Source organism: Zingiber officinale, chromosome 8A, assembly GCF_018446385.1.
Source record: "Zingiber officinale cultivar Zhangliang chromosome 8A, Zo_v1.1, whole genome shotgun sequence".
Lineage (NCBI taxonomy): Eukaryota > Viridiplantae > Streptophyta > Magnoliopsida > Zingiberales > Zingiberaceae > Zingiber > Zingiber officinale.
The window spans coordinates 12,510,002-12,616,541 of record NC_056000.1 but is presented as its reverse complement, the minus strand read 5'-3'; the positions used below and the strand labels follow the sequence as shown (position 1 = coordinate 12,616,541).

Genomic DNA, 106,540 nt, shown 5'->3' with positions numbered 1-106,540 from the left:
GGTCAGCTGGTCATATCACTTGGAGAGGAGTCTCTCAAGCGGACAAGGACCACAAACTTCATCATGGTGGATGCATTGTCCACCTACAACATGATATTGAGTCGACCGACCTTGAATAAGTTATGAGCCGTAGTGCCCATCTTTTTCCAGAAGATCAAATTCTCGGTGGGCAACTCAGTTGGTGAAGTCAAAGGTGACTAATTGGTCGTCTAGCAGTGCTACGTCGAGATGGTTAAATCTGAGTCAAAGTTTGCTAGGAACCTCCCATGTTGGTCTATGATGAAAAAGAGGAGGTCCGGATCCATCTTAGCTGACTGAAAGCCACAATATATTTAGTGGTCGACCTGAAGGATGAAAGGAAGGCAGAGCTGGTGGCCTTCCTTAGGCAAAACCACGATGTGTTCATCTGGTCAACTCACAAACTCCCGGGCATCTCCCCAAGCGCCACACAACATGAGCTGTATGTTCGACCGGATGCCCGACTGATAAAGCAGAGAAAGAGGGACTTCAACTCGGAGCATAACTAAATCATCCAAGCGGAAATAGAAAAACTACTAGAGGTGGGCCATATTCGCGAAGTTTAATTCTCGAGTTGGCTAGCCAACATTGTGCTAGTCTCCAAGTTGGGCAATAAGTGGCGGGTCTACATTAACTTCTGTGACTTAAACAAAGCTTGCTCGAAGGATTTCTATCCCTTGCCTTGTATTGATCAAATGGTGGACTCCATAGTAGGGTGCGAGCTGATCTACATGCTTGATATATGTCAGGGCTACCATCAAGTGATGCTCGCTAGGGAAGATCAAGAGAAGGTCAACTTCATTATGGCTGACGGGACCTACTGCTATAACGTCATGTCGTTTGGACTAAAGAACGCTAACATCACTTACCAAAAACTGATGAACAAGGTGTTCTAAAGGCAGATCGACTGTAACATGGAGGTATATGTCGACGACATATTAATAAAATCCCTCTGAGCCACTGACCTTTGCGTAGACATCGAAGAAACCTGTCAAACCCTGAAGACATATGGAATCAAGTTGAACCCGAGCAAGTGCATGTTCAGGGCTAAGAGTGATCACTTTCTCGGTTACATCATGACCGAGTGGGGAATTGAGGCAAATCCAAACAAGGCAAAAGCTTTGCAAGACATGCCACCGCCTCTTGAAGGAAGTCTAACGATTGACCGGACGAATCACCGCACTATCAAGATTCACCTCCAAATCGTCTGATAGAAGTTACCTGTTCTTCAAGATCCTACGCTGCATGTTAAAATTTCAATGGGACTCAAAATGCGACAAGGCACTAGAAGAACTTAAGAAATACCTTACCTCTATACCTGTACTAGCAAACCCCATCATCGGTAAGACGGTCTGGATATATTTGTCATCCATAGAGCATGTGGAAGGCTTAGCGTTGGTGTGGTAGAATGGTGTTGAACAACAGCCGGTGTATTTTTTAAATCATATATTGAAAGATGTAAATGTTGGTGCAACATCCCTCAGGTCAAGATTGACCTGGTTGACCAAGCTTGGTCTTGGTTTGGGTTTCGATGTTTGACAATGCAAGGTTGAATGAAGAAGAGTCAAGTAGGTCAAGGATGACCGGATACTTGACTGGGAAGTCCTAGTGAGTGAAGCTAGGCAGGAGGGAAATCCTGGCGAGTGAAGCCAGGTGAAAGACCTAGTGAGTGAAGCTAGGCAGAAGGAAAATCCTGGTGAGTGAAGCCAGGCAAGAGAAATCCAGATGGGTCAAGGTTGACCAGACATCTGGTGAGAGTCCAAGTAGGTCAAAGGGATTGACCGGATACTTGGCACGAGGAAGGGAAGTCCAAGTAGGTCAAAGGAGTGATCGGATACTTGGCACAAAGAGAAAAGTCCAAGTGGGTCAAAGGGATTGACCGGACACTTGGTGGGAAGTCCAAGTAGGTCAAAGGAGTGACCGGATACTTGGCACAAAGAGAAAAGTCCAAGTGGGTCAAAGGAATTGACCGGACACTTGGTGGGAAGTCCTAGCAGGTCAAAGGAGTGACCAGATGCTAGGCATGATGTACCAATAGGTCAAGGTTGACCGGATGTTGGTTTGAGAGGCTTAGGACTTAATTTTGGGCAAAAACCAAGAGCTGGATCGATCAGTGGATCGATCCAGGAGCTGGATCGATCCAGGCATTTCCCAGCGAACAGAGAGCCTCTGGATCGATCCGTGGATCGATCCAGAGGTCCCAATCGATCAGCCGATCGATTGGGACACCTGATTTCAGCCTCTGGATCGATCGTGGATCGATCCAGCGCTTTCTCGAGATCAGAAGCTCGGATCGATCCGTGGATCGATCCGACCGTTGCGTCGTATTTGAGCTGCAGGCGTGCGATGGCTGCATCATCACTTCACAGATTCATTTCAGATCTTCACCAGCTCCTCCCCAACTCTTCTCAAGCTCGAGATCGCCAGTTCTTGAAGGTTCTTGGAGGCTCTTCCAAGTCAAGAGGCGGATCAAAGCAAGAAGAAGAAACTAGGGTTAGGGTTTGTGCACTCATTGTAAGCTTGTAAGCTTGTATTTCTTTACTACCCTTTCTTCTTCTTGTATTGAGTCTTGTAGGGCTTCTCCGCCCTTGGTAGTTACCATAAAGGAGAGTTTCATTAGTGGAGGGTGCGTGCGTTGTGTGGATCCTTGGATTAGTCACCTCCCTTGGAGGTGGATACCAAGTAAAATCCAAGTGTTAGCGTGTTTGTATTTGTTTCTTTGTATTTCCGCTGCGCATCCTTGAAGAAACAAGCAACGAAGCTCGACGAGCACACGCGAAGCTATTCACCCCCCCCCCCCTCTAGCTACTTTTCGGTCCTAACAAGTAAAATCCTACTATACCTGTCTCGAAAAATAGGCGCATGGACTAATACTTGCCGCTCGGAGGCTTCGTCCATACTTCCTCTCACATCCTTTAGTGGTGTGTAACTAACAGTACATTGAGAAAAGTCCTCCTTAACCCCAAAAGCATCCTGACAGCTCATCAAGTGGACAACAGAGCTGAGCGAGCTTGACATCTAATACCAGCCCCAAACATCAATTAAGTCCCAAGTTTTAGCTGATTTTGTCACTAAGGTACAAAATACCGAATCAGGCGTGACGTGGAAGATATATGTGGATGACTCGTTCACTTGACAAGGTAGCAGAATCAACATCCTCTTGATATGCCGCTCGAGGATATGATGTCGCTATTCGTGCGGTTAGACTATTGGACCGCAAATAACAAAGCAGAATATGAAGCCTTAATAGCTAGCCTGCAAACAGCTCGACATGTGGGAGTCATAAGAGTCCTCATCCATTCAGATTCTTAGCTGGTAGCTCAGCAACTATTAGGGATGTTCGAGATAAATAACGCTTGGATCAAGCTGTATGCCAAAGTTTTCGATAAATTAAAGACAAGTTTCCAGGAAGTGATTATAATTAAGGTCCCCTAGTTGGACAACTAGTATGTAGATGAGCTGGCCAAATTAGCGAGTTTTTTTATCTCCAGTCGTCCTGGACAAGCCTGTCGAGCAGGTTTTGCTGGTATCACATATCGACAGGGTGGCTGGAATGGGCTTACCAAGCAACTAGAGGACGCCGCTGATTGAGTTCCTTCGATCGGGGCCACACTGACTAATTGGGAGGAAGATCGGTTGTTAAAACGAGGGTCGGATGGTTCACCCTAATTGGAGATTATTTATACAAGAAAGTTTTCTCAAGGTTGCTACTCAAGTGCATCGACTCGGAGGACAGTCAATACATATTGCAAGAGATGCACCAAGGTTTTATGGTAGTCATCCGGGCGGCCAGTCATTGGCCCACAAGATCCTATTGGTCGAGTATTTCCGGCCGACACTACAGGCTGACGTCGCTCGGTAGGTGGCCACATGCATGCCCTACTAGAAATATCATAGTATATCACCCCAACCTACTAAAGAGTTGAAGGCATCCATTGTGTCCTATCCGTTCGACCAATGAGCTATGGATATTATTGGACCATTTCCTATGGCGATCGGGCAATGAAGATTTATACTCATGGCAATGGATTATTTCTCAAAATGGGTGGAGGTCGAGCCGCTTTCCATGATAACCATGTACATGGTTATCAAATTTATATGGCAAAATATATTATGTTGGTTCGACATCCCTCACAAACTCGTCTTAAATAATGGAAGGTAGTTCTTAGGGTAGAGGTTCAAAGAGTGGTGTGACGGCTATAACATCTTACAGGCTTTCAATTCAGTGACTTATCCGTAGAGCAATGGCCATGCGGAAGTCACCAATAGGGAAATCCTCAGAGGGCTCCGGGCTCAGCTACGTTGGAGGTAGCTGAGTCGACGAACTTCCAAGCGTATTGTGGGTTTATCGCACCATGCCTAGCAAGGCGACCGGTATAACCATGTTCCATTTGGTGTATAGGGGTGAGGCAGTGGTGCCGGTGGAAGTAGGAGTAGAGTCTGACCGGGTGCAGCTCTACGACAAGAGAAATGCCGATCGAAAGCTCATGGAGCTTGACTTAGTTGATGAAGTTTGAGATAAGGCTATTTGTTCGACCACGGCGCATCAACGACGCATGAAGAAAAGCTACAATCGGAGGGTGATCCCGAGGTCATCTCGGGTCGGCGATCTGGTATGAAAAAGAGTCAAGTCTATCGACGACGTCACAAAGCTAAAAGCCCCATGGGGAGGACCATATAAAGTCATTTAGAAGTTTTGCTCAGGAGTTTACTATTTACAAGATGAAAATGAGAGAAATCTCTAGTAACCCTAGAGCGCAAACCATCTCCAGCTATATAGGGGTGGGTGAGAGGTGTATGATTAAATTCATATACACTTATAAAAATGTTTATTCCATGAGTGCAAGAGAATATGAATGAAAATCTACCAAGTGTCCCGAAACCTTAAGCCGACCAGCTAAGTTATTAGTAAATAGAGTCTTCGCATCATATATATATATATATATATATATATATATATATATATATATATATATATATATATATAACAGTCGAGCGACAGCTATAAACATGAAAGTTTACGAAAACAACAGTTGAGTGACGACTATAAACCCTTGAACAATGAAAGTTAAAAGTTGAGCGGCGGCTATAAACCTGGGTAAAGTATATATCAACAGTTAAGCGGTGACTAGAAAACCTTGGGCAATGTAGATTGCAATCGAGCGACGACTGTAAAACCGGGAGTCGATGAAATTTACAACTGAGTGACAGGTATAAACCCGAGAGTCGACAACAGCTAAAGCCGAGCAGCGGCTATAAATAGGGGTGAGTATTCGGTTAAAACCGAACCGAACCGAATAAACCGAACCGATTTGTTTTCGAATAAACCGAACCGAACCGATTTTTGATAAAAATCGAATCGAACCGAACCGAACCGAATTTTCAATAAAACCGAACAAACTGAACCGAACAAACCGAATAAACCGATTTTTTCTAAAAATTGGGTTTAGCTTAATAAAAATTTGGTTTAGTCTAAAATTTATGGTCTAAAAAACCGATTTGGTTTAAAAATTTGGTCTATTCGGTATATTTGGTTTAACCGAATAAAAAAAATCAAAACCGAACCCGAACCGAATTAACCGATTTTTTAGAAATAAAAAATCAAATTTCCGAATAAACCAAACCGAATTTTTAAATTCGGTCGGTTTAATCGGTTTATTCGATTTAACTGAACTTTTGCTCACCCCTAGCTATAAACCCTAGGTCAACAATTAGTACAAAAGTTCAACGACAGCTATAAATCCGAGAGCCGACGAAAACAACAGTCGAGCGGCGGCTATAAACCCTGGAGTCGATGACAACTAAAGTCGAGCGGCGGTTATAAACCCGAGCGTCGGTGAAAACAACAGTCGAGTTGTGGCTATAAACCCTAACGTTGCCATTCGAGAAGAATCAGAGCCGAGCGACAACTTCAAACTTGAGCACAATGTAATTTGAGAGTCGAGCGACGACTATAACACCTTGAGCCTTGATAATCAAACAACCAAATGGCGGCTCTAAACCCATGGCAGAAATTAATTTCAGCATTCACCATAGTCGAGCGGCGGCTCTAAACCTATGTTAGTAAGTGATAGTTGAGCGACGACTCTAAACCCATGACAAAAATCAACTTCAACATTCACTATAGCTGAGCGACGACTCTAAACCTATGTCAGTAAGTGATAGTCGAGCGACGACTCTAAACTCATGTCAGTAAGTGATAATTGAGCGGTGGATCTAAACCCATTGTAGTAAGTGATATCCAGGCAGCAGCTCTAACTCATGGCGGGAGGCACCTGCAGTATTCACCATAGCCGAGTGGCTGTTCTAAAATCGAGAATGTCTGATCGGTCGTGGAGGTCACCGAAGACACTGCTTGTCCAGTTAGTCGGACTTACAACCTCCTTCGACTAGACTTAAGGGGAAGACTTGTGATGCAGTCGTAAAGGGAGGCCGCCAAGTATGAGTAAAAGGAGGGAACATCAGCCGACATGGAGGTCAAAGTCAAGGTGGTCAAAGGTAGGAAACAGGCGGGTCACCAAAGTTGGTTGAGCATGTGGTAACGGGCTGAGCAAGCCTAAAGGGTCTGATTGGCCCAGAGGCTCATCTGAGCAGATCGCTCGTCCGATCGTGAGTGATATAGAAAGGACATCAGATGCTCACAACTGTGACCAAATAAAGGATAGTCCGATTGGACCGCCTATCCGGCCATGCAAGGAATGACCTACTAAGCCGAGCGACTATGGAGAACAATAACCTTCAGCGACCGAGCAAGGAATCTTGGCTGAGCGACTCCTCCACTCGACCAAACGGTGGGACCCCTTGTGTAGTTCATCATATCCTTCAGGAGTTAGTGCTGCTAGTAACAGGGCATGGTTCGCCAGCAAATTGTACGACGGAAGCTTCCACTTTTATGTCAGAGATTTGCACGTCCTGTTAAGAAAAAGTATCAGGGGCACTTTTTTAACTTATATTTTCATAGGACAGTTGGGAAAATGTGCATGTGCATTGATAAACGTGCACGTTCGCTACAGGGGCACTATATAAAGGGGTCCATGCACTGGCGGAGATATGCGTTATTTGTATTTATGCTCTTGTTGTTGCTACAGTTATTTGTCGCCTTTCTACTTTTCCGATGATTGACTTGAGCATCGGAAGGTCAACACCGGGGACCCCTTTTTTAGCCTAGCACTGACATTTTTGGTTTTGCAAAGTGGAGCGGAGTCTTCACAAGGTCAACCGTGGAGCCACATCCCTAGCTAGATGTCTTCACCATTTCTGGACAGGATTAGACACATAACAAAAAATATATATTTTTCATCACATAAACTAGAACAGTTAAAAATGATAAAATAGAGATAAAGGAGAAATCAAAAAATTTATGATTGCAAATATATCTAAATAAAACTTAAACTTAATGTCTATCAAAAAAGTGAAAGGACAGGGATATCTAACTCACTATTGCTCGAAAATAAGAAAATCTTTCATTTCAATTGAACACAATATAGACGAATGCATCAACATTTTAACTTAATCAAGCAAGGTGCATAGTTGCGTCAATCGGATTAGCATGATAACATTAGGTGCAATTTATCTTCCCCAATCTTAATAAGTGAGAGGAGCACAAAGAGGAGGAATTGGAAAAGGGGAAGAGGAGGAAATAAAAAAACAAGCATTTTATTTAGCATTATTGTATGGATAAAAAATTTCTAATTCATGTTCTTGTAAGAGAAAGCTCGGCAACAAAAGAGAAACATGATGAGAGAAGGATAGGATTGACAGATATTGAAGAGTTATAAATTATATCATATAAAATAATATATATAATTTAAAAATAAATTTTAAATGTTAAAAAAAAAGAACCCCTTTATACTCTATCTGTTGGAACCATAATGACATTTTTACGAAATCCGAAGCTTTGACTAGAAAATGAGATCGTATAAATCTTTTATCATATAAGCCCTATTATTTTCCAATCTCTTACAAATATATATAAAAATATATTTAATATATTAAAAATAATGGGCCCTTAAACAGAGGCATTACTTTGCCCGACTCTTAGTGGTGTAGCGAAGGTGTGCACGATGTCAGAAGAGGTTTGATATGCTGCGAACCTTACGTCGAATACCTTGTGCACACCCTTTTCCTTTTTTTTTCCTTGATGCTATAACTCAACCCCTAAAGCTTAAAGGAGAAATCCTAAATGGCATACTCGTAAACTAAAATAAATAAATAATTCAAAACAACGCTTGTTATTCAAGGGACGGTCCGTAAAAGAAAAAACCACTATAAAAGAATATTACTCTACTTATCTTATGTTATTCATCTTGTGAGCACAAAGTATTTTTTTCTTTATTTTTTAGAGCTAGGGTTTAGAATTTAGGATTTAGAGTTTAACATTTGAGTTATAGTATTTAAGATTTTTTTAAAAAATAATACATATGGTGCTCACACGATAAGCATCTGATGCTCCCCTTGTACTAGTGTTGCTTTCTTCTAACATTACTCCCCCTTCATCGATGCTCTTGATGCTCATCTCGGATGAGCTTGCTTCTTCATCTTCTTCGTGACTTGCCATCAATGCGTGTTCGACATAGACTTCAATTTTGGGATAGTTGTCTTTGGCGTGCCCTTCTTCATTATAGTAATAACATCTCACTCTCTTTTTTCTTCTTTTGGCCTGCACTTAATTAAATTTATTAGCATTAAAGAATTTTTTAAACTTCCTTACCATAAATGTCATTTCATCATCATCAAGAGAAGTTTCAGACTCTGATTCATCCATTTTTGCCTTTAAAGCTATATTATGTTTAGACTCCTTTAGATTTGCACATCTACTTTCATGTATTTCAAATGTATAAAATAATTCCTCTAAATTACTTACCTCTAAATCCCTAGAGATAAAATTTACATCTACTAGGGTTGACCATTCAAGTGCTTTAGGGAAACCATTAAGTGCATACTTTAGTAAATCTTGGTTAGTTACCTTTTCTCCAAGATTCATGAGTTCGGTAATTAGCTCCTTTAGCCTGGCATGCAGTTGAGGAACTGTTTTACTTTCCTTTAGTTGCAAATTCGTTAGTTGGCTCCAAAGTAGACCTCTCCTTACGAACTTGGCTTCAGATGATCCTTCGTGGAGCTCTAGGATTTTTTTCCCAGAGGTCTTTTGTAGACTCATATACTCCAATTCGGTTTAGCTCTTGTGGTGACAGCACACTTAACAGATGGAATTCTACTTTTCCATTTGCTACAAATTTGACATGCTCCTTCTTCATTCAGTGTTTTTCTTTTTCCAACTCGTCGTTGTTGTCGGTAGGTACTGCAAAACTATTTTTCAAAATTAAAAATATATCAAAATCAATTTTAAAATATACCTCCATTTTTTTTCTTCCAGTGTGTGAAGCCTCTTTCAAACTTCGGCATGTGGATGCTTGTTTCGGTCGTCGTCTTTGCTTCAGTTAGCGGTTAGTCCTTCTGAGGTGACTTTGCTCTAATATCAATTATAAGTTCCTTGAGGCTGGCAAGAGGGGATGAATTGCCCTACACGATAAAACAAACCAATACCTTTCTCAAATAATCGAGCTTAACTACACACTTGATTAAACATAATAATAAAATCAAAATAAGTATGAGACAAGCAAGGTTTTACTTGGTTGGCAATCAGAGGATTGCTATTCCAAAGAAAGTAGGCTCAGTAAGAAAATCAACTTCTCGAACAAAATGTCGGAGGTGGAGAAGCCTTGTACATGGAAATGAAGCTTGAAAGTGAATAACTGAATAGAACTTGAAGTACAGAGTGTGTTGTTCCGAAAAGGAGAAGACCAAAGCTCTATTTATAGTCCACTGGTCGAAATGACCATTTACTGATGTGGCACGGTGCGGGGCGCCCCTGGTGTGGTAAATCTTATTATCATGCAAACGACTACACAATGGGTGTGGGATAAAATTTTATCCCAGTCTGGTTGCCCGGACACCCTTCCTTCACGAGGCGGGCATCGAGGGGCCCCCTGGGCTGACCTAGGGGGTCCTGGCGCCCGGGCTTGGTCCTGCCGCCCGAACAGTTAACATCTCATTGACTGTCCAATTCTGCTACGATCTGGCTCCACTCACTTGGGTGATCTCAGCCATCTAGAATAGAACTCATCCGAATCAATTTTATGGTCTTCTCGAACAGTTCAGGGGGAGCTACGGATGACGGGATCGACAAGGTAAGTCAGGTACGATATCTTTCACTTGATAAACTATTCAAATTTGTTAAGTTCTTATCAAAAAATAGTTGCAAGTTAGAAAAAAAAAACATAGATTTGAAAATACAATTGTCCAAAGAATGTCCACTAAATTTATATGATAATTTGAAAATAGAAAATGACAAATTGAAAATAGAAATAAATTATCTAAAAAATCGTGCATGCTCATATAATGAAAATGTTAGGAAATATAAAAATCTAAACTGGTATCTTAGATTTTACAGGGGTCAAATCATAAAAATACCCAAAAGTTATGTACCTCGCAAATTTCTAATTAATCCAGTAGGAATAAACCTATATTGGGTTCCAAAAACTGGTATAAATTAAAGTTTAATTAGACTTGGGGCTTTCATAAAGTACATTAAATATTTGAATTCTTTAAGAGGCTTTGTCTAGAAGTGGTTGATGATTCAATAACCAAGAAGGCCTAGTGCCTTGTCACAACCTAGAAGCCAATTACTAAATTAAATATTTAATTGACAAATTGATAAACATCAAATAGTTAGTTAAAATAATGCTTTCAATTTTTGTCAACTTCATAACTTAGAATTTTTTTAAAAAAAAACTTAAAGTTTAAAAAATTGTTGTAATTTTTCTAAAGTTATATCAAAATAATTTTCAAAATTTTCAAAAACTTACTTTTTTTTTGGAAAATTAACCTTAGCTCTCTTGTGTCACTCTAATTTTTTTTTATTAAAGGGGGAGAAAGGAAGATTAAGTCTAGGGGAGGTAATTGCTAAAATTTTAAATTTAATTTGAATTTTTTTTTGCACTTTATTACATACTTGTAATTATTGCTTTTATTTTATATTTGTTTACCCTAACTTAACTTGGGTTACTCATATAAAAAAAGGGGAGATTATTTTTTGTGTGATTAACCAAGTTAGGTTAGGTCCTGTTATATTTTGATTCCTGTGTTTAAGTGTGCAGGAGCTTAGGAGTACAGGAAGTCGAGTGGAAGACGCGGCTAGCGAGGAGGACGACACATGAGAGAGCCAACAACCTCGGTGCATCTGAGGGACGAGGTGCCGCAAAAAAGTACACCGGTGGATGAGAAAGGCGTGCACGACGTTCGAGGGACAAGAAGCCGAAGCGGAAGCCTGCTTAAGGAGAAGACCGAAATTGAGTTCGGATGAGCCTTATTTCGGTTGGCTGAAATCACCCAGACGATCGGAGCAGCGGAAGAGCTAGAGTGGAGCTATGGAGTTGCTAAAGGCGCCTTTAACAGAAGTTGAAGGCGCATCCGCGACCTTTAGGCAGAAGGCATCTTCAATGGCTGAAGGCGTCTTCAACCAGCCATGGAAGGTGCCTTCGACCGGGCAATCTGGTCGTTGGCAGGAAGATAAAGTTTTGTCCTTTGTCTCGCTGGAGGCGCCTTCCAGCCCTATAGAAGGTGCCTTCAGCCCGAGGATAAATTTTTTCAGGAGCTATAAAAAAACTCTTAAACCTAGGAAAGATGTAACAACTTCAGTATTGATTTCCTAATTTTTTTGAGCTATTAACGAGTGTAAAAGGCTTCTTCGCCTTCAGTGAATGAGATTTTTTAAGAGCTGAATTAACTATCATTTAGATTGTAATTAAGTAAATTTTGATGCCTTTTACTTATTTTTTTTAGTTATTATTTATGTTTTAATTGTATTACTAATATGAGTCGAATGATGAGAAATGTTTATTTTTATGTTTCAGATAATTCAATCATCTCCAGTCGATTTACTGGCCAACATATATATATATATATATATATATATATATATATATATATATTATATATAATTTATTTTTTAAAAAAATTAGTACAATGGTCCGTTGTTGAAGATACGTACGAAGGTTGAAGATGCATATGAAGGAAATTCTACCTTTTATCTCCGCCCGCGATTTAGTTATTCTATCTTTTATCTCCTCTATGAGAGTTCATTTTGATTCGACAGAGAATTTTGATTGCAAAATTTTGTATTTTTAAAAAATATAGAATAAATAAATAAATAAACATGATTATTATTATTATTAATAAAAAACTTAATTTATATTTATTTTTTTTATAGTTGAATATATTGTTTCACATCCCAAAATCTTTTTTTTAACATTTTTATTTAAATATAGTATAATCTTCTATTTGTTTAAAATTTATTAATCCGTATAGATAAATATACAAGAGTATTAGAATAGATATTTAAAATGTTATATATATTATCTTAATTTTCTTTTAAATACCTTTTATATTTATACTCTCCCCCTTAAAAATAATTTTATTTGTAGTCATTATATATGATAAATCATACATGTCATACCCCTAGTCAAATTAAAAAGTCTAGTACTGTTTGAAATTTATTAATCCAATGTTGAAAAGATAATATATGTCATTTTAATGATTGTTAACTAATTATAAAATTATCATAAGTCTTTGGGTATGCTTGCTTCAACTTATCACTATAATTTTAATTACGTAATTATTATATAATCACATAATTAAAATTACGAACAATGAAATATAATAGAGGATGTTTGATTCAATTTAGATAATACAATAAAACTTCATTTGTTTAGAAATTTAGTATATAACCTAATATTTTAGTCCTATTATCCTTAGTTTAATAATGTTTATATTATTATGAATAGTGATATATATAAATAAATAAAATTTGATTTTTTTTATTATTTTAGAATTTTTAGATAATTTTATTGGATTTATATTATGTCTATTAAATTTATTTCAACGATATATTTCAACTACAGTTGTTTGAATTTATTTCACCTATAGTTAGAAGTGTTGATTGATTTAAATTAATTAAAGTTTTAACCATATACCTAAGTTTAAAAATAGAAAAAAGCATCGTCATCTTCTTCCGCTGTTGTTGCCCCTAGCTTGATGCCTGTCACTCACCACTGCCCACTGTTGCCACCTTTGGTTGTCGCACTGCCGCTGCTGCCCATTGCTATTATTGCCCACCCCTAGCTTGCCATTAATGTCATCGTCACTCGCTATTGCTATCTCCGGCCGTTGCGCTGCTATTGTTGTCCACTGTCGTTGTTGCCCGTCGCCCGCTCGTCACCACTCCCCACCATTGCTCATTGTTGTCATCTTCGTTGCCCACTGCCGTTTCTACCACCTCTGACTGCCATAGGAAGCTTCAAAATGATCTATACACATGAAGGAATGCTGACATGCTGTGCTGCTTCCGTTGTCCGCTGCCACCTCCGTACTACCCCGTTGTCAATTTGGCACCGTCCACCACCCACTATCGCCACTCACCGCTACCACCTCCGGCAACCACTCCTCTCGTGCCACATGAAACTTCGTGGCGATGTGCTTGTTGCAACCTTTGCACCATCTTATTGCCGATCCAGTACTACCTAGCTCCCTCGATGGCTCCAATCCTTCCGAGGATAATTTCTAAAAAAAAATTATTTAATGTTCGGAATTGAGAAAAACCTTATGTGAGCCATGATTTTCTGATTCTGATTGAGTAATCTGTGTATAATTGGTTGAGTTATACAAATAATATTTGTCATCTACATTTTAAAAAATATAAAAAATTATCATTTTTATACAAAAGGTTAACATCTTAAATATGGAGAAATATTAAATAGAAAAAAACCAAAATTGAGTTAGTAACATAAACAAACGCATTTGATAGGATAGTCTTATCATTATATTCTCCGAGAAAACATATTTAGATATTTCCAAATTTAATTTTAAAAGAATGGTTTATTGATATTCTGCAAATATATTATAGTTTTTTATTAATTAAATTGACATACACATCGTATCTTACATATTTATATTTTAATCGTATATATGAAGATAAATATTTTTAGTAACTTAATTTTGTATCGAGGAATTAAAAAGCTTGTATTGCCCATTTAATTATAATTAAAGTAATTCTTTTTCCACGGACGATGAAAATTATATTTGATATCAATTTCATTTTCCAATTAAAAAAATAAAAATATAGGGAGTAATACTAATTATTTCACCCCCCCCAAAAAAGGAATAATACTCATTAAAAAATTCCAATTCAATTTAGGAGGTTTATTTTTTGTTCCAAAAAAATGTTGTTAAATAATTTTTTTCATTCACGCATTAGCTGATTCCCGCCATAAAATAATTCAATTTCCCGCCCATAGTATTCGTCTTCTTCAACCAGGCGCTTAAAAAAAAAAACCTAATACCCTCCCATCGCCTTCGGCATCTCTGCATCGGCTACGAAATTAGACGGCGAGTCGAAATGGCGAATCGCGATGCTGACCTCGACCTCCTCCTCTCCCTCCGAGAAGAGAGGGTTTTGGAGACGCCGCCCGCTTCCCCATCTTCTAATCCGCCTCATCTTCCTGCAGGTGACTGATTGCCTCAAGGTCTCTTCATTCTTCTTCGTATCCTCTTCTGCTTTGTTGATGTCCGATTCGGTTATTTTAGCAGGCTACAACTCTGATGATGATTACCCGAGAAGGTCACGGACTGCTGACATGTCGGTTTTCCGGGATGTTGTCAAGGATTACCTCGATATGAATCCAGAGACGCTTGGTACAGGTCCCCCAAAAGCGATCCAGCTACGGACCTCCTCCGATGAAATCGTGGTTGAGAAGTTCTCGGGGCTTAGAATTAGGTAGAACTTAGAAGGAAAATGAAAACAAATGTATTTTAAGATTACACGCTCCTTGGTCCTACCTTTTTTTTTCTTCTGATTGTTATGTATCTGGTTCTCAGGAAATCATTGGTAGATTCTATTGCACTTGCTAATCATTTCTCAGATGTTCGTTTTGTTCGCTTGCATACTATCAGGTGAGATGTTCGATGTAATGTTCGTTGGGAATTTGCAAAAAAAAATGCCATGTTTTACCTTGTAGTTGCTCCCTTTCAGGAATTTGATTATGGGTGACAAACTTTCTGGATGCTGGGCTACGGTTGGTGTCTTAACCGAACCTGGAAGTCCTAAAGTGAGCTCAACTGGGAAGAACTACTGCATATGGAAAATGGGTTGCTTGAATGAGACGGACGTGTCAGTTTTCCTGTTCGGAGACGCATACACCGTGAGCTGCAAGGAGAAAGTTGGGATGGTATTTGCACTTTTTAATGCCTCAGTAAGGAGAGGAGCTGGGGTATGCCATAGACCGTCTTTGTTATGTTTATAAAAAAACATCACTAGGGATTGCTAACCTTGATCTGCATTGTTTAGGCAAAAGAGTTCTATTTGAGTGTTTATTCAGCCAGTCAGATGCTAAAGATAGGGACCTCTGCTGATTATGGTATATGCAAAGGCAAAAGGAAAGATGGGGTGGCTTGCACCATGATCATAGATAAGTATGTTTTTGTCTCACTAATATCCTTTATTTTAATAGATGCATCCTTTATTATGTAGTTATATTTATGCATCTCGTGTTTGCCGTGAGTTGTGTAAAATACTCTATACATGCAATTATGGTGAGTTATTTCCTCATAAGCATTTCATAGTTTTTTGTAATGATCGTATCCTTATAAGAAATTGCAGTTGAAGTTGGGCTGCTATCAAATTTCACAAGCAGCAATGCATGGTTAGATTAGTTAATGTGTAACATTAGATGAAATCGAGCTTATATTTTTTTTCTTGAAATCATAGTTCCAATGTTTAGTAAATTGTGATATTGCTTTGATTTTAATTGGGGGAAAACAATCAGAAACTGAATGAAATAATAAAAACTGGGATTTTCATTTAATAAATCACATTGGTTGAATTTGAGAAAATTCTTATTGGTGATAATAGTGGTTTTAATTATGAAAAGCGTATTGGTGATTATAGAAAAAGGAACCTCAATGGGGCTTATTGAGTTTGCATCATCTTTCTAGTTTAATATATGTTGCCTGGTTTAACTGTTGATGAAGTGATGGTGAAATCTTTGAACAACTTGTTTGGCTCTACTTTTCTCATTGTAGCCACTAGACACAAAGACCGGTTATCTTTAGTTGATGTCTATGTCTATGAACATTGAATTGAAATTATTGATATTGTGATTTATGATTTCTCGGACTATGATTTTTGAGGCCATTTAGTGAATTGTGATTTTGGATTTCTACAGATATCTTGGCATCTGGTTGTTAAGGTTCTACAAAATGCAATCTATTTTTCTTTGGAACATGAGAAATAAACATTGAATTGTTACAAGTGATTCACTCCATTATAATAATTACAACAAGAATATCTCTTCAAGTGAATTGTGCGTCAGGGCTTTCTTAGGTTCATTGTTGTACATTCTTATATAAATCGTGACTCTTCTTTTGTTCTTTTGACTTATTTTTTTAACTTTGTTTTTATCTTTCATTTTTCAGACGTAAAGGAACATATTGCAAATTCCATTCATCAGTAAGATTGATCAGTATGTCAGTTTGTATTTAATAAAATTGTTTTACGAATCATTTGATTTATTCTATGTTTCTGTCTATCTATTAGAAAGCTTCACAACTGTATGCTACAAATCGCACTGAGCTTAGAGGCGGGTAAGCTACATCTTGTCCCTTGTATGGCATACTGTCGAGGGAAATTTTTCTCACAAGAAACACTTGTTATTCCATTTGCATTCTTTGTGACTACTTATATCAATGGCATCTCGTCTGAACAGTTTATGGTTTTATTGTTGTATTTGAAAAACAGGAATATACAAAATGCATTTAAGCTTCAATCAGAGGGAATTTATACAGTTGATCCTTTTGCTGTGAAATCAAGCTTGCGAAAGCCAGTGAAAGTAATGTCTATTGATGGACTAAAAAGAGCTTTGAGGTATGTACCATTCATTAAAAGGTCATCTAAATACTTCCTAGAAACATGCAAACTTATATTCGTGCAAATATTTAAAATTGATATATTCAGACTGCAATATCTCACATTATTAATTGCATTAATGCGACAGTAGTATACTCCCTGGTTCATCTTCCTAGTTCATACTAAATTTTTGACACATTGAGGGAAAATGATTTTTCAATCTATTCTAAACTATATTCACTCAAGTTGATAGGTTAGTTTTATAAGTTGTTATCTGAGAAGTGTATTGGTTTAAAATAAATCCTCCAGGTACTTTTTACCAGCTTCAAGTTTGTTCCTTCTATACAATGCAGTTATCTTACTATATCCTGTCGTGGTGATCTTAGAAGACAGGGCTCCTGTCATTGTTTCACTTTGTTTTAGAGTTCACTATTTGGTACAATTGTGCTAGTGTAATATGGATCTATGTCAGTTAAAGTGAACGTTGGGAAATATCTTGATAAACAACAGATTGTTTTTTTTTTTTTAAAATGCATGGTGAAGATTTCATAATGCAATACGAACCATATGTTAGACTCAGGTGCTTCAAAGCTTCCAACACCAAAGAGGTGCATCAACTCTACCTCGACAAAGACCAAACAAGTTTAACAGCAGGATAGAATCACATTAGGTTGTGCATATCTCGGCTTTAACCCATTATCAGTGTTTCTATTAACATCAATAAGATTATCCATTGTTTGTTTGAAGGTTTGCTTAATATCCCAGTTGCCTACCCTTAAAGTGGTTTTACTTTACCACTATTTAGTACGTTGGAAGAGATTTCCATTAGCAGAAAACACGAGCTAATTACCAATATCATAGATCCGATTGAAATGATTGTGACATGCTGTGAAGGAGGGCAATTTTTTTAAAAAATTACAGTTTCAGATCAGGATCTATCATTGCCAATCACTCTCAGTTAGTGAAGTCTATCTTGGAAGAATCTTTATACTTGTATCAACTATGACAGTTTTTTTGCTGTCCAGTAAAGCGGATAAAGTAACCACAAGCAGCCACTCTCAAGGAATACGGTTTCTCACGCAAGTCACTGGTATGCTATTGTCATAGTTGCACTCACTGTTGCTCAGTGCTGGAACATTAGAATCTCAAACTTATTGAAGCTTTTTTATTTGCATTGACTAGCAAAGCAGGAACCAAAGAATTCAAGCAAAGCAGCATCCGTATGTCAAAATTCAAACAAGTATAGCACTGAGAAAAGGTGATAGCGCCTTTTAGACTATGCAAACGTTACTGGTCAAATATTCAGTTCACGGTGGTGACTCGTGAATCGATTTTGATTTTATTTTTGCTAGGTCATCATTAACAAAGGGAAAAATATCAACAACTACGCAAAACGAGCCACAGGCCAAGAAGAAGAAAGTTGATCATGCTCCTCAGAATATGATTGAACTCGATATTATTAGCTCGGACGAAGAACTATGACAAGTCATGGAGGGTTTGAACAAGTTCTACAGCTCAACTACCAGCTAAAAACACAAGCGGGCGTGTTTGGCAGAAAAATGCGAATGACCGTCGAGTCATTTCGAGCCAGATATCGCGACACTAGGTTATAAGTTGAGAGGGTGAAGTCGGGAGTCACCTAATAGTTATTTGTTTCCTTTTTTTAAAAAATATTTTTTGGTTTTTGGTCGAAGCTTTGGTTCTTTATGTTGGGAAATTTGTAGATGAACGTGATATGATGATACATGTACTGAAGAAAATATAATATTTGAGAAAAGTTTAGGGTGTGTTTGATTTGTATTTTTTTATTTTCTAAAAATTCTATATTTTATAGAAAATAGAAAATCTTTATTTATCCAGAAAATATTATCTATTTTTTTAAAAATTAGACATAAATAATACAAACTAAATATCATTTTTAAGAAATACGGGCCCTTAAATTTTTTTGTTACAAAATAAATTTTCAAATTCATTTTTCATCTTAATCCATGTTACTTAGTCTCTTAATAAGAGCATCTGTAATGGTTTGACATGGCATGTATGAGGAGGAAGCTCTTTTTTTTTTTGCAAGGAGTGGCTCCCTATTTAGGAAATCTCTCCTTGCTTTTTTTTTTTTTTAAAAAAATGGAAATAATAAAATATTTAAAAAATATATTATTGAACTTTAAAATTTTTAATTGATTGAAAAGTACGATTTTTTTTTTTGACAGTGCCTGATATGACATTTAGGGCGCTTTTGGAAGAGCTCCCATCCGAATTACCAGCCTTGGTAATTTTATATTTTAAATTTATTATCATTATTATTTTACGTAGCATAGTGATATGAAACTCACATTTTTTTTTTTTTTTTTTGTATTTTTAATTTATCAAGATTCAATTGAATAGCAAGTATTTGCAGCTGTTTGAATCGGCCGGTTGAAGACCTTGAGAGAATCAAAAATCAGCCGATCCAGATTAAACCCAATCAGTTAGCTAACACAGTTTGGATAATCGTCCAGTACTGTTACAGGACCGGAAACTAGATATGAAAAGCTTTTTAAAATTTTCTTTCTTAATAATATTTAATAGTAAGATCAATATTTAAAATTGATTTTTTTAAAGTTATTAGATTTATTAAAGATGAATAATATCATAATGTATTTTTTAATAATTTTAAACCAACTTTAGGAGATCAGTTTCAATATCTTACATTCCATAAAATAACCGATTATATTAATCCCACGTTACGTAAAGAAATATAAATTACAGGATTAATTTACAACCAACCTCAACCGCTAAGTAATTAAAGATAAACAGCCATAAAGTAAATAGTCATGAACGAGTTTCAAGATAAACAGCCATCATTCGAAGGCCCATGGATTCTCCCTTCGGACCTCTTCCTCTTCTTCTGGAGTAAAGTCATCTTTGATGTTGAATGTTTTGCGGATTTCTTCTGGGGTCTTTCCCTTTATCATATCGACCACAGTTTGACAAGTCAAATCCAGAAGCCCTTTTATATTCAGGTAGTTTGCAGCCTGAGAAATACAGAACACGAACACGATTAGCAAAAAAATAAAAAAACCTTGCAAATGGACAATTCAAATTAAGTGTTACTCGGTGACCTACTCAAACGGGAGAGAAAAAAATTCGGCAAAGATTACATAAGAGATCTCAAAGCACTAAACAACCATGTATTTGTTTCTTCACATGGATCGAAATAAGCAATCAAAGCCAGACTTTTTGCATGCTATATGAACAAGAACCAAGGAGGCGAATGTCAACATTCATAGAAGGCAAAAGATTTCATACTGGTTTATTCCATCTCCAAATCCCATCAGGCGGAACTCTAACTGCAATTTTACCTCATTTGTGTTACGAGTGACGCTTGAAAATTGTCTCTCCAAATTGACAAACATTGGATTCTAAGATAATTTTATTCTCATCTTATACATCTGCATTCGTATGTGTGAGTCATATGAAAAAATAATTTCATGTCATTAACCCGAAACTATTCCAAGTTAGTGAAACCAAACAGAACTGAACCAAGCATCCAAACTACCATTTCATCCTTACTTTCATTCTATCACACACCATTCAAGATCTATCCTGCAATACCAAAAGCTCGTACATCACTGTTGATTCATCATCTCCAAGTGAGACCAGAAGCATGCTCTGAACAGTCCCACAACTTGACAAGCATGAATTAGTGGAAGACTAATGAGATGTTGGACATCAATGAATAAAACAGTCGCTAATATAGCTGGCAAATAAACCAATGATGGCATACACCTATCATGTGGTAACGCTCGCCCCCAGCGCTCCGTCAATTCGTCTCTAGGCCAACACGAAGGAGGTAAATCACGGATGACTACTAGCCATTAGTGCAAATGGCCAAGACATGGGGGAGGTTATGCTCGGTCACGCCGAGTTCCGACCCCAAAACCTCATGTGATAACTTTCCATGTCTTAACCATCGCACCGTCCCGAGGGGACTGACATACACCTATCATGCATCATCCAAAGAGGTCCATATTGATAAAAATGGTAAATTCACCTGAATACTTTTTGGCGGAAACGCTTCACATTTCCTGTTCTTCCATTAATTAGAGCAGGAGACGGATAAAATAATTGGTAGCCATTCTATCTTTGCATTGAGTGTGAATATACTTAACTTTAGTACTCCTTTTCTACAAGGGGGATGTGGCATTTTACTATGATTGATTCTCACAAGTTACAATTTCCATTGATTCCCCATCAAATGCATTATGTTTGAAGTTTTAAAATGGTCTGTGCAAGAGGTTGCAAACCATCCACTGCAAAATGTGCATGTCACATGTGAGCATACATGCTCAGACATATGCTGAAAAACTATTAAAATTTATCTATATTTAAGAAGAATACTTTATATATATATATATATATATATATATATACTTGCATTCCTTATCTAGAGGCTCAATTTTTTCTTCTCTAAATTCATTTTCAAGATTACATATTCATAAAGCCATAACTCCTTATTGGGATGAAGATTAAAGTTCAAAGAATGCCCCTACAGCAATGTATATAGAAGGTAGGAAAGTGCAAGTAATAAATCTGCACAAAATATCATATTTACTTACAGTTTCACAATAGTGGTCTCATTCTCATATAAATCTTAAGCTACGGATCTATGTTGGTCCCTTGGTCCCTTTCTAGTGTTGGTGATGTAATATCCCTTAGGTCAAGGTTGACCAAGTTGACTAGGCTTGAGTTGGCTCAAGCCTGAGTCTTGATGTTTGGGTTTCGATGTTTGACAATACATGAAGATTGTGGATGCAATTGTCCGATTGGAGAGATTATTTATACAATTCTTTTCTGGTCAAGGTTGATCAGTTATATGTGAAGAATAGTCAAGTAGGTCAAAGGGTCGACCGGATACAGACTGGGAAAGTCTTAACTGGAGGTTAGGCAGTTGAAAGTTCTGGTGAGTGACGTCAGACAATTAGGAAATCCTAGTGAGTAAAACCAAGTGAAAATCCTAGTGAGTGAAGCTAGGTGAAAGTCTAGGTGAGTGAAGCCGGGCAGTGAGAAAATCCTGGTGAGTGAAGCCAGGTGAAAACCCTAGTGAGTGAAGTTAGGTGAAAGTCCTGGTGAGTGAAGTCAGACAGATGGGAAGTCCTAGGGAGTGAAGCTAGGCAGATGGAAAGTCTTAATGAGTGAAGCCAGGCACGAGGAAATCCAGATGGGTCAAGGGTGACCGAACATCTGGTGGAAGTCCAAGTAGGTCAAAGGATTAACCGAATACTTGGCATGAAAAAATCCAGATGGGTCAAGGGTGACCGGACATCTGGTGGAAATCCAAGTAGGTCAAAAGATTAATCGGATACTTGACACGAGGAAATCTAGATGGGTCAAGGGTGACCGAACATTTGATGGAAGTCCAAGTGGGTCAAGGTTGACCGGACACTTGGCACGAGGAGAAAAATCCAAGTGGGTCAAAGGGAGTGACCGGACACTTGGTGAAGAAGACCTAGCAGGTCAAGGTTGACCGGATGCTAGGCATGAGATTCCAACAGGTCACGGTTGAACGGATGTTGGATTTGTGAACCTTGGACTTGATTTAGGCAAGTCAAAGGTGAGTGAATCGATCAACCGATCGATTGAACCGTAGTCCAATCGATCAGTTGATCGATTGGATGTGTGCCGCGAAGAAGGTTTGGCCCAATCGATCGGTCGATCGATTGGGAGCAATTGTCGTGAGCATAGAACCTTTACCAATCGATCAGCCGATCGATTGGGCATCTCTAATCGATTGACCGATCGATTGGAGACTGGATTTCTCGCACGCAAACGTGAGAAAGGCTGGATCGATTAGTCAATCGATTCAGCCATTTCCAGAGAGCACAGAGACATTCTGAATCGATCGACCAATTGATTCAAAGCCTCCCCAATCGATTGAGAGTCATTCAATCGATTGGAATTCGATCGCTGCGCAGGTTTAAAGCTGTTGCGAGCGATTTCTTCGACACGGTTTCGAGCGCTTCTTCCCCGATCTTCACGATCTGTTCTCCACTGAGCTCACCGACACACACCAGATCTTGGAGGCTTAGAGAGAAGTGTTTTTGCACTTCCAAGCAGGTCAAGAGGTGTATTCAAGCAAGAAGAAAAGCAAGCTAGAGTTTCTGCCGTGTAAATGTTAACTTGTATATTGTTCTTCTTGTTTATCTTTGTGTGTGAGCTTATACAGGGCTTCTCCGCCTTCGGTAGTTACCGTAAAGGAGTGTTTTCATAGTGGATGAGTGAGTGAGGGTCGGATCCTTGGATTAGTCACCTCTTCTTGAGGTGGATACCAAGTAAATCCCTTGTGTTAGCGTTGTAAGTTTGTTTCTTATTCATTCCGCTGCACATCATCACCAAGAAGCAAGTAACGAGACGCGCGACGAGCTATTCACCCCCTCTAGCACCAAAACAACCCTAACAAGTGGTATCAGAGCGATGTCGCTTTTTACAGGAACCATCACCGGAAGGGGCAAAAAGGCTAAAGGGTGAAGAAGTTGGAGCAAAATTCATCAAGTCAAAGAATTCAAAAAGCTCAACTTCAAGATGGAATTCCGAGATGGACTCAGATTCGACACAAGGGTGCCTCCACCATTCACAATGACGAGCATCGACTCTTGGAAATCAAGAATCGAAAATTTCTTTATGATGAAGATAGAGCAATAGTTTACTCTAATGGAAGGCTTTGAAGCTCTAACAAACTCAAAAGGCAAAATTCTCAAGAAGAATAAATGGAGTTAAGAGCAAATTCAAAGGAGCGAGGCAAATGACAAGGTGACCAAGCAATTAGTCAATTTATTGCCCAACAATATTTTGGCTTAAATTGGAGAATTTAAAGATGCCAAAGAGCTATGGAGCAAATTGACCAAGCTTCATGAAGAACCCTCCACTGTACCAAATCAAGACAAATCTAAATATGGCAACTCATTGGAACAAGGCCAAGAAAAAGATGTCTCCGACGTTGAGAGGTGCTCAACATTGGAAGAAGAGGAAAGTCCATCCTCAAGTGGGCACGAAAATAAAGGCAAAGGAGTATACTCCTTATTTCATGTACATGAGGATTTGGAAGTTGAGAGATCCTCAACATCCGAGGATGAAGAGGAAGAAGTCTCCACCTCTAGGATTGAGGGGGAGCATGGACCATCATTGTTGGATCAAGAAGAAGCTTCCACATCCGGATCAAAAGAATCAAGTGCCTCCTCTACATGTGAAGGTATAAAGGTTTCAATTATTAATAATAAAAATCATATTATATGTTTTAAGTGTAGAGAAACAGGGCACTATAAGAGCAAGTGCCCAAAATCGACCAAGAAAAAGAATCAACCGGCACTAAAGGGCAAGGAAGCCCAAGGCGACCGCCCCCACAACAAAGAAGAGCAAGGAGCACATTGTGTGCTTCTTGTGTAATCAAAAAGGACATTATCGGAGCCAATGTCCAAAGGGGAAGAGGTCGGTCAAGCCTAAGGGAGAAAACACAAGTCAAGGGAGAACTTCCAAGGTAAAACCCAAGGTATCATTTATTGAGCCTACCCCATTAAATCATGGTAAAAAGCATGCTAGTTATAACATATATCATTTTAATGCTATCTACCATAAACATAGGAGGCATGATAGAATTAATAAAAATCATGTGGCTCTTCATGCTAATACTACTACACCTAGGGTTAGGAAGATAGATAAAAATTTAGGCAATAACTCTAAGGATTTTAGTTATAGGTCTAAAAATAAAAATGTTCAAGGACAAAATGAAAAACCAAAATTTAGGGATTTATGGAAAGAAAATCAAGTCTTGAGGTCAAGGCTTGATAAAATGGAAAAGACCCTAAAAAGGATGGAAAATATCCTAAAAGGGCAAAATGAACATAACCTAGGTCTAGGAGTGCAAAAGTCATCCAATAATCATAGAGGTTTGGGATACAAACCTAAGGCTAAGAAGGATGTAACTTCTTACCATAGGGTTCCATATAGCTATAGAACCAACTCTAAGTCTAGGTATCAAGTCAAGGATACAAGGGAAGTTATCCTAGGAGTATCTTTGCAACTACAAATGTGACTAAGACTTCTAATTAGTCTAAGAAAGTCACTAAAAAGGTCACAAGGGAAGCAATCCCTAGAGTTGACCTAGAGGAGATGACCAAGGCGTCTAAGAAACCTAGGAAGGTCATTAGGAAGGTAACTAGGGAGGTTATCCCTAGTGAGTATCTAGAGCATCCAAGGAACACCAATAGGTTTTGGATTCCTAGGAACATTTTCTCTACTCCTTAGATGGGTGAAAGAGTGTCAACTCTAATTGGAAGAGTAGTTAACCCAACCTTGATGAAGTTGACACTCGGAGAGTATTTTCAAGGTTATTGTTAACCTTTGAAAATGAAGTACATTATCATTTACTCTGTAAGAGTAAAATATGCCAAAACTTAAGGAATTGGAATTCAATTTAAATTGGCATAATTGGGAAAAGCATAAGAAATACTAAGTTGGGACTTGGGTATTTTTCTTAGGAAGTTAAGGGCCAATCTAAGCCTTAATTTAAAATAAGTACTCTTTGGAAAAATAAAATGTGCCAAAAATTTAAGAAATATACTTAACTTTAAATTGGCACAATTAATCAAGAGGTAAAAAAAAATGCCAAGTTGGGTTTGACATTTTCTTGAAGAAAAAGGTGAACAATCTAGGATTTAAATTTTAAGTTAGCTAAGGATTAAGGATACTTAGATAGATAATCTAGGTACTTTATTTAAGCTAAATTACCATGCTTTATTTGCCCATCATATGCTATGACATCATATTTTACATTCATGCTTTATTATGAAAAATACAAAAATACCATGTCATGTCATACATACATCATGTAGTTATAGCAAATTTTCTTTTGAAAATTATTCATTTTGATGTATGCCATAATTCATCATGCATTATTTTTAATTCCTTGCAATTAAGAACAAATGACATTTACTAACAAGTGACATCCTAGATGGATGTTCATAAATTAAAATGCCTAGATAGATATGCATGATGCCTAGTTTAGGGTAAAATCAAACTTTACATCTCACAAAGGACTATAAGGTGACTTGTATGTGTTTTAGTACACATTAAATACAAGTGAGATGTTAGGATGATGAACAAAACTCAGATGTTGATTTAGTGCATTCTTTTTGAGTTTTAGGTTCATTAAAACACATAGTTATGTGTTTTTCAATCATTGGGAAAGCTAATGTACAAGTCATGTGCATCGAGCCCAAAGAACATGGTTGGAAATTGATTTTAAATATACTTTGGAAAACATTGGTGAAGACTATATTTTGATAGTAATCATCATTCAAAAATTAGATACAAAATAGAAGAAAACATTAAAATTTTTACAAGTTTTCAAGTTTATGTCAATCCTTGAAAATAGAAGGTATTTTCATAGAAAACTATTTTTCTCATGATAGTATATACTCTAAGTAATTTCTACACGAGTTTTCATGATTTTTAGAATTTTGTAGAATTTTTAGGGCATTTCTGAAATTCGGCTGAAATTGAATTTCAGAATTTCAGAAACCCAATCGATTAGCCGATCGATTGGGAAGCCTCAATCGATCAGCCGATCGATTGAGCTACGTTTCTTCGCGAGCAGAGACTCGCTAGATCGATCAGTCGATCAATTCAATGTGCCTGGATCGATCAGTGGATTGATTCAGAGGCAATTTCCACGAACCGAAGCTTGGGGAATCGATAAGGCGATCGATTGAAATGGTTTCAATCGATTGAGAATGCTGATTTTGGTTGGGAAAGCCTGATTTCAGCATTTTAAACCATTTTTAGTCTAGGTAATCATTCATAATCCCTTGATACACATTTATATCCATTTAGAGGAAGTTGTCATGATGAAAACACGGATGAATTGGTTAAGGGCAACTAAGTAGAAGTTTAAGTTGAGATTTGATTTCAATATTGAATTTTTGACCCTCAAAACTTCTAAATTTGGATTTCCTAAAGGTTTAGGGATTTCAAATTATTGTTGGTGTAATGACAGAAATTTGGAGTATGTCTTTAGGGGAGTCACTCTTTAAGGACATGAAATTATTTTTTTTCTTACACCTTGGAAGGTGGTTAACCTTCCTTAGCGTAAATGCTCATGGTTGAGCATTTAAACACAATGACGAGTGTATATCTCCATTGTCTAGTTGTGTATGCTCAAAGGTGAGTATTGGATACAATGAAGGGTATGAGACCTTCATTGTGGTGTTGTGACCAACATGTGCGATTGCGAACAACGTTGGATAACTCTTTAGGGGGAGAGTTTTTGATGTGTGTTAATAGGGGAGAATGTAGGGTTTAAGTTAGGCCTTTGCCCCTCTAGGAAAGTTAGGGGGAGAATACAGGGTCGGTACTGTAGGATCGAAAAAAATTTAGATATCTCCACAATAGTATGATATTGTCCACTTTGGGCCTAAGCCCTCATGGCTTTGCTCTTGGGCTCTGCCCAAAAGACCTCATACCAATAGAGATATCTTTCTTTTTATAAACCCATGATCTTTCCCATGTGTTTTCAATGTGGAACTATGTTTGCAACCTTGCAACCCCAACAATCCCCCCTCAAACAAAGAATCACAGACTTCCCACGTCCGATCCTCGACCCACCAGGTCTTCCTGCCTTTCGGTCCACCTGACCTACTAGGACTTCCTTACCTAGCTGCAACTAGGACTTCCTGCCTGGTGTCTAGTCCTCTTGATCCGAACATAGGAGCCCCCACTTTCTTTGTTCGAGGTCAATATTGTACCCACATGGCTCAATCAGACCATAGCTCTTGTGCACAGTCGGCGGTTAAACCTTCTAGCAATCCGGACTATGATACCAATTGTAGGATCGAAAAGAATTTAGATATCTCCACAATAGCATGATATTGTCCACTTTGGGCCTAAAAGTCCTTATGACTTTGCTCTTGGGCTCTCCCAAAATGCCTCATACCAATGGAGATATCTTTCTCTTTATAAACCCATGATCTTTCCCATATGTTTTCAATGTGGGACTATGTTTGCAACCTTGCAACCCCAACAGGTAATATGCCTTAGCCTAACTTAAAGGTATTGTCAAACATCAAAAATGGAGAGATTGTTGGTGCAATATCCCCTAGGTCAAGGTTGACCAGGTTGATTAGGCTTGAGTTGGCTCAAGCCTGAGTCTTGATGTTTAGGTTTCGATGTTTGACAATACATGGAGATTATGGATGCAATCGTCTAATTGGAGAGATTGTTGATACAATTCTCTTCTGGTCAAGGTTGATCAGTTAGATGCGAAGAATAATCAAGTAGGTCAAAGGGTTGACAGGATACTTGACTGGAAAGTCTTAACTGGAGGTTAGGCAGTTGAAAGTTCTGGTGAGTGCGTCAGACAGTTAGGAAATCCTAGTGAGTAAAGCCAGGTGAAAATCCTAGTGAGTCAAGCTAGGTGAAAGTCTAGGTGAGTGAAGCCGGGCAGTGAGAAAATCCTGGTGAGTGAAGCTAGGTGAAAACCCTAGTGAGTGAAGCTAAGTGAAAGTCCTGGTGAGTAAAGCCAGACAGATGGGAAGTCCTAGTGAGTGAAGCTAGGCAGATAGAAAGTCCTGCTGAGTGAAGCCAGGCACGAGGAAATCCAGATGGGTCAAGGGTGACCGGATATCTAGTGGAAGTCCAAGTAGATCAAAGGATTGACTGGATACTTGGCATGAGAAAATTCAAATGGATCAAGGGTGACCGGACATCTAGTGGAAGTCCAAGTAGGTCAAAAGATTGACCGGATACTTGACACAAGGAAATCCAGATGGGTCAAGTGTGACCGAACATTTGATGGAAGTCCAAGTGGATCAAGGTTGAACGGACACTTGGCACGAGGAGAAAAGTTCAAGTAGGTCAAAGGGAGTGACCGGACACTTGGTGAAGGAGACCTAGCAGGTCAAGGTTGACCGGATGCTAGGCATAAGGTTCCAACAAGTCACGGTTGAACGGATGTTGGGTTTGAGAACCTTGGACTTGATTTAGGCAAGTCAAAGGTGGGTCAATCTGTAATACCCTGGTTCTGAGATTCTGGTCAAGTATGACTTAAAAGGTTAAATGGTACTATCCATATCATCAAGGTGCACCTTCCTTTTCGAAAGCCCAAACTTAAGAACTCCAAAGTTAAGCGTGCTTGGCTTGGAGAAATCTGAGGATGAGTGACCTCCTGGGAAGTTTTTCATGATGCGTGTGAGTGAGGACAAAGCACGCTGAAAGGAACTCTGGTGGTTTGTGGAGCTAGTCGTCAACCCGATGGACAATTTTGATGGTGTTCCCGGTTCGGTCTGAGTGGGGCCCGCCCGGGCCGAGACGTTACAGATGGTATCAGAGCGACCGTGAATGCGCCTGTGGCAGGAGCACCCAGGGCACCACCTAGCGAGGGAGATTCTGAGATTTGTTTGTGGTGTGATTCGCGGTTACACAACGAGGATGTTATGTTTTTAAGTGGGGGTGATTGTAATACCCCGGTTCTGAGATTTTGGTTAAGTATGGCTTAAAAGGTTAGATGGTACTATCCATATCACCAAGATGCACCTTTCTTTTTGGAAGCCCAAACTTAAGAACTTCAAAGTTAAGCATGCTTGTCTTGGAGAATTCTGAGGATGGGTGACCTCCTGGGAAGTTTTCCAGGGTGCGTGCGAGTGAGGACAAAGCACGCTGAAAAGACCTCCGGTGGCCTATAGAGCTAGTCGTCAACCCGATGGGCAATTTGGTAGCGTTCCCAGTTCGGTCCGGGTGGGGCCCGCTCGGGTCGAGGCGTTACACAATCGATCAGTTGATCAATTGGATGTGTGTCGCGAAGAAGGTTTGGCCCAATCAATCGGTCGATCGATTGTGAGCAATTGTCGTGAGCACAGAACCTTTCCCAATCGATCATCCGATCGATTGGAAACTGGATTTCTCGCACGCAGACGTGAGAAAGGCTGGATCGACTGGTCGATCGATTCAGTTATTTCCAAAGAGCACAGAGGCACTCTGAATCGATCGTTCTATGCTCTGAATCGATCGATCAATCGATTCAAAGCCTCCTCGATCGATCGATCGATTCAAAGCCTCCCCAATCGATTGAGAGTCATTCAATCGATTGGGATCTGACCGTTACGCAGGTTTAAAGTTGTTGCGAGCGATTTCTTCAACACGACTTCTAGCGCTTCTTCCCCGATCTTCACAATCTGTTCTCCATTGAACTCACAAACACACACCAGATCTTGGAGGCTTAGAGAGAAGTGTTGTTGCACTTCCAAGCAAGTCAAGAGGTGTATTCAAGCAAGAAGAAAAGCAAGCTAGGGTTTCTGCCGTATAAATCTTGTAAGATTTGATATTGTGTTAGCTTGTATTTTGTTCTTCTTGTTTATCTTTGTGGGTGAGCTTGTACAAGGCTTCTCCGCCTTCAGTAGTTACCGTAAAGGAATATTTTCATAGTGGATGAGTGAGTGAGGGTCGGATCCTTGGATTAGTCACCTCTTTTTGATGTGGATACTAAGTAAATCTCTTGTGTTAGCGTTGTAAATTTGCTTCTTGTTCATTCCGCTGCACATCATCACCAAGAAGCAAGTAACGAGACGCGCGACGAGCTATTCACCGCCCCCCCCCTTCTAGCACCAAAACGACCCTAACATCTCGATCTTTATAAGCTTTATTAAAACACTTGCTTAAACAGAATTAAGAAGCTAATTAAAAATAAAAAGAGGCGTCGAGGTTTACTTGGTTTGCAATCAAAAAATTACTAATCCAAGACGTTGAAAGCTCATTAAAGTCTCCTTCGGGCGAAAAAACCTCTTACAGTAGTTGAAGCACAGAATTACAAAGCTAAATAGGAAAATAATTGATTATAAGTGTTCTGTTTAGCTTCTGGGATCAGGGTTGTATTTATAGCCCTGATCGGGACGCCTGTAAGTGAATAAAATTTTATCCAGGTCGCAACGGATTGCGACACATTAAGTTTCGATAAACTTTCTGGTCTGAGCGCTCAAAAGGATTTCAGGCGCCTGGACAATGTTGATATGACCCTCGCTGGGCGAGGCACCTCGGGGGCGCTTAGGTGATTCGGGCACCCGGATTATCCGAGCGCCTGGACTTAGTCTAGGCGCTTAGACCGAAGTCAACTTCTCTGTTGACTTTTTGGTCCGGGCTCTCGCTCCGGCTCCGCTCACTTGGGTGATTTCAGTCATCCGGAATAGGGCTCACCCGAACCTATTTTATGACCTTCTCGAGTAACCTTCTGCTCTGGCTTCTCGTCCCTCGGAACCGCCACGCGTTTCCTTCTTGTCCGCTAGCGTACTCTTCTACAACGCCTCGTCCTTCGGACGCACCGAGCCTGTGGACTCTCTTCCATGCTGTCTTTCTCGCTAACTGCGTTTTTTCCTTTACTTCTTGTGCTTTTAAGTTCCTGCACACTTAGACACAAGGATTAAACCGCAACATGACCTAACTTGACTTGGTTGATCATATCAAAACTACCACAGGATACTTACAATCCCAACTAAAAAATGTCAAGTTTTTCAAAATAACTCTATGGTACTAACAGATAAAAGTTCAAATTCAATACAATAAATATTTGGCATAAAGTAATATATTATAAGAGCTAGAATTCTAACATGGTGCCAAGACTTACGAGCCAAGGGTAAATCATAGGTAGACAATTTCTATGGGGCATGGGCCTCTCAAAAGATAACAGAGGCATGCAAAGGTTTTCTAAGGCCAGATGGAGATTGGCCCTCGATGCAATGGCAAAAGGAAACTTGATTATAAGACGTCGAGCAAGGACAAAAGTCGGCCTTAGTGATCCGAAAGTACCGAGTGGAAGGGCCATTGCTCAACGGATAAAAGTTATTCTAGGGATAACAGACTGATCTTCCCCAAGAGTTCACATCAACTAGAAGATTTGACACCTCGATATCGGCTCTTCGCCACATGGGGCTGATGGTGAACCACAAGCCGTACTATAGCAACTACATAATTGTAGCTATCAAAAAAGCATTTCAAGTGCATTGTAGACAAAACTTGCACGCCGTCCTTAAGAAATAATTCTAATCCCTCAAGAACTATTAAACTTCATAAGGAGTCAAAATGAAAAAGCAAAAAAGAAAGTAGATATATAAGGTCATTGCTTTCACTTCTCCATAACCTATCTGATGCAGTCATTCTCATTCATCAAATTAACTGTTTCTAACGAAATCTATTAATTTAGATGCTATATTAAACATAAACAGCATATAACCAAGATAAATTCCCTACATCATTACTGCATGAGACGTATTTAACAATTAGTAGATCCTTTCTCTCATGGCTAATCAAGATATTATGTAGTTTTGTATCACATATGATCCATTTATCTGATAATTAATGGGCTTCAAACAACTATTTCCATCAAAGGACTGCGTATTAAACTAATCCTTTGTGTATAGTCTCTTCCGGCCTGCAGACAACAGAAATCAAGATAATAAGCATATGCAAACCTAAATAACAGAGATACATCTCCGAGTCATCAATCAAATCTGTAAGTCTATAAGTAATACTTATCCATCAATGAATGCAAGCAGACATGAATGGAAGCAAAAGAAGCAACGAGAGAGAAAGCCTTCAGCTATCTCACCAGTATGAGATCGAATAGGGTCGCCTGATCGACCTTGACAAACTCGGCATCCCATGACTTGAGTTCTTCGTCAGCGAGCCGGGAATCATCATCAGATGAGTTCGAGGCAGTGGTGGCGTCGTCGTCGACGTGCTTCTCGCAATACTCGATGACTTGGAGAAGGATATCGGAGGTGACATTTGGAAGAGGGATGGCGCTGTCGGCGCAGTCGTCCTCGATCAAGTACTTGATGGTCTGCGATTTCATGGCAACCACCTCGTCGACCACGAATAGCTCACCGTCGGAGCTCCTCAGAGTAACAACCTTTTTGAAGCGGATTTCTTCGAGGGTCATTCCCTTCATCTTATCGGCCACAGTTTGGTAAGTCAAATCCAGAAGCCCTTTTATATACAGGTAATCTGCAGCCTGAGAAATACAGAACACGATTAATAAAGGAACAAACAGAGAGCAAATAGACAATTCAAATTGGCTGTTACTCGGTGAGATTTGGGAGAAAAAAATTCAGCAAAGGTTATATAGGGGATCTTAAAACACTAAACAGTCATGTATTTGTTTCTTCACATGGATCGAAATAAACAATCAAAGCCAGAGTTTTTGCATGCTATATGAACCAAGGAGAAGAAAGCCAAAATTCATAGAAGGCAAAAGATCCCATACTGGTTTATTCCATCTGCACATCCCATCTGGCGGAACTCTTACAGCAATTTTACCTCATTTGTCTTACAAGTAATGCTTGGAAATTGTCTCTCCAATTGACAAACATTGGATTCTAAAATAATTTTATTCTCATATTATACATCTACATTTTGTGTGTGACAAATACGAGAATCAAGATGGGATCATTCGTATGTGTGAATCCAAACTACCATTTCATCAATACTTCCATTCTATTACACGCCATTTGAGATCCATCTTGTAATACCAAAAGCTCCTACATCACTGTCGATTCATCATCTCCAAGTGAGACCAGATGCATGCTATGAACAGTCCCACAACTGGGCAAGCATGAATTAATGGAGCAGAAGAAGACTAATAAGATGTTGGACATCAATGAAAAACCTGTAGTAAAGCAATTATGACATACACTATCATACAACATCCAAAGAGGTCCATATTGATAAAAATGGTAAATTCACCTGAATTTTTTTGGCCATATCCTTTTCTTCCATTAAGGAGACGGATAAAATAATTGGTAGCCATTCTATCTTTGCATTGAATGTGAATATACTTAACTTTACTACTGCTTTTCTACAGGGAGATGTGGCATTTTACTATGTTTGATTCTCATTAGTAAGCTAATCAGGCAGTCATAATTATTGCTTATTATTCACAAACAATTGTTTGACACTTATTCTTATCCAGAGGCTCTTTTTTTTTCTAGATTGATTTGCAAGATTACATATTCATAAAGCCATAACTGTTCATTGGGATGAAGATTAAAGTTCAAAGAATGTCAATATAGGAATGTGTTAAATATAGAAGGTAGGAAAGTGCAAGTTATAAATCTGCTTAATACACATAAAATATCATATTTGATTACAGTTTCACAATAGTAGTCTCATTCTCATATAAATCTTAAACTATGAGTGCCAACTAAAAAATGTCAAGTATTTCAAAATCACTCCATGGCACTAATAGATAAGAAGTTCAAATTCAGTACAACAAATATTTGGCCTAAAGTAACAAATGGTGAACCAGTAGCCGTACTGTATCGACTACATGATTTTAGCTATCAAAAAGTGTTTCAGGTGCTCATGCTATATGCATTGTACACAAAAGTTGAATGGAATCCTTAAGAAAGAATTCTAATCCCACAAGAGCTATTAAACATCATAAGGAGTCAAAGTAAAAAAAGTAAATATATAAGGCCATTGCTTTTGTTTCTCCATAACCTATCTGATGCAGTCTTTCTCATTCATCAAATTAACTGTTTTTAACCAAATCTATTTTATTTAGATGCTATATTAAACATAAACAGCATATAACCAAGATAAATTTCCTGCATCATCACTGCAAAACATGCATGAAATGTATCAAAAAGATTAGTAGATCTTTTCTCTCATGGCTAATCAAGATATTATGTAGCCATGTATCATATATGATTAGCCGGCATGAAAATGAAGATAAATTCTAGTTAAAATGACTCGCTAGGTGTTTGACCTCCCAATGCAAAGAGCGTTGCGTCAGTACAAATGTCTCTTTGATTTACCCCCTTCAAGAGTGTGTGGGTCTGTTCTATAGGGGATGCTAAGGTGGTGATTTTACTTTTTTACTACTAAGAAGGCCGTTAAGATAACGGATTTTTTTATTTATCTTATAATTAATGCGCTTGCTGATCTCACCTAGATAAGGTAAGCCTGTAAGGTTGGGTTGATGTTGTATAATTAATGCGCTTCAAACAACTATTTCCATCAAAGGACTGTGTATTAAAATAATCCTTTGCAAATTAAATAGTCTCTTCCCACAGACAACAGAAATCAAGATAGTAAGTATATGCAAACCTAAATAATAGAGATACATCTCCGTGTTCATCAATCAAATCTGTTAGTCTACAAGCAACACGTATCCATCAATGAATGCAAGAAGAAGAAGCAAAGGAGAGGGAAAAGCTTCAGCTATCTCACCAGACAGAGTTGGAATAGGGTCGCCTTATTGACCTTGACAAACTTGGCATCCCAGGATTTGAGTTCTTCGTCAGCTAGCCGTGAGTCGCCATCAGATGACGCGTCGACGTGCTTCTTGCAATACTCGATGACTGCCGGGAGGATCTTGGAGGTGACGTTTGGAAGAGGGATGGTGTTGTCGGGGCAGTCCTCGATCACGTGCTTGATGATTGGCGATACCATGGCGACCGCCTCGTCTACCTCGAAAACCTCACCGTCGGAGCTCCTCAGCGTGATCGTCTTCGCCATGGGACAGCGAGATGGCACCGATCCGTAAGTGGGGAAGAAGTAGGAAATGTAACCTACACGATGGAAAGGAGATCGAGGGATTAGAATTTATCGAGGAAAAAACATCCCATAGGAAATGAAAAGGAAGGGAAAGAGAAAAGAAGCATATTCGTACGGAAGGAGAAGCAAAGACACACGCGGCCTAACGCGATCCAGGATGCGTATGCAAGAAGTTTTTCATGCAAATTTCTTCCCCCGCGCGCGCGCGGCCTCCCCATTCAAATGATCTTTCTATCTTTTTTTTTTTTTTTTAATTTTTAATTTTTAATTTTATTTTATTTATGTTTTAAATTAATTTTATTTATTATTTTTTCATTAATATTTATATATTTTTTAATTTTATTTAATTTTTATTTAGTTTTATTTTTTTAATTAATTTTGTTTATTATTTTTACATTAATACTTATATATATATTTTTAATTTTATTTAGTTTTTTAAATTAATTTAGTTTATTATTTTTTCATTAATACTTATATATTTTTAAATTTTATTTAATTTTTATTTAGTTTTATTTTTTTTAAATTAATTTTGTTTACTATTTTTTCATTAATACTTATATATTATTTAATTTTATTTTTAATTAATTTTGTTTATTATTTTTTAATTTTATTAAAATTTTATTTAGTTTTATTTTTAATCAATTTTGTTTATTATTTTTTTATCAAATTTTTTAATTTTTTTATTTTATATAATTTTTAATATATGTCAGAATCTCTCTCTTACTTTAAATTACCTTCCTAATTCGACACTTAAATTACCCTCATCCAACTCTTGACGCATGTCAAAACCTTCTATCCATTTAAATTATCCTTCCCTCCAACTCTTGACACATAACACATGTTAGAATCTCTCATCATCTTTAAATTACTCATTCTCCAACCATTGACACCTTTCAAAACACCCCTCCCTTTAAATTACCTCTTTTCAACGCTTAGCATATGTCAGAACCTCCTCTCCCTTTAAATTACTCCCTTCCAACCCTTGACATATGTCAAAATCTCTCATCACTTTAAATTATCTCCCTTCCAACCCTTGACACATGTCAAAATCTCTCATCCCTTTAAATTACCCCACTTCCAATTCTTGACACATGTTAGAACTCCTCACTCTCTTTAAATTACTCATCCTTCAATCCTTGATACATGTCAAAACACCCCTCTCCCTTTAAATTACCCCCTCCAACCCTTGACACATGTCAGAATCTCCCCTCTCCCTTTAAATTACCCCCTCCAACCCTTGACACATGTCAGAATCTCCTCTCCCCTTAAATTACCCATCCTTCAACTTTTGACACATGTCAGAACCTCCCCTGCCCTTAAATTACTCATCCTTCAACTCTTGACACATGTCAAAACTTCTCCCTTTAAACCCTCCTCTCACACTTCATTTTTAGTCACACCTCCCTCCACTGCTATCTCCCTCCCAGCCTCTCCTGCTCTCTTCCTGAAACATAGTTATCTTCTTAGACATTACTTTTCATAATTCATAGAAGGAAACTATGGATGACTATTTGGGTTTATTTTCAGATAGTTGGTCAATTGAGAATGATCTCCCTAGTGGAGAGACTATCTCCAACAACAATCATGATTATACATTTGAATTTACCACAGATCAGGTCAATTATTATCATTATTTTATGCATATTCGTTATTTATTTTATAAGTAGAGAAATTATATTAAGATTGGATAATGTCATACTTATACGTCTTTATTATATTTTTTTATATAGATATTTAAAAGTAGAGAAGATATGATAAATTGGGTAAAGATAGTTAGTCTGAAGAATGGTATTATAGTGGTTATTAAAAATTCTGCTAATTTAAAAGATGGTAAGCTATCAAAGTGACATCTTATGTGTGAAAGAGGTGGAAAGTACAAACCGTCACGATATCTAGTTGATGAACAATCCTTAAAATGAAATATTGGGACTAAAAAATATGAATATTCATTTGAGCTGCGAGGTATACCAATACATCCAGATGGTGTGATGTAGGGTTTAAGGGTTGTCTGTGGTTTTCATAATCATCAATTAGCAGAATATATTGATGGTCATGAGTACCCAAGTAGATTAAAACCAATAGAGAAAGAATTTGTGCTTGACATGACCAACAATACCACACCTCATGAAATTCTTAGTATTTTGAAGGATAGATACCCATCAAACAGTATGGGGATTGATATGGATATGTGGCAAAGGGGTAACTATGTGGAGATAGGAGGGCATTTTGGTCTTTTGAGAGGCTAGGGCTTTAAGGAGACATTGTAGCACGCATGGAAGGAAGGAGGTGGGCTCGTGAGGGGGGTTCCGCCGCCAGGGGGCTAGCAGGCCTCACCTCGCCGACACCGATTTCTCCTTTCCTCTCCTCAACTCTCCCCCTCCTCTCACCGGTAGGCGCCGTCGGTTGCCACTTCGCCCTTCTCTTCGCCGCATGTCGCCTCCGCCGCAAAGGGGGAGGTTGTCTTCTTCCTTTCCACAGCCGCCGTCGACGAGGATGCCAGTCGCCGGCTGCTCCTTCCATTTCTTCCAGCAGGACGTTCTACTTCTCCTCCGCTGCCAACTCCTTGCTCTCTCATGTCGTCGCCATCACCTCCTTCTTCCCCGTCTCCGGCGTCATCGACGTCAACACCAACAGAGGTCTTCTCCGCCACCTCACGCACAGAAGGCTGTCACCGTTGGCTTCATTGCTCGCTGGACCACCCATGCCGCACTCACGAGTCCTCAAGCGAGCACGACGACCTCTCCTCTTCCTTTTGTTCTCCCTCTCTTTCACGCTCTCCTCGCCGGAGCCGACCCAGCGCTGCCCTCCCTCTGCTCCTTCTCCTCTCCTTCGCCGGAGCTGCGCGCTCCTCGCCGGAGCCGACTCAGTGTTGCCTTTCCTCCGTTGTCCTCTCCTGCGTCTTCGCGCGGCGACCATCGACTCTGAGCAACGGCAGTGGGCTCGGGTCACCGCCGTCATCCATTTCCCATAGCACACCATCAGCAGCCGTCGGTCGATCCACGACGTCGCTGGCAGCCCAGCTATTGTCATGCTCCGATCCGTGCTGCCGTACAGTTCCGACGTCCAGCCGACATCTGATCCACGCCATTGTGCGCTTTCGGCATTGATCTGGTTTTCGAGCCATCATCGTATTTCGTTCATCGTGCAGTCGTTATATTTCAAATTGTATGTTTATGTTGTATTCGAGCATGTGTGCTGATGTTGTGCCTCGGCCTGCGTGCCGGTCTGATATCCCGACCTGCGTGCCGATCCCGTTTCCCGGCCTACGTGCTGATCTCGTTTCCCGGCCTGTGTGCCAATGTTAGCTCCCGACCTGTGTGCCGCTATTATCTCCCGACCTGCAGCTCGTCTTCCTACTTCATGCCGCGTTCGGTTCCATATCGTCAGATCCAGCTCTCTATCCCGATCAGAGTCATCTGCTCTTCCGGGTCGCGACAACTCGAGCCGCGTCCCATCCGAGGGCGCCCCCTGGGCTAGGGTACGTTCTCCGTTCATACTCTTTATACGCATTTCATTATTTTATGGCTTAGTCTTGTACTCATATATTCGTTGGATCTGCCTCGAGCATCGGGGTACCGGGGGATGGGTCTGTTGGAGTGTATACTGAAAGCCTAAGCTTTGTAAACATTTATTATGAATAAAGAATCACATTTGGTCTAATTGTCTACATTTGTTTGTAGTTGTTCATTTAATTTATATTGTAGATAACATAGTATGTGGTGTCACATACAGAAGATGATGTTATCAGTACCTTATAAATTATAAACAGTAGCTCACGACCAAAATGGAAAAGGAACAAACCATTAGAAGGTCGTAGTGTAATTAGGTATTAGTTTATCTTGACTATATAATTACACTAGTACACTCAGAGTGTATTAAGTAGGACCATTTGAGGTCGTTTCTTTTATACTGACTTTATAAAAAGAGGGGGTAGAGGTGCCTTCATGACAAGAACTCTATTCTATTTTTCTTCCTTGGTGTGGCCGGCCATCCTCTCCTCCTCTCTTCTCTTTGATGGCCGAACCTCATCCTTCTTGTGGAGATTCATATGGTGGCCGGATCAAGTTTAGAGAAGAAGAAGAAGAAGAAGGAGAGAAAGAAAGCTTTGTTTCTAGCATCCCTTGGAGCATGGTGGCGGTGGCCGAACCTTTTCATCCTAGGAGAAGTTTTGATGGCCGAAACTTGCAAGGAAGAAGAAGGTGCTTGGTGGTTCTCATCTCGGAAGATCATTCCCCACACAATGTCCGAGGTTAGAAGAGGAATACGGTAGAAGATCAAGAGGTCATTAAAAGTTCACAAAGAAAGGTATAACTAGTAATTATTTTCCGCATCATACTAGTTTTATTTCTTTGTAAAAATACCAAATACAAGAGGCATGTGATTCTAGGTTTCGAATTAGTTTTCGATGTTGTGTTCTTTTGTTTTCTTTTCGAACTTGTGCTTCGATTGTTTGTTTTGGTTAACCTAGAGTTATTTAAGGAAATTAAATATTAGCTTTCCTTAAAAGGCTTTGTCTAGTCGGTGGTGGTTGTTCCCATATCCAAGAAGGTCATGTGCCTCGCCACGTCAGTACTGGAAGCCAATTTTGGAAATAGATATTTAATTGTCTTCGTAACCTAGGTGATTTGGATCAAACGTGTTAAGTTCCGCAGGAGATCCAAGTCTAAACCTAAAAGAAAAAATAAGTTAAACTTAGGATCAAACGTGTAAAGTTCCGCAGGCGATCCAAGTTTAATTTAAAAGAACACATGGTAGCTAGGAAAATGTTCAGACCTTTGTACAAAATTTTTGTATAGTGGAACCGTTAGGCTTTTCGAGTAGCAACCAACAATAGCAAACTCGAAGGAACCACGAGCCCATAAGGCAAGTAAACACATTGAGCTTAAGTACCACCTGTTATGAGATATCGTAAAACGAGGAGAGGTTGTTGTCGCCAAGATTACATCATTAGATGTATGGCAGCATAGTCTTTTACTATAAGTGGGAGATTGTTGGGATGCATACTATAAGCCTAGCTTTTGTATGAACATTTGTTTTGAAATATTTTGAAATGAGAATAACTTTGGTCAAATGTTTACATTTATATTTATATATATGTCAATGCAGTTGTCCATTTAATTTATATTGTAGATAACATGGTGTGTGGTGCCACACAGAAGATCCTGTTATCGGTTCCTTATAAATTATAAATAGTAGCTCACAACCAAGATGGATTGGGATAAACCATTGGAACAGTTGTAGTGTAATTTGGTATTAGTTTATCTTGACTATAAAATTACACTAGTATACTATGTGTGTATTGAGCAGGACCATTAGAGGTTGTTCGATTTGTACTGACTACATAAAAGAATAGAATCTCTGTTATTATGGATGTGCACCCTCTTAATCCCTATATAATAACAAGCACGTATATTTAGTATTTATTTCTTTAACTTATCAATGGGTGAGATTTATTCGTTAAATCAATAGGCCCGATGAGTTGGGAGATAGTATTATTTATATGGTGTGTTGTTGATTATAGAAGGAATCTGTGTCCTAATTATTTAGGTTGATGATGCCCCCTTGAGGAGCTTATAAGGATTATCATATAAACCCTGCAGGTGGACTTAGTTCGGCATGATAATAAAGTTGAGTGGTACTACTCTTGGAATTAGATGTTAATTAATTGAGTTGTCAGTAACTCATTTAATTAGCGGGCATACGATATCTTAAACATAGGGAGATTAACACACTCATGATAAGAAGGAGCCCATATTGTAATATGAGATTGATGCGGTAGTTCAATAATAACCATTTAGTAGTATGGGTTATTATCGATGGACTTGGGTTGGGTGTTCGGGCCGAACACAGGAAACCCAAGCCCATCAGGAGGCCTAAACCAATTCCTCCTCTAGGTCCCTGTTGTAGCCTCTATATAAAGTCTCGCATCCACACATCCATAACTTGGTTTGGGTTAACTTAACTTGGTTTGGTTTAACTTGGTTATAGAAAGGGAGATTTTTTCTAAATAGAATTTTATTATTTTTCTTTCTTTGTAACCGACGGCAAAGGCTATAAAAAGGAGTAGGCGGTGGCTCCTAAAACCTAATTTTATCTCTTCTCCTCCATGTGGCCGGCACCCCTCCCTTTCCTCCTCACCTAGGGCCGGCGCCCCTCCCCTCCTCTTGCTAAGAGCTGGCGGCCCCTCTCCTTGCTAGGGCCAGCTGCCCCCTCCTTGCTAAGGCCGACATCCCCCTCTTCTACTCCTTGGTGGGTGGCGGCTTGAAGAAGAGGAAGAAAAAGAGAAGGAAGAAGATTAGAAGGTACCCTATCCTAGAGCCTTCTTTTATAGTTGACAGTTTGGAAACCAAGAAGAGAAGGAGGATGGTGTTGTCTTGGTAGATCGTCGCCCACACGACGTCCAAGAAGAGGAGAGAAATACGACAGAAGATCAAGAGGTCTTTAGCTATAAAGAAAAGGTACAACTAATTTTTAATTCCGTTGCGTAATTAGTTAGTTTTCTTTGTATCATTTTTTGGAATACCAACACAAGAGGCCAGCGATCTTGTACTTCGATCAAGGTGTACTTTGATCATTCAAGAACTTACTTGATCGATCAAACACATGATTGATCGAACATGCTGGCTAGGAAAAGTTCTGTTCTTGTATAATTTTTTGTACAGGGAAATTGAAATAGAACAAAATTCCAGCGCTTTTAAGTGTTTGGGCTCACTTTCTAATAGGTAAGTAATAAAATCATTCCCGAAGGATTTTTTAACCCGAGCTCTTTTACTTCATCTGAGCTCAACCTCAACTAGTTCAACATCCTGTTCTTTAGTTATTGGTTCCAATGCTCATTTTGAGGAACTCACTTCCTCTTGGGTCTTATGCGGTAATACATACTTGAAGAATGAGGCATTTTTTGATTCAATAATCGAGTTCTTATGTATATATGGTATTAATAACTTATACACTAAAAATTGATATGCACTGTTGTTATGAACATAGCCAATAAATATGTCATTAACAGTCTTTGGTTCTATCTTGATCCTTTTCGAATCAGGTACCAATACTTTGGCAAGACACTCTTGGTTGCTACTCGGAATATCGTACTGGTTCCACTGTACAAAAATTTTATACAAGTATCGAACCTTTCCTAACAACCTATTGTGTTCTTTAGAAATTAAACTTGGAATCACAAATAGAACTTAACATTATTGATTTCAAGTTCAATTTTTCTGTTCTTAGAGTTTTAGACTTGGATCACAAATGATGCTTAACATTATTAATCCAAATTCACCCATGTTACATAGTTGATTAAATATTTATTTCAAAGATCGACTTCCAGGTTAAACATGGCGAAGCATTAGGCCTTCTTGGATATGGGATCATCCACCACTCCTAGACAAAACATTTCAATGAAATTCAATATTTAATCTCCTTATAGTAACCTTAGGTTTAACTACTAAGAACACTCGAATCACAAGATGAAAAACAAAAGAAACACAAAATCGAAACATAAAATCGATTGCCTAAAACCGATAGCCTCTTGTGTTTGGTATTTCAAAATCCATACAAAGAAAACTAGTATGATGCGGAATAAGACAACTAGTTATACCTTTCTTTGTAGCTAAGACCTCTTGATCTTCTGTTGTATTCCTCACCTCCTCTTGGACGTCGTGTGGGCGATGATCTACCAAGATGAATTCCACCGGGACCACTTCTTCTTCTCCAAGACTCTTGAGTCATCAAGGGATGCCAAAATAGGAAATTTCCTTCTTCTTCTTCTCCTTCAAGCAACCGGCCACCAAATGCTTCTCCTCTTCTTCTTCTTCCTCTCCAAGCAACCAGCCACAAGGATATAGCAACCCTTGATGCCGCCGACCCTAAGGAAGCAAAAGAGATGACAAGATGAAGGTGGTGCCGCCGGCTACAAGAAAGAAGAAAGGAAGGGAGCATGGCCGACCACCAAGGAAATAGAGAGGGAATAAGAATACATTGTCTAGTTCATGAGGCACCCTCTCTCCTTCTTTTATAATCCTTGGTCTTGGTAAAAAAGGAAAGTTTAATTAAAATTTCCTTTTAATCTTCTTATGGCCGGCCACATCATGGTATACTAAAAAGGAAAAAAAAATTACAAAAAAAAAATTAAAGCTTCCTTTTAAACCATGATGTTTACAAAAGGGAATGTTTTAAACATAATTAAAACTTCCTTATTTGTGACCTCCCTCTAAAAGAGAAAATTTTAATAATAATTAAAATCTCTCTTTTTAAATTTCCTATTGTACAGGGCAATAAAGGAAAATTTTAAAAATTAATCTCTCTCTTTTAAAACATGTAGACAACTACAAAAAGGAAAGATTAATTAAAACTTTTATTTTTAAATAATGGTTACATAAAAAGAAAATTTTATCAAAAATTAAAATCTTTCTTTTAAACATTATAGACAACTACAAATAAGGAAAGATTTTAACAAAATTAAAATCTCTCTTTAATCTTTTGTAGATAGTTATAAAAGGAAAGATTTTAAAATATAAAACTCTCTTTTTAAAACCATGAGGATGACTATAAAAGGAAATTTTAAAAATAAAATTTCTCTTTTAAATCCCTTTCATGAATGACTATAAAAGGAAAAATTTTAACAAAAATTAAAATCTCCTTTAATCCTATGTGGTCGGCCCCATGCTCGGACACCAAGCATGATTTGGTCGGCCACTACTTGTGCTCCAAGCCTATACTTGGCCGGCCCCCTTGCTCCAAGCAAGGTTGTGTCCGACCTATTACTTGGATAAGAAGTGGACTTAGTGGATACAAGCTTTTATAGAGGCTACAACAGGGACCGAGAGGAGAAATTAATTTTGGCCTCTCGATGAGCTTGAGCTTCCCGTGTTCGTCCCAAACACCCAACCCAAGTTCATCAATAATAACTCATAACACTAAAGAGTTATTATTGAACTACCGCACCAATCCCAAATTACATTATGTGATCCTTCTTATTATGAGTGCATTAATCTCCATGTGTCTAAGATATTGAATGTACACTAATTAAATGAGTTACTGACAACTCACTTAATTAATATCTAGCTCCAAAAGTAATATCACTCAAATTCATTGTCATGTCGGACTAGGTCCACTTGCAGGGTTTACATGACAATCCTTATGAGCTCCTCAAGGGGACATCATCAACCTAGATTACTAGGACACAGTTTCATTCTATAATCAACAACACACCATATAAAAAATATCATTTCCCAACTTATCGGGCCTATTGATTTAACGAGCTAAATCACACATTTTGATAAATTAAAGAAATAAATATTAAGTATACGTGCTTGTTATTATATCATGATTAAGAGTACGTACTTCCATAATAACAGAGGTTTTTATTTTTTTATGTAGTCAGTATAAAAGAAACTACCTCAAATGATCTTGCTCAATAACTCATAGTGTACTAGTGTAATTTTATAATCAAGATAAACTAATACCAAATTACACTACAACCACTCCAATGGTTTGTCTCATTCTATCTTGGTTGTGAGCTATTATTTATAATTTATAAGGAACTGATAACATGATCTTCTGTGTGTCTCCTCACACCATGTTATCTTCAATATAAATTAAATGGATAACTACACTTAGCAAAAATATAGACATTTAACCAATGTGATTCTTATACATATTTATACAAAACTATGTTTTTAGTATACATTCTAACAGACACCCCCACACTCACAAGTATGTGTAGGATGGTTGTCTTCCAGTCCACAATTCATATGGACTCTTTTCTATTTTCTTATGGGGTACCTAATTTAAAAGGTAATTAGCTGTAAACACAGCTTCCCCCTATATTGTTAGTTAGAGTCCTAGAGCCAATCATTTGATGATTGTTGTATGAACTCATTGTATCATATTTCTTATGTATATAAAGGCATTTGTTTATGGTTATTATACTTACTTGTATTAGTGCCAAATAACTAAGTATAAAAGCGTCCTTGAGTAGAAGGTTCTTACCTATATCAATCGATTGGTTGAATTAATAGTGAGATGATATAGGGAACACTACTCTTAATCATTCATAGTCAAGTATTAACATTCAGGGACAATGTTAATGCGACGAGACTAGCATGTAGGTCAACTCGATGACTTGATCTCACAAGTCATGGATATAGAGATATCAAGTTGACACATGGGTATGCATTGGAGAATGTATACTGAATGACCCGCCGTGAGAAAGTATCATAGATCGTTATATGAATGTCATATACTTTCTCATGTGGCTATTAGTATGACTATTAGTCCTTGGACCTGAAGTCACCATGGTTCCCTACATAATGAGTTACATACTTTGGCTTCGCCAAACGTTACCCGTAACTGGGTGGACTATAAAGGCGATTACTGGGTATGTAATAAATTATGCGAAGGGATGTGAGTGATGTAGATGGGATCTATCCCTGCTATATGACGGGAGTGACATCATTATTCTTGATAGAGTGAGACCACTAAGTGCATGGCCATGCCCAAATGAGTCAATATGAGATGTTGAGCTCATTTGATTGAGTGAGTCTACTTAGAGTTCAAGATTTAGATTGATTAGAGGATGACACGGTCTATGCCTCACATTGATCAATCTAGTTGTCTAGAATAGAAGGACATTGTCACATATTGTGAAGAGTCATAATTAGTAGTCACAAGGTGATGTTGGATCTCAACATTCTTGTAACTTGGGTAGTAATGATGTGTTGCTAGATACCGCTCATTACTTATGCTTCTAAATGGGTTTAGGAGCATTGCCAACGTTACAAGAACCTATAATGTCACACACAAAGGACAATTAGATGGAGATTAGGTTCATTTGTTGAATCAAGAGGATTAGGTTCATGTGATGAACCAAATTGGATTAAGAGTAATCCAAAGTAAACTAATTGAGTTGGACTCAATTTGGTTCATGTGTTAAATGAGTCTAATTTGGACTTAGACTCATCGAGACAATTTAATTCAATGAATAGAGATTCATTAAATTAAAATTGACTTGAACCAATGGTTAGATTTGATCAACCATGGGAGAGAAGTGGTCAAGTTTGACTTGACTTGAGAGGAAGATGAAAGGTCAAGTTTGACTTGACCATTGCGATCTCATTTGTGAGTTGGCATTAAGTGGACTAATGATGATGTGCCACATCATCAAGGCTAGCACATGTGTGTGCCACCTCATGAGGGAGATCAAGAGTTGTGACTCTTGAAATCCCATGGAGGTTTATAAGCCTCAAAAGGTGGCCAGCCACTTAATTCACAAGTATGAGTTTCATTTGGTTTTTAAAACCTCCTTCTTCTTCCTGTCTACCTTTCTTCTCTCCCTCCCCTCCACCATTGCTGATCCTCTAAGGTTGCTAGCACATCTTTAGAGGTTCTCTCCATCGATTTTTTCGTGTGGATACACAGAGGGTTGTACACTTGACAACCTTGAGATTCGACGAACCTTGGACAAGCGGGATTTGCGAAGGGCTTCACATCAAGGGTAATCTCTTTTTCTTTGTAGATCTAGTGTAGATCTAGGTTAGAGAAACTCGTACACGTAGAAAATTTTGTTTTATAACTTCGCACGGATCCGGTGGCATGAGATTCGGGGTTTCCGCAACGCAAAAAATGATTTTTGCGGCCCGAAAAACCCAACACATATTTGCTCTGGTAACCCAGAACTCAATAGAAGAGCATTTATCATCTCTTTCATAGTATGATTTTTTTTACTCAGCAATTCCATTTTGCTGAGGTGAATAGGGAGCTATTGTTTCATGTTTAATCTCATGTTTAGCACACAACTCATCAAACAGTGATACATATTGACCACCTCGATTACTTCGAACCACCTTAATCTTCTAATTGAGTTGGTTTTCAACCTCATTCTTATAGAGAACAAATTTCTCTATAGTCTCATCTTTACATTTGAGCAGTTACACAAAACTGTATTTTGTGTTATCATCTATAAAAGTGATGAAGTAATTATTCCCACCACATGTCGGCGTCCTTTCAGGTCGTATACGTTGGTGTGAATTAGACCGAGTTGTTCAGTGTTTCTTTCAACAACTTGTTGAAAAGATGACCGGGTCATTTTTTCTTCGACACAAGTTTCACACGTGTGTTGTGGGTTAAGGTGGAACATTGGCATCTTTGCATGTTAAATAATGTACATAATATAACGTAGTTCATGTGTCCTAGTCTATCATGCCACAAACATGAAGACTCAAGCGTATACACAGAAGAGCTTTCGACTATATTTATTTTCTGACAAATATTCCTTGTTTGGATAACACAACTTTGTTTGCCTCAAACACAATGCAAAAATTGTGCTTGCTCAAAAGCGACCCAGATATAAGATTCTTTTGAATCTCTGGAATATAAAACACATTGTTCAGAGTGATCTCCTTTCTTGAGGTCATCTTCAACACCACTTTACCTTGACCTTTTACATCCAAGGTTGCTAAATTCTCCATAAATAGCTTGTCCCCATCTTTGACTTCCTCAAAGTTGTGAAATAACTCCATCTTACAGCTAACATGTCTAGTGACATCGGTATCAATCCACCATTGTCGTGGATTTGAACCTATCAGGTTCACTTTGGAGATCACGACACAGAGGTCCATATTTGACTCCTCATGCAGGTTTGCCTCCTGCTTCTTCTTCTTCTTCTTCTTCTTCTTCTTCTTCTTCTGCTTTATACATTTCGAAGACTTGTGACCCACATGATTACAATTGTAGCATTTCCCCAAGAACTTCTTTTTCATAGTTTGTCTTTTGAGTTGCATCTTGGAAGATTTGGTGCTCTTTCGTTTCGAGCTTTGACCATACTCAACCATATTGGCTTTCCCAGTAGCCTGAGAGAATAATTTTCTCTCAGAACTCTTGTTGTCTTATTCTATACGAAGGAGAACAACAAGTTCCTCCAGGTTCATTTCATTTCGTTTGTGCTTTAGGTAATTCTTGAAGTCCTTCCAAGTAGTAGGTAGCTTAAGTGAATCTCTTGCAAGATTACCTGAAACTCTTCAACTTGACTGATCACCGACTTTGAGTTGATCATCTTATAATCTAGGAAGCGGTCAATAATAAACTTTTTGGCCCCAACATCCTCCACTTTATATTTCTTATCTAGAGACTCCCATAGCTCCTTTGTCGTTTTCTTCTCGCAATACACAAGGTACAATGAGTCGGCAAAATAGTTGAGGATGTAATTTTGATAGAGGAACTCAAAATCATTCCATTTGTTGACTAGCATGAGAGTTTTCATCACATTTACACCCTCAACAACCTTGCGAGGCTTGTCGGTCAAGATCCGTGCCAGACCTAGCATGGTTAAGTAGAAGAACATTTTCTGCTGTCACCACTTGAAGTTCAACCTTGTGAATTTCTTTGATTTTTCCCCATGATTAATTGGGCATTCTCAACATTTTCTACCGCCATCTTAATAGATCAAATTATTTTCCAATTAGTTTCACAAACCTCAAGCAAATCGGATTTCCGCTCTAAGTTTGTTACCCACAAACTCTGGAATACCAAGTTTGTACGGAAGATTTCTTGGAATTAATCCAAAACACAAATATGTTTTAAGATTTGTTGGGGGGGGGGGGCGGTCATGGGGGAATCTTTCTGATTCGAGATCTATCGTGTTTGACTTACTTGTCAAGCGGCTTGAGTAGATAATCTCAAAGTTGTCATCTGTAGCAAGCTAAGCCACGTGCCGAGTCGGTGAGTCACTTTCTTGAGCAAACACCGTGAGTCACCAAGCGGCGCTAGAGTTGTTGAGCGGCGCCAAGATGCTGAGAGTTGCCGAGCGGGCAACCTCTCTTCGTTGAGAGTCGGAGAGGAGCAAAGGGGCTTCCCCGACCCGAATGGATGTCAATGCTGCTACACTTCCGAGAGTCGCTGACTGGATGTCGAGAGCTGCAATACGAACACCGAGTGGATGTCGAGTCCAACTAAATGTTTTCTCCTTAAAATAGATTCGTCCCCTCTATGATGATCAGAGGATTAGGCGGGCGTCTGTCTCCCAGGATAAAATGACAAGACCACGAGTTCAACCGAGCACTAGTTGTCATGACGATCTGAGCTAATATCCGAAAGCTATCACTTTTTGCCTAGCAAAAAAGTGTTCGATAGCAAAAGAAGAAACTTGCCAACTGGACAACTGTTAGGTAGCAAAAATAAAAGAGGGGATTAATTAGATGACTCACTCACACCACTACCAATAGAGAGGGAGAGACAGTTGTATATCTCACTCTCTTCTTGCTCACTCACTACTCTAACTTTGATAACCATGATTTTATTATACTATTTTGATTCATACATGCATGATTTGATATTGTTTTCATAGATGAAACCTATATTTACATCACATTTCATGCATTACATTTATCTTGGACTTAATTGTAAATTAATTTATTATCATGGTATTTGATGCTAATATTTGATATATTCTTTATAGGCATCAAAAGGATCATGTACATGATCCAATCAGATCAGAATTTGGATCAAATCTAGGGCTTAACGAGACGATCAAGCCTTGGAACGATTTGGACCATTCATCCAAGATCGGAGCCGATCTAAGCCATCAGTTGAAGATCCATCCTATCCAACCTAATGAAGAGCAGATCTTAGCCGTGGATGAAGATTCGAAGCTTTTAATCCAGATTTGAAGTCATCTAGCCGTTAGATGAGATCATAACATTCTTAGCCGTTGATCGAGATTTGATGAGATTTAAAACCAGCGAGAAGCTACAGTGATCTCGGAAGCTCGGGCGTTCATTTCTTCCTCGCGACTTCGGCACTGTACATCAACTTCCTCGACGCTTCCATTCACAATCCAGATCTTGATTCCGAATTCCATCTTCGATAGCAAGTCTTGTATCAATCGACGATCAGCAATTGAGGTACATATCGAGATCAGTGGGCATTCCCCGATCTCTGATTTCTTTCTTCCGCGATCCACCGCTGCCACAGATCAGTGGGCATTCCCCAGATTTGTGAACTCCAGTTATTTATAGAGGGTAGAAGGGTGTTCCCTGAAGCTTCTACATTAGTTCCACTTCCACCTTCGTTTGCAGTTATTGAATCGATCCGATCAATCGATTGTAGCTATGCGATCCACATCATTCCTCTGTTCTTCGTGCAATTCGATCGCAAACTGAAAGGGCATTCCCAGAAGCTTGGCGCATCTTATTAACAGGCTAGGAGAGCTGATTTTGCTGTTGTGAACTTGATGGGCGTTCTCAATAGTTCTTTTGCATTGCGGCAAAGAGAAGGGATCAAATCTCTTATTTGAGTTTGTGGATGTTTATCTTTACCTAGATTAGAGATTTGTTTTCAAGCATTTATATTTCAATTGTTCTTCTCTACAGAAAACCCCAATCAGTTTTGAATTTAGTTGAAATTAATAACCGAGATTAAGATCTCTGTTCTCGATTTCTATTGAGATCACAATTCAAAGTTTAATAGTTAATTTTGTATTAGAATTTCAAGTTTGTTCAGCTTCATTAGTGATTTAGGAAATTCAGAAGTTAGTTTTATCTTCGTTACATACTAATTAGTCTTGCAAGTTAATTTCTTAATTATTTACAGCAAGATCATTCGTCAATTTGAATTCTAAATTCCATTTTACAAGTTCTATTGTTAACAGTTTCCTAATATGATTAAAAGTAGTTTCGGCTAGTTTAGTTAGTTAAGTAGTGCTAGGTCAAGCTAAATCTGAATCAAGACGAGAGTTTAGTTGAATTGTTGAATGAAATTTAATTTCAGAATTCTATATCTGATTTATGATTTCTGATATTATGGAGCAGCTTATTTGAAATGCTATTTGATCAAGCTAAGTGTTGTTGCCTTCTCAATTCTCTTATTTGAAGCCGTGTAGTTTCACATTTTTAGAGGGAAGTTGTGCAGTGTAATTTTGCTTAGTTTGAATCAAGTATTTTCTTGTTAGACGTTTGATTCCTGTGTGAGGATAAATTTCTTTTATAATTGTTTACCTTGAGTTGAATTCAGTGAGCAAAGTTACTTGATTGATTTATTGCAAAGTATTAGAGGGTATTTGATATTTTCTTTCATATCATTAGTCTAGAATTTCAGTTTAAAGGCTAAATTCCCATTATCAACCGAGAAAAAAAATTAAAAAGAGTTTAGGGATCAAATTTGAATACATATTTACTGGTTATCCTTGGAAAAATACGACTTGAGACTCGTTGCTATATGAGTTTACTCTGATTCCCTATCTTTATTAATTTGATAAGTAAAAATGTGACATCAAACTTCTCTGTATAACTTGCTCCATCTACTCATCTTTATATAGGAGAACAGAATTGGAAAACAAGCTTTCCAATGCTTGCACATCAAGCCAAGCCAACTCATAGCAAGCCTTGGCTTGGCTTGCTTCACCAGAGAATAGAATTGGAGAACAAGTGTTCCAAAGCTTGCTGATCAAGTCAAGCCAACACATAGCAAGCCTTGTGCCTCAAGCCACGCTTGTGGCTTGAGCACCAAGTTGAGCAACGAGTCACAGATATTGACTTCACAAGGCAACGTGTCAACAAGCCAAGCATTAGTGCTTATTTGTGAAGCAGTTATGTGACAACGTCACGTGTGCTTGAGCGTCCGAAAGAGACATGTGATATTTTCTGACTGACTTTCGTGGACACATCGTGTCCCGACCGATTTATTACGAACAATTGGTTCACAAAGGAATCTTGAATTGGTATAATTCGGACTCTAAATTCTCATCTCCTTTACTGTGAATTAGCCATAAAGTTACTCTTTCATTATAGGACTAAAACCTAGAAGTCATGTTCCCATTTAAATTTCCAACACTTATGTGGAAAACACAGGGCATCGACATCCTACTCGCGCCAAGCAGATATATGGCATCGTTAGTCACATAGTAGTAGGTCAAGCAGCAACTCCGACAGACTTGAAATAGGCCAAAGTCATGTGTCAATAAACCCTTGCCAATTCAGGCAAAAAAAAATAATTAAAAATTATTTCTATCGGATTTATAAATCCGTCAATCAAATAAATAAATAAATCAAATAAATAAGAAAACGTTTTTCATCCGCAAAATCTTTCTATAATTTTTATTTTCATCTCCCACATAAACGTAAAGTGAAATTTCCACTGGCCTATATTTTTTACATTACAACACGAACCAACTCACAACTTGGACAATCTTTATGACAGAATGTCAATTATTATTCATCTTTCATGACTAACAATACTATTCTCATGCATTTGCAAATTCAGTAAACACTCTTTTAGAAATTTATGCCCGCTTAGTCATTTCAAGCCAGATATCGTGACACGAAGTTATAAGTTGAGAGTCACCAAATAGTCATTTGTTTTCTTTTTCACATATGTTTTATTTTTCGGTTGAAATTTTGGTTATTTATGTTGTGAAATTTGTAAAAGAACCTGACGTGATGCTAATCATACATGCACTTGAAGAAAATATAATATTTGAGAAAAGCTTAAATAATTTTGTTACAAAATAAAATTTCAAATTCATTTGTCATCTTAATCCGTGTTACCTAGTCTCTTAATAATGTAATGGCCATTCTTGACAATCTTATATTTTTAATTTATTATAATTATTATTTTGCATCAGTGAGCTTTCACTAAAAAGTGATACGAAATCCTAGTAAAAATCCTCTAGTTCATAAATTATGGATCAGGAAATAATTCATTGCATGAAGACCTTTGATTTGGATGGATTCCACCTTTAAGTAGATGGAATCCATCCAAATCAAGGGTCTAAAAGGATGGACCATCGTCTGATCCGCAATTTGCGGACCAGAAAATCCGTCCTCACTTACAGTAAGGATCCTCTGGTTCACAAATTGTGGACCAGAGAATGATCCACTGCATGAGGACCCTTAATTTCGATGGACCTTATCTTTATGTCTAAAAGGATGAATCATCCTTTGATCCGTTAATTGCGGACCAGAAAATCCGTCCTCACTTGCAGTAAGGATCCTCTGGTTCGCAAATTGTGGACCAGAGAATGATCCACTGCATGAGGACCCTTGATTTGGATGGACTCCACATTTATGTTTAAAAGGATGAACCATCCTCTGATCCGCAATTTACTGACCAAAAGATCCATCCTCACTTACAATAGGGATCTTCTGGTCCATAAATTATAGACCAGAGATCCACTGTATGACGACCCTTGATTTGGATGAATCCCACCTTTAAATAAGTGGAGTCCATCCAAATCAAATCAACAATCCAATTAAATTGCTGGCTTAGTATTTGCAACTGTTTGAATCGGGCGGTTGAAGACCCTGAGAGAACCAAAAATCAGCCGATCCAGAACACACCCAATCGGTTAGCTATCACATTTTGTATCAACATCTAAAACTGCTACAGGATGGCAAACCAGAGATGGAAATTTTGTAAAATTTTCTTTCTTAAAGGTAATAATATTTTACAGTAAGAGCAATATTTAAAATTGATTTTTTAAAAGTTCTTAGATTTATTAAATATGAATAATATCATAAATATTTATTTTTTAAATAATTTTAGGCCAACTTTGGGAGATCAATTTCAATCATCTTACACGTTCGCCAACATTACAATAAAGTAAATAGCCATTAAACGTACTAGTCATAGACGAGTTTCAATCGAGGATCAGAACGTCTTGACAACTAAGATAATACATCATTCGAAGGCCCATTGATTCTCCCTTCGGACCTCTTCCTCTTCCTCTGGAGTAAAGTCATTCTTGATGTTGAATGTTTTGCGGATTTCTTCTGGGGTCTTTCCCTTTATCATATCGGCCACAGTTTGACAAGTCAAATCCAGAAGCCCTTTTATATTCAGGTAGTTTGCAGCCTGAGAAATACAGAACACGATTAGCATAAAAAAAATTACTAAACAAGAAAGAACGAAAAAAAAAAGGAAAATTTTTTTTTAAAAACGATCAAATAGACAATTCAAATTGACTGTTCCTCGGTGACCTACTCAAATGGGAGAGAGAAAATTCGACAAAGGTTACATAAGAGATCTTAAAACACTAAACAGTCATGTATTTGTTTCTTCACATTGATCGAAATAAGCAATCAAAGCCTGAGCTTTAACATGCTATATGAACAAAGGTGAAGAATGGCAACATTCATAGAAGGCAAAAGATCTTATACTGACTTCTTCCATCTCCAAATCCCATCAGGCGGAATTGTAACAGCAATTTTACCTCATTTGTCTTACAAGTGATGCTTGGAAAACGTCTCTCCAAATTGGCAAACATTGGATTCTAAAATAATTTTATTCTCATCTTATACATACACATTAGTATGTGTGAATCATATGAAAAAATAATTTCAGTCATTAACCCAAAACTATTGCACGTTAGTAAAACCAAACAGAACAACTGAACTAAGCATTCAAACTGCCACTTCATCCTTACTTTCATTCTATCACACACCATTCAAGATCCATCCTGTAATACCAAAAGCTCCTACATTACTGTTGATTCATTATCTCCAAGTGAGACCAGATGCATGCTATGAGCAGCCCCACAACTGGATAAGCATGAGTTAGTGGGGCAACAGAAGACAGTTGAGATGTTGGACATCAACGAATTAAACTGTGGCTAATAGCTGGCAAATAAAACAATTATGACATACACCTATCATACATCATCCAAAGGGGTCCATATTGATAAAAAATGGTAAATTCACCTGAAAACATTTTGACAAAACGAACTATAATAGCTTCACATTTCCTTTTCTTCCATTAAGGAGACGGATAAAACAATTGGTAGCCATTCCATCTTTGCATTGAATAAGAATATAACTTTGCTTTTCTACAGGGGTGCGACTCATTTTACAATGTTCGACTCACTAGTTACAATTTTCATTGATACCTCATCAAATGCATTATGTTTAAAGTTTTAAAATGGTTGTGCAAGAGGTTGCAAAACATCCACTGCAAAATGTGCATGTGACATGTGAGTGCATATGTTCAAACATAAACTAAAATATATATATATAAATTAAAATTTATCTACACACACACAGTCTACGTTAAAAAATGTCAATTATACAATGTAAAACATGCAGTAGCATATAACATTTTTTGTTAATTAACAATGTAAAGTGGGTCAACACTTCCAATTTCCAAACACATGTCAAGGTTAACCTTTACACGTCCCACCCAAGTTTATATAATTGTTCCGTTAATTAGCTCTTCAGGAGGAAAAAACAATTAAAAACTGATTATTTGTGAGGTAGGCATAAGTAATAACTATGATTTATTTGATTTAACGCAAATTGGTTTGTGCAAGTCCCAGTTTTGAGTATGCAGGCCATACACGGTAGATGCAGGCCACAGAAATCATCTGATCCTGGATACTGGAGTAAATTATAAATAATCAACCACATATCTCAAATGTGATGTGGATAACTGGACCCTGCCACATATGCATATGTGGCCACTTATGCGATTGCCTGGATCTCTTTCTAAATTCAAGGTACACTAAACCAGAATATGAATTTCTCACATTTAAGCTAGTCAGACAGTCATGATTATTGTTTTACCATTCACAAACAATTGTTCAACACTTATACGTTATCCTTTTCGTAGGACCTTCTTGTGATTGTGTGAATTTTGTTCTTCAAAAATGTACATCTTCTGTAGTTGATCATTTCCAGAGGCTCATTTTTTTCTTCTCTAGATTGATTTTCAAGATTACATATTCATAAAGCCATAACTACTCATTGGGATGAAGATTAAAATTCAAAGAATGTCCCTCCAAGAATGTGTTAAATATAGAAGGTAGGAAAGTGCACGTAATAAATCTGCACAAAATATCGTATTTACTTACAGTTCACAATAGCAGTCTCATTCTCATATAAATCTTAAATAACGGATCCCAACTAAAAATGTCAAGTATTTCAAAATGACTCTATGGCACTAACGGATAAAAAGTTCAAATTCAATACAACAAATATTTGGCCTAAAGTAACAAATGGTGAACAACTAGCTGTACTGTATCGACTAAATTGTAGCTATCAAAAAGTATTTCTCCATAACCTATCTGATGCAGTCATTCTCATTCATCAAATTAACTGTTTTTAACCAAATCTATTAATTTAGATGCTATATTAAACATAAACAACATATAACCAAGATAAATTTCCTGCATCATTACAGCAAGACATGCATGAAACGTAGTTAACAATTAGTAGATCCTTTCTCTTATGGCTAATCAAGATATTATGTAGGCATGTATCACATATGATCCATTTATCTGATAATTAATGCGCTTCAAACAACTATTTCCATCAAAGGACTGCGTATTAAACTATTCCTTTGTAAATAGTCTCTTCCTGACAACAGAAATCAAGATAATAAGCATATGCAAACCTAAATAACAGAGATACATCTCCAAGGTCATAGATCAAATCTGAAAGTCTACGAGCAACACGAATCCATCAATGAATGAAAGCAGAAGAATAAACGAGAAGGTAAACCTTCAGCTATCTCACCAGTATGAGATCGAATAGGGTCGCCTGATCGACCTTGACAAACTCTCCATCCCATGACTTGAGTTCTTCGTCAGCGAGCCGGGAGGCGTCATCAGATGACTTCGAAGCAGCGGCTGAGGTGGCGTCGACGTGCTTTTTGCAATACTCGATGACTTTGGAAAGGATCTTGGAGGTGACGTTTGGAAGAGGGATGCCGTTGTCGGCGCAGTCGTCCTCGATCATGTGCTTGATGGTCTGCGATTCCATAGCGACCACCTCGTCGACCTCGAATACCTCACCGTCGGAGCTCCTCAGCGTGATCGTCTTCGCCATGGCGACAGCGATACGGCACCTATCCGTAAGGCAAGGGAAAAGGAAGGAGAAAGATGAAACCCTAGACGTCGGGCACCGCTGTTTAGGAAGCTTTCAATGGAGTAATGTGTAAAAGGTTCACGGGAATTTTACATTTCGCCACCAAAGTTCACATTTCTTAAATACCATTAAAAATTAGGTTATTTTCCAAAAAAAATTAAGTAGAATGTTCTTTTTATTAAATCTACCAAATTGATATGATAATTAAGCAAAATTATCATAATGCACATAAAATTGCAACTGGTTGGCAATTTTTCAGATCGATGCCTATTGCTATTAGGTAATTAGTATCTGCTGGGTGTTTGATGTAAAATTATTTCACTAGATATCTGATCTTGCTAGGTAAATGTCTTCTCTAGATTTTTTTTTTTAAATAATAGTATATAAATGAAAAGCTCTCACCGTTCTTTTGACCCGTTAATTCACCATCTTTTATAACTAAAAATTGATCATATATTTAAAAATCTTTTGACCTGGGCTATCTATTAGTACAACTTTTATAAAATAAAAAAATTCACAATTTAGAATGTTAATTATTAAATTTTAAAAATAAAACATATAATAATGAATGGATAAATTAAATATAGAATATGAAATGAGGATGTTAAATTTAAATTTAATTGGGTTTGAATTAACAAATGGGCAGTGGGAAGATAATGATTATGTTAGTTTAACTGGGATTGATTTGGAGTTGAATTTAGTTATGTTATGAATGAATCAAATTTAAAGTTTAAATGAGTTTGATAAATTTAAAATAAATTAGGGTATTCTTCAAAAAGCTTTCTCTTTTATGTTTTTCTCCTTAAGCACACAGTGATTACTACCGTGTTGTACACTATCGTCGTACCTTTGTTCATGTCTCTCTTTTATTTTTCCCTTTCTCTTCTTGCTCATTTCCTTCTTCTCCTTCTCTTCTCTAATGGTAGTAAATCTATAGTTTTTTCCTCTTCACTTCTCAAGTACAAGAGTTTTCTTTTTCTCCCATTTCTCTCCTCCAATAAGCAAGAAACACATCATCAGCTACTGTCATCTTTTTCCTCTTCGTGTATTTTCTAGGATTTTATTAGTACTGCAATAATAACTTTGTTTTATTTTGCCTTTCTTTTTTTGTGTCATTGTCGAACTCATCGAAGATAGTCGAGGTTGCTAACAAATTATCTTCTCTTCTTTATTTTTTTCAAAAACAACGGTCTTCCTTTTATATTTTTTCCCCACGGACAACTCTTTACAAGTAGTTCTTTTTTCACTTTATCCAACTACAACTAGGGGCAGCTCCATTGGGTTATTTTGATATGAATATAGTACCATGGAGGAGCTAGGTCAAGTGATCTACCAAAACTGTGGGCTACGAGTGCTATTGTTCATTTTTTTTTTTCCTTTCCCTACTATAAATCCAAGTTTTTTTTCTTTCTCACCTCCCTTGGCCCCCAGGCAACAGCCCGGGTACCCCTTAACTAGGTTTCGCCATGGCTATAGTAAGAGAGTTATAGTAATAATTCCTTTATGTTTTAAATAAATTTTACTAATCTATTATTAACTATTGCTATAGTACCCATATGTTTTAAAAATTTTACACATAAAATATAATTAATAAAATATTCTTCAAAAACCCTTTCATTAATACACAGCTAAATACGAAATCAAAAGGAATTATTTTTCCTCATATATGCTCTTTGTTGATAGTCTTCATCAATTAATTTTTGTTATGTGATAATTATATATATATAATATCTAGCTCGTTGCCCCCTTAATAGAATTTCTTGATCAACCTTGACTATAACAACAATAAGAAAAGAAGTTGTTCCTTTCTTCTTTTCTATTTTATTAATTGAATGAAGGAGAGTTGTAAATTATAAACTTTATTTTATTAAGCTACTAATTATGATAATTATTTAGATAGAAAAGAAGATTTTGTTGGCCCCTTTTGATGCGATCAATCAAGTTAGGTTAGGTCATGTTTGGTTTTGATCCCTGTGTCTAAGTGTGCAGGAGCTTAGGAGCGCAGGAAGTCGAGCGAAAGATGCAGCTAGCGAGAAGGACGGCACGGGAAGGGAGCCGACAGGCTTGGTGCGTCCGAAGGACGAAAGAGCTGCGGAAAAGTATACCGGTGGACGAGAAGAACGTGCGCGACGTTTGAGGGACGAGAAGTTGGGGCGGAAACCTGCTCGAGGAGAAAGCCAGAGATTGAGTTCGGGTGAGCCCTATTTCGATTGGCCGCAATCACCCAAGCAATTGGGACTTCGGAAGATGAAAAGGAGAAAAAGATAAGTTGGAGCTATTTATACCCTACAGCATTGAGGGCGCCCTCACGGCGTTGAGGGCGCCCTCCACATTGAGGACGCCCTCCATATTGAGGGCACCCTCCACATTGAGGGCACCCTCCATGGCGTTGAGGGCGCCCTCAACCCAATCTTTGTGACTATTGGCATGCGGATAAAGCTTTATCCACTTATCCCCTTGGAGACGCCTTCAACCCCTTTGGAGGCACCCTCAAGACTCGAGATAGGATTTCCATGAGCTATATGAAGGCCCCTGGTGCTAGGAAATATTCATTTAACTCAATATTAAATTCCTAGCAACTCTTAGAGTTTTTTTAGTGTGTAAAAGGCTTCTCCGCCTACAGTGAAGGAGACATTTCTAGTAGAGCTTTTCAACTGCTTTGGATTAACAACCATCTAGGTTGTAACCAAGTTAAATTTCTTGTCTCTTTTTTTCTATTATTTGATTTTATTTTACTGTTGTTATTTTAAGAGTTGAAAGCACGAGGAGGGTATATTTTATTTTGCAGGCAATTCACCCCTCCCCTCTTGCTGACCCCGCTGCACCAACAAGTGGTATCAGAGCCAGACCGCCTCAGAAGGACTGACCGCCGACTGAAGCATCAAGATCAAGATGATGGTCGGTGCAAGTATTCATCCCCCGAAATTCGACGGAGACTTCGCTACATGGAAACGCCGAATGGAGGTATTCTTAAAAACAGAATTTGATATTCTTTTAGTTATGAAATATGATTTTGTAGTCCCTAAAGACAAGGAAGAATACAACTGGACGAAAAAGTAACAAGCTGATTTCGTGGCTAACAGAAATGCAGAGTTCCATCTACTCAGCGTTCTGCCACCCCAGGAGGTAAGTCGGATCGAAAGCTACGACTCCGCCAAAGACCTCTGGGAAAATTTCTGGAGCTCCACGAAGGCACCTTAGAAGCGAAGTTAGCAAGGCGCGACATTCTCCGGACTCAGCTTACAAATCTCCGGATGAACAATGGCGAGAAGGTAGCGCAACTCCAAGCAAGAATCAAGAAACTAATAACTCAACTGAACAACTTCGGAGAATCGGTAACAAACCAAGACTCAATCCGGTATATACTCAATGCCTTCCCAAAAACTCCAGAATAGGCGTCCTTAGTAGATGCATACTACATCTCTAAGGACTTTGAGGTAAGTATGATAGAAAATTTATTTTCTACATTTGAACTTCACGAATCTCAAATTGCAGAACCTAAACAAATAGAAGTCAAATTTCAATATTGTCTTACAAGCCTAGTTGGACGATCTCGACTCTGAAGCATTAATCGGCAAAACTGAAGCGGCGTCATTGGTAATAAAGTTAAATAAATTTATTAAGACTAATAAATTTATATCGCAATCGAGAAAGCATCAACGCAACAGAAGGACAGTCTGATGCTACAACTGCAACGAGGAAGGGCACATTAAGGATGATTGTCCAAAATTAAAGAAAAGGGACAAAGAGAAGTCTCAATGACTGACGTCCTCTAAATGCAAGAGTTTGAAGGATACATGGGATGAATCATCATCCTCCGAGTCAAAAGTCGAAGCCTTCTCAGGAGTAGCACTGATGGCCAACCATCAAATTGAAGAAGAGATCAACTCAGAGATGAGCATAGATGAAGGGGGAGAATCATCAGAAGAAAGCTACGATGAAGGGGGAGCATCAGAAATAGAGGTAAGTAAGGTACGTACTCTAACCCCTAAATAGTCTTTTCAGTTTATCAAAATTCTTACAAAAGACTTGGTAAATCAGAAAAAGAAATTGCTGACTTAAAATTAATCTTAGATAATTTAAAATTAGAAAACGATAATTTGAAAATGTAAATTAAAAATCTGAAAACTGATGCATGCTTTCAACCAAACAAATTTCAAAAATCAAAACTTAGAATTTATGGAAAGTTGAATTGGTACATTAGAAAACATCAGGGACAATTTAGAAAAGTTTCCAAAAGTTATGTACCTCCTAAATACTTGATTAATCCAGTAGAAAGAAACTTATACTGGGTTCCAAAATCTTTTCTAGATTAAATTTTTGTAAGTTAACGCTTTCAGTAAAAAAAATTAAACAGTTAATTTCTTTATGAGACTTTGTCTAAGAAAGTGGTTGTTACTCCAATAACCAAGAAGGCCTAGTGCCTCGCCACTGTCTGGAAGCCAAAATATTGAAATAAAATGTTTAATTAACTTACTGATAAAGCATGGAAATAGAAATTAAACAATGCTTTAACAAGTTTTTTTTAAAATATTTTTTGAAAATTTCTCAAAAATATTTTGTTTAAATTGCCTAAAAATTAGAGTTCTTTGTTAACTTAGGTGACGTTTGGTTTAGAGGTTTGGGAATGAGTGAATGAATTCATTCCAAAACTTTGTGTTTGGTTGATTGGAATGGAATCAAGATTTTGGAATGAATCCCAAAAATTTGGGTATGGATGAAACTCACCCCCTCTCTTGGATTTTGATGGAATGAGAATAAGAATTAAGTTTGTACAAAAATACCCTTAGTATATTTGTTCAATTTTTCTTTCATTTCACTCTATCTCCTTGTTCTCTCTCATCATACTTTCTCTCTCTCATTCTATCATCACATTTTCTCTCTTAACATACTTTCTCTCTCCTCATTCTCTCTCATCACACATTCTCTACCATTTGCTCTCTATACTCTCTCTCATCAGATACACTCTCTCATTATTTTCTCTCTCTTCATTCTCTCATCATTTTTTCATCTTACTTTCTCTCTCCTCAATCTCTCTTACCATATTCTCTCTCCATATTTTCTCTCATCACATTTTCTCTCTCTTCATTCTCTTCCATCACACTCTCTCTCCTCATTTTCTCTCGTCACAAATTCTCTACTATTTTCTTTGTTTTCTCTCTCATCATACAATCTCTCATTATTTTCTCTCTCTCTTCATTCTATCCTTATTTTTTCATCATACTTTCTCTCTCATCATACTTTCTCTCTCCTCAATCTCTCTTACCATACTCTCTCTCCATATTTTCTCTCATCACACTTTCTCTCTCTTCATTCTCTTCCATCACATACTCTCTCTCCTCATTTTCTCTCATCACACTTTCACTTTCTTTATTTTTTCCCATCACACTTTCTCTTATTACATTTTCTCATTATACTTTCCCTCCTCAATCTCTCATTTTCTCTCATAACACTTTCTCTCTCTTCATTTTTTCCTACCACTCTTTCTCTCTCAGCACAATTTCTCTCTTATCATACTTTTTCTCTTCTCAATCTCTCCTGTCACGCTCTCTCGCCTCATTTTTTCTCATCACACTTTCTCTCTCTTCAATTTTCCCATTATACATTCTCTCTCATCATTCTCTCTCATCATATATTTCTTTCACATTCAACTTTCTCTTCCATCTAATTTTTTCTCTTATTTTCCTCTAAGGGTAAAAAAATAAATTTAGATGCATTTCAATTGAAAATATTCAACTAAACAAATATTAGTTTTAAGAATGATACTCAAGCTCATACCCATTCTCATTCCACTATATTATGATACTCATTCCCATTCCAATTCTTAGGAGAGAATCAAACGCCACTTAGAATTTATTTTGAAAAATTCCTACCTCATTTTTACTGTGATCAAAGGGGAGTGATAGGAACAAGTTTAGGGGGAGTTTTTTTTTTTTTTAAATTGGTACTTAAAAAAAATTGGATAGGAACAAGTTAATATTTTTTTCTTAGAAAATTATAAATTCTATTATTGCAATCTTTATGCTTAAAATATTAGTTTAGTAATTTCATTAAATTACTACTTGTCTATTTTTTAACCTAACTTGAACGTGGGTTGATGCACATCAAAAAGGGGGAGATTGTTGGACCCCGTGGTTGTTTTGATGTGATCAACCAAGTTAGGTTAGGTCATGTTTGATTTTGATCCCTGTGTCTAAGTGTGCAGGAGCTTAGGAGTACAGGAAGTCGAGCGGAAGACGTAGCTAGCGAGAAGGAAGGCACGGGAAGGGAGCCGACGAGCTCAGTGCATCCGAAGGACGAAAAAATCGTGGAAAAGTACATCGGTGGACTAGAAGACCGTGTGCGACGTTCGAGGGACAAGAAGCCGGGGCGGAATACTGCTCTAGGAGAAGGCCAGAAATTGAGTTCAGGTGAGCCCTATTTCGGTTGGTCGCAATCACCTAAGCAATCGGGACTCTGAAGTTAAAAAGGAGAAAAAGAGAAGCTGGAGCTATTTATACCTTGCAGCATTGAGGGCACCCTCATGGCATTGAGGGTGCCCTCCACATTGAGGGCACCCTCCATGGCATTGAGAGCGCCCTCCACATTGAGGGTGCCCTCCATGGCGTTGAGGCCGCCCTCAACCCAGTCTTTATGACCGTTGGCATGCGGATAAAGCTTTATCCGTTTATCCCCTTGGAGGCACCCTCAACCCCTTTGGAGGCGCCCTCAAGGCTAGAGATAGGATTTTCAGGAGCTATATAAAGGCCCCTGGTGCTAGGAAATATTCATTCAACTCAGTATTAAATTCCTAGCAACTCTTAGAGCTTTTTTAGTGCGTAAAAGACTTCTCCGTCTACAGTGAATGAGACATTTCTAGTGGAGCTTTTCAACTGCCTTGAATTAACAACCACCTAGATTGTAACTAAGTTAAATTTCTTGTCTCTTCTTTTCTGTTATTTGATTTTATTTTACTGTTGCTATTTTAAGAGTTGAAAGCATAAGGAGGGTATATTTTATTTTGCAAGCAATTCACCCCTCCCCTCTTGCCGACCCCCGCTGCACCAACAGATCTCATATAAGAATGTTAAGATTATGAGTGATATGGTACTTAATAGAGGACCCTGGTGATATTAGGAAGTCAATAGTCAGGAGGGCGTGGAAGTCAAAAGTCAAGAGAATGTGACAGTCCAAGTCGAGAATTCTTGGCCTAGTCCAAAAGGGAAGTAGTGGTCAAAATCGGAAAATCCTTGTGGGACTAGACTCTCCCACCTCAAAAAACATCTCTCATTGGCATTAGCCACAGTCTACTCCTGATCGATTCCTTAGTCGACCGGGCCATCAAGGCTAAGTCTCCTTGTCCCTCCTAGGCATTGCCCCCAGTCTACTCCCGGTCAGTTCTGTTGGTACAATTTACTCTAATGATCTAACTCAGACTTTGATGAATGATAAGTGGTTTAAAGTTAGAGTATTTTATGGTCTATTTGCTTTACCAAGTGTGCATGAGTTGACGGGTCTGAAGGACCTGACACCAGGCTGAAATCCAGCTAGATTTGTTGGACCTGATAGCTGGTGTGAAGTCTGGATAGGTCCACGAGACCCTATATCTAATAGGAAGTTCGGTTGGATCCGCGGGACCTAATAATCGGCCAAAGTCCAGTTGGGTTCACGGGACCTGACAACTGGCGGAAAGACTTGGTGGGTCAAAGACAAAGTCGAGCCACTGTAGTTGGTAAGTGGAGGTAAGAAATTGGAGGAGAGATCAGTGAGGATGTATTCCCAGTTAAGGGAACCGTAGGTGTCGATCTAGCTTAGGTCTATTTGGGAAACCTAAGCTAATACCTTGACTAGATCCTGGTCTCAAGGAGACAGGATCTAATTACTACCATTATCATATTTTTAATGTGCTAACTCTATTTTACAAAATAATTTTTATACCTGGACTAACTCTTTTTTACAGGGAAGTGAAGACTGAAAAAGAGGGTCTGGCACCTAGACTAGCTTACCCTGCGGGTGCCTAGCCAGGCACCCGGGTGGTTCGAGAGCTCGAAATTGGTCCAGGTGCCCATACCACAAAAGTCAGTCGAACTCACGTCAATGATCCAAACGCCTAGAGGGGATCTGGGTGCTCAGAAGTGGATAAACTTGATGAATCAAGTTTCGATGAGAGCGCACCACGTCAGCACTGCCCAGGCACCCGGGAGGGACTCCAGGCACCCAAAATGGGCTTATATATATAATGGTATTCGATCAGCAGCTTTATAATATCATCTGCTATAAGTTTCATTCTTATGTTCTGCTCCAAAAAGGCTCCGACGACATCGAAAGGCTGCTCCAAAGTTCGAAGAACAAAATATTTCAATTTCCTTTCTTGTACTCAATACTTGTAACACATTATTCGAATTGATAGTGATTGCCCAACGAAAGCGATTAACGATCACGGGGCTTGGAATAAGAGTCATCACAGACTACAAACCAAGTAAAACTTTGACTTTGTTAGTGTTATATTTATTGGTACAGGGAGCACCAGACGATCGAACCTATGTTTTGATAATGACAAATGGTCCAAAGTTAAGATGTCTTGTTATCAAACAAGTGTGATTGAGCTTGCAGGAAAGTCCTAAGTGTTCTTAGGTAAAAGTCCTCGTGGATACTAGGTAGGTGGAAAATCCTAGGAGGAGATAACCTTAGATCCTAGGGGTGGTAACCCTAAGTCCTAGGGGTGGTAACCCTAGGTCCTAGGGGTGGTAACCCTAGGTCCTAGGGGTGGTAACCCTAGGTTATGAAAACCCCTAGGGGAGATAACCCTACGTCCTACGGGGTGGTAACCCTTGGTGGAAAATCTTGGTGGGTCGTGCACTTTGGGTGAAATCCTAGAGTCGGGGACTCTAGGTGAAAATCCTGGTGGTCGCAGACCAAGTGAAAGTCTGGACGGATCGTGGAGCGGACATCTAGCATGAAGACCTGAAGTCTCAGGCGTTAAGCAAAAGTCCAATTAGTCAGGAGGACTGGACTAGCAAAAGGTAAACTCTCTTGAGAGAAGTAGGTGAGGGCGCGTTCCCCGAAGGGGAATAGTAGGCGTCAGTTCGACCTAGGGTTTCTAGTGAAATCTGAAAGTCAGAATCGGACAGTCCGATGATTATGAAAACAGATTTTACTTCACATGTTATTGTAAGGATGTATACTAAAAGCCTAGCTTTTGGTATAAACATTTATCTAGAAATAAGAATCACATTGGTCAAATGTCTACATTTATGATAAATGTAATTGTTCAATTAATTTATATTGTAGATAACATGGTGTGTGGTGTCACACACAGAAGATCATGTTATTGGTTCCTTATAAATTATAAACAGTAGCTCACGACCAAGATGGAAAGGAATAAACCATTGGAAGGTCGTAGTGTAATTAGAAATTAGTTTATCTTAACTATATAATTACACTAGTACACTTAGAGTGTATTGAGTAGGACCATTTGAGGTCGTTTTTTTTATACTGACTTTATAAAGGAATAAAGACCTCAGTTATTATGGAAGTGTGCTCTTAATCCTAATATAATAACAAGCACATATATTTGATATTTATTTCTTTAATTTATCAATGGGTGAGATTTAGTTCGATAAATCAATAAGCCCGATAAGTTGGGAAATGATATCACTTATAGTGTGTGTTGTTGATTATAGAAGGAAACTGTGTCCTAGTAATCTAGGTTGAGAATGTCCTCAAGAGGAGCTCATAAAGATTGTCATGTTAAACCCTGCAGGTGGACTTAGTTCGATATGACGATGAAGTTGAGTGGTACTACTCTTGGAACTAGATATTAATTAAGTGAGTTGTCAGTAACTTACTTAATTAGTGGACATCCGACATCTTAAACACAGGGAGACTAACACACTCATAATAAGAAGTAGCCCAAAATGTAATTTGAGATTGGTGCGGTAGTTCAATAATAGTTCTCTAGTGGAATGAATTATTATTGATAAAATTAAGTTGTGTGTTCGGGGCGAACACGGGATTCTTAATTTTATCGGGAGACCAAAACCAATTCCTCCTCTCGGTCCCTATCGTAGCCTCTTAATTATAGAGTACTATACCCACCTATACTCACCTTCTTACCCATCCCATAGGGGCCAGCCAAGCTAGCTAGGAGACCAAGCTAGGGCCGGCCAAAGTTTGGTTCATGGGCGCTTCAAGGTGGCCGGCCCTAGCTTGGGTTCAAGCTTGGTGTGGCCGACCCAAATTAAAATAAAAGGATTTTTATTTTTAAAATTTTTCTTATGTGGATAACATGATTTAAAAGAGAGTTTAAAAATTTAAAATCTTTCCTTTTATAAGATTCTACAAAAGATTAAGAGAAGAGTTAAAATCTCTTTCCTTATTTGTAGATTAAAAGGTTGATTTTAATTTTGGTAAAAACTTTCCTTTTAAATATGTTCATGATTTAAAAGAAAGTTTAAAAATTAAAAATTCTCTTTTATTAGTTTCTACAAAAGATTAAGAAAAGATTTAATATCTTTCCTTATTTGTAGATTGAAAGGAGATTTTAATTTTCAGAGATAACTTTCCTTTTTGGAAATTATCCACATGTTTAAAAGAAAGATTTTAATTTATAAAATTTCTTTTTATTAATCAATCATGAAGGGATTAAAATTATTGGAGAAATTTTTATAAATTTCTAGAAACAAATTAGGAAGTTTTAATTTTTGTTTTAATTAAAACTCTCCTTGTCTTGGGGAAAGAGGTGGCCGACCAAATAAATTGGAGAAGAGAAAATTATTTTTAATTAAATAAATTTTCCTTTTCATGGCAAAAGAATTAAGGAAGTTTTTATTTAAATTTCCTTATTTGCCAAGATCAAGAATTATAAAAGAGGGGGTAGAGGAGGCTTCATGGTGAATAACTCTATTCTTTTTCTTCCTCTCTTTTCTTCCTTGGTGTAGCCGGCCCCTAGAGGTTCCCCTTCTCCTTCTCTCTTCTCCTTCTTGTGGTCGAGACTTCATCATCTCTTGGAGGCATAGAAGTGGTCGGATTTAGCTTGGAGAAAAGGAGAGAAAGGAGTTTTATTTCTTGCATCTCTTGGAGCTTGGTTGGTGGAAAAAGATCTTCATCTTTTGGAAGCTTTGTGCTTGGCCGAAACTTGAAGAAAGAAGAAGAAGGTGCTTTGGTGGTTTCTCATCTCGGAAGATCGTTGCCCACACAACGTCCGAGGTTAGAAGAGGAATACGGTAGAAGATCAAGAGGTTTTTCTAAAAGGTATAACTAGTATTTTTCCTTTCCACATCATACTAGTTATTTTTGGAAATAATACCAAATACAAGAGGTATACGATTCTAGTATTTCGAATTTGTTTTCGATGTTGTGTTCTTTTGTTTTTTCTTTTCCTTGTGATTTGATTGTTCTTTTCGGTAGACCTAAAGTTATTTAAGGAAATTAAATATTAACTTTCCTTAAAAGGCTTTGTCTAGTCGGTGGTGGTTGTTCCCATATCCAAGAAGGTCATGTGCCTCGCCACGTCAGTACTGGGAGCCAATTTTGGAAACTAATATTTAATGAAATTAATAACCTAGGTGATTTGGATCGAACGTGTTAAGTTCCGCAGGAGATCCGAGTCTAAACCTAAAAGAACAAATAGATTAAACTTTGGATCAAATGTGTTAAGTTCTGCAGGCGATCCAAGTTTAATTTAAAAGAACACATGGTAGCTAGGAAAAGGTTCAGGCCTTTGTATAAAATTTTTGTACAGTGGAACCATTAGGTTTTCTGAGTAGCAACCAACAGTTATTTGTTTATTTTCTAATGTATGTTTTGCAGGCGACTAACACTTTTTATAGGGTTAGATTCGTCCTTGATCGGTCGATCGAACATCCGATCGGTCGACCGAACACTCAAACAGAAGGATCAGATTTCCAGCGAGCTAATCGAGTTTGACCAAGGGATCGGTTGACATAACCTAGGGTTCAGTCGACCGAACAATGGATAGGCATCGGCGTGGTCAAGCCGAGTTGATTAAACTAGATGAGCTAGGAATTAGTCAACCGAACGACGGGATCGGTCGACCAAACAAAGACTCTTATTCGAGCAGGAGCATGTGGACGAGAAGCTGGGTAGGTTCAGAGGGTTCGACCTACTGAACACCTAGATCGATTGATCGATCAACTTCGAGTCAAAGACTGATCTCGAGATCAGTGGATCTGGATCAGATTTGGCTCGGTTATAAAAGGAGGGTCGACCAGCAGCTTCGGATAACACTAACAACGATTCCAAGATCAAGAACGAACAAACTGTTGCTCTTTCCTACTCTACTCCGACAATCGATAAACGACTTTTATTTCTAGTATTGCTGGTAACTTTATTATATTGCAATTATACTTAATATCTGTACTTATTTCTGAATCTACAGTGATTGCCCAACGTAAACAATCAACGATCACGGGTCTTGGAGTAGGAGTCGCCATAGGCTTCGAACCAAGTAACCAAAAGCGTTAGCGATTCTTCTCTTGTTTCTTTCTATCTTCCATTTGCGTTTACTTTGTGTTTTCTAAAACGAGTGAAAAAGCCACAAGTGTTATTCACCCCCCCCCCCTCCTCTAGCACGTCATCGATCCTACAAGTTTTTTGTTTTCTTTTTTCCACTACGTAACTTATTTAAACTCACGATTTTCAATGAACACTATTCACCTCCCTCTAGCATCTCTAGTATCAGAACGGGCACCGCTCTGAATTGGTGCAACTACCAATCAGGCAAGGGGGTGATTTTCAAACTTACTTTTAATATTTTTTTTGGTTTTGAGCTTTTTCGATATAATCTAAATTAGTACAATTACATCTTTGGATAAATTTTTCCGTTGCAAACTACTCTGAATTGGTGCAACACCAATCGAGTCTTAATATCTTTATTATCTCCCACACTGCTAATCCAAGACCTAGTCTTGGGAATTTTCTTCTTCTTCTTTATGTGGAAGGTTCTTTAAATGGCACAAAACTAAGGATACAACACCGTTCGTCCCCTGCTATTCAATGGGGATGCCTTTCCATATTAGAAGAAGCGGATGAAAGTGTACTTGAAGACCGACATCGATCAATAGTTCACCATCTGACAAGGATACATGGCACCAGTAGATGAAGCAACAAAAGTATATATATTGGTCAACCTAGAAAGATGGAATCCGGAAGACAAGAAAAAAGCCCAGATCGACTCGAAGGTAACAAACACAATCCAGTGTGGACTTACTAAGGAAGAATCAAACCGCGTCGGCCCATTCGATAACTCAAAGGAGCTATGGGATAAACTGATCGAACTACACAAAGGCACAAACGATGCAAAGGTAATAAAGCATGACTTATTATTAAATAATTTATTTAATATTAAAATGTAGGATAGAGAAACGACTACTCAACTAGAGAACAAGGATGTAATTAGGTATGTCTTGAACTCTTTTCCTCGAAATGCACTATAAGTATCTATAGTAGATGCCTATAAAGTTTCGAGGAACTTAAATAAATTAAAACTAGATGAGTTATTTTGTGAACTTGAACTCCACGAATTGACTAACTCAAAGCCGGTCGAGAAAGGTATGACACTTTTTGCAGGTTTCTCAAAAAAATCCAATAACAAGAACAAACTGAAGCCAGAATCTAAATTTGACTCAGAAGTCGACAAAGAACAACTAGTGGACACGGTCAAAAAAATGTTCACTAGAAGAAATAACAACTTCACCAAGAAGGACCTACAAAAGGTGATTAAATCAAATGACACAAAAGTGAAGATCACATGCTACGGGTGTAACAAGAAAGACACTACAAGCACGAGTGTTTAAAAATAAAAGAGGACAAACCCAAGATAACCAGAAGAAAGAAGACACTCAAGGCGACATGGGATGAATATTCTTCGGAAGAATCAAACATCAAAGATCAAAAGCATCACAACTATCTAGCACTGATAACATCCGGACTAGAATCAGAAAGCGAGACGAAACAAGATGACGAGTATGAAGATGAATCAAGCCACGAGTTCGCACTCGTTTCCGAAGGTTCGAACGAGGTATCTTCTATCCTAACCGCTAAATTTTTTAGAATAATTGTATGTCTAAATAAAAAATTAGTAAAAACTGAAAAATAAAATAACACACTCCTTAAGGAAATTTAATACCTTAAGGAACAATTTAACTCTCAGACAAAAACCTCTAACCCGATCAAGTCGAAAGACTTGAGGAAGAAAACGTTAAATTGAAAATTGAAATAATCAATCTAAGAGAATTATTAGAAAAAATCATAATAGATCCAAATACCAAGACATGATACTTGGATCTCAACGAGCTGTATATAATAAATCAGGGCTCGGATATAAGTCCAGCTCGACTATCAAAACCTTCATATCGCTAGTCACTCAAAGTAAGAAACAAACCAAAACCTGGGTTCCGAAAACATGCATAACCACACAAGTAGGACTCAATCAATTTTATGTGCCTAAAAATGAAATTCATCACCTAAAAACAAATCAAACTAAACCAACTAATACAAACCCAAAATATAAAAAGAAATCAAACAAATCAAATTCAAATAAAAAAACTGAATTTAAATCAAATAACTATAAAGTTAATTTAAATTAAAATTACAATCAAGTTTATTATAATTATAAAAATAATTGACATAATCCTAAAACTTAAACCGAAATTCAATTCAGGGAGAGACACAAAATTAGTTGACATCTCCAAAAATAATAATTTACCTAGCTGGGTAATTAAGATCAGCTTAAATAGGAACAAAAGTTTAACCTGACAAACATCACTGGAGAAGTTTTAGATGATAGTAAGTTAGGGAAACTCTATCTATGCATGTCTAGAAAGATATGACTTTGACCTAATGCATTTGACTTAATGGACCTAAATGAAACTACCCCTTACTAATTCTAGCTGGTTAGACCGAAGTTTTGTATTAAGTTCAGTGGATGAGACTATTTAGAAAATTTTGAAAACATGGTTACTATAATGATATCCAAGTGACTCACCGCAACTTAGAAGTTTATCTAAAGAATGCATGTTTATTGAATCTAAAGTTAAACTTGAATCTAACATAAGTTAAACCAAACCTTGAAATTCAATTTAACTCATCTCACAAAATCATAGAATCCCTTTGTTTGAAAACTTATATTGGTGAGATAAATAAGATTAAATTAAATCAAAATGTATTATATAAAATTAAATTAAATTATGATTAATTTTAATTAATTAATCTAAAATTTAATAATTAATTTCTTTAAACTTATTTGTAAATAATTATAAGTATATTGTTTGTACTTAAAAAGTAAGACTCTAGGTTAAGGGGAAGGATATTTATTCATTAATTTTCAAATTATAAGAAAACTATTCACTTCTTCGAAAAATTCCTTTTTTCTTAGTATTTTGAAATTATTTTAGCCTTAGCCTAAATCAAACCCATATAAAACATGATCCTATAGATCTAGGAATCGAGCATCTCACAAACACACTAGGTTTACCTTGATTGTGAATTCAAAACATAGAATGTCGTGAGATGTGTGAGCCTTTTGCTTGCACTTCATATGCTTATATCAGTGCATCAATATAAGTCTGTGCAAAAAATACAACAATATATTGATCAAGTTAAGTAGTTCTTTTTCAGCAAATATCTAATTGGACAATATTACTTAACTTGACTAACCAAGTGAAAACTGTTATCTTCTGTATAGCTGGCTAGTAACTAAAGGTTAGATATTTAAAGACTAATTTTAGATGAATATTTTTAAACTAAGTTTTTTATTTCTAACTTAAATTAATTTTTAAACAACTTAATTAATTAATTTTAAAATTAATTAACTTTTGAACTTAAATTAATTTCTTAACTTAATTTAATTTTTAAATAACTTAATTAATTAATTTTTAGCTTAATTAATTTTTCAACTTAAATTAATTTTTACATAATTAATTTTTAACTTAATTAATTTTTCAATTTAAAATTAATTTCTTAATATAAATTAATTTTTAAACAACTTAATTAATAAATTTTTAACTTAATTAATTTTCAACTTAAATTAACTTCTTAACTTAAATTAATTTTCAACTTAAATTAATTTTTAAACAACTTAATTAATTTTTTTTATTAATTTACATTAATTTTTTAACACCTTAATTAGTTTTTAATATTTTTTATAAATTTATTTTAACCCAAAAAAAGGGTTAAAATCTCGAACCCTACAAAACCCTCCCTTGGTTTCGCTAGGGGCACCCAGTATGGGGGTCCGGGCGCCCGAACCTTATTCAGGTGCCCCGCTCAATCGCGTGGTCCAGGCGCCTGAACACAATCCATACGCCCGGAGCACCTCTATATAAGGGAGCCAGCGGGCACCCCTTATACTTGCCTTATTCCCCTTTATACTTGCCTTATTCCATTTTTTTTTTTGGTTCTTCATTTGAACTCTTAGAAAAAAAATAGAAAAACGAAATTTTAAACTTTTGTCTCCTCCAGTTTTCAAGTCGCACTGCTGCAGATCAACCGAGGTCGTTACTTTTTTATAAATATTCATGATGCGTCGGTAATATTTTAAACTTAAACTTTATTTTTTAATTTAGAATTTTATTTTTAGAATTTTTTGTTTGTTAATTAGGAAAAGACCAAATACTGATGTTGGTCCTTCAACTCTTAGTACGAACCCTAGATTTTCAACAGACTAACTTAGGATTAGATTTTCTTTCTTTACATATGTTCCATTGCTTTCTAGATATCTAGATAGGCATTTCTTCATGCGATTATGCATTTCCTGTATAGAGGTCTTCGACTATTATAGGTTATAAAGTTTTTTATATTATTTTAGTTCCGTAAACATAGGTCTATGTGCTGAACTATATAACAACTTAGTTAAAGTTAATGATGTTACCTACTCCACTAGGGTCACCGGTACGAACTAGGGGTGTAAACGAATCGAATTGAGCTGAATATGCAGAAAAATCAAAGGTGTAAGGACCCGCGGGCGAAATTAAGGAATTTATTTATGAAACTATTTAAGGTCACACAAGCACAAATTAAAGGATTAATTTATGAAATATTCTATGAATTTTAGGAATTTTTCTAAATTTTTAATTGAATTTGTACGACATATTCCAAGGGATATAACTATTAAAATTGAGGGAAGTATATTATACTTGTTAGGTTGGGAGTTGATGAGCTTAATTAACTTAGGGATAGGAATTATAAACCTAGGTATTCACCTCTCGCCCCCGATCCCTCACGATTTCCCGAAGTCGCCGACACCTCTCGCTGGTCATCTCCGCACGGTGCTTTCCACCGTGCCCTAAGCTTCGACCGAGCGGCACTACACGTGGACGGGCTTCTGGAAACGGTGCGACCGGACTCGGGGCTTACAACGGTCTCTCCGACAGTGCAAAAGCCTCGGCGAGAGCTTCGAGCGGTGGTACGAGGAAGAGAAGGCAAGTTCACATCCTTGTGATTTCTTGAAATCCATGAGGTAAGGGAGAGTAACATAGGAGGTGAAATGCTTACGGATGAGGTTTATTTGATCGAATGGTCTGTGAATCCATGTTCTGTGATGATTTTTGCTTCGACTGTGGTTTCCTTCGGGTTTCGAGTGTGAATTTGGGTTTTCCGCAAGATGGCTTGGCTCTGTCGGGTTCTTCATGCTGATTTGAGTTAGGGTTCATGTTTTGATAGCCTTGATTTGTTGCGTTGGTGTTGGATTTCCTCCATGTACGGTCGAAGGATTTGGGACAAGATGATGGTACTTTCCTCTTTGATTTATAAAGCATTTGCTTCTTCTCGTGGGTTCTCTAAGGTTGGATAGATTCGGTTGCAAGTGTATTCCACTGTGATAGCTTGATATCTGCAAGGTACAGAAGGATGGGAAAAACCTAGAGAAGTTGAGACGCATGATATAGGTTCCAACAGTTGTTCTTCTTGTAGAGGATGGTGTTTGTTTTCGTTTCTTTCCTTGTGGAGGTTCCGATTGCCGATTGCTCTGATGGTAGATGTTTTTGATTGGTTTTCTTGTAGATGTATCCGAATGTTCTTCTCGTTGGAGATGTGTTCGATTGGTTTTCTTGTAGTCTTGTTGGAGATGTTTTTGATTGGTTTTCCTTAGAGATGTTGCTATTTGGCCTTCGCTCTGTTAAGTTGTGTCTTGGATTGGGGATTTGTGGTTGTGCTTTGGCTTTTGGATGGAATCGAATTCTTCATTATACTCTCTTGGTGGATTTGACTGGTATTAGATAAGCGGGTTTAATGTTGGATTCGAGTTTTCTGTAAATGAACAAAGTTTGGTGTGATGCACGTTACCTGTTTGTTAAATTGGTGAACAGAAATGCTTGTTGTGTGTTAGGCTCGATATGAAATTTTGGTTGAGGATGAGGATTCTTGTGGAGATTTTGGGTTTTGGAATCTTTGCGCAGTTCCTTTCGATACCAATTCCCTATTGTATGATGTCATTTATGTGTATGATTTGAGGTTTTTGTGAGGATTATGGTGTATTCGGGGTTGTATTCTTCTTCCTTGTTAGGTTCGGAATTCTGATCTGTTTCCGGCGATTTCGGCTGACTAGAATGGTGTTCTCTTTTCTTTTGGTTCTCGGTTTTCTTTACTGAGGTTTCTAAGAATTTCTGGGCTTTGGTTGCTCTGGTGGGGTTGGATCGATTGGATTGTTAATGGTTTCATCTTTTTATGTTGTTGTTAGAAATTCATGACTGACTTTGATAGGAAATTGGTTAGCTTGTTTTGTTGGAACCTTTAATCAATGCTGTTTGGGATTTTTGTGAGATGGATTTATTGGACTGATAACTGCCATAGGTACGGATTTGTCCTCTTTAAAGCTCATGGTCTTGTTTTGTAAGCTTTAATTACTATTTATCAGTTATTTCATTGCATGAGAATTCTATACTGCTTATAATTTTTCTTAAGTTAGGTAAAGTTTGATTGAAAAGGGTATTGTGAAATGGCATGGTTATTGGCTACAGGAGAATGGAATTAATGACTAAGTTATGTTATGTTATAGGTGGGTTAAGTTTTTATGTAGCTAGATGGTTGAATATGAACATATGTGGTAGCAGTACGGGATGGGTGACCCGGGATGAGCTCCGGGGAGGGCCCATCCAAACTTGACTGATATGGTTAGCTTCGGTTATATGACTGGATGCATGTTCTCTAGGAGGTACCTCTAGGTTCATGGGACTGTTGACTGGCTCTAATTGTGGTTACCGGATATGTGACATATTCACCCTTATTAGCTATGTAGGAACTTTTATATATCGTACCTTTCTTCGGTTCGCTGTATTTGAGATAAGTTTATGCATGCTAGTTACTATTCTTGCTACTTCATGGATATCATATTACTCAACTAGGATTATACTTGCTGGGTTCGTAGACTCATGATGCCTACATTACAGGGAGGATGTCTACTAGGAGCATGCGGACGGAGTAGGCGAGGAGGCGAGATGGACGCATGACACTGTCCAGACGTATAGGAGTGCAAGCATACTCATTCCGTTGTATGAGGTTCTTCATTTATATAGGGAGAGATTTGAGAATTCATTGTTACTTTTGTTAAACTCCTATTGGGATGTTGTTATTTACATTGGATAAGATAAATCATTATGATGGTATTGCACTACGGTTATCTACATAGCAGAGGTCGAGAGGGTTGAAAAAAAAAAAATTGAACACAGGATGTTTCACTCAAATTCGGCTCGAAATAGGTATATTCGAGTTCGAGCTCGATTTGAAGCTCGAAAAATTTTAAATTTTTAGTTCAAGTTTGGTTCGAATTAGGGCTCGGGTTCAATTTCAGCCCGAAAGATTCAAACATGTTCGCCAACTATTCAAATTATTACTCAAAAATAGGTACTCAAAAGACTCAAAATTTATTTTGATTTAATATATATTTAATTTATATTAATAAAATATTAAGGGTTGTGAGCGGCTAGTGAACTATCCAACAATATAAGTTAGGCTCGCATTCGACTCGAAAAAAAGTTTGAACATGTTCGAGTTCGACTTGAATTCGATAAATTTGAATACGAATCAAATGTTTTTTGAGCTGGCTCGAAAAGCTTGCGAGCCGGCTCGATTTGTTTACGCCCCTAGACTACAGACATTACGTTATCACCTACTATCATTAGATACCTTTTAGGATTACGACCCTCTACGTGTCCTTTTTTGTGCTACCCCTAGGAATTTGCCATTTGGTGATCCTAATTCACATATTACACTTGATACAATATACTCATATTTTTTGAGGGGACAACGCGTACCAACTATGACCCATTTTAGATTTGTCACCCTTAGGATCCAGGACTATGTCCTCTATAGGGTCCTAGTCACATGCACTCTACCTCTGACTACCCACGTTGTAGCCATGCCTTTATTTCACTCATTCATTTTTATGCATTGTGTCAGAGGCTAGATATAGATATCAGTTTGCATATCTTTCATACCATCATTTATTCAACAAGTATTATCACTAACTGGTGGGTCCATATGCCTTATTGTCATATCTTGACCTCCTACTTAGCATCATTAGGTATTAATGTCACCATGGGTGATGTCAGAGTCCTAAATGAGCTCGACATAGTAGGATCAGGGTGTCCTATCTTGGAGGAGAGAAGTTGGCATGTTGGCGCAATATCCCTTGGGTTAAGATTGATCAGGTTAACTAAGCTTGAGTTGGCTCAAGATTGAGTCTTGATGTTTGTGTTTCGTTGTTTGACAATATATGAAGATTGTTTTGATAATGTATGGAGATTACAGGAGCAATTGTTCATTTGGAAGATTGGTAAAGGTTGACTAGGTTGACAAGAAGAAGAGTCAAGTAGGTTAAAGTTGACCGGATACTTGATTGGGAAAGTCCTAACTGGAGGTTAGGCAAGGATAAGTCCAACGGGAAGGTTGACAGAAGAGGAAAATCCAAGTGGGTCATTGTTGACCGGACACTTGATGTTGAAAGTCCTAGTGAGTGAAGTCAGACAGAAGGAAAATCCTAGTAAGTGAAGCTAGGTAAAAGCCATGGTGAGTGAAGCCAGGCAGTGAGAAAATTCTGATGAGTGAAGCCAAGTGAAAGATCTAGTGAGTGAAGCTAGGCAAATAAAAAATCATATTGAGTGAAGTTAGGTGAAATACCCGATGAGTGAAGTTGGGTAGATAGAAAGTCCTGGTAAGTGAAGCCAAGTAGTTGGAAAGTCCTAGTGAGTGAAACTAGGCAGTTGGAAAAATCCTGGTGAGTAAAGCCAGGTGAAAAGCCCTGGTGAGTAAAACCAGACATGAGGAAAATCTAAATGGGTTAAGGAGGACCTCACTTGGTGATTGGAAGTCCAATGAGAAGTTAGCAAAGAGAAAGTTCAGATGGGTCAAAGGTTGATCGAACACTTGGCGGTCGTAAATCCAATAGAGAGTTTGCATGAACCTAGGAAGTTCAGACGTAGAAAACTTTTGAAGGTCATAATTTTTGACTTGGATATCGGAATGAGATGATATGTCAGATGTGAAATGAAGCTCATTTAGAGCTCTACACATTTTGCTACTTGCCAATCGATTGGCCAATCAATTGGGGGGGGGGGGTCAATCGATCAGCCAATCGATTGGTTGACGAAGAAACAGGGCAAAATGTCTTGATCGATTGGGTAATCGATCAAGATCTTTCCCAATCGATTAGCCAATTGATCGGGAGAGTTTAGGAGTGAATGTGAGGTTCTGAATCGATTGGGTGATCGATTGAAGCTGCCAATCGATCAGGTGATCGATTGAGAACGTTTCTTCGCGGGGAGCAGTGAGTTTCCCAATCGATTGGGAGAAGATTTCTGCGAAGCACAGTGAGAGCACAGAGGCACTCTGAATCGATCGGTTGATTGATTTAAGTCTCCTCAATCGATTGGTCAATCGATTAGAATATGGCTGTTGCGCAGGTTGCGAGGTTTCGACAACTGGGATCATTGGGATTTGATGTGGCAATCGATTGGGAGCAGGCCCAATCGATTGGGAGCCATAAAAGCGCAGATATAAAGGCGACGACGAGTTCAAATGTCATTCTCTCTTCTCCATCTTCTCCGCCAGTTCTTGGAAGTCTTGGGAGGAAAAGTGTTGTTGCATTTCCCATCTTCAAGAGGCATTCAAAGCAAGAAAAGCTTAAGGATTCAAGGTTCAAAGTGTCAAGTCATTTTCGATTTGTATTTACATTTTGTTTCCTTGTTTCGAGTTATTTTTTCTTGTTCTTGAGTTGTAGAGGTTTCTCCACCTCCGATTGTTCTGAGAAGAAGTTGTTTTCATAGTGAAGAGTGTGATCGACGTGGATCCTTGGATTAATCACCTTATCTTGAGATGGATACCCAGTAAATCTTACTTGTTAGCATTGAGATCTTGCTTTGAGTTTATTCACTGCAAAATCAACATCAACGAAGTGAGCTAGCGAGTGAGACCAGCTATTCACCCCCCTCTAGCTCCCGAAGTGATCCAACAAGGCCCAGCATCAGCCTGACCCCACAGCCTAGCCGTCGTCTGACCTCGCAGCCCAACCTCAGTCTGACCTAGATCTGGGAGAGGAGGCAAAGATACATGATCTCATAGTTGACCTTTTTGGACTGCCCTCACTTCAAATCCCTCGTACTTTAGATGACAGAGTCACTAGACTTGAGGTATCCATGATGAGTCTTTAACAAGAGGTCTCTGGTCTTTGACAGGATGTTTCCAGTCTTCGATAGGAGGGGCAACCTCGCCATACTGAGTTGATAGACATGTTACAATCTTGAGGTCCCGACCCCTTCTTCCTCGCCTTCTCAGTAGTTTAGTTTCTACTACGTTCTTCTGACTTACTGTTATTTGGTTTTCAGTTTACTTGCTAGCTATTTTATTTTATTTATCACATTATGTTTTATATTTCTTATTTTCCATTTCAATTGTTATGTATTTCTTGTGTTAAATAACAATATCAGATTCAGGAGAGGACCTAATCATTTTAAAATTTTGATCTTCTTTCTTTAAACATTACTTTGAAAATTTTGATTAGAAACTTCTCTTTAAAATTATTTTAAAAATATTTTTCATTTTAAAAATCTTTATTATATATATTTTTTAAAATCTCTTTAAAATTACCTTGATTTTAAAAAAAAAAATCTTTAAAATTACTAGATCAAATGATCTAAATTACTTTGAAATTTTTACTTTGAAATTACTTTGACAAACTTACTTTGAAAGTTTTTTTTACTATGACAAACATTTTAAAAACTTTTTGAAAAATATTTCCATTGCAAATATTCAATTCGAAATTGTTTTTACAAAAAGTTTTCTCAGAAATTTTTGAAAAAGTTTATTCAGCCACTTTTGAAAAAGTTTACTTAGAAATTTTGAAGAAATTTCCTTAAAAGTTTTTTAAAATAACAACTTTTTTCAAATATCTTACTTAGAAAATGCTCTTAAATTTTTTACAAATGATTTCAAACCTCACACTCAATCTAAAATATATAAAGTGGTTACTTTTTATTATATTTATGCATTAATGACTGACTTTATATTTTATGCTTGCCTTTCTTTTACTTTAATTTTTTTTTATGGATGTCAAAGGGCGGGGGAGGGGGGGGGGGGTTAATATAGAAAAATAACAAACAAATTTAATTAAGTAAACAAATTCAAAACTAATTTAGATCATTTGTTTATATTTTGCATATTATTTTTCAATATTATTTGTTCTAACTTTAACCCAGGTTGTCATTGCATCAAAAAATGGAGAGATTATTGGTGTAATTTACACTAATGATCTAACTCAGGTTTTGATGAATGACAAGTGGTTTAAAGTTAAAGTATTTTTTGTGATCTAACTGTTTTACCAAGTGTGCAGGAGTTTACGGATCCGAAGGACCTGACACCAGGCTGAAATCCAGCTAGGTCCACAGGACTCGATAGTTGGTGCAAAGTCTAGATAGGTCCATTGGACCTGATATCTGGTAGGAAATTCGATTGAGTCCGCGAGACTGACAATCGACCGAAATTCAGTTGGGTCTACGGGACCTGACTACTGGCGGGATGACCTAGTAGGTCAAAGACAAAATCAAGCGACTGTAGTTGGTAAGTGGAGGTAAACAACTAGAGGAGAGATCAGTGAGGATGCGTTCCCGATTAAGGGAGTTGTAGGTGTCAGTTCAGCTTAGGTCCATTTGAAAAACCTAATGATCCGGTAATGATATGGGGTCCCATCAAGCATGGGTCAAAGTAAGGAAGAGCAACAAATGTGGAAGATAAAGTTTAACGGGGTATCTTAGTCCGCCGAGCGGACCATGTATGCTCGAACGAGCTGGTTACGACCGAGCGAATGGTGATAGCTTCGTGGACAAGTAAGCCGAGCTCTGCCCTGGCCAAGTAAAATGATCCTCCGATAACAAAGAGAAATAAGCAGTAGTTGGTCTCGCCGACCAGGCTTTGCGTCCGATTAGAGCGGGAAAACTACGGACAAGAAGGAAGCAAGGAAAGGGACAAGTCGACAGGCCCTAAGAACTCCATTGAGCGGGCAGCCTAGCTGAGCAAATGTCGATCGACTGCACATGACCCCAGCAAGTATCTTGTCATATCCTTTTGAGAGTTTGTGTCGCCGACAGCAGAGCATGTCCAACAGGCATTTGTACGATAGAAGCTTCCAAGTTGTCATATCAGGGGATTGTTTGGCTACTTAAGGTATAGTATCATAGACACTTTCTGACTTATTTCTTCCTAGGACATCTAGAAAGATGTGCCTATGTCTTGAGACATGTGCACTAGCACTAGAATGACACTATAAAAGGGGGTTCTTTGCTACAGGAAAAGGTATGCGCAACTTCATCTTCTACATATAAGTGTTACAGTTTCCATTTCTTGAGATCCCTGGACACTGACTTGAGAGTCGGAGGGCCAACACCGGGAATGCCTTCCTTGCCCGACACTGGCACTTTTTGTCTTGCTGAACTACGTGGAGTTTTTGCAGCATCAACAGCACAGTCACATCCCCAACTTGTCATCTTAGTTGGTTTCGGATAGGATCACCTAAGCTGATACCTTGACTAGATCCTGGTCATGAGGAGATAAGATCTAATTACTACTACTATCACATTTTTAATGTGCTAACTCTGTTTTATAGGATAATTTTTATGACTGGACTAATTCTTTTTTTTAGGGAAGTGAAGGCAGAAAAAGAGGGTCCATGCGCCTGGAGTTGGTCCGGGCGCTCGGACTAGTTTACCCCGCGGGTGCCTATCCAAGCACCCGGGTAGTCCGGGCTTCCAGAGTTGGTCCAAACGCCCGAACCATAAAAGTTATCCAAAAGCTGAGTTGGAGCGTGACGATTGGCCGACCACGTCAACGGTCCAAGCGCCTAGAGGGGGTCGGCTCCTGAAAGTAGATAAACTTGATGGGCTAAGTTTCGAAGAGAGCTCGCCATGTCAGCATGGTCGAGGAGCCTGGGAGGGACTCCAGGCGCTCCAGGAGGGACTCTAGGTGCCCAAAATGGGCCTATATAAAAGTCTTCGACCAACATCTTCAGAATATCATCTTCTACAAGTTTCATTCTTACGTGCTGTTGCAAAAAGGTTCTGATGACACCGAAAGGCTGCTCCAAAGTTCGAAGAACAAAAGATTTCAATTTCCCTTTTGTTTGTCAATAACAATTATTTCAGTTCTTGTACTCAATACTTATAACAAATTATTCAAACTGATAGTGATTGCTCAACGATAGCGATCGACGAGCCTTGGAGTAGGAGTCGTCACAAGCTCTGAACCAAGTAAAACTTGACTTTGTTAGCGTTGCTTTTTGTTTTCTTTTTTTTCGTTGCGTAACTCATTTTAACTAGCGATTTTCGACGAATGCTATTCACCCTCCTCTAGCGTCTCTATGATCCAACAAGTTCCTTAGCCAACTAGTCATCAGGGCTAAGTCCTCTCATTTCTCCTGGGCATCAACCCTAGTCTACTCTCGATCGGGTCCTTAGTCGGTCGGACTACTATCAGGAGGCAACATTGTTAGGGAATCCCAATTGCTTGTCAGAAAATAACGGATATATATCCACCAGAGAATATTCCAACGCCATGACACGATAGTAAAACAAAGCATTCTGTTGGAACCCCAAGGTTGTTTTGGTGTGATCAACAAGTTAAGTTAGGTCCTGCGTTGTTTCTAACCTTGTGTCTAAGTGTGCAGGAGCTTAGGAGCACAGGTACTCGAGCGGAAGACGCAGCTAGTGAGAAGGACGACACGCTGTGCGTCCGAGGGACGAGGTGCTGCTGAAGAGTACACCGGCGGACGAGAAGGAAGTGTGCGCAGTGGTTCCGAGGTACGAAAGCCGGAGCGGAAGATTGCTCGGGGAGCAAGAGACGCAGCTAGCGCGAAGGTCGGCACGGGGTGCGACCGAGGGACGAAGTCTGCGGATGAGTACGCTGGTGGACGAGAAGGGACACACGGTAATTCCGAGGGACGAGAAGCCGGAAGGAAGCACGCTCGAGAAGACCGGAAGATGGGTTCGGGTGAGCCCTATTTCAGATGTCAGAGATCACCCAAGCAAGCAGAGCCGGAGCAAAAAGACCCGGACCAGAGGCGAGCTGAACCGGAGAAGAGAGCACGGACCAAAAGTCAACTGGGTTGACTTTTGGCTCTGGGGCACCCGGAACTGTCCGGGGCGCCTGGAGCTGTCCGGGGCGCCTGGAGTTGTCCGGGGCGCCCGGAAGAGACTTTTTCACAGGATCGAGCTTTGACTCGATCCAACCGTTGGGGGATAAATTTTATCCCCCCCAAGGCACCCGGAACCCTTCCAGGCGCCCCGACCAAGGCTATAAATATAGCCTTGGTCCAGAAGCTTTTCAACAATCACGATCATTCTATTTCCAAACACTTGTATGCTTTAGTTGTAGTTAAGCTTCTGTTTTCTGTGCCTAAACGCTGTAAGAGGCTTCTCCGCCTGAAGGAGTTTTTGAGCTTAATCTTCCTTGGATTAACAACCACATCGGTTGTAACCAAGTAAACATCTGGTGCCTCGTCTTTTCTTTTATGCTTTTATTTATCTGCTTAATTCATTTTACAAGTGTTAGCTTAATCGTTCGAGGAAGGGTTGTTTGATTTTAATTGACAGGTTATTTACCAACCCTTCTAGCCGGCCCAACGGTCCTACAAGTGGTATCAAAGCCGAGACGCCTCAGAAGGACTAACCGCCGTCTGAAGCAACAATGGTCGCAGCTAGCGACTACCCACCAGCATTCGAGGGGGAGCTTTCTTCATGGAAGCAACAAATGAAGGTATTTCTTAACTCTGATATTGGTATTTCTCTAATAATGAAAACAGGTTATGAAACACCGAAAGACACGAACGGAGAGAAAATCGACATACGCCTCTGGAACAAGAAGCAACGTGAAGAGTCCATGGTGAATGCTCGGGCAGAGTTTCACATTCTAAGCGCAATACCAACTAAAGATTTCGACAGAGTTGGAGAGTACAAAAGCGCGAAAGAACTTTGGGAAAAGTTCTTAATGCTCTATGAAGAACTGGTTGAAGTCGTCTCCTCAATAGACATCGAGCCGTCATCAGAAGAATCCGAGACGGAAGAAATTACCAAGACAGCCCCAACAGTCGAAGTACATCCCGAGATCGATGAAGGGGGAGAATCTTCGGAAGAAATTAATTCAACAGGGGGAGAACCAACGACCGACGAGGTAAGTAAGGTATGGCCTCTACCCTCTGAACAACTGGTTCAATTAATCAAATTACCTGAAGATTTTTGCGAACCAAAATTTGAATTATCGAAAGAACTTTTCGGATTAGAAAATCTTTGGTCAAATAATTGTTGCAAATTACAAAATATTTTTACGAAAGAATTATGCAACTTAGAAAAATTATCGAAAACCTTTTCCGGATCTAAAATTTTTTTCAAATTACAAAATAGTCTTTCGAACGAATTTTGCACATTTCCGAAAGAACTTCTTATATTGTTAAAAAATTTTATCAAGTTAAAATTTATGCTATTCAAATATTTTTGTGAAGTAGAAATTCAAAAAATAAAAATTAACATGATACAAATTTTTACATGTTTAATACCTGCGGTTTTAAATCTGAAAAAGATTGATTTAAGAAATTATGATAAGTTAAAATGGAAATTTAAAACTTTCTAATAAATAGAATTAAGAACTAATAAATGCATAGAAATTTTTTATGTTTAAATTTTCTTGCATAAAAGTCTTTTTGGCTTAGAAAGTTTTTTTAAAAACTTTTCAAAAAGCTATTGTTGACTTAGAAATATTTTAACAGATAACTTTTCAAAATTTTCTAAGTCTTTAAACCCTTAGAATTTTAAACCCCATTTTATTGTGATCAAAGGGGGAGAAGGAAAGTATAAGTCTAGGGGGAGGTATAAATTGAAAATTAAAAATTTTTGAAATTTAATTTTTTCTACCTTGTTGCACATTATTGCAATAAATTATTTAATTTCATATCTATTTTTGTCCCTAGCTTAACTTGGGTTGATCACACCAAAAAGGGGGAGATTGTTAGAACCCCAAGGTTGTTTTGGTGTGATCAACAAGTTAAGTTAGGTCCTGCGTTGTTTCTAACCTTGTGTCTAAGTGTGCAGGAGCTTAGGAGCACAGGTACTTGAGCGGAAGACGCAGCTAGTGAGAAGGACGACATGCTGTGCGTTCGAGGGACGAGGTGCTGCGGAAGAGTACACCGGCGGACGAGAAGGAAGTGCGCGCGGTGGTTCCGAGGTACGAAAGCCGGAGCGGAAGATTGCTCGGGGAGCAAGAGACGCAGCTAGCGCGAAGGTCGGCACGAGGGGACTAAGTCTGCGAATGAGTCTGTTGGTGGGCGAGAAGGACACACTAATTCCAAGGGACGAGAAGGAAGGAAATACGCCGAGAAGACCGGAAGATGGGTTCGGGTGCCCTATTCCGGATGTCGAGATCACCCAAGCAAGCGGGCCGAGCGAAAGACCGAGCTGAACCGGAGAAGAGAGCACGGACCAAAAGTCAACTAGGTTGACTTTTGGCTCTGGGGCGCCTGGAACTGTCCGGGGCGCCCGGAGCTGTCCGGGGCGCCCTGAACCCTTTTGGGCGCCCGGAAGAGACTTTTTCACAGGATCGAGCTTTGACTCGATCCAAGCGTTGAGGGATAAATTTTATCCCCCCCCCCCCCAGGGCACCCGGAACCCTTCCAGGCGCCCCGACCAAGGCTATAAATATAGCCTTGGTCCAGAAGCTTTTCAACAATCACGATCATTCTATTTCTAAACACTTGTATGCTTTAGTTGTAGTTAAGCTTTTGTTTTCTGTGCCTAAACGCTGTAAGAGGCTTCTCCGCCTGAAGGAGTTTTTGAGCTTAATCTTCCTTGGATTAACAACCACATCGATTGTAACCAAGTAAACATCTAGTGCCTCGTCTTTTCTTTTATGCTTTTATTTATCTGCTTAATTCATTTTACAAGTGTTAGCTTAATCGTTCGAGGAAGGGTTGTTTGATTTTAATTGACAGGTTATTTACCAACCCTTCTAGCCGGCCCAACGGTCCTACACATTCCTCTACTCAATGAGAGTTTGTGTACCTCATCCTTCATCCGACATTCCTTGACACCCGACATGCTTTGATGTCTCATGATTACGAAAGTTATGATAGACATTATAAAGGCGAAGGTCCACTCTGTTAGCTAAGTACGCGTACATACGCACACATCTACTACTATTCGTGTTCTTCTCTTTCGCGAAGGTTGACTTGAGCGTCGGAGCGCCTGCGCGAGATACCTCTTCCCTAATTTTTGGGATCTAACGCTCTCGTGTGATCTATCTGCATGTGTGCAGATTCGTGGTACCCCGGGGAACGGTCCTTGCTTGGCCTCACGTGAGGGTATGAGGTAACCGGTGCATCCGCAGGTTCGAACCCCAAAGTCCTCCCTCAGCCGATGTGGTCATCCCTGTCATCAGTTCTCTGTCTGACTCAACTTCCAGATGGATCAATAAGGAAGCAAGATTACAAAAAAAAAAAAAAAATAGACTTAGAGTCATAGTAAGTTCTGAGGATTGACGGATCATTATTTTAACTAGAATTTAGGGTTCAGTGGCGGAGCCACGTTTATGGCTACCCGGGTTGTAGCCCGGGTAACCAACGACATGAGAAAGGAAAATATAGTGGAAAAAGGGGAAAAAATAAGGAAAATGTGAGCTAGCCCGGGGCAATGATGTCGGCATCGACAGTTAGCCCGGAGCGACGACGTTGACGACGCCGACATCAAAACTTGTGGGCCACATCCTAATATCTGCCCGGGTAGTTCGTCGAGGCTGGCTCCGCCATTGTTAGGGTTGAAATCAAAATTATTAAATTTAAATTTATTTTCATCTTCTTAAATTTAAAATTTAGATTTTTAAATTGTTAAAATCAATCTATACTAATATTAATATTTGAAAATTTTAAAAATCATCCTAAAAGTCTGGCTAAGCCACTGTCCTGTCTGTGATTCATCTCCTGTTAAAGTGTGTGAAGCATGGGCCGCTAAGGTGATGAATATTTTTTTGAAAAAAAATTACAACACGAACCAACTAACAACTCAATTATTATTCATCTTCCATAACTCAGAATATTATTCCCATGCATTTGCAAATTCAGTAAAACACACTTAATTTAGCAATTTATTATTCCCCCTAGCGAAAAACATTCAAGAGCTGGGATTAATTACACTTTTAGAGGTTTATTATTCCCCCTAGCGAAAAACATTCAAGAGCTGAGATTGCACAGCAGCCGTGACGATGTGGAATGCCCTTTCCGTCGGGTGAAAAGCATCCCAAAATATATACTTATTCGTCTCTGACTCCGGGCACGTGCATGGACTAAACTTGTTACAAGAAATCGAAGCTTCGAATTCTCCAGTTCCACAGCACCCCTTTGTTGTTTCCTCAAACCCTATAAATTAAATTACATTAAAAAAATCATAATTAAAAAGTAAAATAAAATGAACAAAAACAAGAAGAAAAATCAACTATTACCATAATCCGGACCATGTTGTATGAGATCGACTATTATATCGAAGATGCCCAAGTAAATGATCCGACTTCCTGGAAGATCCACGTTGATCTGGTTTAAGCTGTTGGATAGCTCAAAATTGAACGAGGAGGCAGCTTGGTTGTAAATGTCCACACAGTCTCTGTTCTTTCCTCCTCTCACAGTCCTCGACACAGGAACACAGCCAAGAGGAGGCAGTCCAAATACTACAATCCTTCGAGCTCCCAAGTTGTATAACTCCTGCCCCAACAATATCAGTATATTTCGATTAACACTAAACGAGTCGACTGGCAGTTTGTAATTAATATCATCTCGAATATATATACCTTTACAAAGTTGGTAGCGGCGTCGACCAGGTAGTTGATGTAAGAAGGCAGATCGAAGGTCTTTTGTCTGATAGTGGTAAAGAAGTAAGTGGCCAATATATCATTGTTCCCGGCGAATACCACATGAGGGCTTTCTCTTATTATGGCATCTGCCGTTTCCTCACCGGCAATGGCTACTAGCTTTCTCCTATACTCTTTGTGCATCTCCAATTGATCCCACATCGAGAAAACTTGCTATATACGACGACGAAAATGGTTTAAAATGTCTGTTTATTATTGGTGACATGATATAGGTAATACCTACCGCTATCACAGCTGTGAGATTATCGTAACCTGTACCAGCAGAGGCAAAGCTTACTCCGGTGAGCAGGTCACCGTCTTCCAGATCAGGAGCGTAATAAGGGGGCAAAAGATCTTTTATACCGAGCATCGATGCTGCGATATTATACACAATATATGCTGATGACGAGGAGAGATATCGGTCGTAGCTAGCAATGGTGGATGGAAATGGCGATTAATTACCAATCATATCCGAAGGCATTTTGCCGTTGCTGAACCTTCCCGTTGGTTGGCGTCCTTGGAAATCCCTGCCATAGGGAGGGAAGTCGGCCTTGACCGTTGTGATTATCATGTTGTTGTTTCCTGTGTCCACGATGGAGTCGCCGAACACGAGCAAGGCAGGAGCCATTGGGCGTTCTTGAGATAGAACGGTTGGAACCGGGATGATGATCAGGATGAGAAGAAGATTAATGCAGAGGAGTATGGAATTCATTTGATCATCCATGGATCTCTGGGATGAGGTTGGACTTCACGAAAGCTCTTTTTAATGCATGATGATGAGGTTGGACTATCGCATGAATTTAAAGTATCAAATGTAGATGGATTTCGGTACCAGACCATTTATTGCGCCGAAATTAGTGAACATTATTAATCTGTAACAGAAGTTTTTTCCTTCTTTTGCATCTAACGATGGAAGGTTTTGCCTCGATGAGCAGAGAAGTTTACTTTTAATTTTTATATTAGTCTATCGAACCAACTTGACTAGCCTGGTCTTAAAGATCACCGGTTCCGATATAGACAATACCGCAACCAGTCGGATTCGGTTCCCTACTATGAAGAGATGCGAATCTAGTCCACGTCTGGTCAATAAAGATGCACAACTGGATAAAACAAAAGAGGTCTCAACCAGTTTTTTAGGTCTAATAATAAAGTATTTAGATCTTTAATATTTTTTTAAAAAAATAATATTAATTTTAAAAAATATATTTTTATATAAAATTTATTTATTTTTGATTTTTTGAGATGCAAAACTACTAATTAATATTTTTATATTTAAGTTTTGATAATAACTTTTTAATTAATAAAATTACTAATTAATGTTTTGAGACATTATTGAATGTGAATAAGAATTTATTAATTTTAATTAAAAAAATCTGTCGAACCAATATTAATAAGTATTGTCAATAATATTTTTTTAAGTTATGCATGCATTAATATTTTTTTAAAAAATTTAAATTTATTATTTCTTTTAAAACTTTTAATTATGAAAATAAATTTAAATCATCAATATTAACTTGTTTCATGTCGTAAAAAAAATTACCTTTATATATCTTCAATGGTTCAAACTAGTTGAAGTAAAAAAAAATTGATATAACCAATAGTATAATTGAAATAATTAATTTTAAAAGATTTTTAATGAAATTTTGATCTCATTAATTTCATTCTCATTAAATTATTTATTTCTTCTAATTATATATTTTTCATAAATTTTTAATTTTATATTAGAATTTATTTTCTCTATTATCATAAAAGAATAAAACACCCCATTAATTGGGGCAATTGTGTCTGACCTTCCTTATGAAAAGAGCTATTATGATAAGATAAAATATCCTAATTTACCTATATACATCTAAATGGGTGGTGATACTAGATCGTCTGAAATGAATTATCACTTTTTACGTAATTACTAAAAAGAAACAAGATCTGTCGAATAATTTAATTTCATGTTTTTATATTATAAATATTTATTAACAATATTGATTATGTCCGAGATGTGAAGTTGGAAAGTCAGAATGTGATGGCATTGCTGATTGAATGAAAATTTTGCTCATACTTGCAAGATAAAATCAAACCAGAGAAGGAGTATTTTTTGACATTGATCTTCCGACGCTCAAGTCAAAGACAAAAAAGAAATGAAAAATGATAAAGACAAAGACTTATTTTTCTTGCCCTTTTATACCTTTTCTTAGTGACCTACCATCTTACCCTATTTAATTATATTAATTATCTACATAAGGTATCTTTATCTTGGATTCTGTATATTTAATGATAGATGGAGTATTCTCCCTTGCTTTCTCTTCCTCAAGACCGTTAGTCTTCTACTTTATTACTTCGCATGACTGATGTCAGTGTCATATCCGATAGGCTGATGTAGTCACTTCTGTTCGGATTAACTTTGCTTAAACTCTGATGTTGACCGCTTTGACTTTGACCTACACCGTGACTATTCACCCGTGCAACGTAAGTTCTTATCTCCACATCAAATATTAATCGTGGATAATATACCATATTAAATAATTATTCTTAATAAAAATTTAAATTTTTTAATCTAATAAAAAAGAGTGATGTAGGAAAATCATATTGAGGGAAGAGTAGGGCGTGCTTTGAGAGTACTATCGGTGAGGTATTGAAAGAGCATTTAAATTATTATCTACACATCTATGGTTTAATCTCCGACTATAGTAAATTTATAGGAACTTTTTTCTAAATGGGGCACATAGCCAAAAGATGTTGTTTTTTGGCTGCCCCGTCGTGAGTACTTTCCAATTACCTTGGTGGTCGATGAAAAAATTTTGTAAGACTGGGTCGATCACACTAGGATTAGTTAATAAGGCTAACTGAGTTTATCATTTTTTTTTACTGTTCTTTAAAAACTAGCATCATCTTAGTATTGATCTTCTTGTTACTGATTTACAAACAAAGACAATGTTGATTTTTACAAATCAGTACTAAAATTTTAAACCAGTACCACTTAGCCTTAAGTGCTGGTTTAGGAAGTAAGGTGGTATTGATTTATAAAAATCAGCACCATAGTATTAAATTTTATAAACCATCACCAATACTAATTTATAGCCTTGTTGCACCATTTAATACTGATTTTTACAATCTAACATTATCTTGATACTGGTTTGTAGTCTTAATACACTGCTTGATAATGATTTCTATAAATCAATACTAAGATAATCTTGATATACCACTTAGTGCTAGTTTCTACAGATCAACAATAAGATTATGCTGATTTGTAGAAAATTTAATATCACTTTGGTACTAATTTAGAGCTTGGATGACCATCACTATTTCAGTGTTGATTTTAGGTAGAAAAAAAAGAAGAGAATTGTTGTGCTGGTAAATGAGAGAGTTTAAAATATTTAAATTTTGACTATGTAAAATTATGTATGTCGTACACCACCACATATAAAGATGTGTAAATATCATTCTGCTGGTAAACTAATCCTAATTTGTTACAGCATCACCTGAATTAATAGATAAAAGTTATTGAATAAATAGACCTGTTGACTTGATAGAGACAACATATGATGAGAGGCAGTGACTACAGTGACATCCATAATGAGAGATTTGGACAATTTAACTTATTAATATCTTTATGATAGATTGCTATGTATACTCTTCCCATTAATTTTAAAGGTGAAGATCAAATTATTCCAACTAAAACAAATCAGAAAGCACCAATAAATAATAATGATGAACTATGAACGTCGCAAGTCAAAAACTCAATTAGTTGCTCGGAAAATACATATCCAACATCTCCTTTCATGACTATCATCTTCTTAATTTTAAGTTCGTTATTTTAGTTGATATTAGATATTCAATTTATATTGATTTAATTCTGATATGCTAAATCTGGTCTCACGTAAATTTTATATCAATTATTAAAATAAATAAAAAATATTTACAATAAATAATTTATTAATTTAATATTTTTAGATTAACTGCTATTAATTACAATTTATCCATTAATTTAACCCTGAGCTACCTTAAAAAATTAAAAAGAAATTCTACTCCATTACCTCGGACCTTAATCTGGCCTTCGCGAATGAAGAAGTGGAGCTGGGCCCAACATGACCCAATAACTTTTGCAATCCAAGTGGAGATACAAGAAAACTATTCTATATTTATTTTCGTCCCATTATTCAATAAAATGACGGCAATTTATCAAAACACGTACTACGGTTAATGTATTTACCAAAAAAACGCATCACAGTTTTGTATTTACCAAAAGGCGGAGTTTACCAAAATCAATCCCCAGATTATCCCTCTGGCTAACCTGGCAACTACCTTTTTCAAACACATTTTTCCAAGCATCCAAGCCGAAAGTAGAATAGAAAAATAATTTTTGGTTCGGATACACGTCTTCTCACCGTCTCTCTCCCTTTGTCCCTCTGTGTGGTGTTATAAACTTGAAAGAAAAAAAAATATGAACCCTGCGCTTGCCATTACTGCTCGTGGTGGTTGGCGATTGCAATAGATCAGTTAGGTTTATGGCATAATTGCATAAGAGTTGCTAGAAGAGACAAAGGACAAATTAAGTTAAGAAGGTAAGCCGAGAAGGACAAACTTCTTGCAAGAGGGAAATGAGTAGAAGCACACATTTAAAGATTTAAACATGTATGTATGGATTTTTTTTACTGTAAAATAGGGTGGTGAAGGTAAATAAAAAGTACACCATTTGTCTGTGAAGGGTGGCAGCAAAAAGTGGTATTATGGTTAATTTTGATTGTGTGGGGAATAATATTCAATAACACCTGAATTATGATGTAATAGAAGACTTAATCGATTTAATTCATGTTAGTTTTTGACGTTGATAGTTAAGTTTGGCTAGGGTTTAGTCAGTGGTGGTCCTAGTTTACAAGAAATATCTGCTTCAAAAGTGGCTTGATATCTATGAGATCATGCCCAACGTGGGCCTGATATCTATAATATCAGGCCCACGTAGAGCCTGATATCGATAATGTGTTATGTGGTTAAAACTTTGCTTTTATATCAGACCGTTCCTAGTTTGAGCAAAATTACAATTTAACTACAAAAAATGATTATGTACTTGCAAATTTACTAAAATAGTTTTTTAATTTATTTATCAGGGATGATCATATAACTGACGAAATTCTATATGAGATATGGAATACTCTTGATGCAACTTCTAGCATTGGACATGCAGATAATGTAGGAGAAGTATCCAGAATAAATATTCCATCATCTTCACAGTATACTTGTGTGCATAACACAAATAGAAATACGAGCAGTAATTTCACATTTGATCTAAATGAAGAAGCTAGTATTCAAGAAGATGAGGTTCTGAACCCGTGTGCAACACTTGTTGATTACTATGAGCCTAGTTGGAGTGAGGAGGAAGGGTATTATAACCGAAATGGAGAGGAAATGCAATGCAATACAAATGTACAAGAATTCTTTGCCGATGATATGCAGATTGAACAATATGAAATATCTCAAGAGCAGTATAGTGACTTAGAGGAGGAGTTCCCAAGGAGGAGTTCCCAATAGCTGATGATCCATATATTCTAAATTCTCGATTGCTCCAAAGGCCAATTGAAGAGGCAACAGATCAGCATAAATTTTTTGTAGGACAGATATTTCAGTCTCGACAAGAGTTCAAGAATCAACTTGTGAAGCATGCCATGGTTAAACATATGAGATATAACCCAGTTGACACTCGGAAAAATAAAGTAAAAGCTGTCTGCTTCAATCAACCGTGTAAGTGGAGAGTAGTTTTCAGGGGGGATGTCGAGTTCATTGTTACGAAATATATAAAGGAACACCAATGTGGCACCATTAGGGAAAGTGCTGATCATCAAGCATGCTCTTCATCCTTTGTAGCTTCTTTTGTTGAAGAGCAATTTCTTGCTAATGAACAATACAAGCCAAGTATGATTATAACAGATATAAAAGCCAGGTTCGGAGTGACCATATCCTACAGAAAAGCTTACATAGCTCGAGAGAAAGCGATGAAGAAAGTTGTTGGAGATTATGATCAAGCATATAGAGATCTTCCACTATATCTGCGTGAGTTAAGAGTAAGGGATCCTGAAACCTATGTTGCACTACACAGGAATGGGGATAATCAGTTCCAACGATGTTTTTGGGGTTTTGGAGCTTGTAGGAGAGTATTTAGGTCTTATCTGCGTAAATTAATTGGAATTGATGCCACACACCTAAGAGGCAAATATCCGGGTGTGTTGTTGATGGCTACATCAATATATGCTAATGACAATGTCCTCCCAGTAGCCTTTGGAATCGCTGAAGTTGAATGTGGGTCTGCATGGGAGTGGTTTCTGGATCATACGAAGAGATTCTTTAATGTTGATCCAGAGTCAATGAGTATAGTATCAGATAGACATCGTGGCATTATAGCAGCAGTTAGGAAAGTATACCCTACTGCCCATCATGCTTTTTGTTGCCACCACATGTCTTGCAATATGGTAACAGATACTAGGGTTGTTTTGGGCAGCTGCTCGAGCAAACACAACACTACAATATGATCTCATAATGCAGTCCATGCTTGAAAAACATCCAGATGCTCATAAGTGGCTTCAGAACATTGACCCTAAAAGATGGGCTAATGCACACTTTAGTGAGAGAAGGTACACAATGCTAACCACCAATTGTGTAGAGAGTTTAAATGCTTTGTTCAAGGAGACGCGTGAACTTCCGATAAACATGTTAATTGATAATACCAGAAGAAAGGTAGCTCAATGGTTCTGTAACCGTAAGGAGGAAGCGTCGAAATGGTATGTAGCGTTGACACCTCATGCTACCAAAGAAATGCAATCAAGGAGAGAGAAAGCTAGACGATATAAAGTCCACCCCTACTCTCAATCCGAAATGGAAGTAGAGACATGGGGTGCTTCATACATTGTTGATTTGGAGAGGAAATATTGTAACTGTGGGGAGTTTCAAATTTCAGGATTGCCTTGCTCACATGCAAATGCCGTCATAATTCACCGAAACATGGATACACTCCCATATTGTGAGCATTACTTTCATTCACATAATTGGAAAACGACATACATGGATCGTATTTACCCCTGTCGAAGCAAAGAATTTTGGCCTAGGGGTGTCAACAACATTATAGTGCTATGTCCCTGTAGCCTTGTGCAGCCTGGTAGGCGAAAGAAGGCAAGGATCGAGTCAAAACATAATGGGAAGGTAAAAATCAAATGCAGCAGGTGCAAACAACTGGGCCATAATCGGAGGACCTGTAGAATGCCGCCATCCTCGGGTGCTTGACTGAATTGTAACTTGGAGGAGTTGAGGCATATGTTTTGTATGAAGTACATAAATAGGTTTGTAAGACAAACAGTTGTTAAAAGTGATGTTTCTGTTATATACGTTTATGGAGTATTTAGTTTGTGTTACAGTTTTATGGTAGGTATGAGAAGTGTAAACCATCACCTGCAAGGCAGAAATAATACTTCACACCATATCTCCATTGTGTCAAATAAAAATGTGATACATTTCAATTCAACAGGAAGGGGTTCGTAATTTCAAAGTCACATTAATATGTAGTGAAATATAGATGTGTTAAAACATGCACAAAGGGAGTGTAGTAATCCATTCCATAGGGTAGAAAAGAAAAGGTGTGCACTGTTCCGTGCCAACTGGCACGGAGCCATACTTCGTAATCCATGGTGTATAAATTATGTTTGACAGCATAAATACCATCTCCCCACCATGACCTTCACAGGGGACTTGATTTCATGAAAATCCAAGTAGGGGAGGGCCATCAGTGGGTTTTGGTCAAAACCCACTGATGGACCTAGACACATCGGATTGGACCCATTTCAGCGCTAGTGGTATTCTGGAGTTGCAAGGACTCAGAATCTGGTGGCAAATAAATGTTTAAATATTTATAGGTGCTGGGAAAAATTTAAAATACAATCAGCCTCCGTTGGGCCTGATATGCTTGGATATCAGGCCCAACGTGGGCCTGATATGAGTGCATATCAGGCCCAACGTGGGCCTGATATCCAAGCATATCAGGCCCAAAGTGGCCTTGACACTTATAAATGGCAACTGGCACGGAGCCATACTTCGTAATCCATGGTGTATAAATTATGTTTGACACCATAAATACCATCTCCCCACTAAGACCTTCACAGGGGACTTGATTTCATGAAAATCCAAGTAGGGGAGGACCATCAGTGGGTTTTGGTCAAAACCCACTGATGGACATAAGCACATCGGATTGGACCCATTTCAGCTCTAGTGGTATTCTGGAGTTGCAAGGACTCAGAATCTGGTGGCAAATCATTATTTAAATATTTATAGGTGCTGGGAAAAATTTAAAATACAATCAGCATCCGTTGGGCCTGATATGCTTGGATATCAGGCCCAACGTGGACCTGATATGCGCATATCAGAATATGGTGGCCATTGCTTGAATATAGGCGCTGGAATTTGAAATACATCAGCCCCGTGGGCCTGATATCCATGCATATCAGGCCCAAAGTGGCCTTGACACTTATAAATTGCAACTGGCACGCATGGCCGATGCTTCGTAATCCATGGTGTATAAATTATGTTTGACAGCATAAATATCATCTCCCCACCAAGACCTTCACAGGGGACTTGATTTCATGAAAATCCAAGTAGGGGAAGGCCATCAGTGGGTTTTGGTCAAAATCTACTGATGGACCTAGACACATCGGATTGGACCCATTTCAGCTCTAGTGGTATTCTGGAGTTTCAAAGACTCAGAATCTGGTGGCAAATCATTATTTAAATATTTATAGGTGCTGGGAAAAATTTAAAATGCAATCAGCCTCCGTTGGGCCTGATATGAATATCATTTAATAAAGCAGTATTCTATCTCCCCCTAATATAAACTCCAAGCATTCTTACAGGGGCCTGATCAAAATAATAAAATAACATCAATTTTAATAGTCACCTTCCATAGGGTAGAAAAGAAAAGGTGTGCACTGTTCCGTGCCAACTGGCACGGAGCCATACTTCGTAATCCATGGTGTATAAATTATGTTTGACACCATAATTATCATCTCCCCCCCATGACCTTCACAGGGGACTTGATTTCATGAAAATCCAAGTAGGGGAGGGCCATCAGTGGGTTTTGGTCAAAACTCACTGATTGACCTAGAAACATCAGATTGGACCCATTTCAGCGCTAGTGGTATTCTGGAGTTGCAAGGACTCAGAATCTGGTGGTAAATCATTATTTAAATATTTATAGGTGCTGGGAAAAATTTAAAATACAATCAGCCTCCGTTGGGCCTGATATGCTTCGATATCAGGCCCAACGTGAGCCTGATATCCAAGCATATCAGGCCCAAAGTGGCCTTGACACTTATAAATTGCAACTGACACGCATGGTCGATGCTTCGTAATCCATGGTGTATAAATTATGTTTGACAGCATAAATACCATCTCTCCACCAAGACCTTCACAGGGGACTTGATTTCATGAAAATCCAAGTAGGGGAAGGCCATCAGTGGGTTTTGGTCAAAACCTACTAATGGACCTAGACACATCGGATTGGACCCATTTCAGCTCTAGTGGTATTCTGGAGTTTCAAAGACTCAGAATCTGGTGGCAAATCATTATTTAAATATTTATAGGTGCTGGGAAAAATTTAAAATGCAATCAGCCTCCGTTGGGCCTGATATCCAAACATATCAGGCCCAAAGTGGCCTTGGTATGGTATCCTTTCTTATAAATTTAATTTACAATAATTTTATTCACCATAAATTTTAGTTACACAAACAGTAAATTATTACTACAATAAATTATTACAATTGTTCACTATTTCTATAGTTTAAAATTTTTGTCAGACATGATTTTGTGTCCAAGTCTAAATCTATAAGCTCTCATATCAGCTTGTACAAAGTCTGTAGATCTCCGGAACATCAAACTCTCTGCATAGCGCATTATTAAAAAAGCACAATCCAACCTACAAAACAAATGCACAATCCATTATAGAAAAGGCAAATAGAATTAGTATGGAACATACACTAATACTTACGATTTGCTTTGTGTGGACCCAATAACTTGCATCGTTTTATACTCTCTCCCAGAGAATGGTTCTAAACCTTTATGCCATATGTGATAGTATGACCAGTTCAGCTCCTTAAAAAACAACACCTACAAATATCAGACCATAGTAATTAATACATAAACAATGATTATTGGATATAAGAAATTTGTTACTTACAGTTTGATTAAAAACATAAGTGTAATTTTCTGTGGTGCCAAGAGAGTTATAATGAATTATTTATCGTTCCTCCAGGTACATGACCATTAGATGCCAATGATCATCTTGGTTATGTAGAGGACAAAAAATATATCTAATGTCCTTGTCGTCATATGTTTTTGCAGTTTGTTTCAATGCATCCACGTGCATCATTCCGAACAAGTCCTATACAAATAATAGAGCTATTATGGTGACTGCATCCAATATATAATTTAAACAATTTACAATGAGATAAGGGACATACTGGGAATCCAACCCCACAAAATATGGATGGGTGGTATGGTGAGTTAGAGTGTTTGGCTTCATTAGCAAGAATATTCCAATAAACATTTATGCAATCCCCATTGGTATATTGTGTCCAATCAAATATTGTCATAAAAGATTGCATATCTAAGGAGAAATTATCATTTGCCCATATTGGTTGCACCGTCACCCTACACACAAGTATACAGTCAATGGTATTTAATAAATTGAAAATAAAAAAATTATCATTAAACTCCAATAATAATCCTTTGTTGACATGTGGGTTAAGAATTTTGGTTGGCAACTACGTTACCTTAACTGACTGAGCTTCAACAATGCATCGGCTATCACATCATCTTTGCTCTTTTTAAAAAATGTTTTTGCTTGCTGAGATAATTAAAATAATACTATGTCATTAAGGATTCTAAAATAACAACTTACCTACTCTCGACCGTACCTTCAATATTTTGGTTTTGACCTTGTTAATTTCATGACATTGTGTTTCTATCTGTGATGAACTTGTATTTTCTGTCTTTGATGGTGCAGGAGCATCTGGTTCGACACTAAGAACAACCTGTTTGCCTTTTTTTTTGGTGCATTGGGATATCAACCTTCTCTGGGTTCTCTTTCTTTTGGGGCCTACCCGAAAATTAGTTGGAATTATAGGCAGATTATGGTCTATGCCTTCTGATGCTGGGTCTATGCCTTCTGATGGTCTTGGCTCCCCTGATATGCTCTGTATGACTTGTTGGAGCTCTTTAATCTTATTTTCGGCATCGGCTATGATTTTGTCTTTTACAGTTAAAATTCTGTTATCCACGTCAGAATTTATAGTGTCAGCCTTGTTGCCACTCGTATCCCGTTCTTTACGCAGTTCACTTATTTGTTGATCCTTTTCTTTAAGCATAGTATCAGGCCCAACGGAGGCTGATTGTATTTTAAATTTTTCCCAGTACGTATAAATATTTAAATAATGATTTGCCACCAGATTCTGAGTCCTTGCAACTCCAGAATACCACTAGCGCTGAAATGGGTCCAATCTGATGTGTCTAGGTCCATCAGTGGGTTTTGACCAAAACCCACTGATGGCCCTCCCCTACTTAGATTTTTATGAAATCAAGTCCCCTGTGAAGGTCTTGGTGGGGAGATGGTATTTATGGTGTCAAACATAATTTATACACCATGGATTACGAAGCATCGGCCATGCGTGCCAGTTGCAATTTATAAGTGTCAAGGCCACTTTGGGCTTGATATGCTTGGATATCAGGCCCACGTTGGGCCTGATATCCAAGCATATCAGGCCCACATTGGGCCTGATATCCAATCATATCAGGCCCAACGGAGGCTGATTGTATTTTAAATTTTTTCCAGCACCTATAAATATTTAAACATTTATTTGCCACCAGATTCAGAGTCCTTGCAACTCCAGAATACCACTAGAGCTGAAATGGGTCCAATCCGATGTGTCTAGGTCCATCAGTGGGTTTTCACCAAAACCCACTGATGACCCTCCCCTACTTGGATTTTCATGAAATCAAGTCCCTATGAAGGTCATGGTGGGGAGATGGTATTTATGGTGTCAAACATAATTTATACACCATGGATTACGAAGTATGGCTCCGTGCCAGTTGCCATTTATAAGTGCCAAGGCCACTTTGGGCCTGATATCCAAGCATATCAGGCCCAACGGAGGCTGATTGCATTTTAAATTTTTCCCAGCACCTATAAATATTTAAATAATGATTTGCCACCAGATTCTGAGTTCTTGCAACTCCAGAATACCACTAGAGCTGAAATGGGTCCAATCCGATATGTCTAGGGGTTTTCACCAAAACCCACTGATGGCCCTCCCCTACTTGGATTTTCATGAAATCAAGTCCCCTGTGAAGGTCTTGGTGGGGAGATGGTATTTATGCTGTCAAACATAATTTATACACCATGAATTACGAAGTATGGCTCCGTGCCAGTTGCCATTTATAAGTGCCAAGGCCACTTTGGGCCTGATATGCTTGGATATCAGGCCCACGTTGGGCCTGATATGCACTCATATCAAGCCCACGTTGGGCCTGATATCCAAGCATATCAGGCCCAACGGAGGCTGATTGTATTTTTAAATTTTCCCAGCACGTATAAATATTTAAATAATGATTTACCACCAGATTCTGAGTCCTTGCAACTCCAGAATACCACTAGCGCTGAAATGGGTCCAATCCGATGTGTCTAGGTCCATCAGTGGGTTTTGACCAAAACCCACTGATGGCCCTCCCCTACTTGGTTCTACCTTAAATCATGTTCCCTGTGAAGTTCTAACTGGGAAGATGGTATATCTGGTGTCAAAACGTATTTATACCCCATTTCTAATAAGGTATTGCTCCGTGGCAGTTAGCACGGAACCTAGTGACGTGCTCTGGAAACCGACTGTTGGTCCGAGCCTATTTGATTTTTTAAACAATCCCAACCGTTACCATGATTTCAGTTTTGAGAAGATAGAAATGGTGCGCATTACAACTTATATACATTGTTTCTTTCCACTGATAAGCACCAGCATTGCATTTTGTATTTTGTGATTTATATTTCTGACTAATCACTATGCAATATTATTAATATTCCAGTGACAGTTTCTAATCTTCTCATACACTACATACCACCGTATTATACAACAAAGACTACATACAAAGATATTAAAAGTCCTACACTACGTAATAATTGCATTTACATTCTATACAAGTTTTTGCCTTATAAGACTGGATATTTAATCCAATGTTTGAAAATATTTATCCCTCAAAATTGCTACCATTACATCAATTCTAATCTTTTTCATGTCTCCTTGTTTAAAGTCCATCTTCATATCATATAGGAGACATCGAATGTATTGCATCACAAAGAAGCCACAGTCAACGCTGTAAAGAACAACAGCATTTTAATTGTCAATATTTTTTTATCAATTATTTATATTGACACCTTGTGCTCGATTTACCTTGCTTGTTGTTGTGGACATTCAATTGTGCGAGAGACCCATCTATCAAACGGATAATGCCTTTCCAAGTTTGGATGAATAGCAGCAACGTGCTCACGACTATATAATTTAAAATCTGATACCTGAAGATTGAAGAGGAAATTTTCATTTTCCATCAACTAGCATTTATATTAAAATACAAACAATATCATTATTATTATATGCTCACCGCTGCTTCAAATTCATATTTGTATTTACTTCCACTTGCAAGAGAATTGTACTGATCGAACGTCATTGATTTGGTGTCCACCACCAGCAAGTGGAAGTGTGCATTATCACTGCACAAAGGTATAAATATATACCTTACCTCTTCATCTCGTCTATCCGTCTTTATCATGTGTTGGAAGGCAAACTTACTTGACGATTTCATTAATGACTACAAATATGAAAAGTCATACATACATAACCAACTAATAAAAAGAATTCTATTTTTAACTATAATCAAATCAATTCCTTACTGTGAAGAATGTTGAACAATATATTGACTTGTTGTATGTGCTTCCAGACGGGAATGCCCCCCTAAATAAAATTTTACAATACGTGTCGATTACATCCCCTCTTGTCAACATTTCTCCATTCACACTAGATAAAAGGGAATACAAATTTAAACAAAAGGGTGGTTCCTCCCAAACTATATCATTTGTAAACCTACAAAGTAAACAAATCACAGATTATTTTTACAAATTTCTTTTTGATAACCTTAGCCCAAATATGTAATCAGATATGCATATATTATACTTTACTATTCAACTATTTAATTTAATTTACGTACTTTATTTCCTCCAAGGCTTTTAACAAGTACGCCACCTCTTCGTCTTGTTTTTTTTTCTTGGAAGACTTAAATTGCTTCTTCACATACTATGCATACAAACAAAAAAGGCAATTAGATAATCCATTATATCTAACAAATTGCAAAGAAATTTACATATATCGTCTTACAGCAATTGCTTGTTTCCTCATTTTGTCATATTTGGCAAACATTTCTACATCCTTGTCTGCCTCTTCATCAGATTTATCTTCCATCATTTGTACAATATTAATTTCTTCTTCCATTTCATCCAAACCTATTTTTCCTTTCCCCTTGCCCACAACAACATATTCTTTGACAAATTTTTTTCCTTCTCCTATACTTGTAACTTTTTCCGCAGGCTCACTTATATGTATATTTCTACGCTGCCTCTTAGGTAAAGTTTTGAGCCACAATGGACTATCAATTGGAGTATCCCTGTAATCATAGCGACTTCTGTCACGTCCTCTCCTACTTCTTGTTGTAACACCTACAGGTTCAATTTGAGGATCGTCTACAGGCTCGCTATATTGAGATTCCATGCCTTTTTTTCAACTATTTTAAGTAACTCTTTCACCCTCTCCTTCAATTGCATGTTCTCCATTGTTAGCTCTTTATTTATGTTTGCTTGAATAATGCAATTACAACAATCCTTATTAATCTGCCTTCCTCCTACACTCACTTCAATTTGTGATGCCTCCATTGCATGTGGACTGTCCTCAACGCCAGCAAGGTTCTCAACCAATGATCTTTCATCTTGGTTAGGGATTAGGTTAATCACAACCTGTAACAATATTAAACCACATGTTAAAACCATACTTTTTTACCAAACTATAGTCAAAGTATTCTAAATTTACCTCTTCAGATGAAACTTGGTTAATCATTTCTCTCACCTTACTAATATGTGAAGGAATATTCCTCCACTTATTTATTCTGGCTCCTTTTATTTTGTATGGTTTTTGGATTGGAACATGCTCCAAAAACCATGCCTGATTCACCATGACAAGGGTTAACTATTTTATAATTGTTCGCAAAATATTAAAAATTTTCACACAAATTAAACACTTACTGCCAAAAGACCAGCAAATCCCTTTAGGTAATGGAGGTTGGTGTTTGCATGTTTTGTCTCAGTTGATGAAAATATGTCCCCAATCTTAGGTAATTGTGGAGCCATAAATTCATGGATTGATTCAACCCAGTTGAAGCTATCAAGATTCTCAAAATCATCTACTATATCTATAAGACTTAACGGGACCTTATATGTACTAGAAGAAAATAAGACACAAACAAATATATACAAAATATAGAATTTGCAAAATAATAAAACATCATCTTCGACTTCAACGCGATTGCCATAAAATTTAAGCAACTCCTCAATTCTTGATCTAGTAGCTTCTTTTTTGTTTGAGAAGTAAGTTAGAAAAAGGTCACTGGATGCTTTAGCTGAATCAATCGGAATTGAATCTCCTCGGTCTGCAATACCGAGCAGCAATGAAACGTCTCCTCTTGTGAAGCAAACCGGAACACCTGACCAAGTTAAATTATTATTAGAATTCTACCAACACATACAAAAGTATTAGGAACACCATGGACATGATACAATGTCATATCAAGAACTGATACTCCATCGTATCAGGCCCACGTTGGGCCTAATACGATGCCGTATCAGGCCCAACGTGGGCCTGATACGATGCCGTATCAGCCCCACGTTGGGCCTGATACGGCATCGTATCAGCCCCACGTTTAGCAAAAGCTTAAATTTTACCATACAATTACTTTGTAATTAAAATACAAATTTATAAATTGTACCTGAGAATCTAAAGGTTTGACTACTTGAATCCCAATTTTCAAATATATTTACCAAAATCCCACGGATGTGCTGCATATCTTCTATGTCCAAAAAAATACAAAAGGGTGACTGTTTGATCAGCACTATGTGTCGGTCATGTAAAATAACACCGCCTCCATGCGCTCCTTTCTTCGTGGATGGTTGAAAAAAACTTTTAAAGTGACCGAAGACACTGTTCCAATGCAGTTTCTGTCCCACATCAACTGAACCCTATACTTTATAAAAATAAAAAAATTTAAATCATACTAGTTCAGCTTCTCAATATCACAGAATTTGTAAAATGATAACCTTTACAGCTAATTGATGTAGCGAGGATGATGATTCACCCGAACGACGTCTTTGCGCCATTATGATACTAGCTGATTAATGTAATGTAAACCCTAGAATCCTTCACTGATGGCTCACGAACACTCTTGGTTTTTAATTAAACTGAAATGCTAGCTAGATGGCGCTTGAGAAAAACTCGAACTGATGGCTCACGAACACTAAACTAGGGTTTCACAAGACCGAGCTGCACTCGCATGTCACGAAGGAGGGAGGTACCCTAATGATCGTTTTTTTTTTAATATCTAAGTTTTTTAAAAATGTGGTTCGGATGCCTGGGAATTGATGACTGATCAGAGGTGTTGGTTGGCGGTAGGGTTATATTCGGTAATATACATCACTTATCTGCGTATTTTGATAAATACAAAATCGTAATGCGCTTTTTGATAAATACATTAATTGTAGTACGTCTTTTGATAAATTACCGAAATGACATGATGATCGCATCAAGCATGCTTTTGACAGCGCCTTTTATTTAGTTTCCCCAACTCTTTGATAACTCTTGGATATTAATTTATTAATAAAAAAGGTAAATGCTCAGACGCGAAATATAAAATGATAATTAGCGTTAATTAAAGAAAGCAAGCTATCCTATACGACATTGTAACTTCTTAAGATTTAATAATTTAAACATATCTACAGAAACTAATAATTACCTTCTAATAAATGCTTTTAGCGAAAACAAAAACAAAAACCGCTCACAAACCCCATTGAAAATCTCAATCACTGTTGTCAATTATATTCTAGACAACTTCATACCATTGGTAAATCTATACACTACATTTAGTGGTCCGCATGACTCGATATATTTTACTTAATGTCAAACCGAGTGTTTAAATTTTAATTATGTTTCGATCTTACATGTGTCAACCATGTACAATCTTTTCAACATAAAACTAATCAATCAAAGAGATTAATATTACTTCTTAGAGTTGTCATCTTTCCTTACATCTATATCATCTCGACGTACATAGTCTCAGACTTTAGATAGAGAAATGTTGTATGAAAAGAGGTTATGCCGCCTATTTCATAAGCCACCTCAACAATTAAACATTTAAAAAAACCTTCGATTTTTTAGAGTGATGTTTTTTTTGGAAAGTTTGGGATTATCGTAAAACCGCGCAGAGAATGAAAAAGATGTTAATTTACTTCCTTGCCTTCATTTTAAGACTCCCTCACGGTTTGCTTTCTTCGTCTCTGATCGCTTCCTCCGCCTCGTTATCCCTCTCCGACCAGTACAACTACGAGGTAAATGGTGACGTCTTCTACTGGTTTTGTGATCTTGTTAATTTCTGTTTTTGCTAACGCAGTGATCTTTTT

The 106,540-nt window shown here is 37.9% G+C and overlaps 4 protein-coding genes and 1 long non-coding RNA gene across 6 annotated transcripts; 2 read left to right on the top strand and 3 right to left on the bottom strand.

Moving 5' to 3' along the window:
* The first annotated feature begins 14,426 nt into the window (after positions 1-14,426).
* Positions 14,427-18,756, top strand: LOC122012520 (protein MCM10 homolog). The gene is made up of 11 exons (XM_042569083.1): positions 14,427-14,579; positions 14,662-14,848; positions 14,950-15,024; positions 15,104-15,341; positions 15,419-15,543; positions 16,546-16,579; positions 16,667-16,713; positions 16,868-16,993; positions 18,001-18,065; positions 18,158-18,233; positions 18,328-18,756. The coding sequence occupies exons 1-11, from the start codon at positions 14,471-14,473 to the stop codon at positions 18,455-18,457; spliced, it is 1,212 nt and encodes a 403-aa protein (XP_042425017.1). The 5' UTR covers positions 14,427-14,470; the 3' UTR covers positions 18,458-18,756.
* Positions 18,757-19,644: 888 nt separating this feature from the next.
* On the bottom strand, positions 19,645-35,704 carry LOC122012521 (SKP1-like protein 1A). Of its 2 annotated transcripts, XM_042569085.1 has the most exons (4): positions 35,667-35,704; positions 35,225-35,565; positions 32,601-33,005; positions 19,645-19,989 (listed from the first exon to the last, which is right to left on the bottom strand). In XM_042569085.1, the coding sequence occupies exons 2-4, from the start codon at positions 35,510-35,512 to the stop codon at positions 19,816-19,818; spliced, it is 867 nt and encodes a 288-aa protein (XP_042425019.1). In that variant the 5' UTR covers positions 35,513-35,565; positions 35,667-35,704; the 3' UTR covers positions 19,645-19,815. The 2 variants fall into 2 exon arrangements, with proteins under 2 accessions (XP_042425019.1, XP_042425018.1); XM_042569084.1 differs by lacking the exon at positions 35,667-35,704 and having other exon boundaries at positions 35,225-35,610.
* Positions 35,705-54,034: 18,330 nt separating this feature from the next.
* On the bottom strand, positions 54,035-57,443 carry LOC122012518 (SKP1-like protein 1). The gene is made up of 2 exons (XM_042569082.1): positions 57,049-57,443; positions 54,035-54,394 (listed from the first exon to the last, which is right to left on the bottom strand). The coding sequence occupies exons 1-2, from the start codon at positions 57,358-57,360 to the stop codon at positions 54,221-54,223; spliced, it is 486 nt and encodes a 161-aa protein (XP_042425016.1). The 5' UTR covers positions 57,361-57,443; the 3' UTR covers positions 54,035-54,220.
* Positions 57,444-74,536: 17,093 nt separating this feature from the next.
* Positions 74,537-77,008, top strand: LOC122012691. Its single transcript, XR_006120294.1, has 2 exons — positions 74,537-74,857; positions 76,785-77,008. It is a non-coding gene; the product is annotated as an uncharacterized LOC122012691 (long non-coding RNA).
* Positions 77,009-87,971: 10,963 nt separating this feature from the next.
* Positions 87,972-89,513, bottom strand: LOC122011718 (GDSL esterase/lipase EXL3-like). Its single transcript, XM_042568088.1, has 5 exons — positions 89,224-89,513; positions 89,006-89,136; positions 88,702-88,935; positions 88,360-88,615; positions 87,972-88,276 (listed from the first exon to the last, which is right to left on the bottom strand). The coding sequence occupies exons 1-5, from the start codon at positions 89,483-89,485 to the stop codon at positions 88,077-88,079; spliced, it is 1,083 nt and encodes a 360-aa protein (XP_042424022.1). The 5' UTR covers positions 89,486-89,513; the 3' UTR covers positions 87,972-88,076.
* Positions 89,514-106,540: the final 17,027 nt, after the last annotated feature.

Bases quoted from the DNA above. Each gene is read 5' to 3' on its own strand.
- LOC122012520 (XM_042569083.1), top strand. From the start codon at position 14,471: ATGGCGAATCGCGATGCTGACCTCGACCTCCTCCTCTCCCTCCGAGAA. The intron at 15,342-15,418 runs GTATGCCATAGA...TGCATTGTTTAG, and splicing joins CAGTAAGGAGAGGAGCTGGG to GCAAAAGAGTTCTATTTGAG. The intron at 18,066-18,157 runs GTATGCTATTGT...TGCATTGACTAG, and splicing joins GTTTCTCACGCAAGTCACTG to CAAAGCAGGAACCAAAGAAT.
- LOC122012521 (XM_042569085.1), bottom strand. From the start codon at position 35,512: ATGGCGAAGACGATCACGCTGAGGAGCTCCGACGGTGAGGTTTTCGAG. The intron at 33,006-35,224 runs GTGAGATAGCTG...TGTATTTCTCAG, and splicing joins CCCTATTCCAACTCTGTCTG to GCTGCAGATTACCTGTATAT. The intron at 19,990-32,600 runs GTGAGATAGCTG...TGTATTTCTCAG, and splicing joins CCCTATTCGATCTCATACTG to GCTGCAAACTACCTGAATAT.
- LOC122012518 (XM_042569082.1), bottom strand. From the start codon at position 57,360: ATGGCGAAGACGATCACGCTGAGGAGCTCCGACGGTGAGGTATTCGAG. The intron at 54,395-57,048 runs GTGAGATAGCTG...TGTATTTCTCAG, and splicing joins CCCTATTCGATCTCATACTG to GCTGCAAACTACCTGAATAT.
- LOC122011718 (XM_042568088.1), bottom strand. From the start codon at position 89,485: ATGGATGATCAAATGAATTCCATACTCCTCTGCATTAATCTTCTTCTC. The intron at 89,137-89,223 runs GTAATTAATCGC...ATAATATCGCAG, and splicing joins AATGCCTTCGGATATGATTG to CATCGATGCTCGGTATAAAA. The intron at 88,616-88,701 runs GTATATATATTC...TTGTTGGGGCAG, and splicing joins CCGCTACCAACTTTGTAAAG to GAGTTATACAACTTGGGAGC.